We start from the raw sequence: 134,379 nt of genomic DNA, 5'->3' as shown, positions 1-134,379 counted from the left end.
GAACGCGCGACAAGCGCCCAAAAAAACGCTCCTGTACTTGTGTGAGCGTCGGGCGTTTTACAGCGCGATCGTACGCGCTGTAAAACGCCCAGGTGAGAACCATTCCCATAGGGAAGCATTGGTTTCTCCTTGTTGAGCGTTTTACAGCGCGTAGGAACGCGCTGTAAAACGCTCAGGTGTGAACTGAGCCTAAGTGTTTGTTCACACTCTGCGTTATTTTTGCTCAGAATGACTGGATGAATCTGGACTTGCTTAATTACAAAAGATCATGATATACGTGGGATTCATGGACACAGGACTACAGCAAACCACCAGCCTTAACCCATGGGAACTTGACTGACATTTTGCACATTTGGATCCGTTTTTTCAGTCTGCTAAATTTACTTTTAGCATGCATCTTTTTTTATACATCCAGTGGACAATATTATGTTACCCATACCATGCCAGGTTGGGAAAAAAATGTGATAATATCATGAATTTTTCCTTTCCATCTAAATAATAATTTTTATGAGGAAATAATGACACAATTTTATATTTCGTATTAGTTTTTCTAAAGTATTGTGGGGTGTCAAAACTCTTTGTATGTCACAGGTGAATATGTTTGCACAGGTGTCTTGCGTGATCCGGACTGATTATTTTACCTGCCCTGGATTTCAATGTCCCTCCCTGTGGGCGGACACTCCAGAGGTGAGCCCTATTTCAGCCCGGCACACGCCAGACGCCATAGATCATGACTAAGGACAACATCGTCCGAAACGCGTAGATCGTAGGGACAAGTGGGTCATTGTGTCACTGTCTCTGTATGCACCGATATGCTGGTGATTTGAATAAAGACCGGGAATTTTTTCATTACGTCCTTCTGGTGCTGGAGCATTTCTTTTATCGTGCATCTACTATTGGACTGGCTTGTGTCCGCCCCGTGCACCATCACACAGGATCGGAAGGTGAGCTGGCTGTAACCTCTTACTATGGTTTGAACTATGCGAAGTTTGAGGAGATTGGAAAAGATGGTGGGAAGCAATTTTCGCGACAGTGAGGAAGAACTCCTGATCACTGTAAGTAATTTGACATTACACCAGTGTATTTGATTACATTTCACATGCATGTCAGACCAGTCGCTTTATATGCAGATAGAGTGTTATAAAATATCCGTGATTGCGAAAATCGCCACTTATGATCCGCATGTTTTTTTCACGATACATATAACTTCACTTTTTATCAGATCTAAGTAGATATTACTGATTGGTGCACTAAGTATTGTTGTGACATCACAGCACTATGTCTGCAGCATGTACGTATGGACAGCAGAGAAATATCTCTCACATGCACATCCATTTTCCTGCCCCACACTATATACCACACACTATATACCACACACTATATACCACACACCCTCACAAGCACACAGTCTATAGATTACAGTTTGTGTTCTGTTGGTCAGGACTCAGGAGAAGCTTTCTTTGTCTTACTGCCAGTATTTGCAATCGCAATTCAATCCGATCTTATAACGGTAACCATAAAGGGGTTCTGCACTTTGTTTTAACTGATGATCTATCCTCTGGATAGATCATCAGCTTCTGATCGGCGGGGGTCCGACACCCGGGACCCCCGCCGATCAGCTGTTTGAGAAGGCAGCGGCGCTCCAGCAGCGCCGCGGCCTTCTGACTGTTTACCGCTGGCCGAGTGACGTCATGACTAGTATCAACTAGCGTGGGCGGGGCTAAGCTCTGTTCACTTGAATGGAGCTTAGCCCCGCCCACGCTAGTTGATACTAGTCGTGACGTCAGTGGGCCGGCGGTAAACAGTGAGAAGGTTGCGGCGCTGCCTTCTCAAACAGCTGATCAGCGGGGGTCCCGGGTGTCGGACCCCCGCCGATCAGAAGCTGATGATCTATCCAGAGGATAGATCATCAGTTAAAACAAAGTGCAGAACCCCTTTAAATCTAATATTTCCCGTTCCAAGACTTAAATACTTTTTGATGTTTTGTTGAGGACATTATTTTCAATACTTGTATTAAACGAAATTGGGATTATATGCTTGCATCTTTATCCTGCAGCTCATGTTGGAGAAGGGCTACGACCGCACCCGGGTCCAGACAAAGAAACAGGCCATTGTTAAGGACCTCCGTTCCGAGCTCAAAGCAAAGTTTAAGGTCAGGCACCCTCGGATGGCCCTATTAAAAAAGTGGTCGAATTTAAAGAGGAGGAATTTGGAGTGGATCACAGAGATCCGTGACTGCACATGCCCAAGTACAATGCTTACATTACTTTTGTATCTATTGCCAACACTCTGTAATGTATATATACAGTTATGCAAATAAGTATTTAATCCCTTTACAAATGATTATTTAGTACCTGGTGTGACATGTAGCAAATTAGCCGGTTACATCATACATCTCTACCTCACTGTGAGTGTACAGTGGATCATTTAAAGTGCCTCTGATTAACCCCAAATAAAGTTCAGCTGCTCTAATTGGTCTTTTGTGAAATTTTCTTAGTCGCATCCCACAGCAAAAGCCATGGTCCACAGAGAGCTTCCAAAGCATCAGAGGGATCTCATTGTTAAAAGGTATCAGTCAGGAGAAGGGTACAAAATAATTTCCAAGGCATTAGATATACCATGGAACACAGTGAAGACAGTCATCATCAAGTGGAGAAAATATGGCACAACAGTGACATTACCAAAAACTGGACGTCCCTCCAAAATTGATGAAAAGACGATAAGAAAACTGGTCTGGGAGGCTACCAAGAGGCCTACAGCGACATTAAAGGAGCTGCAGGAATATCTGGCAAGTACTGGCTGTGTGGTACATGTGACCACAATCTCCCGTATTCTTCATATGTCTGGGCTTTGGGGTAGAGTGGCAAGACGAAAGCCTTTTCTTACAAAGAAAAACATCCAAGCCAGGCTACATTTTGCAAAAATACATCTGAAGTCTCCCAAAAGCATGTGGGAAAAGGTGTTATGGTCTGATGAAACCAAGGTTGAACTTTTTGGCCATAATTCTAAAAGATATGTTTGGCGCAAAAACAACACATCACCAAAAGAGCACCATACCCACAGTGAAGCATGGTGGTGGCAGCATCATGCTTTGGGGCTGTTTTTCTTCAGCTGTAACTGGGGTCTTAGTTAAGCTAGAGGGAATTATGAACAGTTCCAAATGCCAGTCAATATTGGCACAAAACCTTCAGGCTTCTGCTAGAAAGCTGAACATGAAGAGGAACTTCATCTTTCAGCATGACAACGATCCAAAGCATACATCCAAATCAACAAAGGAATGGCTTCACCAGAAAAAGATTAAAGTTTTGGAATGGCCCAGCCGAGCCCAGACCCAGTGGCGTACCTACCATATAGGCAGACCACGCAGCTGCTATGGGGCCCGTGAGAAAGAGGGGCCCACAGTGGAGGAGAGGCCCCACCCCCTAATTGCTCCTGTCTATCTTTCTAAAGCTAAAGGACCTTTGATGATGTCATCACAGGTCCTGTAAGGGAACTGCACAGTGTAAAGTGTAGTTCCCAGGTTAGAACAGTACATCTGCCAGGACCTGTGATGACATCATCTTCCGCATCACAGGTCCTGCAGGATCTAGCAAAGGAACTGCACCAAAAATGGTGTAGTTCCTAGGTTTGAAAGGTACATCTGCCAGGACCTGTGATGACATCATCACAGGGCCTTCAACCCCTAACAGCAAGTATTAGAAGTTCACAAGCAGCTCTGCATTGATCCATACAGACTGGAATGGAGTGGTAAGAGGAGGTCCTCCACTTTTCATCATTTACCCCCCCTCCATGCCCTGTTTTTACTCATTGCTCACTCATGTATAATACTTCAGACAGTTACAGTGACCACTAACTCAGGTACCTGACACACAGTGACCATAATGTATAACTGACCACATATTTCTGTAAACTGCATCTACAGTATTATACCTTGTATGTCTCACATCAATACACTGCTCTGTGTGTATGTATATATATATATATACACACACACACTGCATATATTACACAGTATTATACATGCAATATGTACAGATATATAGTATATACCGCAGTGCACTGATATGTGAGGTACAAGGTATAATAGATGCAGTGTGTACAGATATATAGTATATACAGCAGTGTACTGATATGTGAGGTACGAGGTATAATAGATGCAGTGTGTACAGATATATAGTATATACAGCAGTGTACTGATATGTGAGGTACGAGGTATAATAGATGCAGTGTGTACAGATATATAGTATATACCGCAGTGCACTGATATGTGAGGTACGAGGTATAATAGATGCAGTGTGTACAGATATACAGTATATACAGCAGTGTACTGTTATGTGAGGTACGAGGTATAATAGATGCAGTGTGTACAGATATATAGTATATACAGCGGTGTACTGATATGTGAGGTACGAGGTGTCAATACACTGCTGTATTTACTATATACCTGTACACACTGCATCTACTATACCTCGTACCTCACATATTACACTACTGTATATACTGTATACCTGTATACACTGCATATATTATACCCCGTACCTCACATATCAGTACACTGCTGTATATACTATATACCTGTACACACTGCATATATTATACCCTGTACCTCACATATCAGAACACTAGGGAATATACTATATACCTGTACACACTGCATCTATTATACCTCTTTTTTGTGCCAGGGCTGTTTTGTAATCCCAATCCGGCCCTGATGGCATAAATTATAAAACGCAGCAGCAAGAATAGTTCATGGAACAAAAGTAGGGGCTATAAAAGGGGAATGGGGGCCCAATTTAGATTCCTGCTATGGGGCCCAGTGATTTTTATGTACGCCCCTGCCCAGACCTGAATCTGATTGAAAATCTGTGGGGTGATCTGAAGAGGGCTGTGCACAGGAGATGCCCTCGTATATACAGTGGATATAAAAAGTCTACACACTCCTGTTAAAATGTAAGGTTTCTGTGATGTAAAAAAAATTAGACAAAGATAAATCCTTTCAGAACTTTTTCGACCTTTAATGTGACCTATAAACTGTACAACTCAGGCAAGAAAAAATATAAAAATAAAATAATATGGTTGCATTAGTGTGCACACCCTTAACCCCTTTAGGACACAGCCTTATTTCACCTTAACCCCTTCCCGACTGCAATCCGTTTATATACGTGATATTTGCACATGCCCCGTGCAGCTATCACGTCTATAAACGTCAAACCAGCTCTTTAATCCAAGCGCTGCAAAGCGCTTGGATTAAAGCTTCTGCCCCTGCACTGCTGCTGTCACAGACAGCATACAGTCTAGTAATGCCGGCAAGGGACCAATCAGAGTGGCCCCTTGCCGACAATCGATCCGATTGGTTAGTCTGTGCAGACTAACCAATCGGATCGTGACAGTGGAAAAAATGCAGATTTCAGGCTCTGATCTGCGCTCTGAAGATCACAGCCTGAAATCAGGTAGTGTCTCTGTGGCCCCCAAACTGTGCCCCCCGATCTGCCTCCAACACCCCCCTGTCCGCGCCTGCCCCTGATGCAGTAGTTCCCCCGCCCGATCCATATTCATGTAGTCCCTCCCTGGTGCGGTCCGCCCCATGCTGTCTCCCCGCCCCTCCTGCCCCAGCCTCCCTCACCCTCAATGTTAGCGGCCGTACCCCAATACCCCCCCTTTCCAGCGCTGCACCCGGTCCTCCTGCTGTGTGTAATGGCGGCGGCTCCATTCCTGAGCCGCCGCCATCAGCAGCGAGTGTCAGCTCTATGCTGACACTCTGCTTTAACCCCATAGATGCCGCGGTTGCGACATCCATGGGGTTAATAGAGGGAGGCTGCAGCGCTGTGATTGCAGCGCCCGATGGTTGCCATGGCAACCGGACACTTTGCAAAGGCGTCCGGTTGCCATGGCAAAGGCGTCCGGTGCTGCCACCTACAGGGCATCTAATAGTATTATACTTTGCAAGGCAAGAGCATTGCAAAGTATAGTACAGCCATCAGCCCCACTGGATCTTCATGATCCAAGAGGGACTTGCTAAAAAAAAGAAAGTGAAAATAATAAAAATCAAAAAAAAAAAAAAAAAGTAAATTAAAAAAAGAAATTGCCTTTTCCTATAAAAAAAATGAAAAAATAAAATACACATATTAGGTGTCACCGCGTCCGTAACGACCGTCTCTATAAATATATCACATGATAGACCCCGTCCGATAAACACCATTAAAAAAAAACAAAAAATAAACTGTGCCAAAAAAGCTATTTTTGTCACCTTACATCACAAAAAGTGCAACAGCAAGCGATCAAAAAGGCTTATGACCCCCAAAATAGTACCAATCAAACCGTCACCTCATCCCTCAAAAAATGATACTTTATTTAAGACAATCGCCCAAAAAATATAAAAGTTATGGCTCTCAGACTATGGAGACACTAAAACATAATTTTTTTGGTTTCAGAAATGCTATTATTGTGTAAAACTTAAATAAATAAGAAAAAGTATACATATTAGGTATTGCCACGTCCGTAACGATCTTCTCTATAAAACTATCACATGACCTAACTCCTCAGATGAACGCTGTAAAAATAAATAAATGAAAGCTGTTCCAAAACAGCCAATTTTTTGGTCACCTTGCCCCATAAAGTGTAATAATGAATGATCAAAAAATTCTATGTACCCAAAAATGGTACCAAATAAAACCTCAACACTTTCTGCAAAAAACGAGCCCCTGCACAAGACGATCGGCAGAAAAATAAAAAAACATATGGCGTTCAGAAAACCAATCCAGCAAAATCTGCCTTCCAAAAACCGTATGGCATTCCTTTCCTTCTGCGCCCTGCCGTGTGCCCGTACAGCAGTTTACGACCACATGTGGGGTGTTTCTGTAAACCGCGGAATCAGGGTAATAAATATTGAGTTTTGTTTGGCTGTTAACCCTCAATGTGTTAAAGAAAAAAATGCAATAAAATGGAAAATCTGGCAAAAAAGTGAAATTTAGAAATTTCATCTCCATTTTCCTTTAATTCTTGTGGAACACCTAAAGGGTTAAAAAAGTTTGGAAAATCAGTTTTGAGTAACTTGAGGGGTGTAGTTTCTACAATGGGGTCATTTATGGGGGTATCCACTATGTTGGCCCCACAAAGTGACTTCAGACCTGAACTGATCCTTAACCACCTCAGCCCCCAGTGCTTAAACACCCTGAAAGACCAGGCCACTTTTTACACTTCTGACCTACACTACTTTCACCGTTTATTGCTCGGTCATGCAACTTACCACCCAAATGAATTTTACCTCCTTTTCTTCTCACTAATAGAGCTTTCATTTGGTGGTATTTCTTTGCTGCTGACATTTTTACTTTTTTTGTTATTAATCGAAATTTAACGATTTTTTTGCAAAAAAATGACATTTTTCACTTTCAGTTGTAAAATTTTGCAAAAAAAACGACATCCATATATATATTTTGCTCTAAATTTATTGTTCTACATGTCTTTGATAAAAAAAAAATGTTTGGGTAAAAAAAAATGGTTTGGGTAAAAGTTATAGCATTTACAAACTATGGTACAAAAATGTGAATTTCCGCTTTTTGAAGCAGCTCTGACTTTCTGAGCACCTGTCATGTTTCCTGAGGTTCTACAATGCCCAGACAGTACAAACACCCCACAAATGACCCCATTTCGGAAAGTACACACCCTAAGGTATTCGCTGATGGGCATAGTGAGTTCATAGAACTTTTTATTTTTTGTCACAAGTTAGCGGAAAATGATGATTTTTTTTCTTTCAAAGTCTCATATTCCACTAACTTGTGACAAAAAATAAAAAGTTCTAGGAACTCACTATGCCCATCAGCGAATACCTTGGGGTCTCTTCTTTCCAAAATGGGGTCACTTGTGGGGTAGTTATACTGCCCTGGCATTCTAGGGGCCCAAATGTGTGGTAAGGAGTTTGAAATCAAATTCTGTAAAAAATGACCTGTGAAATCCGAAAGGTGCTCTTTGGAATATGGGCCCCTTTGCCCACCTAGGCTGCAAAAAAGTGTCACACATCTGGTATCTTCGTACTCAGGAGAAGGTGGGGAATGTGTTTTGGGGTGTCATTTTATATATACCCATGCTGGGTGAGAGAAATATCTTGGCAAAAGACAACTTTTCCCATTTTTTTATACAAAGTTGGCATTTGACCAAGATATTTATCTCACCCAGCATGGGTATATGTAAAATGACACCCCAAAACACATTCCTCAACTTCTCCTGAATACAGAGATACCAGATGTGTGACACTTTTTTGCAGCCTAGGTGGGCAAAGGGGCCCATATTCCAAAGAGCACCTTTCGGATTTCACAGGTCATTTTTTACAGAATTTGATTTCAAACTCCTTACCACACATTTGGGCCCCTAGAATGCCAGGGCAGTATAACTACCCCACAAGTGACCCCATTTTGGAAAGAAGACAGCCCAAGGTATTCCGTGAGGGGCATGGCGAGTTCCTAGAATTTTTTATTTTTTGTCACAAGTTAGTGGAAAATGATGATTTATTTTTTTTTTTTTTCATACAAAGTCTCATATTCCACTAACTTGTGACAAAAAATAAAAACTTCCATGAACTCACTATGCCCATCAGCGAATACCTTGGGGTCTCTTCTTTCCAAAATGGGGTCACTTGTGGGGTAGTTATACTGCCCTGGCATTCTAGGGGCCCAAATGTGTGGTAAGGAGTTTGAAATCAAATTCAGTAAAAAATGACCTGTGAAATCCGAAAGGTGCTCTTTGGAATATGGGCCCCTTTGCCCACCTAGGCTGCAAAAAAGTGTCACACATCTGGTATCTCTGTATTCAGGAGAAGTTAAGGAATGTGTTTTGGGGTGTCTTTTTACATATACCCATGCTGGGTGAGATAAATATCTTGGTCAAATGCCAACTTTGTATAAAAAAATGGGAAAAGTTGTCTTTTGCCAAGATATTTCTCTCACCCAGCATGGGTATATGTAAAATGACACCCCAAAACACATTCCCCACCTTCTCCTGAGTACGGAGATACCAGATGTGTGACACTTTTTTGCAGCCTAGGTGGGCAAAGGGGCCCATATTCCAAAGAGCACCTTTCGGATTTCACAGGTCATTTTTTACAGAATTTGATTTCAAACTCCTTACCACACATTTGGGCCCCTAGAATGCCAGGGCAGTATAACTACCCCACAAGTGACCCCATTTTGGAAAGAAGAGACCCCAAGGTATTCGCTGATGGGCATAGTGAGTTCATGGAAGTTTTTATTTTTTGTCACAAGTTAGTGGAATATGAGACTTTGTATGAAAAAAAAAAAAAAATATCATAATTTTCCACTAACTTGTGACAAAAAATAAAAAATTCTAGGAACTTGCCATGCCCCTCACGGAATACCTTGGGGTGTCTTCTTTCCAAAATGGGGTCACTTGTGGGGTAGTTATACTGCCCTGGCATTTTCCAGGGGCCCTAATGTGTGGTAAGTAGGTAAATGACCTGTGAAATCCGAAAGGTGCTCTTTGGAATATGGGCCCCTTTGCCCACCTAGGCTGCAAAAAAGTGTCACACATCTGGTATCTCCGTACTCAGGAGAAGTTGAGGAATGTGTTTTGGGGTGTCTTTTTACATATACCCATGCTGGGTGAGATAAATATCTTGGTCAAATGCCAACTTTGTATAAAAAAATGGGAAAAGTTGTCTTTTGCCAAGATATTTCTCTCACCCAGCATGGGTATATGTAAAATGACACCCCAAAACACATTCCCCACCTTCTCCTGAGTACGGAGATACCAGATGTGTGACACTTTTTTGCAGCCTAGGTGGGCAAAGGGGCCCAAATTCCTTTTAGGAGGGCATTTTTAGACATTTGGATACCAGACTTCTTCTCACGCTTTGGGGCCCCTAAAATGCCAGGGCAGTATAAATACCCCACATGTGACCCCATTGTGGAAAGAAGACACCCCAAGGTATTCAATGAGGGGCATGGCGAGTTCATTGAAAAAAAATTTTTTGGGCACAAGTTAGCGGAAATTGATTTTTTTGATTTTGTTCTCACAAAGTCTCCCTTTCCGCTAACTTGGGACAAAAATTTCAATCTTTCATGGACTCAATATGCCCCTCAGCGAATACCTTGGGGTGTCTTCTTTCCAAAATGGTGTTATTTGTGGGGTGTTTGTACTGCCCTGGCATTTGAGGGTCTCCGCAATCATTACATGTATGCCCAGCATTAGGAGTTTCTGCTATTCTCCTTATATTGAGCATACGGGTAATGAGATTTTTTTTTTCCGTTCAGCCTCTGGGCTGAAATAAAAAAATGAACGGCACAGATTTCTTCATTCGCATCGATCAATGTGGATGAAAAAATCTCTGCCAGAAAAAGAAAAAGGAGGGGAAAGGCGTCTGCCAGGACATAGGAGCTCCGCCCAACATCCATACCCACTTCAGCTCGTATGCCCTGGCAAACCAGATTTCTCCATTCACATCAATCGATGTGGATGAATAAATCATTGCCGGGATTTTTTTTTTTATATATACAAAGTGTTTGCCAAAGTATATGAACACCGCCACCTCCTCAGCTCATATGCCTCGGCAAACATATCTTTTACTGCAGAGGAGAAATCTCGTCTTGCAGCACCGCATACACCGACTTGCGTGTAATCTGACAGCAGCGCAATGCTTCTGTCCGAATGCACATCAGTGCTGCAGCTGGTCGATCGGTTGGTCCACCTGGAAGGTAAAAAAAAAAAAAAAAAAAAGGAAAAACCAGGCCGCAAAGCAATAACTTTATTAACTTTAGAACAGAACATATTAACTTTTTTTTAACTTTTTTAACTTTTTTACTTACCGGTAATTTTTTTTTTGTTTAGTTTTTTTTACCTTTATAGAACAAACCTCTCCTTCCCCATGGGACAATGTGCAAAGCGCAAATCGCCCAAAGATGTGGCGAAGTACGTTATGCACTTTATCCCAGGTGAAAGGAGAGGTTTGCAGCAGCTGAGAGTAAAAGGGCCCTAATAGCCCTGTGTGCCTGTCCTGTGAGATGCAATCCCTATGCTAGGTGTACCTGTGTGTGGTACTTCCGGAAACACTCACCAAAGCATAGGGCAGGGTGGTCAGGACAGTCAGGACAGAAATAGCGGGTGTCACGCCTTATTCCACTCCTGCTACAGACACGACATCTTTTTCGGGGTGACGGTTGGGTTGAGGTACCAGGAACGACACTGGGGAAATGTCGCTCGTGTAGACGGCTAACTACACTGGTGGATGGGGCCACGGAACCTCCTGGGTAAAGGAGGTTCTCGATGATCTCTTCCTGGAATTTGAGGAAAGATCGTGTTCTCCCAGCCTTACTGTAGAGAACAAAACTATTGTAGAGCGCCAATTGAATTAAATATACAGACACCTTCTTATACCAGCGTCTGGTTCTGCGGGAAACTAAATACGGAGACAACATCTGGTCATTGAAGTCCACCCCTCCCATGAGCGCATTATAGTCGTGGACACAGAGGGGCTTTTCAATGACACGGGTTGCTCGCTCAATTTGGATTGTCGTGTCTGCGTGAATGGAGGAGAGCATGTAAACGTCACGCTTGTCTCTCCATTTCACCGCGAGCAGTTCTTCGTTACACAAGGCAGCCCTCTCCCCCCTTGCAAGACGGGTGGTTACAAGCCGTTGGGGGAAGCCCACGCGACTAGTTCGCGCGGTGCCACAGGCGCAAATCCGTTCTAGAAACAAATGCCTAAAGAGGGCCACACTTGTGTAAAAATTGTCCACATAAAGATGGTACCCCTTGCCGAATAAGGGTGACACCAAGTCCCAGACTGTCTTCCCACTGCTCCCCAGGTAGTCAGGGCAACAGACCGGCTCCAGGGTCTGATCTTTTCCCTCATAGATCCGAAATTTGTGGGTATAGCCTGTTGCCCTTTCACAGAGCTTATACAATTTGACCCCATACCGGGCACGCTTGCTTGGGATGTACTGTTTGAAGCCAAGGCGCCCGGTAAAATGTATTAGGGACTCGTCTACGCAGATGCTTTGCTCGGGGGTATACAAATCTGCAAATTTCTGGTTGAAATGGTCTATGAGGGGCCGAATTTTGTGGAGCCGGTCAAAAGCAGGGTGGCCTCTGGGACGGGAGGTGGTGTTGTCGCTAAAATGCAGGAAACGGAGGATGGCCTCAAATCGTGCCCTGGACATAGCAGCAGAGAACATGGGCATGTGATGAATCGGGTGCGTTGACCAATATGACCGCAATTCATGCTTTTTTGTCAGGCCCCTTGTTGAGGAGAAGGCCCAAAAAAATTTTAAGTTCGGAAACTTGGACTGGTTTCCACCGGAAAGGCTGGGCATAAAAGCTTCCCGGGTTGGCGGATATAAATTGTGTGGCATACTGGTTGGTCTCTGCCACGACTAAGTCCAAGAGCTCCGCAGTCAAGAACAGCTCAAAAAATCCCAGGGCCGAACCGATTTGAGCCGTCTCAACCCGAACTCCAGACTGGGCGGTGAAAGGGGGAACTACAGGTGCGGCTGAAGTTGGTGACTGCCAATCAGGGTTTGCCAGCACCTCAGGGATTCTAGGGGCTCTACGGGCCTGTCTGTGCGGTGGCTGCGACGGGGTAACTAGTGCACGTGCCACCGTACCAGCTTCAACTGCCCTTCTGGTGCTCGCCACGTCACCATGTTGTACGGCAGTGCTGGTACTAGGTCCAGGGAGGGCTGCGCTGCTGGTGTATGCCTCACCACGTGATCCGGCAGCGACAGCCCCACTCTGCTGCTCTTGAAGCGGATCCTGCATAACCTGTGGTCTAGCGACATGGGGCCGGGTACGCCTGGTGCTGCCAGGGACCTCCACCTCTCTGACCCGAACTTTGGGTCAGAGAGCCACTGCTTTCCACAGGTTCATATTCTGACCCGCTAGATTCATCAGATGAGGGTTCCCACTCCTCATCCGACTGGGTCAGAATCCTGTAGGCCTCTTCAGAAGAATACCCCCTGTTTGACATTTTGGACTACTAAATTTAGGGGTATTCCCTGAGACTACCCAAGAAAAAAAGCAAGCCTGTCTTACAAAGGGGAGGCTAGCGAAGTACCGGAGGCCGCTGCGGTTGATAAAAAATATCAAAACTGATTTTTTTATCGCCGCAGTGCGTGTAAAATGAATGTGCAGTGATCAAAAAATATATATTTTTTGTCACTGCGGTGGGGCGGGCGTGGGTGAACGCACATGTGGGCGACCGATCAGGCCTGATCGGGCAAACACTGCGTTTTGGGTGGAGGGCGAACTAAAGTGACACTAATACTATTATAGATCTGACCGTGATCAGTTTTGATCACTTACAGATACTATAAAAGTACAAATGCTGATTAGCGATACGCTATTCAGCGAATAAAAGTGACTGCGGTGCGGTGGGGTGGGCGCTAACTGACGCTAACTACCTAACCAAGGGGCCTAAACTATCCCTAAAACCTAACAGCCAATACTAGTGAAAAAAAAAAAGTGACAGTTTACACTGATCACTTTTTTTCCTTTCACTGGTGATTGACAGGGGCGATCAAAGGGGTGATCAAAGGGTTAATTGGGGTGCAGGGGGGTGATCAGGGGCTACAGTGAAGTGTTTGGTGTACTCACAGTGATGTCTGCTTCTCTGCTGGATCCAACCGACGAAAAGGACCAGCAGAGGAGCAGAGAAGCCATATAACAGATCATATTTACTAATATGATCTGTTATATGGCTTGTGATTGGATTTTTTAAAAATCGCCAGCCTGCCAGCCAATGATCGTTGCTGTCAGGCTGGTGAAGAACTTGTTCTTTAACTTTTGCCGGCCCGCGATGCGCATGCGTCTCGCGAGATGACGCGTATATGCGTGACTGTGCGCAGCGCTGCCACCTCCGGAACGCGATCCTGCGTTAGGCGGTCCGGAGGTGGTTAAAAAGTGGGTTTTGGAAATTTTCTTTAAAATTTTAAGAATTGCTTCTAAACTTCTAAGCCTTCTAACGTCTTAAAAAAATAAAATTCAAACACATTTCCAAAATGATGCCAACATAAAGTAGACATATGGGAAATGTTAAGTAATAAATATTTTATTAGGTATGACTTTCTATTTTAGAAGCAGAGAAATAGAAATTTGGAAAATTGAGAATTTTTCAAAATTTTGGGTACATTTTGGATTTTTTCATAAATAAAGGTGAAATATATTGACTCAAATATATGACTATCATAAAGTACAATATGTCACGAGAAAACAATCTCAGAATGGCTTGGATAAGTAAAAGTGTTCCAAAGCTATTGCCACATAAAGTGACGCATGTCAGATTTGTAAATTTTGACCTGGACACTAGGGCATCAATGACCCTTGGTCATGAAAGGGTTAAGGACCAGGCCATTTTTTGCAAATCTGACCAGTGTCACTTTAAGTGGTGATAACTTTAAAACGCTTTGACTTATCCAGGCCATTCTGAGACTGTTTTTTCGTCACATATTGTACTTCATGACACTGGTAAAATGAAGTCCAAAAAATTCATTTTTATTTATAAAAAAATAGCAAATTTAGAAAAAATTGGTAAAAAATAGCAAATTTCCAAGTTTCAATTTCTCTACTTCTATAATACATAGTAAAACCTCCAAAAATAGTTATTACTTTACATTCCCCATATGTCTACTTCATGTTTGGATCATTTTGGGAATGATATTTTATATTTTGGGGATGTTACAAAGCTTAGAAATTTAGAAGCAAATCTTGAAATTTTTCAGAAATTTTCAAAAACCCAATTTTTAGGGACCAGTTCAGGTCTGAAGTCACTTTGTGAGGCTTACATAATAGAAACCACCCAAAAATGACCCCATTCTAGAAACTACACCCCTCAAGCTATTCAAAACTGATTTTACAAACATCGTTAACGCTTTAGGTGTTCCACAAGAGTTAATGACAAATAGAGATAAAATTTCAGAATTTAGATTTTTTGGCAAATTTTCCATTTTAATCCATTTTTTCCAGTAACAAAGCAAGGGTTAACAGCCAAACAAAACTCAATATTTATTGCCCCGATTCTGTAGTTTGCAGAAACACCCCATATGTGGCAGTAAACTACTGTACGGGCACACAGTAGGGCATAGAGGGAAAGGTGCGCCGTGTGGTTTTTGGAAGGCAGATTTTGCTGGACTGGTTTATTTACACCATGTCCCATTTGAAGCCCCCCTGATGCACCTCTAGAGTAGTGATGAGCGGGAGGTGCCATATTCGATTTCACGATATTTCGCGAATATTCGATTGAATATTCGTATTATATTCGTCAAAATCGAATATTCGTAATTATTTCATTTAATTGAATAATATGCGATTAAATTAATCGTACGATTTTTTTATTTTTATTTTTCTGTATAAGACAACGTTCCTATGACTATGGCTAGGCTAATATGTGTATTTTTGCGAATATTCTTAATATTGCTCTAACTTAGTCTTTTAGAATATTCGTAATATTCTAAAAGACGAAGTTAGAGCAATATTACGAATTTTCGTAAAATACACATATAGATTGTAATTTAGCTAATATAGTGCTATAATCCTTTTGCTTTTCTCTAATTTTTTTTGCCTCTTCTGAACTTCAGTTTTGGAAAATATGTACACTATTAAAAAAATTACTATAGCAGTATATTAGCTAAATTACAATCTATATGTGTATTTTACGAATATTCTTAATATTGCTCTAACTTCGTCTTTTAGAATATTCTTAATATTGCTCTAACTCCGTCTTTTAGAATATTACGAATATTCTAAAAGACGAAGTTAGAGCAATATTAAGAATATTCGTAAAATACACATATAGATTGTAATTTAGCTAATATACTGCTAAAGTATTTTTTTTTAATAGTGTACATATTTTCCAAAACTGAAGTTCAGAAGAGGCAAAAAAAAATTGACAAAAAAAAAAGGATTATAGCACTATATTAGCTAAATTACAATCTGTGTATTTTACGAATATTCTTGATATTGCTCTAACTTCGTCTTTTAGAATATTCGTAATATTGCTCTAACTCCGTCTTTTAGAATATTACGAATATTCTAAAAGACGAAGCTAGAGCAATATTGAGAATATTCTAAAATACGAAGTTAGAGCAATAATATTCCACTTTGGCATACTGCTCCCCGACAAGCGTCCCCGTCACCATGGGAACGCCTGTGGGTTAGAATATACCATCGGATCTGAGGTTTTACGATCTCAGGGAAAACTCAAATCCGATGGTATTTTCTAACCCACAGGCGTTCCCATGGTGATGGGGACGCTTGTCGGGGTGTTTGTTGTATGCTGAAGTTGATTAAATAACGATTTTGTCATGTGCTCGGGCACACATATTAACCATTACAATTTTTTTGTTGTAATATTCGTGAACTCGAATATTATAACCGAGATAATTGGTTTCGATTAGAATAGGACGAATATTCTAAGATTGAATATACAGCAATATATTCTTTATTTCGAATATTCCGGTCCATCTGAAAACGTGATTCCTTCCAGCTTCAATTCAGTTGCTTGTGGGCCAATGGCTCATTGACCCACAAGCAAGAAGCAGGGAGGAATCATATATTTTCAGATTAAAAAAATAATAATAAAAAATACGAATATTCGATTTCGCAAATATATGGAACTATATTTTAAATATTCGCGAAATCTCGAAATTGCGATATTCGAGATAAAAATTCGAAATTCGAGTATTCGCGCTCAACACTACTATATACACTACACTTACCGTATGTAACACTATAATGACTACACATATCATATACATACACTATATACACTAAACTTACCCCATATACAGAAACTATATAAATTACACATATCCTATACATACAATATATACATTGCACTTACCCGACATATAATATATATATATATATATATATATATACTACACATACCCCATATATAGATAATATATAAATTAAACTACACTTACCCTGTACAAACACTATATACACTATACATTTACTATATACTCTACACATACCTAATATACAGACTAGTTATAAAGATTACACTTATCATATATACAAAACATAAATACTACATTTATGCTATATACATACTACATAGACTACACTAGGCAGATATACTATATACAATACACTTACCCTATACATAAACTATATACACTGCATTTACCCTATATGCAGACACTATATAAATTGCTTACCCCTATATACACACTATATATACTACACTTACCTTATATACATTAAATAGATTACACTTATCCTATAAGCGCACTATATAGATTATACCTATGTACACACTATGTAAACTACACTTATCCTACACATACACTAACTACACTACACTTAGCCTATATAACACTATATACACTATACATACACTAAATATACTACACTTACCATATATACAGACACTATGTAGATTAATTATCATATATACATATTATATGCACTACACTTACCATATGCTCACATTATATTAACTACACATATCATATACATACACTATATACACTACACTTACCGCATATACAGACACTATAAAAATTACTCTTATCCTATACATACACATACACTATATAGACTACACTTAACTTGTGTATGCACAGTATATATATATATATATATTACATTACACTTACCTGATATATATACTATATAGATTACACTTACCGTAAATATACACTAGACTATTATTACTCTATATATACATCATATAGAGTACATGTACCCTAAATGTACACTGTATACATTAAACTTTCCTTATACATACACTATATACTGTATACATACCCTATACACATAATATTGACAGCACTTACCCTAAACAAGCACTACATACACTATATACTCTACACATACTCAATATACAGACTAACTATAAAGATTACACTTATATGCACACTACATAGACTACACTATACATATTCTATATACAGTACATTAATCCTATATGCTGACACTATATAGATTGCTTATCCTATATACATGCTATATACACTTACCTTTTTTACAGACATTAAATAGATTACGCTTATCTTATAAGCACACTATATAGATTACACCTAACCTATGTACACACTATGTAGACTACACTTACCTTACACATAAACTGCATACACTACACTTACCCTATACACACACTATATACACTATACAAAACTATATGTACTACACTTACCCTATATACAGGCACTTTATAGATGAATTATCCTATATACACACTATATACACTACACTTACCGTATGTAACGCTATAATGACTACACATATTATATACATGCACTATATACACTAAACTTACCCCATATACAGAAACTATATAAATTACACATATCCTATACATACAATATATACATTGCACTTACCCCACATATAATATTTATATATATATATATATATATATATATATACTACACATACCCTATATACAGATAATATATAAATTAAACAACACTTACCCTGAACAAACACTATATACACTATACATTTACTATACACTCTACACATACCTAATATACAGACAAGTTATAAAGATTACACTTATCATATATACAAAACATAAATACTACATTTATGCTATATACATACTACATAAACTACACTATGCAGATATACTATATACAATACACTTACCCTATACATAAACTATATACACTGCATTTATCCTATATGCAGACACTATATAAATTGCTTACCCCCTATATACACACTATATATACTACACTTACCTTATATACATACATTAAATAGATTACACTTATCCTATAAGTGCACTATATAGATTATACCTATGTACACACTATGTAAACTACACTCATCCTACACATACACTAACGACACTACACTTAGCCTATATAACACTATATACACTATACATACACTAAATATACTACACTTACCATATATACAGACACTATGTAGATTAATTATCATATATACATATTATATGCACTACACTTACCGTATGCTCACATTATATTAACTACACATATCATATACATACACTATATAAACTACACTTACCGCATATACAGACACTATAAAAATTACACTTATCGTATACATACACATACACTATATAGACTAAACTTACCCTGTGTATGCACAGTATATATATATATATATATATATATATATTACATTACACTTACCTGATATATACACTATATAAATTACACTTACCGTAAATATACACTAGGCTATTATTACTCTATATATACATTATATAAAGTACATGTACCCTAAATATACACTATATACATTATACTTGTCTTATACATACACTATATACTGTACACATACCTTATACACTAAATATTGACGACACTCACCCTATATAAGCACTATATACACAATATATACACTATATACTCTACACATACTCAATATACAGACTAAGTATAAAGATTACACCTATATACACACTACAGAGACTACACTATACATATACTATATACACTACATTAATCCTATATGCTGACACTATATAGATTACTTATCCTATATACACACTATATACACTACACTTACCTTTTTTACAGACATTAAATAGATTACACTTATCCTAAAAGCATACTATATAGATTACACTTATCCTCTGTACACACTATGTAGACTACACTTTCCTTACACATAAACTGTATACACTACACTTACCCTATACACACACTATATACACTATACATCCACTAAATATACTACACTTACCCTATATACAGGCACTTTATAGATGAATTATCCTATATACACACTATATACACTACACTTACCGTATGTAACGCTATAATAACTACACATATCATATACATACACTAGATACACTAAACTTACCCCATATACAGAAACTATATAAATTACACATATCCTATACATAAAATATATACATTGCACTTACCCCACATATAATATATATATATATATATATATATATATATATATACTACACATACCCTATATACAGATAATATATAAATTAAACACTTACCCTGTACAAACACTATATACACTATACATTTACTATATACTCTACACATACCTAATATACAGACTAGTTATAAAGATTACACTTATCATATACAGTACAGACCAAAAGTTTGGACACACCTTCTCATTCAAAGAGTTTTCTTTATTTTCATGACTATGAAGGCATTACAACTATGCATTAACACATGTGGAATTATATACATAACAAACAAGTGTGAAACAACTGAAAATATGTCATATTCTAGGTTCTTCAAAGTAGCCACCTTTTGCTTTGATTACTGCTTTGCACACTCTTGGCATTCTCTTGATGAGCTTCAAGAGGTAGTCACCTGAAATGGTCTTCCAACAGTCTTGAAGGAGTTCCCAGAGATGCTTAGCTTAGTGATTGCCTTCACTCTGCGGTCCAGCTCACCCCAAACCATCTCGATTGGGTTCAGGTCCGGTGACTGTGGAGGCCAGGTCATCTGGCGCAGCACCCCATTACTCTCCTTCATGGTCAAATAGCCCTTACTTTCAAAGTTTTCCCAATTTTTCGACTGACTGACTGACCTTCATTTCTTAAAGTAATGATGGCCACTCGTTTTTCTTTACTTAGCTGCTTTTTTCTTGCCATAATACAAATTCTAACAGTCTACTCAGTAGGACTATCAGCTGTGTATCCACCTGACTTCTCCTCAACGCAACTGATGGTCCCAACCCCATTTATAAGGCAAGAAATCCCACTTATTAAACCTGACAGGGCACACCTGTGAAGTGAAAACCATTTCAGGGGACTACCTCTTGAAGCTCATGAAGAGAATGCCAAGAGTGTGCAAAGCAGTAATCAAAGCAAAAGGTGGCTACTTTGAAGAACCTAGAATATGACATATTTTCAGTTGTTTCACACTTGTTTGTTATGTATATAATTCAACATGTGTTAATTCATAGTTTTGATGCCTTCAGTGTGAATCTACAATTTTCATAGTCATGAAAATAAAGAAAACTCTCTGAATGAGAAGGTGTGTCCAAACTTTTGGTCTGTACTGTATACAAAACATAAATACTACATTTATGCTATATACATACTACATAGACTACACTATGCAGATATACTATATACAATACACTTACCCTATACATAAACTATATACACTGCATTTATCCTATATGCAGACACTATATAAAAAGCTTACCCCTATATACACACTATATATACTACACTTACCTTATATACATACATTAAATAGATTACACTTATCCTATAAGCACACTATATAGATTATACCTATGTACACACTATGTAGACTACACTTACCCTACACATACACTATATACACTACACTTACCCTATACACACACTATATACACTACACTTACCCTATACACACACTAAATACACTACACTTACCATATATACAGACACTATGTAGATTAATTGTCATATATACACATTATATGCACTACACTTACCGTATGCTCACATTATATTAACTACACATACACTATATACACTAGCCTTATCCAGTATACAGACACATTATAGATTACACCAATCCTATATACACACACTACATAGACTACACTTACCCTACACATACACTAAAATCGTTGCACTTACCGTATAATACAATATATACACTACACTTACCCTATGCACAAACACTATAAAGATTCACTTATCCTGCATACACACTATGTAGACCACACTTGCCTTATATACACACACAGTATGTAGACTACACTTACCTTATATACACACATTATGTAGACTACACTTCCCCTATGTACATACTGTATAGACTACATTTACCATATATAGAAACTTTATAGACAATACTTACCCTATATATAAACTACATATATTAAAGTTATCATATACATGCACTATATACACTACACTTACTCTACATCCTGTACCGAATTATTAGGCAAATGAGTATTTTGACCACATCATCCTCTTTATGCATGTTGTCTTACTCCAAGCTGTATAGGCTCGAAAGCCTACTACCAATTAAGCATATTAGGTGATGTGCATCTCTGTAATGAGAAGGGGTGTGGTCTAATGACATCAACACCCTATATCAGGTGTGCATAATTATTAGGCAACTTCCTTTCCTTTGGCAAAATGGGTCAAAAGAAGGACTTGACAGGCTCAGAAAAGTCAAAAATAGTGAGATATCTTGCAGAGGGATGCAGCACTCTTAAAATTGCAAAGCTTCTGAAGCGTGATCATCGAACAATCAAGCGTTTCATTCAAAATAGTCAACAGGGTCGCAAGAAGCGTGTGGAAAAACCAAGGCGCAAAATAACTGCCCATGAACTGAGAAAAGTCAAGCGTGTAGCTGCCAAGATGCCACTTGCCACCAGTTTGGCCATATTTCAGAGCTGCAACATCACTGGAGTGCCCAAAAGCACAAGGTGTGCAATACTCAGAGACATGGCCAAGGTAAGAAAGGCTGAAAGACGACCACCACTGAACAAGACACACAAGCTGAAACGTCAAGACTGGGCCAAGAAATATCTCAAGACTGATTTTTCTAAGGTTTTATGGACTGATGAAATGAGAGTGAGTCTTGATGGGCCAGATGGATGGGCCCGTGGCTGGATTGGTAAAGGGCAGAGAGCTCCAGTCCGACTCAGACGCCAGCAAGGTGGAGGTGGAGTACTGGTTTGGGCTGGTATCATCAAAGATGAGCTTGTGGGGCCTTTTCGGGTTGAGGATGGAGTCAAGCTCAACTCCCAGTCCTACTGCCAGTTTCTGGAAGACACCTTCTTCAAGCAGTGGTACAGGAAGAAGTCTGCATCCTTCATGAAAAACATGATTTTCATGCAGTACAATGCTCCATCACATGCGTCCAAGTACTCCACAGCATGGCTGGCAAGAAAGGGTATAAAAGAAGAAAATCTAATGACATGGCCTCCTTGTTCACCTGATCTGAACCCCATTGAGAACCTGTGGTCCATCATCAAATGTGAGATTTACAAGGAGGGAAAACAGTACACCTCTCTGAACAGTGTCTGGGAGGCTGTGGTTGCTGCTGTACGCAATGTTGATGGTGAACAGATCAAAACACTGACAGAATCCATGGATGGCAGGCTTTTGAGTGTCCTTGCAAAGAAAGGTGGCTATATTGGTCACTGATTTGTTTTTGTTTTGTTTTTGAATGTCAGAAATGTATATTTGTGAATGTTGAGATGTTATATTGGTTTCACTGGTAAAAATAAATAATTGAAATGGGTATATATTTGTTTTTTGTTAAGTTGCCTAATAATTATGCACAGTAATAGTCACCTGCACACACAGATATCCCCCTAAAATAGCTAAAACTAAAAACAAACTAAAAACTACTTGCAAAAATATTCAGCTTTGATATTAATGAGTTTTTTGGGTTCATTGAGAACATGGTTGTTGTTCAATAATAAAATTAATCCTCAAAAATACAACTTGCCTAATAATTCTGCACTCCCTGTATATACAGACACTATATAGATTACACTTAACCTACACACATACGCTATATACACTACGGCTATCCTATATACACACTATTACACACTACACCTTATTAATACACTATATACACTTACCCTATATACAGACTAACTATAAAGCTGACACATTCTATAAACACAACACATAGAGTACACTTACTGTTTATACACTAATACATACTTCATAGACTATGCTTACCCTACACATTATCTATATACACTACATTTACCTTATACATACACGAAATACACTACACTTACCCAATATACAGACACAATATAAATTACACTTACCTGATATACAGACACAATATAGATTACACTTATCCTATGTACACACTATATAGAGTACACTAACACTATGTAGACTACACTTACCTATATACATACTATATAGACTACACTTGCCCTATACATCCACTATATAGACTACACTTACCCTATACATCCACTATATAGACTACATTTTCCCTATGCATCCACTATATAGACAATATAGATTACACTTACTGTATGTACACGCCGGAAAATATGGTGCGGTGCGGGACAGAGGCACAGATTGGAATCCCATGAAAGCACTACAGAGTGCTTCCGTGGGTTTTCTGTCCGTGCCTCTACACAGTAAAAAAGTAGTGCATGCGGACCGCAACAGAGGCAAGGCCGGCACACATGAGCCCTGAGTCACATGACAGTGACATTACTTACGGCAGCAGCTATTTTCCAATATTGAGGACATGTTGCAATAAAAACAGAGTAAACAGAACTGTGGCAGGGACGTGGACTGGGACTCGGTGACTCGGCACTTGTGCACATCGATCTGCTGCCACTTCTCAAACAGTGCAGATCCAGAAAGTGCATGCTCCAATGATGAGAGACTGCACCTGGAAGTGAAGGCACCGAACCTGGCGCCTTCACTTCAGGGTGGACTGACGTGTCTCGGTGCATGTGCAGTCGGAATCTGCTCAGAAAGCAGAAGATCAGGTCCACAAGAACTGAGTCACAGCACAGGCACGAAATTCCTGGGCTAGGCAAGATGTCAGGCCCTGTCAATCAGAGAGGAGATGGACATTTCAAAAGCGGAACTCCAAGGCTTCTGGCCATCCCCTTCTGCTCGAAAGAGCGAACTTGCATAATAATAAAAAAACTGATATTTAAGGAATGCTGCTATATACAAAGATACTAAGGTATCATTTTAATGGCATGATCAACCCTACCAGCCAACATGCCTGGTTTAATAGGGTTGATCATGCTGACAGACGCTCTTTAAGAATATACTATACACTGAGAATATATGTAATGCCTGTTGATGTTTTCTCCTGTGGTCCGTGAGAAGGTTCTCTGTGAAGACTGCGGAGACTGAAGATTGTGTCTGAATTAAAAAGAAAACATGACATAAATATTCCAACAGTTGTTGCACTCTTTAACACATACTGTCTATCAGGATGGACCCCGTGTCTCAATCTTGTATCAAACAAGGAGTGACCCCGATGTCCATTGTAACTTGTCACACCTCTCCTTTCATTTGCTAAGTGAACTGGACAACTGCAACTTCTGATACTCACAAATTTCCAACATTCTGTCATTTTCTGTGATTTTGTTGATGTCGTCACATAAAAAATGTACATGTAGTCTCAGCCCAATGGAGATTCTTAAAGGGTTGCAAAAAGAAGTATAAAAAGTATTCCCAAATCGTGCACTGAGACCCTTTTTAGCATAAAACAGCCATTTGGGTAATTTGGGTAATAAAAGAATCAAGCATATTTTTATTTTTTATTCACATAGCCGTATCAGGGCTTGTCTTTTTGCAGTACAAGATGTACTTTCTAATGGCGCCATTTATAGTTGCATACAATGTGAATGGGAAGCGGAAACAAATTTCAAAAAAATATAATTAACAATTCTGCAACAGTTTTATATTAGTTTTTTTTAACACCGTTTCCTATGCATTAAAACGGACTTATTATTTTTATTCTTGGTCATTACAATTACATTAGTCCCAGGTGCCTGCAGTTTAAAACAGAAGGCACCTGGCGGATATCGCGCCCGCTCTGCTCATGCGGTTTTTGTTACAGAAGCGCACAGAAATCCGTACAGAAATTTGTCCTGACTTTCTGCACCTTACCCTACACCTGTGTACAGGCACCCTAAGGCTTGGAGGGGAGTATGCAAATTAACTCATACCAGCCCAACCAACTATCTGAATAAAAAATTACCCTTTTTGGGAGGGTTTTTCTGATATTTATATGACTGTGCCTGTAGTAATAGAGCAAGATTTGCATTAAAGGGTTCAATCCAAAAAAGCTGGTTTCACAAGCTAAGGCCTCATGCACACGACCGTGCTGTTTTTTTTGCGGTCTGCAAACCGCGGATCCGCAAAAAACGGAAGCCGCCCGTGTTGCCTTCCGCAATTTACGCCGGCAATATAAATGCCTATTATTGTCCGCAAAGCGCGGACAAGAATAGGACATGTTATATTTTTTTAGCGGGTCCGCGGAACGGAGCCACGGATGCGGACAGCACACGGAGTGCTGTCCGCATCTTTTGCGGCCCCATTGAAGTGAATGCATGAGGCCTAAAGCCGCAATGCATATGAAGAACCAAGAATTTTCACATTTTAAGGCTTCATTCACACAGTCAGTGTTTGGTCAGTGATTTCCATCAGTGATTGTGAGCCAAAACCAGGAGTGGATCCTACACAGACATAAGGTAGAAGGGAAAAATCTGCACCTGTTCTGTGTTTTGGACCCGCACTTGGTTTTGGCTCAAAATCACTGATGGAAATCACTGACCAAACACTGACTGTGCGAATAAGGCCCTAATGCAATCATCTGCAGTGTCTGCCATTCTTTATACTTCACCTTTCTTTAGGTAACTTCACCACAAGTGTTGTAGACCTGACCAAAAGTCCTATTTTCCCTAGACACATAATAAACCGTTCAAATTTAGGGAAAACACTAAACATCTTTTCCTGTTTTATTGTATTTATTGTAGCTTACTAAAAACACACCAGTTTTATACGGAGATATCCCGCACCTGAATATAACAGTTAGATATATCTCAGTATCTTACCCCAGAAATCCCACCATGAGCAGTGGGCGTAAAAGCAGCTCCTCCGGGTGTCTCCAAAATCCATCACTAACCATAAAATCAGTTTCATCTCCCAAGGAGCCAACTGATGATTTTTAGATTCAAGCCGACCAACAGCCGTCTGTTTACTGCAGTTGCCATGGTGATGTTAAAGGGGACATTACCTTCCTAATCACTTTTTATTTTCAAATACCAATCTTGATGAATTCCTGCACTTATGTCAAGTGTGAATGAAATCCAAATAATCTTTACATTTTATGCCATGGAGAGGTAGAAATTAAAGGGGATTTGTCACCTATTTGTGCTGCCTTATCTCAGGGCAGTATATAAAGGTGACGGAAATCCATTTTTTTTTTAAGTAGTGGCAATATCCAACGGGATGTTAGTGCTGGAGTTAGGCCAGGTTCACATCACCGTTTACCTTTCCGTTCTTCTGTATTTAAAGCATCCGTTATGCTCAGTTATGCACATGTTGCATCCTTTTTAGCCATTTCCGTCTGGGATCCGTTATTTTAGAGGGAAAAAATTCCTACCTAAAATTTTTTTTTGCAGTCTAAAATAATGGATCATAGACAGAAATGGCTAAAACGAAGGCAACATGTGCATAACAGATGCTTAAAATACATGTGAACTCAGCCTTAGGCCTCATGCACACGGCCGTTGTGTGGTCATTCCGTGCATTGGGGACTGCAATTTGCGGTCCCTAATGCACGGGCAATGTCCGTGCGGCGGCCATGACGAATCGAGACCTATTCAACTTGAATGGATCTGTGATTTGTCCGCACCGCAAAAAAACAGAACATGTATGAACCCGCAGCTCTGGATTGCGGGCCGCAATATGGCCACTGCCGGGCAACGGCTGTGTGCCTGAGGCCTTAAAGGGATTGTGTCACTTCAGTAATTATTTATCATGTAGAGAAAGTTAATACAAGGCACTTACTAATGTATTGTGATTGTCCATATTGCTGTCATGCCCCACTCTGACGATGCGCGGAGGTCAGCCAGGATTGCAGCACGAGTCTAGTATTTGTTTTGATGCTGTGCTGGATCCGCCTCACATCGGGTGCACTGGGTGGAGTCATTAGTTTAAATAGTCTCCAGCCAAGGTGCTCTGAGCGGATTATACTCTTCATTGTGGTCTTGGAAGGAAGGTTGGCTGTTTGTTCCTGCTCTCAGCAGATAAGTGTATTTTCTTGTTTGGTTGTTTATGTCATCTATCCCATCCAGGTTCTGTGCGAGCTGGCAGCTCCTTTCTCCCCACTTCACCATCTCAGGGAGTTCAGGGTTCTGTTAGCATAGGCTGGTGGACACAGCAAATCTACCATCAAGATTTGGTCTGTGGGCTGAGCATTGTAGGGAAAGAGGTCAGGGATAAATTAGGAGGTGACCCTTCCCCCGTCTCTCGTCCAGAGCCTGGTTGGTGTTATCTGTTTTACTGTGCACGTCCGCCGTGACAATTGCCTCCTTTGCTGGCTGGATTCATTTTTCCATCACATATACACTGCTCGTTTACATGGCTACGACCACCCCCTGCAATCCATCAGCGTTGGCTGTGCTTGCACTCTATAGGAAAAAGCACCAGCCTATATAAGCTCCCACTGTACCAGCCACCAGAGAGGGTGGTGTTTTTTTCTACAGTGTGCAAGCACGGGCACCACTGATGGATTGCAGGGAGGTCGTAACCATGGAAACGAGCAGTGTATAATGTGGTAAAAAAATGAATCCAGCCAGCAAAGGAGGCAATATGGAGAATCACAATACATTAGTATGCCTTGTATTAACTTTCTCCTACCATGACAAATGCCACTTGCTGAAATGACACAATCCCTTTAAAGGTAGGTTTTGTCAGCTCCAAAATCCTCTGTGTATCCCACGTCAGAAACCGCTGCGCTGTGTTTTCTGCCACTGAATGGAGCTAAACCACTAGCAGGCTCGGGGGAACGGCTTTCTGGGGGGCAATAACCCTCGGCTGCATGAACTGCCGCTTGGCCTCCCATTGAATACAATGGGAGGCGGTTTCAGCGCAGATTCAGCCAGGTTTTCTGCACCAATGAAATGAACTCAGTGAGAGAGAGCGAGAGAGTGCAGTGAGAGCACAGCATGGACACGCAAGATAAGGTAGACCTCGCGTCACATTGCATTTGCCACTCTAATATTTTGGTCAGTTATTTCTATCTGTGATTTTGAGCCAAAACCAGGTGTGGGTCTAACCACAGAACAGGTGCAGATCTGTCCCTTATACCTTATGTCTGTGGAGGCTCCACTTCTGGTTTTGGCTCACAATCACTGATGGAAATCACTGACCAAACACTGATGTGTGAATGAGGCCTAACACTGCCCTCACTGATTGCACAGTATCAGAGTGATGAAGAGAAAGGAGAGCTGGTGGCCGCCCCGTGATATATAAATGCCCCAATAACAATAAGATCTCTTTCACACGTCCGTGATGACATCTGTGTCAAGCTGCTCAGTCTTTCATCCGTGAAAATGTCTGTGAAGGATCCGTGTGTCTGTTTTTTGCCCTCCAGGTGTCATCTGTATTCCATATACACTGCTAGGCTGAAAATTTAGTTTCAATCACAGCTCCTACCAATGGTCAGTGAATATCACTGACAGAACAAAGTGGTTTTAACGGACCCGTAGACTCCAATGGGCTAGTTTGGTTTTGGGCAGTTTTAGGTAACAAGCTGCATCTTAGCAGCCTCCTATTTAGTTCACCACAGTGGAGAGGTCATGTTAGAATACCACAGCACCTGCCGCAGGAGCAAAGTAGTAGCTGTCGCTCCGAAATTATGGCTCAAATTCTTTGTCTTCCCTAGCATCCCTGTATTTTGAAACAATGTACCCACCTTTCAAAAACCTTGCCCTTTAAAAAAACGGAGGGTGCTGCATGCACGCTAGGCGGGCGTCCCCTTCCTCCCTCTACAGATGGTGAAGCTCCAGGTCTCCAGACACATCAAGCATTGCTCTGCAAATGGCCGTTTGTCCTTCTGTTATGGGACCTTCATCTGTGGGTTCTTTATGTCATAGACCTAGGCATCTATGACATCAGCAGCACAGTTGCCATAGTTACTACAGGGGCTTATTATTGATACCTACCTCATGCACTGTGGTCCCAAGTATTAACACTTTCTTGACTGACTGGAGACTCTACAATATACTTGTCACTAGAAAGGCCCCTAATCACTATGGCATTTAAAAGCTGCCCTAACAATAGTAAGTTAGGGAGTGTAATGACAGATTTGAGGTGTAATATGCACACCCATGCCCTCAAGTCCATTTGCTACATCTGAATTTACACAGATTCCAGTGGACTTTTCTTTTGGTGCCAATAAGTAGCGATCGACCAAACTATCACATTAACAAGATTTTAGTATAACCAGTTTCTTATACATTGTCTTTGAAATGACCAATACCTCATCTAAAAAAAATCAGCATGGAAGCTTCCACAAAGAGTACACATTCAAAACGAATAGGAATCAGGATTGGTACAGAGAAGAATTAAGGGGGTCATTTATCAAACTGGTGTAAAGTAGAACTGGCTTAGTTGCCCATAGCAACCAATCAGATTCCTCATTTCATTTTCCAAAGGGGCTGTCCAAAATAAAAGATAGAATCTGATTGGTTTAATTTATGCTACAGATTTCCACTGTATATGTAACAGTTTGCGATGCGTAGGGTTAGATCTTTGGTAAATCCGCACCGAAATCCACTGTGGAATGTCAGCAAAATCTGCAGTGAAATTTCCAAAATTTCTAAGAAAGGGACCCTGTCACACACAGCCATGAAAGGGGGAAGTGGCCGACGTTGTGCTGCTCTCTCCTTTCACTTTACTGGGGCTTAGGTAGAATCGGACCTGCTATAGATAGATGGCCTATCTTGTAGCGTGTATTATATATCTTATTGTGTGAGTTGTATCCCATATTGTTCTGATCCTTCTGTATTTGATAAAGGATGACTTTCGGCTCCGCTGAATCTGGGAGGCTGTGTGGTGATAGGAACATCTATTTTTTGATCCAATTCAATTATGCTAATACCAGATGTTGGGTCAACTGGGCCATTGTGGTATTGTTTAATAAGATAAGCACCAATCTTCACACAAGCAAATCACTTAATCCCATGGAAATGTATGGAGGTCTAGAGATAAAGTCTCTACTCACAGCATAAGGTGGACAGGCTGTAGGTCTACATAGGAATATGAGTAAGTATACATATTAGGGCTCATGTACACGGTCGTGTTTTATTGTCTGTAAATGGCGGATACGCTAAAAGCCGGATCCCAGCCGAGTGCATGCCACCATTTATTTTTTAACTTCTGTAGAAATTTCCAATCCTTGTCCACAAAACGGACAAGAATAGGACATGTTCTACCATTCTACAGTTATTGGAGTGTCTGTAAACACATTTGTGTGATCCTCTGAGGTGGAAGCAGGTAGACACTGACCCTGTTTTATCCTTAAAGGGGTTATCCCATGACTAATGTAAAAAAATCAAATCAGACATCATATAGTACATGACAACCTCTTTCTAACAAAGCTAGAACCAGCCCTGTACCTCACATGGATCCAGAGATCTCCCCATTCAATGCTCTGCTAGATTGAGCAGGTCAAAGAAATAATAAAAAAAGCAAACAGCAGGTGACGCTACACAGACACATTTTATTGAATAACTCTGGGGATATGCTAACTTTTTAATTACATATAAATACAAAAGTATTCAGACCCAGGTGCTGGTTTGAAAACTGTAGAATATTTTCTGTGGGACAACCCCTTTAAATGCTGTAGGGAGAAAAAATGTTTCCCTCTGTAATGGAGATCGCAAATTCGAATAATACATCTGGTATGTCACTGTCCATGTTGTGGGACTATTTGTGAGGTATTCCAGTTTCACCTGCCTTTAAAGTGAATGGGGCCCGCCGCGAACTTGCGGTTCACGAACATCACTACACCCGGGACCCCCGCCGATCATCTGTTTGAGAAGGCAGTAGTGCCACAGCTTTCTCTCAGCTTTCCCTAGGCCATGTGACATCACATTCATTGGTAAGGAAAGACCGGCACTCACTGTAGCTTGAAGAAAAGGAAATCTTTATTGTCACATATAATCCGTGACGCGTTGCGACTCACATCTGGAGCCTTCCTCAGACGTATAGGATATGGTACATCTGAGGAAGGCTCCAGATGTGAGTCGCAACGCGTCACGGATTATATGTGACAATAAAGATTTCCTTTTCTTCAAGCTACAGTGAGTGCCGGTCTTTCCTTACTTTATTTATGAGATCGTGATCTCGGACGCGAGCACCAAGCCATTGGTTACGGAGTGCCGGCTGATCATCATTTTCATCATCACATTCATTGGTCACATGGCCTAGGCGCAGCTCTATACAATGTACAGCGCTCTGATTGGTAAACTGTGAGAAGGTCTGTTGCATTCTCAAACAGCTGATCAGCGAGGGTCCCGGATGTCAGACCAACACTGATTAGATATTGATGACCTATCCAGAGGATAGGTCATCAGTATAAAACTCCCAGAAAACCACTTTAATGTGTGGAGGCTGACTCAAGGACGAAGATGTTGAGCCAGACTGGAATTATCAGATATACAACTACATTAGGCATATTAATCCTAACATCTCTTTTTAGAGATGGATTGCACAAGGTATTAAATCATTAGTTGATATACAGTATGTACTTATTTAGTTATATACCTTTAAAAGGGTATTGCGGTAGGAAAAAGTTATCAGATCAGGGCCCTGTACCCCCGGCAAGTTCCCTGCTGCTCCCCTGAAATGACCTGCGCGGCCGGTCGCACAAGCGCACGGCCGCACCATTCATTTCTGTGGGTGTTCCAGAGATAGCCAAGCACTGTACTCGCCTATCTCCGGAACTTCCATAGAAATGGATAGAGCAGGATAACTTTCACCTACCGGAATACCCCTTTGAGAAGTTTTAGGCTGGGTTCACACTTGAGCGCATTTTATATGCGCGTTTAACGCGCGTTTTTGTCGCGCGTTTTTATGCACGTTTTTTTCAATAGTAAATGCGCGTTTGACGCGCGTTTGTGTGATTGACTGCAGTGTCCTATGGCCACAAACGCGCGTCAAAACGCCCCAAAGAAGCTCAAGAACTTGTTTGAGCGTAGGGCGTTTTTCAACGCGTTCAAACGCGCTGTAAAACGCTCAAGTGAGAACCAGGGCCATAGGGAAGCATTGGTTTTCATGTGTTGAGCGTTTTACAGCGCGTTTGAACGCGCTGTAAAACGCTCAAGTGTGAACCCAGCCTTAGCCAAAGGCCTCTGATTTGTTAGCATATCTTCAGATAAAGGGCTTGTTCACACAAACGTGCCGTGTTTTGCGGTCCTCAAATTGCGGATCCGCAAAACACGGTTGGTCCTTTATAGAAATGCCTATTCTTGTCAGCAAAACGGACAAGAATAGGACATGATATATCATTTTTGCAGGTATACGGAACGGAGCAACGGATGCGGACAGCACACGGAGTGTCTTGGCGCTAACATCGACCTGTAAGGCTGAGTTCATACTTGAGTTATTTGGTCAGTTTTGGCCCCGTAACTGCCCAAATAAGTGAAGTGTGCAGTGATTCTAAGAGTGACGCCTGTCATCTGCATGTCATACGAACTCACAGTATTATTTCACTACCAAAGCAGACTCCATATGCGTGTAACTGCAAGGCAGTATTCTACACCACAATAAAGGCTCTCTTCAGCCAGGAAATAGCAGTTTTTTAACGTAATTCGCTGGGAATTTATTCGCATCGAACCAAATTTTTTTTTTTTAATTTGGAGAAACGGCAAATTAAAATTTTTGAAAAATTCACTGATCTCTAGTTGCCAGGGGAGAAAGGTCAGCCTTTCAAATGGGAGACTATTTTGTTGCTTTCCAGTCTTCTGGACTCACAAAGGAGTGTCTTCGACTCCTATACACTGGGCATTCCATGACTGGTTTCATGATCCTCAATTGGTCCAGCAATTTCATTAATTCCTCTTATTAAAAATGTGATATAGCAATATATATGTTAAATTAAAAATATCAAATGTTTAACCACCTCAGCCCCCTTAGCTTAAACACCCTTAATGACCAGGCCACTTTTTACACTTCTGACCTACACTACTTTAACCGTTTATTGCTCGGTCATGCAACTTACCACCCAAATGAATTTTACCTCCTTTTCTTCTCACTAATAGAGCTTTCATTTGGTGATATTTTATTGCTGCTGACATTTTTACTTTTTTTGTTATTAATCGAAATTTTATGATTTTTTTTGCAAAAAAATGACATTTTTCACTTTCAGTTGTAAAATATTGCAAAAAAACGACATCCATATATAAATTTTGCTCTAAATTTATTGTTCTACATGTCTTTGATAAAAAAAAAATGTTTGGGTAAAAAAAAAAAATGGTTTGGGTAAAATTTAGAGCGTTTACAAACTATGGTACAAAAATGTGAATTTCCGCTTTTTGAAGCAGCTCTGACTTTCTGAGCACCTGTCATGTTTCCTGAGGTTCTACAATGCCCAGACAGTACAAACATCCCACAAATGACCCCATTTCGGAAAGTAGACACCCTAAGGTATTCGCTGATGGGCATAGTGAGTTCATAGAACTTTTCATTTTTTGTCACAAGTTAGCGGAAAATGATGATTTTTTTTTCTTTTTTTTTTCTTACAAAGTCTCATATTCCACTAACTTGTGACAAAAAATAAAAACTTCTATGAACTCACTATGCCCATCAGCGAATACCTTGGGGTGTCTTCTTTCCAAAATGGGGTCACTTGTGGGGTAGTTATACTGCCCTGGCATTCTAGGGGCCCAAATGTGTGGTAAGTAGTTTGAAATCAAAATCTGTAAAAAATGGCCGGTGAAATCCGAAAGGTGCTCTTTTGAATGTGGGCCCCTTTGCCCACCTAGGCTGCAAAAAAGTGTCACACATCTGGTATCTCCGTACTCAGGAGAAGTTGGGCAATGTGTTTTGGGGTGTCATTTTACATATACCCATGCTGGGTGAGATAAATATCTCAGTCAAATGCCAACTTTGTATAAAAAAATGGGAAAAGTTGTCCCACATTCCCCCAAAAAATGGGAAAAGGGGCACACATTCCTTTTATGAGGGCATTTTTAGACATTTGGACCCCAGACTTCTCACGCTTTAGGGCCCCTAGAATGCCAGGGCAGTATAAATACCCCACATGTGACCCCATTTTGGAAAGAAGACACCCCAAGGTATTCAATGAGGGGCATGGCGAGTTCATAGAAATTTTTTTTTTTTGGCACAAGTTAGCGGAAATTGATATATATATTTTTTTTCTCACAAAGTCTCCCTTTCCGCTAACTTGGGACAAAAATTTCAATCTTTCATGGACTCAATATGCCCCTCACGGAATACCTTGGGGCGTCTTCTTTCCGAAATGGGGTCACATGTGGGGTATTTATACTGCCCTGGCATTCTAGGGGCCCTAAAGCGTGAGAAGAAGTCTGGAATATAAATGTCTAAAAATTTTTACGCATCTGGATTCCGTGAGGGGTATGGTGAGTTCATGTGAGATTTTATTTTTTGACACAAGTTAGTGGAATATGAGACTTTGTAAGAAAAAAATATATAATTTCCGCTAACTTGGGCCAAAAAAATGTCTGAATGGAGCCTTACAGGGGGGTGATCAATGACAGGGGGGTGATCAGGGAGTCTATATGGGGTGATCACCCCCCTGTCATTGATCACCCCCTTATAAGGCTCCATTCAGATGTCCGTATGTGTTTTGCGGATCCGATCCATGTATCAGTGGATCCGTAAAAATCATACGGACATCTGAATGCAGCCTTACAGGGGGGTGATCAATGACAGGGGGGTGATCACCCCATATAGACTCCCTGATCACCCCCCTGTCATTGATCACCCCCCTGTAAGGCTCCATTCAGACATTTTTTTGGCCCAAGTTAGCGGAAATTATACGGACATCTGAATGCAGCCTTACAGGGGGGTGATCAATGACAGGGGGGTGATCAGGGAGTCTATATGGGGTGATCACCCCCGTCATTGATCACCCCCCTGCAAGGCTGCATTCAGATGTCCGTATGCGTTTTGCGGATCCGATCCATGTATCAGTGGATCCGTAAAAATCATACGGACGTCTGAATGAAGCCTTACAGGGGGGTGATCAATGACAGGGGGGTGATCAATGACAGGGGGGTGATCAGGGAGTCTATATGGGGTGATCCGGGGTTAATAAGGGGTTAATAAGTGACAGGGGGGGGGGTGTAGTGTAGTGTGGTGCTTGGTGCTACTTATTACTGAGCTACCTGTGTCCTCTGGTGGTCGATCCAAACAAAAGGGACCACCAGAGGACCAGGTAGCAGGTATATTAGACGCTGTTATCAAAACAGTGTCTAATATACCTGTTAGGGGTTAAAAAAATCGCATCTCCAGCCTGCCAGCGAACGATCGCCGCTGGCAGGCTGGAGATCCACTCGCTTACCTTCCGATCCTGTGAACGCGCGCGCCTGTGTGCGCGCGTTCACAGGAAATCTCGCGTCTCGCGAGATGACGCACGGATGCGACCAGGAGGAATGAGTCAACCACCTTCCGGACGCATCCGTTAGGCGGTCGGGAGGTGGTTAAAGGGCTTCTGTCACCCCACTAAAGTCATTTTTTTTTTTTTGGGCTAGTTAAATTACTTATATTGCGCTATATGAAAATATAATGGTCTTACTTACTTTGATTCAGCAGTTTCTTCTAAAAACAAACTTTATAATATGTAAATTAGGTCTCTACCAGCAAGTAGGGCGGCTACTTGCTGGTAGCAGCTTCAGAAAACCGCCCCCTCGTCGTGTTGATTGACAGGGCCAGCCGGGATCTCCTCCTCCGGCCAGCCCTGTCGGCATTTCAAAAATCGCGCGCCTGTGTTCATTCGGGGCAGGCGCTCTGAGATGAGGAGGCTCGCCTCCTCAGCACTCCCTCAGTGCGCCTGCGCCGATGACGTCTTCTATTTCGGTGATGTCATCGGCGCAGGCGCACTGAGGGAGTTACCCTATGCATCCACTATATAGACTACACTTACCTTATATATAGACAATATAGATTACACTTACTGTATGTACACGTCGGAAAATATGGTGCGGTACGGGACAGAGGCACAGATTGGAATCCCATGAAAGCACTACAGAGTGCTTCTGTGGTTTTTCTGTCCGTGCCTCTACACAGCAAAAAAGTAGCGCATGCGGACCGCAACAGAGGCAAGGCCGGCACAAATGAGCCCTGAGTCACATGACAGTGACATTACTTACGGCAGCAGCTATTTTCCAATATTGAGGACATGTTGAGGACATGTTGCAATAAAAACAGAGTAAACAGAGCTGTGGCAGGGACGTGGACTGTGACTCGGTGACTCGGCACTTGTGCACATCGATCTGCTGCCACTTCTCAAACAGGGCAGATCCAGAAAGTGCATGCTCCAATGATGCAAGACTACACCTGGAAGTGAAGGCACCGAACCTGGCGCCTTCACTTCAGGGTGGACTGACGTGTCTCGGTGCATGTGCAGTCGGAATCTGCTCAGGAAGCAGAAGATCAGGTCCACAAGAACTGAGTCACAGCACAGGCACGAAATTCCTGGGCTAGGTAAGATGTCAGGCCCTGTCAATCAGAGAGGAGATGGAGATTTCAAAAGCGGAGCTCCAAGGCTTCTGGCCATCCCCTTCTGCTCGAAAGAGCGAACTTGTATAATAATAAAAAAACGGATATTTAAGGAATGCTACTATATACAAAGATACAAAGGTATCATTTTAATTGCATGATCAACCCTACCAGGCAACATGCCTGATTTTATAGGGTTGATCATGCTGACAGACGCTCTTTAAGAATATACTATACACTGAGAATATAAGTAATGCCTGTTGATGTTTTCTCCTGTGGTCCGTGAGAAGGTTCTCTGTGAAGACTGCGGAGACTGAAGATTGTGTCTGAATTAAAAAGAAAACATTACATAAATATTCCAGCATTTGTTGGACTCTTTAACCCCTTCAGGACTCAGCTCTATTTCACCTTAAAGAGGACCTTTCACTACTCTACAAACTAAAAACTAACTATATCAGTGGGCAGAGCGGCGCCCAGGGGTCCCCATGCACTTACTAGTATGTGTGGGCGCCGCTCCGTTCGCCCGGTATAGGTTCCGGTGTCTGCGCTCCCTCTGCTGTACTGGAGTGATTTCTTGTATGAGGCGTGTCCTTTGCTGCAGCGCTGGCCAATCGCAGCGCACAGCTCATAGCCAGGCTCTGCCCACTGATATAGTTAGTTTTTAGTTTGTAGAGTAGTGAAAGGTCCTCTCTAAGTACCAGGCCATTTTTTGCAAATCTGACCAGTGTCACTTTAAGTGCTGATAACTTTAAAACGCTTTGACTTATGCAGGCCATTCTGAGATTGTTTTTTCGTCACATATTGTACTTCAAGACACTGGTAAAATACCAAATTTACCAAAAATGTAGAAAAAATTGCAAATTTCCAAGTTTCAATTTCTCTACTTTTATAATACATAGTAATACCTCCAAAAATAGTTATTACTTTACATTCCCCATATGTCTACTTCATGTATGGATCAATTTGGGAATGATATTTTATTTTTGGGGGATGTTTCAAAAACCCACTTTTTAGGGACCAGTTCAGGTCTGAAGTCACTTTGTGAGTCTTACATAATAGAAACTAATCAAAAATGACCCCATTCTAGAAACTACACCCCTCAAGGTATTCAATACTGATTTTACAAACTTCGTTAACCCTTTAGGTGTTGCACAAGAGTTATTGGCAAATGGAGATGAAATTTGAGAATTTAAATTTTTTAGCAAATTTTCCATTTTAATCCATTTTTTACAGTAACAAAGCAAGGGTTAACAGCCAAAACAAAATGCTATATTTATTGCCCCGATTCTGTAGTTTGCAGAAACACCCCATATGTGGCCAGAAACTACTGTACGGGCACACAGTTGGGCGTAGAGTGAAAGGTGCGCCGTATGGTTTTTGGAAGTCAGATTTTGCTGGACTGGTTTATTTGACATCATGCCCCATTTGAAGCCCCCCTGATGCACCCCTAGAGTAGAAACTCCATAAAAGTGACCCCATCTAAGAAACTACACCCCTCAAGGTATTCAAAACTGATTTTACAAACTTTGTTAACCCTTTATGTGTTGCACAAGATTTAATGGAACATAGAGATACAATTTAAAAATTTTCACTTTTTTGGCAGATTTTCCATTTTAATATTTTTTTTCCAGTTACAAAGCAAGGGTTAACAGCCAAACAAAACTCATTATTTATGGCCCTGATTCTGTAGTTTACAGAAACACCCCATATGTGGTCGTAAACTGCTGTACGGGCACACGGCAGGGCGCAGAAGGAAAGGAATGCCATATGGTTTTTGGAAGGCAGATTTTGCTAGACTGTTTTTTTGGACAACATGTCCCATTTGAAGCCCACCTGATGCACCCCTAGAGTAGAAACTCCAAAAAAGTGACCCCATTTTAGAAACTATGGGATAGGGTGGAAGTTTTGTTGGTACTAGTTTAGGGTACATATGATCAGGGCCGGCCTTAGGTGTTCAGGCGCCCTGTGCGAGCTAACCTTGTGGCGCCCCCCCCCCCCCCAAAAAAAAAAAAAACACTGCTTGTTGCTGGCATCATGGCATAGGCTGGCTGACTATCCAACCAAGTAGTTACCAGCCCACACACCCCAAAGACCGGTGTAATGTTATACTTCCCTACTTCGTGAGATTTCCCTACCCTCGTCACTTCCGGTCGCACCGGACATGACGTGAGGAGGTGTGCAGCGCCGCGCAGGCGCACAACGACAGGTTAGGGAAATTTCACAGCAGAGTGCGCATGCGCCAGGAGCCTCGCCGGCGGTTAGGGTAGGGAAAAACTATGGGCCAATGCGCAGGCGCAGTGATCGGATGGATGTTCTCAGCTGACCACCGGCCGACACTGCGCATGCACCGGGAGCCTCACCAGCGGTTAGGGAAGGGAAAAATTACGTACGGGCCAGTGCTTTTTCCCTACCCTAACCGCTGGTGAGGCTCCCAGCGCATTCGCAGTGTTGGCCGGTGTCCAGCTGAGAAAATTAGTTTCCAATGTAGTATTAATAACTAAACAATTAAATAATAAACATATTGCATTGTCTACTTACCACCAGGACAATAAGATGATCTGGACTCTGGCTGCAGTCTGGCTATGGGGACTCCATTGTCACTCTCTCCCCCCCTCCCTCCCTCGTCACTCTCTTCCCCCCCTTCCCTTGTCACTCTCATTATTCCCCCCCTCCCTTGTCACTCTCATTATTCCACCCCCTCTTCCTTGTCACTCATTATTTCCCCCCCTTGTCACTCTCATTATTTCCCCTCCCTCCCCCCTTGTCACTCATTATTTTCCCCTCACTCCCCCCTTGTCACTCTCATTATTTCCTCCTCCCCCCTCCCCCCTTTTCACTCTCATTATTTCCTCCCCCCTCCCCCTTGTCACTCTCATTATTCCCCCCCCTTGTCACTCTCATTATTTCCTCCCCCCTCCCCCCTTGTCACTCTCATTATTTCCTCCCCCCCCTCCCCCCTTGTCACTCTCATTATTTCCTCCCCCCCCCTCCCCCCTTTTCACTCTCAATATTTCCTCCCCCCTCCCCCCTTGTCACTCTCATTCTACTCCCACCTCCACCTCTAGTGTAGCGTGGCCGAGCTCTGTTCGATCCGCGGTACAGGAGCATTTGTTTCCTGTACCCAGCCGGACTGACAGGAAGTGCTAAGTGAGCACTTCCTGTCAGTCCGGCTGGGTACAGGAAACAAAAGCTCCTGTACCGCGGATCGAACAGAGCTCGGCCACGCTACATTAACAGCACACAGCAGGCGCAGGCAGGATTCTTTAGAGCGGCAAGCACTCAGCCTCAGCCACTCAGGCGGCGCAGCATGAGGGGCGCCGCCGGCCGCCCGAACTTATATAAGCAACTTTTTTTTTTTTTTTTTTTAAACCGCAACGGGTGCCGGGCGCCCCCTGCTAAATACAGGGGAGGGGAGATGGAGGTGGCGGGGGGCCCGCCCCGAGGGAGAACACAAGTGCCGCCTCGCCTGCCGCATATTACATTGCGAACTGTCGGCCGCCCTGCATATGATTTTTGGTTGCTCTATATTACACTTTTTGGGAGGCAAGGTAACAAGAAATAGCTTTTTTGGCACCGTTTTTTTTTTTTTTTGTTATTTACAACATTTATGTGACAGGTTAGATCATGTGGTATTTTTATAGAGCAGGTTGTCACGGACGCGGCAATACCTAATATGTATACAATTTTTTTATTTATGTAAGTTTTACACAATGATATCATTTTTGAAACAAAAAAAATCATGTTTTAGTGTCTCCATAGTCTGAGAGCCATAGTTTTTTCAGTTTTTGGGTGATTATCTTAGGTAGGGTCTAATTTTTTGTGAGATGAGATGACGGGTTTATTGGCACTATTTTGGGGTGCATATGACCTTTTGATCGCTTGCTATTACACTTTTTGTGACGTAAGATGACAAAAAATTGCTTTTTTTACACCGTTTTTATTTTTATTTTTTTACGGTGGTCACCTGAGGGGTTAGGTCATGTGATCTTTTTATAGAGCCGGTCGATACGGACGCGGCGATACCTAATATGTATACTTTTTTTTTTATTTATGTAAGTTTTACACAATGATTTCATTTTCGAAACAAAAAAAATCATGTTTTAGTGTTTCCATAGTCTAAGAGCTATAGTTTTTTCAGTTTTTGGGTGATTATCTTTGGTAGGGTATGATTTTTGCGGGATGAGATGACTGTTTGATTGGTACTATTTTGGCGTACATGCAAAATTTTTGATCACTTTTATTACCTTTTTTGGGAAGTAAGGTGGGCAAAATATAAATTTCCTCATAGTTTTTATTTTTTATTTTTATGGCGTTTACCGTGCAGGGAAAGTAACATGACCGTTTTATAGATCAGGTCGTTACGTACGCGGCGATATATTTTTTACATTTTTATTCAGTGCTAAATGTGTTTTTTTTATCTTAACTTTTTCACTTTTTTTTTACCCAGACCCACTTGGTTCTTGAAGATCCAGTGGGTCTGATGTCTGTATAATACAGTACAGTACACTATATAGTGTATTGTACTGTATTTTACTTACACTTTGTCTGAACAGATCTATGCCTTTAGCACAGATCTGTTCAGCACCATGGACAGCAGGATGCCTGAGAAGACGTCCTGTTGCCATGGGAAACTTCCCCGTCTGCTCAGTTGTGGCCACAACTGAGCAGACGGGGAAGGGTAAGGAGTGGGGCTCCCTCCCTCTGTCACCCCATCCTGTCGGGGGGCTGCAAAGGCACAGCAGCCCCCCGATGGGAGAGGGAGGGAGGGAGCCCCCTCTTACTGTTAACCTTTTCCATACAGCGGTCCGTATGGACAGCGGTATGGAAAGGGTTAAATGGCTGACATCACAGCACAGATGTCAGCCATTTATACCAGCTGACACTCTGGTATACCACTGGACGCCAATGCCCGCCTCCCGCAACACCCCCCCTGCACCACCCGCCATCATAAAATCATTCAGGGGTGCAGGGGGGGGGGTGAAAAAAACTTAATTTGGGGTATTGTAAAGTTTGATCGGCAGAAAACGCAGCAAACTGCAGGTCTGCTGCGATCGCCGATACGGGGGGGTCATATTAACCCCCCGGCGTTGTGACAGGATGCCCGATGAATGATTTCAGCGGGCATCCTGTTCCGATTAACCCCCGCAGCTCTGCAATCTCGATTTAAACTCATGACGTACCGGTACGTCATGGGTCCTTAACCCCTTAAGGACACATGACGTATCGGTACGGCATGTTTCCCGAGTCCTTAAGGACACATGACGTACCGGTACGTCATGTGTTGTTCCGATCACTGCCGCCCGGCCGGCGGTGATCGGAACAAGGTGCCTGCTCAAATCATTGAGCAGGCGCCTAGGCTAAATGCACCGGGGGGGTCCCGTGACCCCCCCATCTCGGCGATCGCAACAAACCGCAGGTCAATTCATACCTGCGGTTTGATGTGCTTTTTGCAGTTTCTGATCCCCGTGGTCCCTGACTGCGGGGATCAGAAACTTTCTAATGCCCAAAATATATATATTTCCCCTCCCCCTGCACCCCTGAATGATTTTAGCCCGGTGGGAGGTGCAGGGGGAGGGTTGCGGGGTGTGCGGGAGGTGGGTGGTGCGGCAGGCAGGATCGCGATCCCCCGACCGCCTCCCCTTGAATAATCGTTGGTGGCTAGTGGGTATACCAGGGTGCCAGCACATTGCTGGCACCCTGGTATAAATGGCTGACATCTGTGCTGCAATGTCAGCCGTTTAACCCTTTCCATACCGCGGTCCGTACGGACCGCTGTATGGAAAAGGTTAACAGCGCAGGGAGCTCCCTCCCTCTCCCATCGGGGGGCTGCTGTGCCTTTTCAGCCCCCCGATGGAGAGGGAGAGAGCCCTGAGACAGCCCCCCGACAGACCCGTCCGTACCTTTCCCCGTCTGCGAAGTTGTGGCAGACGGGGAAGGTTCCCATGGCAACAGGATGCTTTCTCAGGCATCCTGCTGTCCATGGTGCTGAACAGATCTGTGCTAAAGGCATAGATCTGTTCAGACAAAGTGTAAGTAAATTACAGTGCAGTACCCTATATAGTGTACTGTACTGTAATATATTATACAGACATCAGACCCACTGGATCTTCAAGAACCAAGTGGGTCTGGGTCAAAAAAGAAAGAAAAAAAAAGTGAAAAAAAAGGAAAAATAAAATTTTCTACACATGTTTGGTATCGCCGCGTCCGTAACGACCTGATCTACAAAACGGCCATGTTACTTTACCTGAAAGGTGAACGCCATAAAATTAAAAAATAAAAAACTATGATAAAATTGAAATTTTACCCACCTTACTTCCCAAAAAAAGGTAATAAAAGTGATCAAAAAAGTCGCATGTACGCCAAAATTGTAACAATTAAACCGTCATCTCATCCAGCAAAAATCATACCCTACCCAAGATAATCGCCCAAAAACTGAAAAAACTATGGCTCTTAGACTATGGAAACACTAAAACATGATTTTTTTTTGTTTAAAAAATGAAATCATTGTGTAAAACTTACATAAATTTTAAAAAAGTATACATATTAGGTATCTCCGCGTCCGTATCGACCGGCTCTATAAAAATATCACATGACCTAACCCCTCAGGTGACCACCGAAAAAATAAAAATAAAAAAACGGTGTAAAAAAAGCCATTTTTTGTCATCTTACGTCACAAAAAGTGTAATAGCAAGCGATCAAAAAGTCATATGCACCCCAAAATAGTGCCAATAAAACTGTCATCTCATCCCGCAAAAAATGAGACCCTACTTAAGATAATCGCCCACAAACTGAAAAACTATGGCTCTTAGACTATAGAGGCACTAAAACTTTTTTTTGTTTTAAAAATGAAATCATTGTGTAAAACTTACATAAATAAAAAAATTTGTATACATATTAGGTATCGCCCCGTCCGTGACAACCTGCTCTATAAAATTACCACATGATCTAACCTGTCAGATGAATGTAGTAAATAACAAAAAAAAAAACTGTGCCAAAAAAGCTATTTCTTGTTACCTTGCCGCACAAAAAGTGTAATATAGAGCAACCAAAAATCATATGTACCCTAAACTAGTACCAACAAAACTGCCACCCTATCCCGTAGTTTCTAAAATGGGGTCACTTTTTTGGAGTTTCTACTCTAGGGGTGCATCAGGGGGGCTTCAAATGGGACATGGTGTCAAAAAAAACAGTCCAGCAAAATCTGCCTTCCAAAAACCGTATGGCATTCCTTTCCTTCTGCGCCCTGCCGTGTGCCCGTACAGCTGTTTACGACCACATATGGGGTGTTTCTGTAAACTACAGAATTAGGGCCATAAATAATGAGTTTTGTTTGGCTTTTAACCCTTGCTTTGTAACTGGAAAAAAAATATTAAAATGGAAAATCTGCCAAAAAAGTTAAAATGTTATCTCTATTTTCCATGAAATCTTGTGCAACACCTAAAGGGTTAACAAAGTTTGTAAAATCAGTTTTGAATACCTTGGGTCACTTTTATGGAGTTTCTACTCTAGGGGTGCATCAGGGGTGCTTCAAATGGGACATGGTGTAAATAAACCAGTCCAGCAAAATCTGGCTTCCAAAAACCAAACGGCGCACCTTTCACTCTACGCCCCGCTGTGTGGCCGTACAGTAGTTTACGGCCACATATGGGGTGTTTCTGTAAACGGCAGAGTCAGGGCAATAAATATAGCATTTTGTTTGGCTGTTAACCCTTGCTTTGTTACTGGAAAAAATGGATTAAAATGGAAAATTTGCCCAAAAAATTAAATTCACAAATTTCATCCCCATTTGCCAATAACTCTTGTGCAACACCTAAAGGGTTAACGACGTTTGTAAAATCAGTTTTGAATACCTTGAGGGGTGTAGTTTATAGAATGGGGTCATTTTTGGGTGGTTTCTATTATGTAAGCCTTGCAAAGTACTTCAGACCTGTAGTGGTCCCTAAAAATTGGATTTCTGAAAAATTTCAAGATTTGCTTCTAAACTTCTACGCCTTGTAACATCCCCAAAAAATAAAACATCATTCCCAAAATAATTCAAACATGAAGTATACATATGGGGAATGTAAAGTCATCACAATTTTTGGGGGTATTACTATGTGTTACAGAAGTAGAGAAACTGAAACTTTGAAAAATGCTAATTTTTCAAAATTTTTGGTAAATTAGGTATTTTTTTACTTCATTTTACTAGTGTCATGAAGTACAATATGTGACGAAAAAACAATCTCAGAATGGCCTGGATAAGTCAAAGTGTTTTAAAGTTATCAGCACTTAAAGTGACACTGGTCAGATTTGCAAAAAATGGCCTGGTACTTAAGGTGAAATAAGGCTGTGTCCTTAAGGGGTTAAGGATTCGGGAAACATGCCGTACCGGTACGTCATGCGTCCCTAAGGGGTTAAAGGGCTTCTTTCACCCCCCAAAAGGGTCTTTTATAATATGTAAATTACCTCTCTACCAGCAAGTAGGGCGGTTACTTGCTGGTAGCAGCCGCATCATCCTTCCAAAAAAACACGCCCTCCTCCTGTTGATTGACAGGGCCAGCGAGCGTTCTCTTCCTCTGGCTGGCCCTGTCTGCGTTTTAAATCTCGCACCTTCGCCGTACCGGTCTTCAGTCGGCGCAGTCGCACTGAGAGGAGGACGCTCGCTCAGCCGCTCCTTCCTCAATGCGCCTGCGCCGATGATGTAACATCTACACCCGGCGCAGGTGCACTGTGGAAGGAGCGGCCGAGCAAGCGTCCTCCTATCAGTGCGCCTGGCGCGAGATTTAAAACGCAGACAGGGCCAGCCAGAGGAAGAGAGCGCTCGCTGGCCCTGTCAATCAACAGGAGGAGGGGGCGTTTTTTTGAAAGGATGATGCGGCTGCTACAAGCAAGTAACCGCCCTACTTGCTGGTAGAGAGGTAATTTACATATTATAAAAGTGCGTTTTTTAAAGAAACTACTGAACGAAAAAGGGTAAGAGCACTATATATAGAAAAATCGCAGTATAAGGATTTTAAGTAGCCCAAAAACTAAAAATGACTTTTGGGGGGTGACAGAAGCCCTTTAACACATACTGTCTATCAGGATGGACCCTGTGTCTTAATATTGTATCAAACAACGAGTGACCCCGATGTCCATTGTAACTTGTCACACCTCTCCTTTCATTTGCTAAGTGAACTGGACAACTGCAACTTCTGATACTCACTCATTTCCAACATTCTGTCATTTTCTGTGAGTTTGTTGATGTCGTCACATAAAAAATGTACAAGTAGTCTCAGCCCAATGGAGATTCTTAAAGGGTTGCAAAAAGAAGTATAAAAAGTATTCCCAAATCATGCACCGAGACCCTAATTAGCATATTCATTAAGATATCTCTGCAACAGCAATTTGGGCAATTTGGGTAATAAAAGTATCAAGCATATTTATATTTTTCATTCACATAGCCGTATCAGGGCTTGTCTTTTGCAGTACAAGATGTACTTTCTAATGGCGCCATTTATAGTTGCATACAATGTGAATGGGAAACGGAAACAAATTTCAAATGGGATGAAATTATAAAAAAATAAACAATTCTGCAACATTTATATTAGTTTTTTTTAACACCGTTTCCTATGCATTAAAACTGACCTATTATTTTTATTCTTGGTCATTACGATTACATTAGTCCCAGGTGCCTGCAGTTTAAAACAGAAGGCACCTGGCGGATATCGCGCCCGCTCTGCTCATGCGGTTTTTGTTGCAGAAGCGCACAGAAATCCGTACAGAAATTTGTGCTGATTTTCTGCACCTTACCCTACACCTGTGTACAGGCACCCTAAGGCTTGGAGGGGAGAATGCAAATTAACTCATACCAGCCCAACCAACTATCTGAATAAAAAATGACCCTTTTTGGGAGGGTTTTTCCGATATTTATATAACTGTGCCTGTAGTAATAGAGCAAGATTTGCATTTAAGGGTTCAATCCAAAAAAGCTGGTTTCACAAGCTAAGGCCTCATGCACACGACCGTGCCATTTTTTGCGGTTCTCAAACCGCGGTTCCTCAAAAAACAGAAGCCGCCCATGTTGCCTTCCGCAATTTGCGGAACAGAACGGGCGCCGGCAATATAAATGCCTATAACAACGGTCGTGTGCATGAGGCCTAAAGCTGCAATGCATATGAAGAACCTCACTTACAGGCAACTACATGAGATGAGTTTAAAGACGCCAAGAATTTTCACATTTTAAGGCTTCATTCACACAGTCAGTGTTTGGTCAGTGATTTCCATCAGTGATTGTGAACCAAAACAGGAGTGCATCCTACACAGACATAAGGTAGAAGGGAAAGATCTGCACCTGTTCTGTGTTTTGGACCCGCACTTGGTTTTGGCTCAAAATCACTGATGGAAATCACTGACCAAACACTGACTGTGCCAATAAGGCCCTAATGCAATCATCTGCAGTGTCTGCCATTCTTTATACTTCACCGTTCTTTAGGTAACTTCACCACAAGTGTTGTAGACCTGACCAAAAGTCCTATTTTCCCTAGACACATAATAAACCGTTCAAATTTAGGGAAAACGCTAAACATCTTTTCCTGTTTTATTGTATTTATACGGAGATATCCCGCACCTGAATATAACAGTTAGATAAATCTCAGTATCTTACCCCAGAAATCCCACCGTGAGCAGTGGGCGTAAAAGCAGCTCCTCCGGGTGTCTCCGAAATTCATCACTAACCATAAAATCAGTTTCATCTCCCAAGGAGCCAACTGATGATTTTTAGATTCAAGCCGACCAATAGCTGTCTGTTTACTGCAGTTGCCATGGTGATGTCAACATCAGAGTTAAAGGGGACATTACCTTCCTAATCACTTTTTCTGTTCCAATACTAATCTTGATGAATTCCTGCACTTATGTCAAGTGTGAATGAAATCCAAATAATCTTTACATTTTATGCCATGGAGAGGTAGAAATTAAAGGGGGTTTGTCACCTATTTGTGCTGCCTTATCTCAGGGCAGTATATACAGGTGACAGAAATCCTGATATATTTTTTTAAAGGGTTTCTACCACCAGAAATACCGTTATGTAGCTGACTGATATAGCGATGCGCTAACATTTGTCCCTGCAGCCGTCTTTGTAAAAAAAGCACTATTATATGCTAATGAGCCTCTAGGTGCTATGTGGGCGTAAAATCAGCACCTAGAGGCTCCGTCCACTCACGCTTAATGCCGCCCAGGTCCCCCGCACCTGCGCCATTCACTTCTGTCTTCAGCGCAGGCGCAGTGAGTGAATGATGCGATCCTGGTGCCGGATTCCTCACTGCGCCTGCGCCGACTACGTTACAGTGAGGAAGCCGGCATCAGGAGAGCGGCCTTCAGTCACTGCGCCGAAGACAAAAGTGAATGCCGCAGGCGCGGGATTTCGCCAACGATGCAGAGAACAGTGGCATCAATCAAGAGGAGCTGGGCGGGCAGAACACTGGACCTGGGCGGGATAAAGCGTGAGTGGACGGAGCCTCTAGGTGCTGATTTTACGCCCACATAGCACCTAGAGGCTCATTAGCATATAATAAAAGTGCTTTTTTTTACAAAAACGGCTGCAGGGACAAATGTTAGAAACATACTGTTATGTAGTGCTGACATTAGCGCATCGCTAATGTCAGTCAGCTACATAACAGTATTTCTGGTGGTAGAAACCCTTTAAGTAGTGGCAATCTACAACGGGATCTTAGTGCTGGAGTGCCTGTTAGGCCAGGTTCACATCACCCTTTAGCTTTCCGTTCTTCTGTATTTTAAGCATCCATTATGCTCAGTTATGCACGTGTTGCATCCTTTTTAGACATTTCCGTCTGGGATCCGTTATTTTAGAGGGAAAAAATTCCTACAAATTTTGCAGTCTAAAATAACGGATCGTAGACAGAAATAGCTAAAACGAAGGCAACATGTGCATAACAGATGCTTAAAATACATGTGAACTCAGCCTTAGGCCTCATGCACACGGCCGTTGTGCGGTCGTTCCGTGCATTGGGGACTGCAATTTGCGGTCCCTAATGCACGGGAAATGTCCGTGCGGCGGCCATGACGAATCGAGACCTTTTCAACTCCAATTCCTTTGCTGTCTGGATTCATTTTTCAATCACATTATACACTGCTTTTTCAGATGGTTACGACCACCCTGTAAACCATCAGTGGTGGCCCTGCTTGCACACTATAGGAGAAAGCACCAGCCTATGTGAGCTTCCACAGTCCTGGTCACCAGAGAGGATTACAGGGTGGTCATAACCATGGTAACGAGCAGTGTATATGTAACGCCCCAGAGTGGCATTACCACTTCTTCACCCCGCTACTATCTCTAATGTGCTAATATCTTGTCATCTTGTGTATTTATTTCAGGTCCACTACACTGTGCATTTCTAATGTTTGCAACTGTTGTGATTAAATGTAATTTGCCTGGTTTACCAGCAGGTGGCAGCAAATACGGCAGAGCTATAGTAAGGTAGAATGGAGCTTTCCATTCCATTCTAAACCCCCTCGGTGGAGGAGTGGGCCAGTCCCACTTCCTGCAGGAAGGGTGGGGATTAGTGAGAGTCAGTTCCAGCTTACCCCCTGCCAAGGGAGGGTGTGCTGGGCACGTCTCTCCTGAACATGCCCAAGCCAAGCCATCCAGAGCACCCTTAGCTCTGCTGGACATGGAGGCCAAAGCTTGAAGCCTCAGGAGCCAAGAGGAGTATTTCCTTGCCAAACATAGAGTCAGACTACTAAGTGTTGTGCAGCATAAAGAAGAAGCAAAGTTATACAGCCAGCCTGATAGTACAGCAGAGCCAGAGAGCAACAAATTTAGCAGTGATGAGTTTGCCTGCCAGAGTCTTAATGCTAAAGCCTGCTGGGACCAAGGCAAAGTTGGAACTGCATCTCAAGATCTGGACTCAAGTTATTCTTTTAACCCTCAACTATTCCCCCTATTTGTTTGCTTCGGAGCCAACGCCTTTGGTCCAGCCATGTCCAGGTAGGAGCACCGTGACACTCACACCTCATATAAAGGGACATTTTAGGCCACCCTATACCACTCGGCCGTTCCTACACCTGGGACGCTACATAGAGCGTAACTCTTGCACACAAAGAGACAGTAACTCCTCTTTTGATTAAAGAGGTTCTGTCGCGCTGGGAGCGTGCGATGACGTCATCACGCTGAGCGCCGGTCCTTCGGCAGGTCCTTTTCATTCAATAGAGAAGCAAGAGGATAAGGTGAGTATATATATTTTTTTTCTTCATTTTTTTGCTGAAATGAAACATTACAGCAGGGAGCCACTATGGGGCATTATTACTGCAGGGGTCACTATGGCAAACATTATGGGCCACCATGGGGAACATTAGTACTGCTAATGGCCACTATGGGAGACATTATTTCTGCCGGGGGGCACTATGGGGGATATTATTACTGCTGGGGGCCACTATGGGGGACATTATTACTGCTAGGGGGTATTATGTACACTGAGGGCACTGCAGGGGTTGGGATCTTTGTTTTTAAAAAAAGCCATTTTTAACAGCCGTGAATAACAGATGCAAAACGGGCATTAAAAACGGACAGACAGACAAAAAATGGATGCACAAATTGTTGGAAAATGGCCACGAAAAACTGACAGTGTGCCTTAAGCCTCATTTACACATCCGTGCTTAAATCTGTGAAAAGGAGGTCAGTGATGCCTCCATGAAGATAACTGTGAAGGATCCACGTGTGGTCTGTGTGTGCGTATTTTGCTGTCCGTGTGTCATCCGTGTTTCACTGACACTGCACAGCTGAAAAATAATTTTCAAAGCATCTCTTCCTAATGATCCCTGAAACACTGATGGATCCGTGTTGCATTCGTGGTTTTTTCACGGATACATAGACTATAATGGGCATGATGGATCAGTGAACACGGACAAAGTAGAGCATTTATCCGTGCTTAAAAACACAGACCCACGGACCGTCCTAAAACTCTGATGTGTGAATACACACATTAAAATGAATGAGGACGTGAGCTGTCCGTGGAGAACATGTACAGCGCACATACGTGGAACACTGAGGTGTGAATGAGGTTTTATAGAGCTTAGAGCGTTCAGTGGCGCACCTACAGGGGGGGTCCAGCGGGTCTGGACCCCCCCTAGAACAACCAGCCCAAATATTTTTTTTAAATCCTTCAGGGCTGCACCGCCGATCACCACAGACGACGCGGCCCTGGATGTAATTGCGGCCGCGGTGGGGGGGGCGGCGGCTGGATTAGTAGGAGTACTAGGAGATGATCTCCATATCTAATCCATCTGTATCGCCGTCCTTAGGACAGCGATACAGATGCCTGTGCTGTGCTGCGGCAGGGGAGGGAGAGGTGTGTCCCTCCCTGTTCTTCTGATAGGCCGCAGGCACTAATGCCTGCAGCCTATCAGAGGCCGGCTCAGGCGGCGCGATGTCGTCATCATCACGCGCCTGAGCCGGGCAGCACACAGCAGGGACACAGGCCGGAAGAGCCTGCATCGCATCGCTGCTGATGGAGTTAAGTATCAGTGTATTTTTTTTTTGTTCTGTTTTTTTTTTGGAGGGGGGGAGCTGACACTATGGGGGCACTAAAGGGGAGAACGGCACTATGGGGCATCTGGTGGTACTTTTTTTTAGGTGGCACTTCTTACTGGCACATTATGGGGGGGGGGGGCACCATGGGGGAGAGGAGCACTATAGGGGCTCTAAAGGGGCTTTTTTTGACACATTATGGGGGGCACTATAGGGGAGAACGGCACTATAGGGGCATTATGGGGAAGTGGGGGTTCTAAAGGGGCCTTTTTTTCTTATTGGCACATGGGGGCATTATGGCATCTGGTGGCACTAAGGGGGCATTTTTTACTGGCACATTATGGGAGGCACTATAGGGGAGGGCGGCACTATGGAGGAGTGGAGCACTATTGGGGCATATGGTGGCACTTTGAAGGGGCATTTTTTACTGGCACATTGTGGGGCGGCACCATGGGGGAGAGGAGCACTATGGGGGCATCTGGGGGTTCTAAAGGGGCTTTTTTTTATTGACATATTATGGGGGCACTATAGGGGAGAATGGCACTATGGGGCATCTGGTAGCACTATAGGGGCATTATTTGGGGGCACTAAGGGGAAGTGGGGGCTCTAAAGGGGCCTTTATTCTTATTGGCACATTATGGCATCTGGTGGCACTAAGGGGGCACTTTTTTACTGGCACATTATGGTAGGCACTATAGGGGAGAGCGGCACTATGGGGGAGTGGAGCACTATTGGGGCATATGGTGGCACTTAGAAGGGGCATTTTTTACTGGCATATTATGGGGGACACTATGGGGAAGCGGGAGAGGAGCACTATGAGGGCATTTACTGGGGCACTATATAGGGGTATTTTATACTGGCATACATTATGGGGACATTAGCTCAACAGCGGGCACTAAGCGGGGGTATTTCATGTACTGTCATATTGTAGGGAGAATTATTAGTACTAGGAGGTATTATGCGGAGCTTTGCTAATACTGGGGGGCTATGAGGAACATGATTACTAGTATGGGCACTATAGGGGCATTATTACTACTAAGTGTGCTCTGGCAGAGAATTATTTCTATTTTGGGGAGCCCTGTTACTTTGGGGGGCACCCTGCCACAGTATCAGCTTAGCACAATAATTTTTGGGGGACATTATCTGTATACTATTAGTGTCTGGGCGCAGTTAATTTTTTAGAGCACTGTGTGCCAATAATTGTTGAAGGGGGCACTATCTGTGTGGTAGTATTTCCAGGGGGACTGTATCTGCAGTATAGTATTTTGGGTGGCAGGAAAGGGTGTTCAGAAGATGTGAAGATGATGGAAATGTGGGAAACTGTCTGTCTGTCTGTTTGTTAATCTCTGCAGAGATGAGAGATGGGAGATGGCTGAAAAATCATCATGGCGAACTGGTCTGAATGGAGAAGATGAGGAAAGAGAACGTCTACAACAAAGGTGACATCACTGGTATGTGGTGCTATGTAGGAGAGGAGATGCTCCGGCTCCTCCCCCTGCCATTTGCAGAAGGAGGATTCAGAGCTGGGTGAGGACAGTCAAGGGGGGCAGCAGGCCACGGGCGGGTGGCAGATGGTGGGGGGAACCACAGGCCTTGAGCAGGATCAGGGGAGGGAGGAGAGCGGAGGAGCTCCCTGGCTGTAGCTTGTTGTATAAGCAGGCAGTGCAGCCAGGAAAGGCCTCCCCCTCTCTCCGTATGATGTGTAGAGACAGGCCTCAACTATAGAATGTCAGCTGTACAGGATTTGTTGGGAGTGGCCTATTATATGTAGGAGGGGCTTTTAATAATGGGCGGGGCCAAAAAATTGCTGCATTGTTCTTTTCCTGCAGGGCTTTTAGAATCGCCAAGTAAAAGAATCAGCGCAACACACTACACCCCTTCCCTGCATTTTTAAATATAAAGGGGGCTTTGAAAAATTTAATTAGCACAGCGCAATACACATGCCACATTTTTTTGCCTTTCGGACCCCCCCTAGACAAAATTCCTGGGTGCTCCCCTGAGAGCGTTTAGGATTGTACGGTAACAGAATTCAGACATGTCGGTTCAGCATGTTAGGGATCAGCTCCCGGAAAAGATTGCACTGAAAGGCTCAATAGCCTTGTGTCATTTCCACTAATTAGTAGCTACAGTAGATGCATTTCTCCAGTGTGGAAATGGGGCCGTTTTTTCCTTTGTAACGAAAATGTATTTCACACCTCCACTAGGTGGCAGCAATGTACTGGTTACCTTTTCATATGACAGAAAACACAACACAGGTGTGAATACAGCCTTACCATAACTTGTTAACCCCTTCTCACCCTGTGACATTTAATTACATCATGGGAACTATGTAGTTCCAGCCAATTGACATAATAGCAGAAGTTGTTCCTGTGTGGTCACTGTGGGAGGCCAGTTTTGACTGAAAATCAGGCTCCAGGCCTGGCTGTTTAATGCCTTGGATGCTGCAAACAATAGCAACCGTAGCATCTAAGGAGTTTAAGAGACGAAAGGGGCTTCCTATGTCAGCACGTTGCAACAAAATTGTGTGGTGCCACTGGGTTGCTATAGGAGTAGGAAGCCTAACGAAGGCCTCCAGGTCAGCCATGTGCAGAAGTGTAATAGCACCTATGGCAGAGTCTAATAGTATACTTTTTTCTTTGTATTTCCCGGCCTGACCACGGTCATCTTAAAGGGGTTGTCTCACTTCAGCAAATAGCATTTATTATGTAGAGGAAGTTAGTACAAACCACTTACTAATTTATTGTCATTATCCATATTGCTTCGTTTGGCTGGACTCATTTTTCCACATTTCACATTATACACTGCTCTTTTCCATGGTTATGACCACCCTGAAATCCATCAGTGGTGGCCGTGCTTGCACACTATAGGAAAAAGTGCTGACCTACATATTTGGTGGTTGGTACCGTAAGACCTAACATAGGCTAGTGCTTTTTCCTATAGTGTGCGAGCATGACCACCACCACAGATGGATTGTAGGGTGGTCGTAACCATGGAAACTAGCAGTGTATAATGTAATGGAAAAATGAATCTAGCCAGCAAAGGAGGTAATATGGTGAATCACACTACATTAGTAAGTGCCTTGTATTTACTTTCTCTACATAAGAAATGCCACTTGCTGAAGTGAGACAACCCCTTTAAGCCTAATTCACGTGTCAGCATACCTCTCAACTTTTAATGAATACAGTAAACACTGTAACCAGTGATAAGGCTATAACGCCACCTATGGAAGAGGCTAATGCATACGGAAAATACTGTGCCCAGTGGAAATTCAATTCCGCCACCTATGGAAGGGGGAACGCCTATGGCGGACCTTGGAAACAGCGCTAGTGCAGTTAGTCCACCTATGGAAGGAGGTAATGCATAAAGTAAGTACTGTATCCAGTAGTAGTGCAAATACCCCGCCTAAGGAAGGGGGGGGGGGGGGGGGGGGAATTCATACGACAACTACTGCTGGCTACCATGGACGCAATCTTGGAAGATTGCACCGGATTCATGTCAGAGTCCGAATTGCTGATCCCCTTGCTCGGACCGAACCTCTCCAGGGAGGGAGGGTGCGACTGAGGGTGACCCTAGGGAGGAAGGGTGGAGGTGACCGAGGAGGAATATGTCCTGCTCTGGTCCGCTTGTGCGCAGTTCTACCCCTCAGAATCTTGCCCATGGCAGTTGCAGGATGCGCCGGTGGGGATTTGACAATCAAACTACCCAGGAGGTGGAATAGGAACTTCTAAAGGTCCACCCACCGCATTGCGCAGGCGGTGCTTTATCAACCAAACGTCCCAGGAAGGTGGATCCAGAGGTGTCCTCCACTAGATTTGCGCAGGTGGAGCATTATCAACCAAATGGCCGCGGAGGGCGGATTGGGGATCCTTCAGATGTCCTCCACTTGATTTGCGCAGTTGGAGCATTATCAACCAAACGGCCCCGGAGAGCGGATTGGGAAACAGAGATTCTCCACTGTCTGGGATAGGGCACGGGCCCAGTCTAGTACTACACAGTCACGGTTGTCCTGCGATGTCGGCTGAGGGGGGCGGGACCTGTATGGTGCACTTTATTTTTATGAAAGTGTGATGCCCCATTCTCAAGTGGACAAGAGGCAGGAAGGGGTTGAATTATTCAATAATAAGGCACATTGCCTGCAGACAGCAACCCTGGATAATGGTCCTGGCCAGGAAGGGTTAAGACTGCCTTGAGTACCGGGGGCAGAGCTAAGCGGGCTCCTGGGGGGAGGGAACAGCTAGGCGGGAAGAAATCACGCCAGAGAGATGGACCCGCCCCCCCTTACTTGGGAAAGAAGTTGTGGCCTAGTAGGCCGCCAGCCGGGGCCTAAAGTTTTGGCCGACCGGGAAGCATTGCCGGTCAGCTGGAGCACAATGGGACCTGAAACTGTGCGCGGAATGCGCGGGCCGGAGAGACAGGTAGGCCTGAAGAGCAGCCGGGGCCTAAATTTTTCGGCGCCCGGCCGCCCGGATGTCCGTTCAGCTGGCCGGGGAATGGCGGGACCCAGAGTGAGGCCTCAGAAAAGGGTGACAAGCAGATCTGGCCTTTTGACCGACTACCTTAGTCCACCAGATATTCTTGCATTTACTGCCCTAGCTGACGAGATTCCTTCATAAACCCCTTCACGGCCCTAGACCACCAAGAATCTTTATACTAATCCCCTGACTGCCCTAGACCACCAGGGATACTGAAATAACCTCATCACTGCCACAGACCACCATAGATACAGACATTTGCAGTCTACAGATACTGATGACCGATCCGGAGGATGGGTCATTAATATCAGATCAGTGAACATTCAACACCCCGAACCTCAGCTGTTCCCTGCAGATTCTGGCACTGGAACTAGCTCTTACAGCAGGAACCACAGCTCCAGTATAGTGGCTGTTATGTATTTTTGCAGCTCAGCTCCCATTCAGTTCAGTAAGAGCTTAGCTGCAGTAACCCTGCATGGCTACTACATTTTGAACAAAGCTGTGCTTCCTGCTCCATTCAAAGTGCTAGTTCCAGCGCCAGGGGCTGAAGAGGTTGTGGGACGTTGGGCCCCCAGTGAGCAGATATTGATGACCTATCCTGGGTATAGATCACCAATATAAGGAGCCTGGAAAACCCTTTTAATCCATCCACTACTGTACTCCTTCAGGGATCTTTACATTTACCCACTGTTCTAGAACACACATATATTGATATTAACTCTTTCACTTCCATCAATCACCAGGGATACTGTCATTAAACCATTCACTGTTCTAAAAACCACCAGGAATATTGTCCTAGCCCACAAGCGATACAGACAAAAACCTCCTCATTGCTGTAGGCCAAGTATGTAAACATTAACCTTCACTGCATTAGAACTGCGTGCTGTTTAATACCATTTGCCTGGATGTTATGTAAGACTGTATATATGGTTTCTTTATAGCCAATTATTGGGGAGCTGTATGTTAATATATATATGTGGTTCTGTATTGCACAGCTTAGAAGAAGCAGCGTCCTGGTGCTAAAGTCCCCACTAAATGTTTACAAAAGATTACAATGAATACTGCTGATGATTAGCTCAAACACAATATACACAGGGCCCAAGGTGTAAATATAATAACACCTAAAAAAATAAAAAACTGAAAACACAATGGAGGGAGAATTCTCATGAGGGTAATATTTGAAGTCAGTTTAGCTGGAGTCTGTGTTCATGCCACAGTTATCAAATGCCACAGGTTGATAAATTTGTGTTATCCTTAAAGGGGTTGTCTCATCCGAGACCATAGGGGCATATCGCTAGGCTATGCCCCCATTGTCTTACAGATTTGGGTTCCACTGCTGGGGCCTGCACCTATATTGAGAATGGAGAGGGCGAAAGTGGTGGCTGGACGACTCTGGTCCGGCCACCACCAAGCGCTCTCCCCATAGAAGTGAATAGGAGTGCACCGTGCAGGACCCACTACCGCTCCCATTCACTTTTATGGGCCTGACGGTCCGGCCACCACCAAGCGCTCTCCCCATAGAAGTGAATGGGAGTGCACCATGCTTCTCCCACTACCGCTCCCTTCACTTCTATGGGCCTGACGGAAATAGCAGAGCACTCGGCTATGTTCAATGGCCTCATAGAAATGAATGGAGGCCGAGTGCGCATGCGCAGTGTGCCCTCCACCACTTTCGGGGCTTCGTTTAGGAGATAGATTCGGGTCCCAGCTTTGAACATAAGGCTTTTGTCTAGAAAAGCTTCTCCAGTTTTCCTACTCCACCCTTCTACTGCAGAACAATCAGAGATTGCAACTTTTTTTTAAAAAAAAGTCTAAAATGATGAATCTAGAGTGAAACTCATTTATATAACTAACCACACCAACACTTCAAAACTGAAGTGAGTGATGTAAAAATGCAAAAAGTTTTTGTGCACTTTTTTGAAGCCAGATCTCTGGAGTGTAGGAATGATAAATCAGTACCAACATTTTCAAAAATCTATATTAATTCCATAACATCATAGTTCGATCTATTTAGTTTCCTTAGCAAAGAACACAAACTAATCTCTTCAAAAAGATAAAAACCATTAGCTTTTGTTTTTTTAAGTATTCACTGCTTGAGTTTAACAATTTACATATGGAAGTCTTGGGCAAGTGTACGGAACTGTTGGCCAAGGGTCAAGTAACACAAAGCTTTATGTATAAGAATGACTATTGCATTGAGACAAGAAAAAAAAAAAATCTGTTTATTTAACAAGCCGTTTTCGTTTCTTCAGAAGTGAGTCTCGGAGAGCAATCTGAGGGAAAGAAAACAAAAAAAGTTCAGGAATAAGAGACACTAACATTTAGATTATCAATATGGCGTTACACAGTAGATAAAAAGGCGGTGGGGACAGAACAATATCAAATGAGTATTGGGCAGCACAACTGTCCCCCTTTGTCTGCAATAATCCGTGGTTTTCTGAGAGATAGTGCACATTACATTTATCTTCTCTTCCTACTGATATGGCCATACATGTTTGTATCTAACTGAAGAAAGAAAATCTGTGGGAGTGCCAGTAGAGATAGGCGTCAGCTGCTCCCTCCTATGTGTACGGCCAAAGTTACTCATTAACATTACCTGCTTATCTCTGAATGAGCGCTTGTTTTTGGATCGGATGTTCTGGCTATATCTCATCATCATAAAGTTCTTGTTCTTTTTCTTCTCTTTGTTGGTTGTGCTAGCATGGGGATTTATTTTCAATTTTTTCTTCACAAATTCTTTTCTGTCCGTCTTACCAGCCTATTCAATAAAATTCATTGGGGAGGTGGGAGAATAAAAAAAATCAGTCAGACATAAAATATTTAACAAAAATGCCAAGCCTATGTTAAGAGGCAAGTTAGAAAATAGCTAAAGGACATGCAAACATCTAAAATATTGAATCTATCATCAGACTGTCAAATAATGCACACAATTCATCTGCATCTCGTGTTGTAGACAGGAGTGTGATCAAATTGAAGCGATTACATTCTGTTTAAAGGGGTTGAGCCAAGCTTAGACGCTTAAGGGACAACTAACTGATCACTGGAACCTGCAACTGATCCTGAGAACAGGGGTCCCACCGCCAGGATCTGATGAAGTGGCAGGTTCAGCATGAGCCCTGCAGCTCCATTCATAGCAGAGCGCTGCACTCTGCTATCTCCAGCAGTCCCATAGAGAATAAATGGAGAGGTAGGGCACATGCTCAACCTCCCTCTCCATCAGATCTCAGGATCGGTGGGAGTCCCAGCGGTTCGCCACGAGCGACCAGGTAGTTATGCCCTATATTGTGGATAGCGGATAACTTCTAAAGATCCTTATTGGAGGAAGCGCTACTATACATTTGTGATAAGTAAAAATGATAAAACTCACCAGAACTGTCGCAAGCCTAGTTTCTTTATCAGACTTTGGCTTTTTGTGTAGATGTTCAATATCTCTGAGTGACAGCAATTCACCTTTGCTAAAATTAAAAGCCACATGTATAGTCAATAGGTCTTTTATCTACATTCATACTAACAGTCTGCCAAAGTCTATCTCCAGAAGATATGACAAACAGACAACACAAACCTGTCTTCCTCATCACTGTCTATTTCAATATTCTTCCTCTTCTCCGCTTTCCCAGGTGCAGATTTTACTTCTTTTGCCAACTGTGCAGCACGGATTTTCTTAAATTCTTCTTGTGTGAGGAGTCTGCTGGCACTAACAGCGGCAGCCTTGGCGTTTCGCTCATCTTCTGGAATTGCTTGAAGCTTTTCTGCCTATAAATTCACAGGAGGCACTTAGTTTTAACACAGTCTATGGGTGACCTTATCACTGTGAATAAAGGAAGTCGCTCTCTGCTATGGGTACTACTAACTTTGCCAAGCAGGGGGACAGTAATGCATTGCATTTTAGGAACTGCACTTTTCCCAGCAGATGTAAAGGCACAGCAAGGTTATTAAAAAAATTCCATGAAATCCATTACAAGTTTATTATATGTATTTTAAACTGACTTGACCGTTTCAAAAAATGTGGCTGAACCATGAAATACAAAACATATCTGTTAAACCTATAGAACATTTTTGGCCTAAATTGTGTTCATGTACAGGTGGTGAAAGGTACGGCCACACATGCAGTTTTTTTTTTTTTTAAGACAAAACCAGGAGTGGATTAAAATAAGAAAATAAGTATCTGTCCTTACTGCTTTATGTCCTTTTATGGTCCACAGCTGATTTTGGCTACAAAAACTGCATATAAAAAAATAAAAATGCACATGTGGCTGTATCCTAAAGCATGCAAAAAGTGTCTAACCTGCTTAGCAAGTCAGGCCAAATATATTATGTGCCAAATTGGAGAACACCGCATTCGTAGCACACTTTTTTCTTACAATGATTTACACTTCTGTTTAATTGATCAGGCCTAGCTGGATACTGCTGTTCACCGCCGGAACAGCCTGCTGGATCAGTTAGAGGGGGAATTGAACCTACCCTTCTTATGGTTATTCTAACAAAAATGTTCTGCTCCAGCAAATGAATGATCATAGAATTTTTATTACATGTGTCAGTGATATTAGATTAGTATACAGTAGTATACAATCGCATAACACTTGGTTGAACACATACAATCACTTATTTAATTTTTTTGATTGTGGCGCTAAAAAGCTTTACGTGTGCCCCCGGACTGCCGCTCCGTCGCCATTGACTATAATGGGGGCGGAGGCACGGCCGCCCACTGCGAGAGGCTGCCCGAATAAAACTAAGACATGTCCGACATTTATTCCGGCAGCCTCTCCACCGCCCCCATTATAGTCAATGGGGATGGAGCGGCAGTCCAGGGGCACACAGTCACTAGCGGCAGGATGGATCCGACAGGCTGTTCACCTGACGGAACAGCCTGCTGGAGGTCTGTGCTGCTAGTGTGAAAGTAGCCTTAGAGACCAATAGACAGTCTGCAGTATCTTTTGTTAGTAGCAATAACATGCCAGTTCTATAAATGAAGATACAACTGCTTAAAGGCGTTATCTGAGGTTTGGCTGTCATTTTCAGGATCACATGCAGCACATTGGGCACATGATCCCAGTCTGGGGTTAGAACAAGCAGCGCATGCGCAAGTCTGAATCTCTCGCAGCACTTTGGCAAGACTCACACTTGCGCTGCAGGTTGTAATCCCAGGCTGGAATCATGCAGCACATTGGGCATGTGTGATCCTGGAAATGGCAGCTGTACAGGATTTAGCGCATCTCAGGTAATCCCTTTAAATATCTTTTACTTCTACTACAGACCACATAATTCCATAAAAGAGCGAAATTGAGAAACTGATAAATTATATAAGTTCTTTAAAACCTATTCCTCGGTTTTCCCTGGGCTAGTCAATGGAGACTAGCTGCTATATTTTCTCCCATATACTGCATACAAAGAGGAGATCTTGTTCTCCCTATGTATCTAAAAGCACACCTCAGAAACAGCAGCATGGGGCACATCATACAGCAGCAAAGGGCAGAGTAGCTGACAATTCAACACTAGGTTGAAGTAGAAAACTAGAACTAGAAGAAATACCAGTCTGTGTCACTCTGCCTCTCTCACACAATTTGCAGTTGCTTTCTCCACCTCCAAAGACTTCTATGAGCACGTCACTGGATCCTATCAATGAGCTGATAACCATCTCATCTCTCAGATGGATTTTTAGAAGTTAAAGGGGTTATCCTGGAAAAGATAATGATGACTTATCTTCAGGATAGGTCATCACATCACATCAGCGGGGGTCAGAGTCCCGGCACCCCCGGCAAGCAGCTTTTTTTCAATGAGCTACTGCACTGACTGACATCTGGTAAGCAATGCAGGCTTCCAGCAGCTTTCCAATGACAGCGCTGTACATTGTATAGTGGTAGTGCTTGGTATTGAAGCTTAGCCGCATTCACTTCTATGGAGCTGAGCTGCAACTAGACCATGTGACCGATGTACGGGGATGTCACATGGCCGAGGAAGAGGCTGCAGCGCTCAAGGACTCTTCTAACAGCTCGTTGGGGCTGCAGGGTGTCATATCCCCACAGATCTGATACTGATGACCTATCCTGAGGATAAGTCATGAAGATCTTTTCCTGGGTAACCCCTCAGCCCTATTTCACCTTAAGGACTTGGCCATTTTTTGCAAATCTGACCAGTGTCACTTTAAGTGCTGATAACTTTAAAACGCTTTGACTCATCCAGGCCATTCTGAGATTGTTTTTTCGTCACATATTGTACTTCATGACACTGGTAAAATGAACTTGACTACTTAATTAAAAACTGTACAGTTTTGGAAACCATTAAATGAGCCTTCTGTTTCCAAGGAATTTGTTCTACTACTCTTCACTGGGCCCTTTTTAGTTTTACCTTTTTTCCTCTATGCTGTAAATGCTATATTATCTACTAGCTACTACCTGCAACAATATAATTTGTGAACCAAGCCTGGCAACAGTGTATTTTTTTTGTTTTAAGTGTTTATCTGGGATTTTACATTGATTACTGTATGGTCTATAAAAGGGTTGAGCTGCAGTATGTTACTGTGTCAGGCACTTTACAGAAAGGGCACAGTGCCCCTTTCTTCTGCTAATAGTTCACAGAGGCAAGAACAGCACTGATCGTATATCAATAGTGTACACTAAGGATAGGCCATCAATATGTAAACTGAGAAATCCCCTTTAACATCTGTACGGATACAGCATCAATGTGTTTCTTGAATTACAGATGAAGCCAGTGTTACTATGACACCATCTTCACCAGGATGGTCCCTTTAACCTGAATTGTTGTATTACAGTAATGTGCTTTTGTTACAATCCAAATAACAGTTGCTACATCTGTAAGGGGTAAGTATGCTTATGGTTATCAACAAACATCCTTGCTCCTACAATAAAATTATGAAGTAATAAACCATATTTTAATACTTACAACTTCCTGTTGCTCCTCATCAGAAGAGTGATGAACGTCAATCCACTCCCCATCTTCATCATCACCACTAAGGCTTGCACTTTCCCAGCCATCTGAGAACAGAACATATCCTACATTAATACATCAGCATGCAAACACGTCTGGGCTGCTTGTCATTAGGTTTCTTTAAGTTACCATCTTCCCCTTCCTCTTCCATAGCTTTTTTTTCAACTTCCAACACCTCAGCTCCAGGAATATAGTCTTTTGCAACCAACTCTCCATATGCATGAATTGTTGCCTCTGTAGATGCTTCTGTTGGTTTACCCTGTGTAAATGCATTAAATTCTTAGAATACTAAATTTGTACTGAACATCGCATTTTATATTATCCAAGTTAATACATATATAGACACAACCAGTAAAGTTTAATTTTCTCGTTAATGGCATTGGGGGACACAGTACCATGGTAGCTGGGCATATACCCATGGTACTGTGTCCCTCAATGCATTGAACGAGAAACTGATTTTACGGTAAGTACAAAAATCCAATTTTCTTAATTCCCGGAGAACCCCTTTATGTGAATATAAAGGGGTCCTCCGGGAATTAAGAAAATTGGATTTTTGTACTAACCGTAAAATCCGTTTCTCGTTCAATGCATTGAGGGACACAGTACCATGGGTATATGCCCAGCTACCATGGTACTGTGTCCCCCAATGCCATTAACGAGAAAATGAAAATACTTAAATATTACTTTATTATGAATATATTCCTAAATACATTTCATTAGCTTTAATGGTTAATTAGGTCTAGGGAGCAATCATTAGGAGAAATTAAATCGGTAAACAAAAAACCTGTCCTAATCACACATGAGGACAAGTTACTTTACAACACTGAGCGAAAGAGCTGCCTCATCCCCCTCTCTGGTCTGTCAGGGATTATTATGCTGAATACAGATAAGATCTTCAGCTGAATCTCTGAAGGAATGGAGTTCATGAGGAGACATGAAGTACAGAGAGGATGGGCAGGACAGACTGTGGTAATGTGGAGCTGTGGTAATAGAGACTGCATACAAGTGCTGCTGCTCCTTATCTACACCCCCACTATCCTCTCTATACTTCATGTCACCTAATAAACTCCATTCCTACAGAGATTCATCTGAGGATCATATTAACTCCTTAACCCCTTAAGGACACAGCCTTTTTACACCTTAGGACCAGGCCATTTTTTGCAAATCTGACCAGAGTCCCTTTAAGTGCTGATAACTTTAAAACGCTTTGACTTATCCAGGCCGTTCTGAGATTGTTTTTTCGTCACATATTGTACTTCATGACACTGGTAAAATGAAGTCAAATTTTTTTTAGCAAATTTCAAAGTTTCAGTTTCTCTACTTCTGTAATACATAGTAATACCCCCAAAAATTGTGATGACTTTACATTCCCCATATGTCTACTTCATGTTTGAATTGTTTTGGGAATGATATTTTATTTTTTGGGGATGTTATAAGGCTTAGAAGTTTAGAAGCAAATCTTGAAATTTTTCAGAAATTTACAAAAACTCAATTTTTAGGGACCAGTTCAGGTCTGAAGTCACTTTGCGAGGCTTACATAATAGAAACCACCCAAAAATGACCCCATCTAAGAAACTACACCCCTCAAGGTATTCAAAACTGATTTTACATACGTCGTTAACCCTTTAGGTGTTGCACAAGAGTTATTGGCAAATGGGGATGAAATTTGAGAATTTCATTTTTTTGTCTAATTTTCCATTTTAACCCATTTTTTCCACTAACAAAGCAAGGGTTAACAGCCAAACAAGACTGTATCTTTATTGCCCTGACTCTGCCGTTTACAGAAACACCCAATATGTGGCCATAAACTACTGTACGGCCACACAGCGGGGCGTAGAGGGAAAGGTGCGCCGTTTGGTTTTTGGAGGGCTGATTTTTATGGACTGGTTTATTTACACCATGTCCCATTTGAAGCCCCCTGATGCACCCCTAGAGTAGAAACTCCCTAAAAGTGACCCCATCTAAGAAACTACACCCCTCAAGGTATTCAAAACTGATTTTACATACGTCGTTAACCCTTTAGGTGTTGCACAAGAGTTATTGGCAAATGGGGATGAAATTTGAAAATTTAATTTTTTTGCCTTATTTTCCATTTTAACCCATTTTTTCCACTAACAAAGCAAGGGTTAACAGCCAAACAAGACTGTATCTTTATTGCCCTGACTCTGCCGTTTACAGAAACACCCAATATGTGGCCGTAAACTAATGTACGGCCACACAGCGGGGCGTGATTTTTGGTTGCTCTATATTACATTTTTGTGAGGCAAGGTTACCAAAAATTTAAATTCTGAAATTTCATCTCCATTTGCCATTAACTGTTGAGGAACACCTAAAGGGTTAATAAAGTTTGTATAATCAGTTTTGAATACCTTGAGGGGTGTAGTTTCTTAGATGGGGTCAGTTTTGGGGAGTTTTTACTCTAGAGTGCATCAGGGGGGCTTCAAAAGGGACATGGTGTCAATAAAAAAGGCCATCAAAATCGGCCTTCCAGAAACCATGTCAGTCCTTTCCTTTTGCGGCCTCCCTTTTACTGATACAGCAGTTTACGACCACAAATGTGGTTTTTCTGTAAACTGCAGTATCAGGGTAATAAATATTAAGTTTTGTTTGGTTGTTAACCCTTGTTTTGTTACCGGAAAAAACGGATTGAAATGGAAAAGTGCCAAAAATAGCGGTTCTGGCACAGTTTTTTTTTTTTTTTTAACCGTGTTAATCTGGGGGGTTAGGTAATGGGATATTTTTATAGAGGAGATTCTTACGGACGCGGCAATACCTAATGAGTCTACTTTTTTTTTACAATTATTTAGGTTTTTGACTATATTATCTTTTTTGATACAAATCTTTTTTTTGGGTATCTCTAAAGTCCAAGGGTCATTTTTTTAATTTTTTTTTTATCCCATTATCTCATGTGGGGGCTCATTTTTTGCGGGATGAGCGGACGGTTTTATTGGCACTATTTTGGGGGCTATATGACTTTTTTTTCGCTTGCTATTAAAGTTTTTGTTATGTAAGGTGACAAAAAAAATCTTTTTTTGCACCTATTTATTTTTTATTTTTTGACAATGTTAATCTGGGGGGTTGGGTAATGGGGTATTTTTATAGAGGAGATTCTTACGGACGCGGCAATACCTAATAAGTCTACTTTTTTTACAATTATTTAGGTTTTAGACTATATTATCTTTTTTGATACAAATTGTTTTTTGGGTATCTCTAAAGTCTAAGGGTCATTTTTTTTTTAAAATTTTTATCCAATTATCTCATGTGGGGGCTCATTTTTTGCGGGATGAGCGGACGGTTTTATTGGCACTATTTTGGGGGCTATATGACTTTTTGATCGCTTGCTATTAAACTTTTTATTATGTAAGGTGACAAAAAAAACCTTTTTTGCACTTTTTTTTTTTTTTTTCTTGACCGTGTTAATCTGGGGGGGTTGGTCATGGGGTAGTTTTATAGAGGAGATTATTACCGACGCGGCGATACCTAATATGTCTACTTTTAATAAATTATTTTAGTTTTTTTGGGTGTCTCAGGTCTGAGAACCATTTTTTTTTTATCCGATGTCAGTGCTAAATTGGGATATAAATTTAGTACTCCATGGAAGTGTGATACTCCCTGAAGCAACCGTCAATGCAGAGGCCCGGATGATCGGGGCACGTGTCGCACTGAGTAGTCGTGTCCTTCCGTATCCCCCTCCTGCGACACACTCTGCACTTTTTTTGGGTTCGTCCCTTCTTTCCAGTATGGGGGACCACACCTGGAAAGTGTTGGCCAGGGACGATCCGGGCCCTGATCATCCGGGCTGCTCTTTCCCGGTCCGAAAAGATCAGGGCCTTGAGGACTGCCTCATAGAACTGGAGGAATGTCCCTGTGCTGCCAGCGCTTCGGGATAGTACAAAAGAGTTGTACATGGCAACCTGCACCAAGTAGACCGCAACTTTTTTGTACCATGCCCGGGTTTTGCGCATGGCATTATATGGCTTGAGGACTTGATCAGAGAGATCAACTCCTCCCATATACCGATTGTAGGCGACGATACAATCGGGCTTGAGGACCGTTGCCGCGGTACCTCGCACAGGGACAGGGGTGATGCCGTTACCATGAATTGTGGACAGCATAAGGACATCCCTCTTGTCCTTATACCTGACCAGCAACAGGTTTCCAGTGGTAAGGGCACGGGTCTCACCCCTGGGGATAGGTACCTGGAGGGGGTGGGCAGGGAGGCCGCGTTGATTTTTCCGCACGGTCCCACAAGCGGACGTGGATCTGGCGGCAAGGGACTGGAACAAGGGAATACTGGTATAAAAGTTATCCACGTAAAGGTGGTAACCCTTATCCAGCAGTGGGTGCATAAGGTCCCACACAAGTTTCCCGGTAACACCCAGAGTGGGGGGACATTCTGGGGGTTGAATCCGGGAATCTCGCCCCTCGTACACACGAAATTTGTAAGTGTACCCTGAGGTACTCTCACAAATTTTGTATAGCTTCACGCCATACCTCGCCCGCTTGGAGGGCACATACTGGCGGAAAATGAGTCTCCCCTTGAACGCAATGAGAGACTCATCAACCGCGACCTCCTTTCCAGGTACATAGGCCTCCATGAATTTGGCCCCAAAGTGATCGATGACCGGCCGTATCTTATACAGACGGTCATGGGCAGGATCACCTCGGGGGGGACATGCTGCATTATCGGAATAATGCAGACATTTCCGGATGGCCTCAAACCGGGAGCGTGTCATGGCTGTACTGTAAAGTGGGGCCTGGTATAGGACGTCCCCACTCCAGTACAGCCTGACACTGGGTTTTTTGACCAGGCCCATATGCAGCACGAGGCCCCAAAATATCCTCATTTCGGCTGCACTGACCGGCGTCCAGCCACCGGGCCTGGCCAAAAAGGAGCCCGGGTGTTGAGCGACGAACTGTTGGGCGTACAGATTCGTCTGCTCCACCATCAGATTTACCAGTGGGTCACTGAAAAAATGACAAAAAAAAGTCATATTCAGTGTAGCCCACTGTGGAAATCTGGAATCCTGATTGGCCTACAAAATCAGGAATCACGGGCTCGTATCGCTCTGGGCTACACCAGACAAGTTCACCGGCAGGGGGCTCCGGTGGATTTAACTGGTGGGCCGGGAAACCAGTACGAGCCCCAGAGCTGCTCGTACTAGTGTGGGCCACAGGGTCCCTAACATGGCGGTCCCCTTGCTCCGCCTGGCGGCGTCTCCGCCGCCTTGGGGGCTCATCATCATCGCTAGATGATGAGGAGGATGCGGATGACAACAGGAATGTGGGGTCATCCTCATCCTCACTGGGACTCTCGGAGTCGGAGGCAAGCTGGGCGTATGCCTCCTCGGCCGAGAACGTCCGGCGGGCCATAGGGGAGTGTGTGTCTGCGTGTATATGTGCGTGTGTGTAACTCTTTATTTTGTGTGCGTGTGTGTGGGGGCACGGGTGTTCACGAACTCACCCTAAAACTAACAGAAAAAAAATAAAATAAACTAACTAAAAAAAGGGCAAAAAATGTGGGGGAAAAAAATCAAAACCGCTGATCAACCGTCAAGTGGCAGCACCCCAGACACCCTAACTTAGGGTGATGCAATCAAAGTAAGAAAAGTTCAGAAACTAACTTTCCCTTTTTTTTCCCTGCCTAAACCAAACTTTCCCTATGCTGTCCCTATGTACCTGATGGGGGGTGCTGGGGCACAGATCGGGTCCTGGGGGTGCTGGCAGCGATGGTGGACACACGTGCAGGCAGCTCCTCTCTCCTCCGGCTCCGGAACACAAAAGGAGGAGGAGAGGAGCGCCCACAGACCAATCAGAAAGCGATCCTGAGTGGTGATGTCACCATCACCACTCAGGATCGCTGGATGGTGATTGGTGGGGTGAAATCACACCACCATCACCATCCTGTTCCGGGTTATCGGGTCTTCAGAGACCCGAACAACCCGGAAACGCAGAAAACCGCAGGTCTGAATTGACCTGCGGTTTTCTGCGATCGCATACATGGGGGGGGTCACCGGACCCCCCGGCGCATTTGCCCCAAGTGCCTGCTCAATGATTTGAGCAGGCACGGGGTTCCGATCACCGCCCGCCGGTGATCGAAAATACACAGGGCGTACATGTACGCCCTGTGTCCTTGAGTACCAGGGCACAAAGGGCGTACCTGTACGCCCTATGTCCTTAAGAGGTTAAGGGACCGGGCTCATTTTCACCTTCAGGACCAGGCCATTTTTTGCAACTCTGACCAGTGTCACTTTATGTGGTGATGACTTTAAAACGCTTTGACTTATCCAGGCCATTCTGAGATTGTTTTTTCGTCACATATTGTACTTCATGACACTGGTAAAATGGAGTCAAAATTTTTTTATTTTTAAAAAAAAATAAAAATAAAAATACCAAATTTGCCAAAAATTTGCAAATTTCCGAGTTTTAATTTCTCTACTTCTATAATACATAGTAATACCTACAAAAATAGTTATTACTTTACATTCCCCATACGTCTACCTCATGTTTAGATCATTTTGGGAATGACACTATTTTTTGGGGCTGTTACAAGGCTTAGAAGTTTAGAAACAAATCTTGATATTTTCCAGAAATTTTCAAAAACCCACTTTAAGGACCAGTTCAGATCTTAAGTCACTTTGTGAGGCTTACATAATAGAAACAACCCAAAAATGACCCCATTCTAGAGACTACACCCCTCAAGGAATTCAAAACTTATTTTACAAAAACTTTGTTAACCCTTTAGGTGTTCCATATACAATTTCAAAATTTTACTTTTTTGGCAGATTTTCCATTTTAATAATTTTTTTCCAGTTACAGCAAGGGTTAACAGCCAAACAAAACTCAATATTTATGGCTCCGATTCTGTAGTTTACAGAAACACCCCATATGTGGTCGTAAACTGCTGTACGGACACACGGCAGGGCGCAGAAGGAAAGGAATGCCATACGGTTTTTGGAAGGCAGATTTTGCTGGACTTTTTACCCAATATGTATACTCCCCCCCCCCCCCCCCTATTATTTTTTTTATTTTATTTGGGGAAAATGAAGTTTTTGTTTATTTTCACTTGAAACTAAATTTTTTGGGGGGAACCTTTATTTTTTCAACTTTTTTTTCCACTTTATTTCTTGTCCCACTTTGGGACTTTTGGGGGTCTAATCTATTGGAATGCATTGGCTGTATGAGTAATACAGTGAGTATTACTCATACAGCTTCCGGCCTGAGAGATCCAGGGGGCTGGATCTCACAGGCTCGTCACTGGAAGGCAGCGCAGATGCCCAAGGAAGGCATCGCGCTGCCTTCCATGCCATCGGGTCCCCCCTACAGCCGCATGGGGACCCGATGGCGCCGCCGCAATAGGTAAAACCCCCAAGGTGCCTGCTCAATTATTTGAGCAGGCACCTTGTTCCGATCACCGCCCGCCGCGCGGTGGTGATTGGAAATACACAGGACATACCGGTACGCCCTGTGTCCTTAAGTACCGGGACACCCTGTGTCCGGAAGAGGTTAAACTGTATTCAGGATCATAATCCCTGACAAGAGAGGAAGACGGCGCAGCTCTTTAACTTGTCCTCCTGTGCAATTAGGACAGGTTTTGTGTGGACTAGTAGGATGGCGGCCATTTTATTTCTCCTAATGATTGCTCCACGGACAAAACGAGCCATTATAACTAATGAAAGTTATGTGGTAATATATTTATAATGAAGTAATATTTAAGTATTTTATTTTCTTAATTCCCGGAGAACCCCTATAAGGACTCCTAACATAATTAATCACTAAAAGGAAAAAAATTAACACCCCTTTTATAAAACTTATAATGCAACACTAAAAAACTTTAGTACGAAAAATAAGTATTAATTTTAAGTTTTTAAGTGCCCAAAATCTACCAATAAAAGATAAAATATACCTAAAGCAGAAGTAAAAAACTCACCCGGAACTTCTTCTGCAGCATTTGAGGGTTTAGAGTACGGAAGAGCTGTATCAGTGCTCTGGCAGACATAGAAACGTCTAAATGAGACACAAAATAAGAAAATAAAATAAAAATATTAAAAAAGTTAACTTCTGTAAATGCCTCATCCGTTGATTTCTTACACTTTCATTAACATTTTTAATGGAATTCTGAGCAAAACAGCAAAAATTTACATATACTCAATGCATGAACAACATATTGTCAAGCACTATAATAAAGCAACTGCAATGCAATCTGTACCCTTTGTGTACTGATTCAAAAACAGAGCAACCTGCAATATGCATAAACTTTAGCGCAAAGTACCCCTGCAGTAAGTACCACTTCTCATTTAGTCTCTGATAAAAAAATAAAATGAAAAAAAATAAAGATTTTAAAAACAACTCTCCTCTACATGGGAGGAAACATTGGTGAGTCAATTGGGGAAAAGGGTCAAAGTAAAAAAAAAATGTAAGAATCTAGGGACTGAATTAGTGCCAGGTCTGTTTAACCAGGGCCCCTAGATCTTCGCAAAAGTGTCTGGGCAACCACAGTCCTTATATATAAGCATGTACATAGTAAGCGCCTTAAATTTCCTCATGGTGCTATGGGTACATTTTTCTTGGGGTGCCCAAGTAAGACTCCATGAATTTAAGGACCTCACATGAGTAGCTCTGTAAGACCGTACACTCCTAGGACATATGCCATCCAGCACCTGGGACACTGCTGAGGCCAACATAACTAATACAAGAAAATCTAAAAGGGGTGTAATACAGCCTATGGATAAGGCCTCTTGCACACGACCGTGTATCCCCCGTGGCCGTATTGCGGCCTGCATACAGCGGGTCCGCAATACACAGGACACCGGCCGTATGCATTCCGCATCAGGGATGCGGACCCATTCACTTGAATGGGTCCGCAAATCCGGAGATGCGGTGTGGAACGGAAGCACTACAGAGTGCTTCTGTGGTGTTCCGTTCTGCAAAAAGATAGAACTTGTCCTATCTTTGTGCGGAACAGACGGATCACGGACCCCATTCAAGTGAACGGGGTCTCGATCCGAATGCGGCTGGCCCAGGGTCGGTGCCCGTGCATTGCGGACCGCAGAGGCCCGTGTGCAAGAGGCCTAAATGTAATCTGCACAAGATGATCTCTAGCACTAATTATAAGGATCTTACAATCATCTTCATCTAGGTTATCTCCCAGCACCATTCAAGTGCCTTTTCCTTTAACGGAGTATGGTGACTAGTCATAAGTCTATAGAAAGAAGATTTGCAAGGCTCACAGCCTGAGCCAATCCTTCAAGGACCTGTAGATTTAGTGAGGCTCAGACCCCCAAATTGTATTCTAAAACATGCTTCAACTCTAGTTCAATGTGATAAAGCACGTTCTCTGGGAAGTAAAAATTTGATTGCAATAGTGAAATGAGCAACTAAATAATGTTTGCAGTAATCTCTTCCTGACGAATGTTTCTGGATCTCCCAGAGCCTTATACATACTTAAAGGGTTTCTGTCACCCCGCAAAACTCTTTTTTTTTTTTTTGGATAGTTAGATTCTTCATAGTGCGATATAGGAGAATATAATGCTCTTACTTACTTTCATGCGGCCGATTCTTTATAAAACAAACTTTTATAATATGTAAATGAGGGCTCTACCAGCAAGTAGGGCGTCTACTTGCTGGTAGCTGCTGCAGAAATCCGCCCCCTCACCGTGTTGATTGACAGGGCCAGCCGTGATCTCCTCCTCCGGCTGGCCCCGTCAGTAATTCAAAAATCGCGCGCCTCGCGTCATTCGGCACAGGCGCTCTGAGATGAGGAGGCTCGTCTCCTCAGCACTCCCTCAGTGCGCCTGCACCGATGACGTCTTCTCTTTCGGTGATGTCATCGGCGCAGGCGCACTGAGGGAGTGCTGAGGATACGAGCCTCCTCATCTCAGAGCGCCTGCGCCGAATGACGCGAGGCGCGCGATTTTTGAATTACTGACAGGGCCAGCCGGAGGAGGAGATCACGGCTGGCCCTGTCAATCAACACGGCGAGGGGGCGGATTTCTGCAGCAGCTACCAGCAAGTAGACGCCCTACTTGCTGGTAGAGCCCTCATTTACATATTATAAAAGTTCGTTTTATAAAGAATCGGCCGCATGAAAGTAAGTAAGAGCATTATATTCTCCTATATCGCACTATGAAGAATCTAACTATCCAAAAAAAAAAAAAATGAGTTTTGCGGGGTGACAGTCACTCAATGCAACTCATCCTCACTGCGGACTGATTAAAAAGAAAAGGAGACTGCAGTACAACGCAGCTGGTAATTGATCTGAGCCTTATTTTTTCAATAGCTGACCTCATAGCACCTGAAAAAATGATCACTGGAGGGCAGGAACTACTTTATAATGTGTGCCATTTCGTAAAGGTTAGCTTAAACGGTTTGTCCAAAATTTTGATATTGATGGCCTATCCTCAGGATATCAGATCGGTGAGGGTCCAACTCCCAGCACTTCCTCTGATCAGCTGTATGAAGAGCTTACACCTCTGCCTTGGCCATTTGACGTCACATTCATCAGTCACATGGCCTAGGAACAGCTCAAGTGAATGGGGCAAAGCTGCGATACCAAGGCCCTGCCGCTATCCAATGGACGGCACTTTGCTTGATAAGCTTTGAGGAAGCTTCCTCAAACCTCTGATGGGCCCCTGCCAAATCTGATATTGATGAACTAACCTGAGGATAGGCCATCAATATGAAAATCCCGGAGAACCTTTTCAATATATTCATGTTCATGGATAATGTCTAAAAAGTTGCAGTTTTTGAAACATTACTCACTTTTATCCTTGTGGGTCTTATACTGTGACAGATCTTGCAACAGCTCTACTTTCATTGCTAAAGGACACCGGGCAGTTAGTTCCTTGATGGCATTTAGACTATATAATAAAAAATGTAGGGCATCATTCAAGACATAATAGGGAAGTCCACACAACAAAATGCACCATAACCTTTATTGACATTGCCATTAATTTTAGGACACGTTGTAACATTGATTTGAGACGTCAGAAAAGGGTTAAAGGTATCAAACATCAGTCAAGTTTGACTGTAGTAGCCACAGTACAAGTATGGTTTAAAAGATTTTAGGTCATGTTCATACATAGGAAAAAGCCACAGCAAAATCCAAGGCAGACTCTCAGATTTCTGTTGCAGATTGCCCCCATTCAGTAAGGTCATACATGTGTAGTAGTTCTGCCTCAATAAGTTTTGGGAGCAGGATAGGTGTCGCTGTGGAGTTTTGCTGTGTGAACAGTGGCCAAGTTTAACCATGTTTAGATTTAACGCAATAATGTGTTTGTAGTAATAAATAGGCACTAACTGACCTTAAAGGGGTTGTGCAAGTTATTTTTATTGATGACCTAGCCTCAGGATAGGTCATTAAAATCAGATCGGTGGGGGTCCAACACCCGGCACCCCTGCTGATCAGCTAGTTGAAGGGAAGGCTGTGCTCCGTGCCAGCGATGCCTTCCCTTCATTGTTTAACTGCTCGCCGTTGACATCGCAGAGGTGAGCAAGTGTAATTACAAGACTATGTCCCATTCACTTCTATGGGACGGCTCCTTCCTATTCAAGAGTATAGGAACAAGCCACCCCATTGAAGTGAATGGAATGGCTTCTTGTAATTACACCTGCTGCGGTTGCGGTGGCCAGCAGTTAAACAATGAAGAGAAGGCAGCGCTGGCACGGCACGCGCCTTCTCATCAACTAGCTGATCGGTGGGGGTGCCGGGTGTCAGACCCCCACCGATCTGATATTGATGGATAGGTCTTCAAAAATAATTTAGACAATCCTCTTTAATGTAGAGTTTGTAGGATTGCTCCCATTAATAATTCTGGATAAAAAGCAGGGCAATGGGGAATTTTATATTACCTATACCTGTCCAAATTATCAATGGACATGAGGCTATCATAAAACATGCATCTGGTAATTTATAGGGAAATTCGAATTAATCATAGGAATCACTGCACATGCAAAGCTACAGGGATGACACAATCCTATGACTACTACTAAAGCTGTAGCAGTGCATCCAGACATCTATGATACCATACTCTAGTTCTGTATGACTGCAATCATACTGAGCATTTTTCTGCCGTATATTAGGGGAGAATAAGGTACATACAGAGAACTTCCTTTATACAGCTCTGTAAGGTGCATTGGGACTAATACAGGAATTTTTATGCACACTGCACAAGAGAAGAAAAAAAACTTCCATGGGGATGGAGTTAGAAGCGCTTGACAGTGACCTAATACTGAAGATCACTTACCCAACAGTCATCACCTCTCCTGAATTTCTGTCAGTAACAAAGTTATTAGCAATAGTCATCAGCAAAGACTCGCCAATCTGAAAAAAATAAAACTTCCTCATGAGAACATGACATGTCATATTTATCACAAATCATGACAAACTATTACCAAAGCAACCCCAATTGTCCATACACCATCAGTGTCTCTCTACATTTCAGAAAACAACTCTGAATGTGTTTAATGCATTGCTAATATTACTTTGCATATTAAATCCACAGCATTATGTTTCCAATGGCTCATTTAGCAGTAAGCATGGTCGCCAAAGTCTACATTAACAGAAATTCAGTAAAAATTGTGGACTTTTGGTCTGTAACTATAAAAAAAATAAAAAATTTAAGCTGAGTGTATGAGGTTACTGTGACTAATTACAGCTTCATTACTCACGGTAAACCAATTTTGGAAATTAACCCGTTGTGCGGATTTAGACATCTGCAGCATGTCAATTATGTTTGCGATTTTTCGTGTGGATTTCACCCTTTGCGACAAGACCGCACCAAAAACCGCAAGTAACAATTCAAATGGTCTTCCAAATTCATTTTAAATAGTGACCCATGGAGTTGGTTAGTATGAATTCTAGGCGTCCAAAGAGCTGTAGTTCACTATAGTTTAGATATTTTATATAATTAATATGAACACTTTTTTATAGTCCTAGCATCAATCAGAACTTACCTCTGGAGGCACCAGGTTATGAGTGGATTGAGCAGCAAACAAGAGGATCTTCGTTACATCTGATTAATAGAAAAGGAGGAATTAGAGAAGAAACTAGTTCATGTATTACACTTATTGTACTGTAGACTCTGCATTTATAGCATTATAAGGATTGTCCGGCTGATTAAACTATGTTTTGTAATAGACGCTCAGAACAGTGAAAAATAACAAAACAAGTCATAATCCCCTTAATGACCCCCACACACCCGCTCCAACAATTCCTCCTCCATCTCAACACACAGGAAAGGACTGCTCAACCAGTTGCTGATCACGTTGATGACCGCCTCTCAGCCAGTGATTGGCCAATTATCTAAAAAAAACAATAATCAGCTGGACAACCCCTTTACAAAAAGTGCTGGAGAAAGGGTAAACAGGCAACTACTACTTTAAAAGAAATGGGGAAAAAAAAAAAAAAAACAGCCGATTGCAGGGTAGGGGAGTGAGAACCAGCAGTGGACTCCATGTCATCCAAAGGAGACCTCCTTTAAAAGAAACTCAATCAACAACTGAATTAGTGAACAGAATAAAGGATGTAGAGTACAAACTGGTAATTTTTACTCCCAATAGCCTGCTGCCCTGGAACCCACATCAATTATGTGCACATGCTTAGGAGGAGGGAAGAGCGAACGTCTGTTTTTAAGTTCAGCGTCCATAAAACTTATGGTCCGTGGTAGCGGTATCCATAACGGATTTCTTAAATAACCCGAACTTTGTACGCTGAACTTGAAAACAGAAGTTGACTCAACAATACTTAGGAGACCTCTCTATGCATTGCATAGTCTTGTTGTGGGCGCACAGCAATGGAGTGGGAGTACGTATAAAGTTACAGGTTTGAATTCAGCACCCTTTAAACGTATTCACTCATTAAAAGGCATTGTGTCACGAATCATATCTGACATTTTTCAAACCAGCACCTGGATCTGAATACTTTTGTAATTGCATGTAATTAAACATTTAGTATAGCCTCTAAGTTATTTTATAAAACTTATCGGTGTAGCGCCACCTGCTGTTTGTTCTTTAACTTATTTTTTTTGTCCCTCTCACAGAGTTGGCCACATGTGCTCAGTTTAACCACCTCAGCCCCCAGTGCTTAAACACCCTGAAAGACCAGGCCACTTTTTACACTTCTGACCTACACTACTTTCACCATTTATTGCTCGGTCATGCAACTTACCACCCAAATGAATTTTACCTCCTTTTCTTCTCACTAATAGAGCTTTCATTTGGTGGTATTTCATTGCTGCTGACATTTTTACTTTTTTTGTTATTAATCGAAATTTAACGATTTTTTTTGCAAAAAAATGACATTTTTCACTTTCAGTTGTAAAATTTTGCAAAAAAAACAACATCCATATATAAATTTTGCTCTAAATTTATTGTTCTACATGTCTTTGATAAAAAAAAAATGTTTGGGTAAAAAAAAAAAAAATGGTTTGGGTAAAAGTTATAGCGTTTACAAACTATGGTACAAAAATGTGAATTTCCGCTTTTTGAAGCAGCTCTGACTTTCTGAGCACCTGTCATGTTTCCTGAGGTTCTACAATGCCCAGACAGTACAAACACCCCACAAATGACCCCATTTCGGAAAGTACACACCCTAAGGTATTCGCTGATGGGCATAGTGAGTTCATAGAACTTTTTATTTTTTGTCACAAGTTAGCGGAAAATGATGATTTTTTTATTTTATTTTTCTTACAAAGTCTCATATTCCACTAACTTGTGACAAAAAATAAAAACTTCTATGAACTCACTATGCCCATCACGAAATACCTTGGGGTCTCTTCTTTCCAAAATGGGGTCACTTGTGGGGTAGTTATACTGCCCTGGTATTCTAGGGGCCCAAATGTGTGGTAAGGAGTTTGAAATCAAATTCAGGAAAAAATGACCTGTGAAATCCAAAAGGTGCTCTTTGGAATGTGGGCCCCTTTGCCCACCTAGGCTGCAAAAAAGTGTCACACATCTGGTATCTCTGTATTCAGGAGAAGTTGAGGAATGTGTTTTGGGGTGTCTTTTTACATATACCCATGCTGGGTGAGATAAATATCTTGGTCAAATGCCAACTTTGTATAAAAAAATGGGAAAAGTTGTCTTTTGCCAAGATATTTCTCTCACCCAGCATGGGTATATGTAAAATGACACCCCAAAACACATTCCCCAACTTCTCCTGAGTACGGAGATACCAGATGTGTGACACTTTTTTGCAGCCTAGGTGGGCAAAGGGGCCCATATTCCAAAGAGCACCTTTTGGATTTCACAGGTCATTTTTTACAGAATTTGATTTCAAACTCCTTACCACACATTTGGGCCCCTAGAATGCCAGGGCAGTATAACTACCCCACAAGTGACCCCATTTTGGAAAGAAGAGACCCCAAGGTATTCGCTGATGGGCATAGTGAGTTCATGGAAGTTTTTATTTTTTGTCACAAGTTAGTGGAATATGAGACTTTGTATGAAAAAAAAAAAATAAAATCAGCATTTTCCACTAACTTGTGACAAAAAATAAAAAATTCTAGGAACTCGCCATGCCCCTCACGGAATACCTTGGGGTGTCTTCTTTCCAAAATGGGGTCACTTGTGGGGTAGTTATACTGCCCTGGCATTTTCCAGGGGCCCTAATGTGTGGTAAGTAGGTAAATGACCTGTGAAATCCTAAAGGTGCTCTTTGGAATATGGGCCCCTTTGCCCACCTAGGCTGCAAAAAAGTGTCACACATGTGGTATCGCCGTATTCAGGAGAAGTTGGGGAATGTGTTTTGGGGTGTCATTTTACATATACCCTTGCTGGGTGAGAGAAATAACATGACAAAAGACAACTTTTCCCATTTTTTTATACAAAGTTGGCATTTGACCAAGATATTTCTCTCACCCAGCATGGGTATATGTAAAATGACACCCCAAAACACATTCCCCAACTTCTCCTGAGTACGGCGATACCAGATGTGTGACACTTTTTTGCAGCCTAGATGCGCAAAGGTGCCCAAATTCCTTTTAGGAGGGCATTTTTAGACATTTGGATACCAGACTTCTTCTCACGCTTTGGGGCCCCTAGAATGCCAGGGCAGTATAAATACCCCACATGGGACCCCATTTTGGAAAGAAGACACCCCAAGGTATTCAATGAGGGGCATGGCGAGTTCATAGAAATTTTTTTTTTTTGGCACAAGTTAGCGGAAATTGATATTTTTAATTTTTTTCTCACAAAGTCTCCCGTTCCGCTAACTTGGGACAAAAATTTCAATCTTTCATGGACTCAATATGCCCCTCACGGAATACCTGGGGGTGTCTTCTTTCCGAAATGGGGTCACATGTGGGGTATTTATACTGCCCTGGCATTCTAGGGGCCCTAAAGCGTGAGAAGAAGTCTGGAATATAAATGTCTAAAAATTTTTACGCATTTGGATTCCGTGAGGGGTATGGGGAGTTCATGTGAGATTTTATTTTTTGACACAAGTTAGTGGAATATGAGACTTTGTAAGAAAAAAAAAAATAATAATTCCGCTAACTTGGGCCAAAAAAAATATGTCTGGAGCCTTACAGAGGGGTGATCAATGACAGGGGGGGTGATCAATGACAGGGGGGGTGATCAAAGAGTCTATATGGGGTGATCACCACAGTCATTGATCACGCCCGTGTAAGGCTTCATTCAGACGTCCGGATGCGTTTTGCGTATCCGATCCATCTATCAGTGCATCCGTAAAAATCATGCGGACGTCTGAATGGAGCTTTACAGGGGGGTAATCAATGACAGGGGGGTGATCACCACAGTCAGTGATCATGCCCCTGTAAGGCTTCATTCAGACGTCCGGATGCAGTTTGCGGATCCGATCCATCTATCAGTGGATCCGTAAAAATCATGCGGACGTCTGAATGGAGCTTTACAGGGGGGTAATCAATGACAGGGGGGGTAATCAATGACAGGGGGGTGATCAGGGAGTCTATATGGGGTGATCACCACAGTCATTGATCACGCCCCTGTAAGGCTTCATTCAGACGTCCGGATGCGTTTTGCGGATCCGATCCATCTATCAGTGCATCCGTAAAAATCATGCGGACATCTGAATGGAGCTTTACAGGGGGGTGATCAGGGAGTCTATATGGGGTGATCACCACAGTCATTGATCATGCCCCTGTAAGGCTTCATTCAGACGTCCGGATGCGTTTTGCGGATCCGATCCATCTATCAGTGGATCCGTAAAAATCATGCGGACGTCTGAATGGAGCTTTACAGGGGGTTGATCAATGACAGGGGGGTAATCAATGACAGGGGGGTGATCAGGGAGTCTATATGGGGTGATCACCACAGTCATTGATCACGCCCCTGTAAGGCTTCATTGAGACGTCCGGATGCGTTTTGCGGATCCGATCCATCTATCAGTGGATCCGTAAAAATCATGCGGACGTCTGAATGGAGCTTTACAGGGGGTTGATCAATGACAGGGGGGTAATCAATGACAGGGGGGTGATCAGGGAGTCTATATGGGGCGATCACCACAGTCATTGATCACGCCCCTGTAAGGCTTCATTGAGACGTCCGGATGCGTTTTGCGGATCCGATCCATCTATCAGTGGATCCGTAAAAATCATGCGGACGTCTGAATGGAGCTTTACAGGGGGGTGATCAATGACAGGGGGGTGATCAATGACAGGGGGGAAATCAATAACAGGGGGGAAATCAGGGAGTCTATATGGGGTGATCAGGGGCTAATAAGTGACGGGGGGGGGGTGTAGTGTAGTGTAGTGGTGCTTGGTGCTACTTTACTGAGCTACCTGTGTCGTCTGGTGGTCGATCCAAACAAAGGGGACCACCAGAGGACCAGGTAGCAGGTATATTAGACGCTGTTATCAAAACAGCGTCTAATATACCTGTTAGGGGTTAAAAAAAACACATCTCCAGCCTGCCAGCGAACGATCGCCGCTGGCAGGCTGGAGATAAACTCTCTTACCTTCCGTTCCGCTCACAGGAAATCTCGCGTCTCGCGAGATGACGCGTATATGCGTCCAGGCGGAATGAATCAACCACCTCCAGGACGCGTCTGTGCGTACAGCGGTCCGGAGGTGGTTAAAGAGGACCCGTCACCTCTCCTGACATTCCTGTTTTAATAGCTTCATGCATTCCCCATGTAATAACAATTCTGGAACATCTATTCTTATGGTTCTATGTTGTGCCATTCCTTTATAATTTCTACTAGAAGTTATGAATGAACTGCTATTAGCCTTCAGTAAGGGTACAGAGGGGAGGGGTGTACCTGCACAGCACTGATTGGATAGAGTCAGACTGTACAGGTACACACCCCCAACTGGTTACCTCCCCTCTGTACCCTTACTGAAGGCTAATAGCAGTTCATTCATAACTTCTAGTGCAAATAATAAAAGAATGTAGCAACAGAGACATAAGACTACATGCTTCAGAACTGTTATTTCATAAGGAATGCATGTAGCTATTAAAATAAGCATGCCAGGAGTGGTGAAAGGTCCTCTTTAAATCTTCAACTGCCATCAGCCATATCTACTGTTAGAAGCTATGGCAGTTAAAGGAAGAGAGCTGCAGCAGAAAGGACATGCCCCCTGAGCTGCCAGGCTGAAGAGAATCTAGCAGAACAATTGGAGCTATGGATGGGGAGATCTCTGGATCCATGTGAGGTACAGGGCTGGTTCTAGCTCTGTTAAACTGTCATGTACTATATGAAATCTGATTTTAATTTTGTACATCAATCATGGCATAACCCCTTTAATGTAGTTTGAAGTTGTCAGACATATTAGGGTACTTTCACACTTGCGTTAGAGGAATCCAGCAGGGAGTTCAGTTGCCGGAACTGCCTGCTGGATCCGGAAAAACGTGTGCAAACAGAAACAATTTGTTTCCATATACGGATCGGTTTGACAAATGCATTGAAATTGGATCCGGTATTTATTTTTTGCACATTTTTAAAAGGTCTGCGAATGCATTACAATGGGAATTAATGCCAGATCCGGCATTCCGGCAAGTGTTCCGGAATTTTGGCCGGAGAAAATACAGCAGCATGCTGCAATATTCTCTCCGGCCAAATACCGTAAAAGTGACTGAACTGAAGACATCCTGAACGGATTGCTCTCCATTCAGAATGCATTAGGATAAAACTGAAGCGTTCCCCTAGGATGGAACTCAATACCGGAAAACTTTAACGCTAGTGTGAAAGTACCCTTAGGTTTATAAAAACAGAATAAAAGTTATACGTACTGTCCTAAACCCCCTCTGTTCCACCATATCCAATTACAATCTAACAGTAGCAAACAGATCTATATACACATACGTACACAATCATTTGTTCCAGTGGGAGATTAGCCGATACCACGATTCCCCCACTGAAATTAACATGCATGTTTGTGGTGGAGTTGGGTGAAACCACTGCTGGCCAAACGCACACTGTATATGTAGGGCCAGCCTTTACTAATTGCAGAATAAGCATCTGAGAATAAAGCACGGAAGCTTACCTCTTTGGTGCGGCTGCAGAAATCTTTGTATAAATGGGTAGAAGTTAAAAAGAAATAGCTGTAAGAAAGTAACGTTCACAATCAGAATATACACTGAAAGGAAAATCCTTATATTAATGATGATCAACTAGACAATGACACTTGGCAAATAGGCAGCTGTGTATGTGTGCACAGGCCATCACAACATGAATGAAAACCCTATGCGGTTTTACATTGCTGGATCAGTAAAGCAATTAGTACATTTGCAGTACTGCCTTTAATTAATGATAAACAAGCTTTAATAAAAAGCTGTTGAAACCCTTCAAGACCCACCTTCAAAAAAATGCCTGCTCGTCCGTCTGTAGGCCAAAGGCCACACTTTGGTAGCCCATGCATTTAATAAAGGACGGATGCAATGTCTCTGAAAAGGAAGGAGTCTGCATACCACCGAAGTATGCAGGAATAAGGGTTGACCTTCATGTGAGGAAGAAAACGCTGAAATCCAAAGTTTCAGTATGAAAGACCTGGGTCCAACTGGTGGCTAGAAGCATGTAGTATATTGAGACTCGGAAAGCCATGTTCCAATAGAAAGGGTGATATAGCTGTGCCCCAAAGACTGGAAATAATGATTAAGGCTCCATTCACACGACCACAATTTAGTTCCGCATTCTGCGGAACGGAATTGCGGACCCATTCATTTCTATGGGGCAGCACGATGTGCTGCCCGGACACGGAATTGCGGACACGAAATTGGACTGCCTTTTGGAGCGGAGAAAAGACACGCTCTGGCGGCTGGTAGAGAGACATCCTGCACTTGGAAGGTGTCCCGTATAGCGGCAATTAGACTTTCTACCATAGCAGCAACCCTGGGAGAGTACTCCGGATCCGTATCTGAATCAGAGTCTCCAATTGCCCCTTCAGATAGCACTACAACAGGAAGAGATGATGCGTCCGAGCGTGACCCCGGAGGGGGTGGGGAAGCAGATGCGTCCGAGGAGGAGGAGGAATGTCCTGCTCTGCGACGTTTTTGTGAAGATCTGCTCCGCAGTAGCTCGCCCGATGACTGTGCGGCCTGCGTTGTAGACTTATCAACCAAGCGACCCATTAGAGACAGGGTGGATTGGGATAACTTTGAGGGGTCCTCCACTGCCCAGGATAGTGCACGGGCCCATTCCGGTTCCATATTGGAAGGACGGTAGGATATCTGCATAGGCTGGGAAGGGGGGGGGGACCTGTTTGGGCGCAGAGCAAGCGGAACAAACAGAGTCCAGCTGGCCACGTGGAAATTTAACATAATAGGTAGCGTAATAGGTAGTAGCCGAAATGCTTATAGCATTAGCAATGTGCCGCACAGACAGAAGAAGGAGCGGCCGGCGGCCACAGTGCAAGTGAGTATAATGCTGCTCACTAACATACCATGGCAGCCAGGACTTCAGTAGAGTCTTGGCTGCCATGGTAACCGATCGGAGCCCCAGCATTACACTGCTGGGACTCCGATCGGAACTGCCCACTGCCACCAATGATGGGAGGGGGACCCTGTGGCCACTGCCACCAATGATTAATACTGGGGAGGGAGGGGGGGGGGCGCACGGCGCACTGCCACCGATGATGGGGGGAGGAGGGGGACCCTGTGGCCACTACCACCAATGATTAATACTAAGGGGGGGGGGGGGGGGGGTTGAGTTACCAGAGGGGGCTGATAAGAGGGAGAGGCTGGGGGGCACATGAGAGGCTGATCAGAGGCTGGGGGCTGTTTTTTGGACTTTTGGTTGGTCAGTGGTCACAAAATAAGTGTTATTTAATTGTTATAATTGGTATCGGTAATTAACGTCTCCTTGTGGCTGCCCCCATACAGTGTAACGTCTCCTTGTGGCTGCCCCCATACAGTGTAACGTCTCCTTGTGGCTGCCCCCATACAGTGTAACGTCTCCTTGTGGCTGCCCCCATACAGTGTAACGTCTCCTTGTGGCTGCCCCCATACAGTGTAACGTCTCCTTGTGGCTGCCCCCATACAGTGTAACGTCTCCTTGTGGCTGCCCCCATACAGTGTAACGTCTCCTTGTGGCTGCCCCCATACAGTGTAACGTCTCCTTGTGGCTGCCCCCATACAGTGTAACGTCTCCTTGTGGCTGCCCCCATACAGTGTAACGTCTCCTTGTGGCTGCCCCCATACAGTGTAACGTCTCCTTGGCCCCAAGTGTTTTTTTCTTCTAAATGGGCATTTATCGCGATATATATCGTTATCGCGATGAATTTGTTAATATCGTTATCGTGGGAATATTTTTGATATTGTCCAACCCTAGTGTAGAAGGAGGGTGAGGGTTTTGAGGGGGGTGGCTTTTGAGGGTTCTTCTTGGGGAGGTCGGATGGTGAGGAAACCCGACACCGGCTCGCTCCCTGGGTAGACAGTAGCCAGGCTACTTTGTTTCCCATACCTAAAAAATGAATAAGAAAAGGAAAATAATAAAGCAGGAAGCCCTGCAAAGCAGGGAGGTCTGCCTCCTGCGACACTAAGATAAAAACTGAGTTATAGCCTGCAGGGGGAGGAGCTAACACTTTTTTCAGCCTAGTGTCGCCTCCTAGTGGCAGCAGCAGCTATACCCACGGTCCTGTGTCCCCCAATGAACGAGCGAGAAAAGTATCATAACTCAGGAATCTCGGATAAACAAAAGAAAAGCAGTGTTTTAATCAGGTGAACTATGGCTATGTGTCCATGTAGACAGCTGCATAGGGAGGTCACTGGTGACAGATACCCTTTAATAGTTCATTATTTACATGTAAAAAATAGCAACTCACTTCATGGATTCCAACAAGCCTGGAGATGAGGTCCATAAGCATCATCTTGACTTCAAATCGTTCTTTGGATTTCTCCAACTCCTTTAAAAGTTTTTCTGCAAATTCTAAGGGAATAATGAACCAAATGTATAAATGATAAAGGGCCCCAAAGTTTTTTCTATATTCCTCATTAAAGACATTTTGCAGTCGAAAATTCTTTACTTATTTGCGCCTAGCACCAGGGAATAAGTAAGGCTCTGTTTATACCTGAAACTGCAAGCCTCCAAGAGTTGCTGGAGAAGTTTCTGTGACCTTTGATGGCAATGCAGCACACAAACCTCACCAGGACGCCAACGTTATAAGTCAATAGGGCTTTTGGGGCATGAGATGATCCATTACACAATGTTTCCGGCTTCCACAGAAACTACTGCTAGTGAGAAGAAGCTCATCGGTTTTTCAAAACTCAAAAGGTCATCAATACGGGAAACTGAACAACTTCAAAGAGCAGGGGACCATGCAAAATGAAAATTGCAAGCAGATATGGCATTTCAGTGCCCAGTATCTGCCATGTGAGACACACCACGCCCTTTAAACAGGTTCTGCTAGGTACAGAAATGCCATAACTGTGCATGTGAACCGCTGTTTGGGTACGCTGCAGGGTTCAAATGAGAAAGACCACCTTTTAGCTTTTGCAGCGCAGATTTTGATGGATTTGTTTACTTCCGTTCATGTGTTCAAAACAGCTCCTAGGTACTAGTATCGCCATTTCCTGCAACCATATGTTTTTATTTTTCTCTCAACTCTGCCAGTTGCCTTCATCATTGGCACTATTTTGGCGTACATACTGGTGGTACATCTTTTTGATCACTTTGTGCCATACACGGAGTGGAAAAATGACATGCTAACTTTATTCTGCCAGTCAATTCAAATACAGAGATGCCAAATTAACTTTTTTCCTTTAAGTTTTAGTACTTTTACACAATTAGAGATAAAAAATAAAAAAGGTTATTGTCTCGCCATTTTCTGAAAGCCATATTTTTTTTTTTAGGTTTTTGCGGGATGAGATGATGTTTTCATTTCTTGGTACATACCACGTTTCGATCTCTTGAAATTAAGATTTTTTTCAAGGAAAAGTGGTAAAAAAAAAGGCTGTTCTGGCACAGGTTTAATAAATTTTTTTACTTATTTGTGCCTAGCACCAGGGAATAAGAAAGGCTCTGTTTATTCCCTTCACCTAATGAGGTAGATGTGTGATAGCTTTAAAGAGCTAGTCATTGTGAATGGGAGGATTCCTAATATGACCATTTTCAATTTTTTTCCCTATTTTTTGCAACAGAAAACTGCTTGATTAGGGGAAAGGGGTTTTTTCTTGCACTTAAAACTTAATTCTTTTAAAATTTTTATAAAACTTTTATTTTACTCCCACAAGGGACTTGACCATACATACTGTACTGTAATGCATTTTAAGGCCTCATGAACATGACTGCGTGCCGGTCGGGCCTATGCTGTGGACCGCAAATTGCAGTCCGCAATGCACGGGCACCGGCCGGCACATGCGGACGCGGACCCATTCACTTGAATGGGGTTCGCGTTCCGCATCAAACAGTCTGCACTGCAAAAAAAAAAAAATAGTGCATGCACAATTTTTTTGCGGTGCAGGGGAACAGACAAACCCCACGGAAGCACTCCGTAGTGCTTCCGTAGGGTTCCATGCCTCCGTTCCGTATTGACCTTCTGGATTGCGGACCCATTCAAGTGAATGGGTCAGCAACCATGAAGCGGGGTGCACACGGCTGGTGCCCGTGTATTGCGGACCCGCTGTTTGTATGAGGCCTATGAGACCTAGCCTGGGCCTCAAGGCTTCAGTAGTTAGCAGCCCCAAAGGCCTTTGGACAGTCACAGCAAACATTGGCACCCTGATAACTTAAAGTGTACATCTAAATTATACAGAAAAATGATTACCGTACAGGAGTGTGCACAACAAATCTTTTCCTACAAAAAATGTCAGCATGGACCAGTGAACTTCTGTGCACTAAGACACAGTGTCCTGCTTTGTTTCATAGATTCTCGTATTCAGAAGAGCCAGAACTGTAGAGTGTAACATGATTTTACAGCACTGGCTCTAGTAAAGGACAAGGGAGCGAACTGAGCTATAATGAGTGTTTAGGAGGTCAGAGAGCAGAGATCAGGAGCTGTCAGCTGAGTTGCCTGATGGGAACAGTAAAAACTCAGAACCTGTTACTAGACAATCTCAAGGCTGTACAATCAAAAGGGGATCAACATTTTTAATAAAGGCCAACCGAAAAAAATATTTTTAGTTCAAAATGAGTAGAAAGCAGCAATAATAATAATAAAAAAAAAATACTGCCCCCTAAGGTGTACATAGCCATTAAACATAAAGGGGTTATCCAAGACTATTAAATGCCCCCCATATATCCGGGCCCCTCAAAATGAATATACTTAACTCCCCACACCGCCGTTTCTCCCGATGCACAAGGGAAAACATCTGGTGTCAGGGTGGAGCAGCCAATGGCAGGAGGGGACGGGGACGAGCCTCCCTAGCATCGTGGGTGATGCTAGAGAGGCTCGTCCCCATCCCTGTCTGCCATTGGCTGCTCCCCCCACCCCAACACTGGATGTTTTCATCCACACACTGGGAGAAGCAGCAATGGCAGTGCGGGGACCAGGAGCAGCGCAGGAAGCGGAGAGCCAGGTGAGTATATTCATTGTGAGGTGCCCGGGCGTACGGGGGGAATTTAAAAGGTCTTGGATAACCCTTTTAACATTTTTTTCTAGAAATGTTACTCCAGTTTTTGTATATAACCCTCCTACTAGAGTGAATTTGGGACTTTTTTTTTTGAGAATTTTCTTTAAAAAGTCAGGGTGGTAAAGCTGAAGTTAAGCTAATTAACATAACTAACCACACCCACTTCCCCGCCTCCTTTTCGAAAACACTGTAAGTGAGTGAGTGGTGTAAAAATGCAAGTTTGTTGTGCACATAAACCCAAACAATATTTTGCATATTTTCATTTACTCCACATTTAATCCCATAAATGTATGGGGGATGTTGGGCCTTTAAAGTTGGCGCCCGATCCGGAGCAGAGCGAGCGCCACAGCCGTCGGGTGCCTGTTTCACACAGCAGACACCAGGGGGTAATGCCTGCGATCAGCGATAACGCTGAATGTAGGCATTTAACCCCTCTGATACAGTGGTCAAATGTGACCACACAATCAGAGTTAAAACCAGGAGCTGCGCGCTTCCCGGCCCAGAGAGCCTCCCCTTTGCTGAGATCAGGCAATGTCCATAGTAGCCATAGGCCTGAGGCTGTACAAGGCTTGCACGCCCATTACTGGCATATTCCAATGTTGGGCTGTAGGTGGCAGCACAGCATTGGAATATACTGCATTCTGTAATGGATAAAAATCCATTACTAAATACAAATGGCAATCTAATGATTGCATGTTAGTCACATAGGATGACAAAGTAAAAAAAAAAAAAAAAAAAATTAATTCACACCCCTTCCCCAGAATAAAAATAAATAAATTAAAAAATTAAAAAAAAGTCAGTCACATCCGAATGGTGTAACGAAAAAAGCCCCATCAGAATGGTTGACTTCACCTTCCCAAAAATTGAATAAAAAGTGATCAAAAAGTCACACACCAAAATGATAATAAAAGACAGATAATCCTGCAAAAAATTAGACCTTTCACTGCCTCAAAGACACAACTATATATAAAAAAAATATATATAATTATGGTATTGTTATAATCTTACTGACCCAGAGAAAAAAGGGCATGGGTCCGTGTTACTGCATAGTGAATGCCGTAAAAACAAAACAAAACCCATAAAACTGTGGAGGAATTGCGTTTTTTTTTTTTTTTTCTGGAATTTTTTTCCTGCTTCCCATCAGCAATTTTCAATGGTGCCATTAGAAAGAACAACTTTTCCCACAAAAACAAAAAAAGCCCTCACACGGCTATGTGAATAAAAAAAAAAAAAATTAAAAATAGTTATGGCTCTGGAAAGGCAAGAATTAAAAAACGAAGCGGCAAAAAAAATAAAAAATTTTTAATAAAATAAAAATAGCCATCTCAGGAAAAAGTTAATGTATATGTGTACACCATGATCTTGATTACATACAACTCAAATACGGTTATGAACTCTTCGGTCTAATAAGACCACCCATTTGTGCTGGTGACGTCACTGGCCTCACATCACTATGCTAGGCGGGGGTCTTCCGCCTAGCATAGTGATGTGAAGCCTGGAACATCACCGGCAGTAAACAGACAGACCTTGCCCTGTGTGATGCAGCACAAGGTGATGGGGAGCATCGGAGCAAGGAAATGCTCCAATGCCCCACTCATATATAGTAAAAGAATAAAGAATAGCTTATTTTCGGACAACCTCTTTAACCACTTCAGCCCCCCTAGCTTAAACACCCTTAATGACCAGACCACTTTTTACAATTCTGCACTATACTACTTTCACCATTTATTGCTCGGTCATGCAACTTACCACCCAAATGAATTTTACCTCCTTTTCTTCTCACTAATAGAGCTTTCATTTGGTGGTATTTCATTGCTGCTGACATTTTTACTTTTTTTGTTAATCGAAATTTAACGATTTTTTTGCAAAAAAAATTACATTTTTCACTTTCAGTTGTAAAATTTTGCAAAAAAAACGAGATCCATATATAAATTTTTATCTAAATTTATTGTTCTACATGTCTTTGATAAAAAAAAAATGTTTGGGTAAAAAAAAAAAAAAAAAATGGTTTGGGTAAAAGTTATAGCGTTTACAAACTATGGTACAAAAATGTGAATTTCCGCTTTTTGAAGCAGCTCTGACTTTCTGAGCACCTGTCATGTTTCCTGAGGTTCTACAATGCCCAGACAGTACAAACACCCCACAAATGACCCCATTTCGGAAAGTAGACACCCTAAGGTATTCGCTGATGGGCATAGTGAGTTCATAGAACTTTTTATTTTTTGTCACAAGTTAGCGGAAAATGATGATTTTTTTATTTTATTTTTCTTACAAAGTCTCATATTCCACTAACTTGTGACAAAAAATAAAAACTTCCATGAACTCACTATGCCCATCACGAAATACCTTGGGGTGTCTTCTTTCCAAAATGGGGTCACTTGTGGGGTAGTTATACTGCCCTGGCATTTTAGGGGGCCAAATGCGTGCGAAGTAGTTTGAAATCAAAATCTGTAAAAAAATGGCCGGTGAAATCCGAAAGGTGCTCTTTGGAATGTGGGCACCTTTGCCCACCTAAGCTGCAAAAAAGTGTCACACATCTGGTATTGCCGTACTCAGGAGAAGTTGGGCAATGTGTTTTGGGGTGACATTTTACATATACCCATGCTGGGTGAGAGAAATATCTTGGCAAAAGACAACTTTTCCCATTTTTTTATACAAAGTTGGCATTTGACCGAGATATTTCTCTCACCCAGCATGGGTATATGTAAAATGACACCCCAAAACACATTCCCCAACTTCTCCCGAGTACGGCGATACCAGATGTGAGACACTTTTTTGCAGCCTAGATGCGCAAAGGGGCCACATTCCTTTTAGGAGGGCATTTTTAGACATTTGAATCCCAGACTTCTTCTCACGCTTTAGGGCCCCTAAAATGCCAGGGCAGTATAAATACCCCACATGTGACCCCATTTTGGAAAGAAGACACCCCAAGGTATTCAATGAGGGGCATGGCGAGTTCATAGAATTTTTTTTTTTTTTGCCACAAGTTAGCGGAAATTGATATTTTTTTTTTTTTTTCTCACAAAGTCTCCCTTTCCGCTAACTTGGGACAAAAATTTCAATCTTTCATGGACTCAATATGCCCCTCAGCGAATACCTTGGGGTGTCTACTTTCCGAAATGGGGTCACATGTGGGGTATTTATACTGCCCTGGCATTTTAGGGGCCCTAAAGCGTGAGAAGAAGTCTGGAATATAAATGTCTAAAAAATTTTACGCATTTGGATTCCATGAGGGGTATGGTGAGTTCATGTGAGATTTTATTTTTTGACACAAGTTAGTGGAATATGAGACTTTGTAAGAAAAAAAAAAAATAATTTCCGCTAACTTGTGCCAAAAAAATGTCTGAATGGAGCCTTAAAGGGGGGTGATCAATGACAGGGGGGGGTGATCAGGGAGTCTATATGGGGTGATCACCCCCCTGTCATTGATCACCCCCCTGTAAGGCTCCATTCAGACGTCCGTATGTGTTTTGCGGATCCGATCCATGTATCAGTGGATCCGTAAAAAACTTACGGACATCTGAATGGAGCCTTACAAGGGGGTGATCAATGACAGGGGGGTGATCAGGGAGTCTATATGGGGTGATCAGGGGTGAATAAGGGGTTAATAAGTGACGGGGGGGGGGGGGGGGGTGTAGTGTAGTGTGGTGCTACTTATTACTGAGCTGCCTGTGTCCTCTGGTGGTCGATCCAAACAAAAGGGACCACCAGAGGACCAGGTAGCAGGTATATTAGACGCTGTTATCAAAACAGCGTCTAATATACCTGTTAGGGGTTAAAAAAAAAAATTGCATCTCCAGCCTGCCAGCGAACGATCGCCGCTGGCAGGCTGGAGACCCACTCGCTTACCTTCCGATCCTGTGAACGCGCGTTCACAGGAAATCTCGCCTCTCGCGAGATGACGCGTATATGCGTCCACCCAGAAGAGCAGGGCCGGCGCCAGGACGCAATCCTGCGTACGGCGGTCCTGAGGCGGTTAAACATATAGTTACCTTGAGGGTCATGCACCAGATGAATTGCCGAAAAGTTGAATACCTCTGGCCGTCTCTTCTTTTTATGTTTCTGTGCAATTCAGAGATAATGGAATAAGAGGGTAAAAAGAATACTAGAGTCAAGTTTGATTTACTATTTTAAACATACTTGGAATTTTGTTATAAAACGTAACAAGTGCCATGTCTTCCATGAGAAAATTCTTTAATGCGTTCGACTTCTGAAAAGCATTTATCACCTATCTAAAGAATAGGTGACAAATGTATGATCGCTTAAACCCCACTGATCACTGGAAAATAAATGTGAATGGAGCAGCAGTGCAAATGTGTGACCAGCGCTCAATTCACTTCTTCTATGGGACTGCAGGAGACAGTCCAACACTGTACTCAACAGTCCCACTGAATGAAGGGATAGTCACATGCATGAGCACTACTGCTCCATTCACACAGGGTGCTCATGACACCTGTTCTCATAATTGGTGGGGGTCCCAGAGGTCAGCCTGTGGACAGGTGAGAAGTCTTTTTCTTATCCCAACCACTTTATGATCCCCATACAATATACAAAACAGCGATTTTAGTAACTGCTAGTCTAACAATGACACCAATACCTATCAGATATGCACCTTTAAGACTTTCATGGCTTTCTCCAGTTTCTTCTTGCTCTTTGTATTCTTTTTCCCGGTGGCGTACCTCACCATTAAGTCTCTTGCAGTTGGTCCTTCATCCTGTGAGAGAAAGTGGGAAACAATTTAATCCTAAACAAAAATTGAGGCCCTGATTCAGCAACACCGGTCTGCTGTGTCGGTCGTGACGGGGCCTGTGCTGCCAGAGGAGCCGGGTAAAGTAGACAAGGCACAAGCGTCCCCTGGCTCTCTGCGAGCCGAAACATCTACAGCAGCTCCAAGGTGCCGTCGATTTCAGTCATTACGGACACCAGTTATTGGTGTGAATAATGATGAATGAGCTGGGGCAGAACGCGCTGCTCACAGTTCGTCCATGCCAGCCACACCCGCTTTTCTGTGGATTTGTGATTTTTCTACGCAAAAAAAACAAGTGTAGGGGAAATAATGAATTAGTGCGCAGTCTGTAACAAATTATCCCCTATCTGCAGGATAGTGTGGAGCAAACTTGTGCTTCAAGTTTGACGTACAAGGTTCGTGTTATCTAAGAAATCCGTTATGGATTCTACTACCACGGACCATAAGTTATGGAATCCAAAAAAATTAATTCTCAGATAACCCGAACATTGTACGCCGAACTTGAAACACAAGTTTGCTCATTCCTAGCGATAACTACTAGATAGGTGGGGGTCCAGCCGAAGGGACCCTCACCAATAACAAAATGGGGGACCCTTTACTCTGCAGGGTCATCACGACATGAATGGGGCAGCAGGCCGGCCATGTGCATTACCATTCCATTTACCTCTATGGATCTGACAGAAAACGTTGAGTGCTTGTACTGTGCCATCTCTGGTAGCCCAATAGAGATGAACGGAGCAGCAGTGCACATGCCTGACTTGCTACTCTACTAATTTTGGGTTCCCCGTTCTTGAGATTGGTAGGGGCCCAAGCAATCTAATAGTCATTTTCGATCCTGTAGATAAGGGATAACTTGTTACAACCAGAGTAGCCCTTTAATATATCTAATCTGATAAGACTCACCTCTGACTCTGAGTCACTGTCATTCTTCACATCATCTTTTCCCAGGAAGAATTGCAAGGCAGCAACCAAGATCTGGGAAGAAATCACTGACTTAGCAGAATTTTTTTTTTTTTTACGAATTACAACATTCTTTTTCATCTAATCTGTCTTAACTTCTGTTTTCAAGACAGCCATCTTGCCTGAGCTGCTGCTCCACTCTTTACAGTCCTGTTTACAGCAGCCACATGGACCAAGGAAACCAGTGTCTGGAGACGACCGATTTCTAATGGAGAATGTTCTAGGCATGCTGTGGGACAGGTGCAGGAAAGTGCTGGCTATCTTCTTATTAGGGATCGACCGATATAGATTTTTTAGGGCCGATACCGATAATTTGTCAACTTTCAGGCCGATAGCCGATAATTTATACCGATATTCTGGGTATTTTTATTTTTGAGGAAAAAAAAAAATTTCCTACACAAATCTGCTGAAAATTAATGTTTATTGTTAACGTGTATTATTATTTTATTTTTTTTGTAAATCTTTTTCATTTATACTTAATATTTTTGTGTTTTTTTTTTTTTTTACTAACTTTTAGCCCCCTTGTCCCATTCACCCTGATAGATCTCTATCAGAGTGAATAGGATCTCGCACTCTCCCTGCTGCCCTGTGCTCTGTGCACACAGCAGCATGGAGCTGACTATGGCAGCCAGGGCTTCAATAGCGTCCTGGCTGCCATGGTAACCGATCGGAGCCCCAGGCTTACACTGCTGGGGCTCCGATCGGAGGAGCAGCGGAGAGGGGACCCTGTGGCCACTGCCACCAATGATTAAAACTGGGGGGGGCGCACTGCGCCACCAATGTTTTTACTATTGGGATGGGGGTGGGGGGCGCACTGCGCCACCAATGACTAATACTAGGGGGCTTGAGGGGGGGGGGGCGCACTGCGCCACCAATGTTTTTACTATTGGGGTGGGGGGCGCACTGCGCCACCAATGATTAATACTAGGGGGCTTGAGGGGGGGGGGGGGGGGGGGGGGCGCACTGCGCCACCAATGAAGATACCTCTCTTTCACATACAGGAGGCGGGAGCTGGCTGCAGAATCACATAGCCGGCTCCCGACCTCTATGAGCGGTAGCTGCGATCCGCGGCACCTAAGAGGTTAACTACCGCGGACCGCAGCTGCCGTTCATAGAGGTCGGGAGCCGGCTATGTGATTCTGCAGCCAGCTCCCGCCTCCTGTATTTGAATTAATGAAAGACTCATCTTCATTGGTGGCGCAGCGGCCACAGCCCCTCCCCTCCTCTTGTCTTCCGTCCTGTCATTGGAGGCAGCAGCATCACAGGGGGAGGAGACACTGCTTCCTTCTCCCCTGTGCTGCGGAGGGAACACAAAACGCGCTGAGAGCCGCGCGTTCTGTGTTCCCAATACGTTATCGGTATATCGGCAAAATAGATGCCGATACCGATAACGTTCAAAATCCTCAATATCGGCCAAACCGATAATCGGTCGATCCCTACTTCTTATCACAAGTGTGTTACCTTTCATTATAATCCTAACAGAGGATAAAGAAGAGTGATTTCTGAAGAACAGAAGCTCAGTAGCTAGTGTGAAAACTGCAAGATGCTTTTACAGTTAAAAAGCATCTGTCAGCATGATCAACCCTATTAAACCAGGAATACTGCAGAGATCTCAGTTTTTACTCATATGCAAATGAGCACGCTGGAGCACCAGTGTGGGATAAAATACTTGGAGCACTGCTTTTGTAACTCCTATGTGCTCTGCACACTCCCACCTCCCCTTGATTGAATGACAAGATGTCTAGCCCTGTCAAAACACAGGGAAGGGGTGTGTGCAGAGCACACGGGTGTTACAAATGCAGTGCTCCAAGGACCCCAGGCATCCCCTTGGTGCTCGAATTTGCTTATTGGTCATAACTAAAAACAGAGATCTTTGCAGTGGTTCGACATACTAAATAAAGGTATCATTTTAATCTGCATGATCAACCCTACCAGGCAGCATGCCTTGTTTAATAGGGTTGATCATGCTGAAAAATGAGTTTTTTTTTTTCATTTTTCTTCCCTATTTTCCTTGAGCCATAACTTTTTTACATTTCCGTTCACATAGCTGTAGGAGGGCTTTTTTTTGTGGGACAAAATGTCCTTTCTAATGCCACCATTAATTATGGCATACAATGTAGTGGGAATCAGTAAAAAAAAAAAAAAAAAAAAAAAAAAATTCAAATGGGGTGGAATTGGAAATTAAACGCAATTCCTCCACCGTTTTACAGGTTTTGTTTGCTCTGCGTTCCGTTTGCAGAAAAACTGACCCATTCCCTTCATTCACTGGGTCAGTGCGATTACAACGTATAGTTTTTTTTTTATGTCAATTTTTTTTTTAAAAACTTTACATCACCGTATTATGACCCCATAACTTTTTAATAGTTATAACTACAGAGCTGTATGGGGGCTCATTTCTTGCGGGGACAATCTGTAGTTTGTATTAATACCATTTTGGAGCGTGTGTGACTTTATTATGATATTTTATTAAATTTTTTGGGGTAAGAGAAGCAATGAAAAAATTGGCCATTTTGACCCTTTTTCCGTTACACCATTCGCCGTATTGGAAAAATATTTTTATATTTTAATAGTACAGGCGCTTTCCATCATGGTGATATCTATGAGGTTTATATTTTTTGCTATTTAGGTATTTTTATTATACGGAAAGGGGGGAGATTTAATGTTTTATATTTTTTAAATTTAGTTATATATATATTTTTTTTAAAGCTCATATGAGCCTACAAAATCTATTTATTTATTTATTTTCATTTTGAACCACCATGTATTTTTAAAGGGAACCTGTCATCACCTTTCTGCTGCCCATACCCAATGGCAGAATAAAGTAGAGACAGGTGAGTTGATTGCAGCGGTCTGTCATTTCTAAGTTACAAGTAAGTGGTTGTCGAGAACCAACATCAAACATTGCAGACTGGGCCTGGAAAAGAGTCCCGGCCACCTGAGAAGAGTCCTGGTTACTCATGAATCCCTGCTCTCTGCCCACCTGCTGGTGACTGACAGTCTTCTACCTAGTTTTCTCCCTTCCTCTCCAGGAGAGAACTGCCAATCATCAGCAGATGGGCAGGGAGAGCAGGAGATTATGACTTGGGCCTCTTGCACATGAACGTGTGCTGCCCGTGCCCATGCTGCGGACCGCAAATTGCGGTCCGCAATGCACAGGCACAGACTGTGGGCCAGCCACATGCGGATCTGTTCTATCATTTTGCAGAAAAGAAGCACGGAACGGAGCCTCACGAAAGCATTCCGTAGTGCTTCCGTTCCGCATCTCCGGATTTGCATCCGTGATGTGAAATGCACACGGCCGGTGTCCCGTGTATTGCGGACCTGCCGTATGCGGGCCGCAATACGCCCACGGGGGACACACGGTCGTGTGCAAGAGGCCTAACCATGACTAGTAGATTTTACTCTTTTCCAATGATTTTTGATGCTGGTTCTCAGCAACCACTTACTTTTAGCTCATGAATGACACCGCTGAAATCAGCAATTCTGTCACTAATGTATGCTGCCCTCAGTGAGGTCAGCATAAAGTTGAGGTTCCCTTTAAACTGCACTTATTATTGAGAATTGCTCATTTCTTATGTTGGCCTGCCATCTGGTGGCCAAAATAAGAATTGCACTTAGAATGCTCTCAGCCTCTTCAGCGAGGCTGGGCCCATTCAAATCAATTACCGTCGTCCCCATTGGCCGCCAGTGACGCTCACTGAAGCGTTTTGGCCACGCCTAATGTTTTTGCGATCTCTCTGATGGGTTTGTTTTGTTTCTTCAGCTTAAGGATGGCTTGCTTCACTGATAGTGACAGCTCTTTGGATCTCATCTTGAGAGTTGACAGCAACAGATTCCAAATGTAAATAGCACACTTTAAATGAACTCTGGACCTTTTATCTGCTCATTGTAATTGGGATAATGAGGGAATAACACACACCTGGCCATGGAACAGCTGAAAAGCCAATTGTACCATTACTTTTGGTCCCTTAACAAGTGGGAGGCACATATGCAAACTGTTGTAATTCCTACACCGTTCACCTGATTTGGATGTAAATGCCCTCAAATTAAAGTCTGTCTGCAGTTAGAGCACATCTTGTTTGTTTCATTTCAAATCCATTGTGGTGGTGTATAGAGCCAAAAATGTTACAATTGTGTCGATGTCCCAATATTTATGGACCTGACTAGTTGCCAATGCTCTGCTGACTCAACTGCAAAGTTCTAAACCTCCTCTGGCATTCACATCAGAACAGAAACGGTGCACCAGGAACTTCCTGGCATCAATTTTCATGGCCGACGAACTGCATGCAAGCCTTACATCGCTAAGCATTAGAAGGAGGAGGGGTAAAGCACGCCACCACTAGACTCTGGAGCAGTGGAAGTATGTTCTCTGGAGTCATGAATCATGCTTCTCTATCTGGCATTCAACTGGAGAAGTCTGGGTTTGGCAGATGCTAAGAAAACAATACTTTCCTGACTGCACTGTACCAACCATAAAGTTTGATGGAGGGATAATGAAGGATACTGGGTTATTTTTCAGGAGTTTTCCTAGAACCTTTAGATCCAGTAAAGAGCAATCTTAACCCCTTAGGGACGCATGACGTACCGATACGGCATGTTTCCCGAGTCCTTAAGGACCCATGACGTACCGGTACGTCATGTGTTGTTCCGATCACTGCCGCCCGGCCGGCTGTGATCAGAACACGGTGCCTGCTCAAATCATTGAGCAGGCACCTAGGCTAAATGCGCGGAGGGGTCCCGTGACCCCTCCCATGTCGGCGATCGCAACAAACCGCAGGTCAATTCAGACCTGCGGCTTGTTGCGATTTCTGCAGTTTCTGATCCCCGCGGTCCCTGACCGCGAGGATCAGAAACTTTATAATGCCCAAAATCTATCTGTATCCCCCCCCCCCTGCACCCCCGAGTGATTTTAGCCCGGTGGGAGGTGCAGGGGGAGGGTTGCGGGCGGTGCGGCAGGCGGGATCGCGATCCCCCGCCCGCCTCCCATTAAATAATTGTTGGTGTACAGTGGGTATACCAGGGTGCCAGCACATTGCTGGCACCCTGGTATAAACAGCTGACATCGGTGATGCGATGTCAGCCGTTTAACCCTTTCCATACAGCGGTCCGTACGGACCGCTGTATGGAAAAGGTTAACAGCTCAGGGAGCTCCCTCCCTCTCCGATCGGGGGGCTGCAGTGCCTTTGCAGCCACCCGATGGGAGAGGGAGAGAGCTCCCAGACAGCCCCCCGCCAGCCCCGTCCTCACCCTTCCCCGTCTGCGAAGTTGTGGCAGACGGGGAAGGTTCCCATGGCAACAGGATGCCGTCTCAAGCGTCCTGCTGTCCATGGTGCTGAACAGATCTGTGCTAAAAGGCATAGATCTGTTCAGTGTAAGTAAAATACAGTGCAGTACAATATATATTGTACTGTACTATATTATACAGACATCAGACCCACTGGATCTTCAAGAACCAAGTGGGTCTGGGTAAAAAAAAAAAAGTAAAAAAAAAAAGTGAAAAAAAAAAGTAAAAATCAAAAAACACATTTATCACTGATTAAAAATGAAAAAAAAAAAAAATTCCCTACACGTTTGGTATCGCCGCGTCCGTAACGACCTGATCTATAAAACGGTCATGTTACTTTACCCGAACGGTGAACGCCATAAAAATAAAAAACTATAATGAAATAGAAATTTTGCCCACCTTACTTCCCAAAAAAAGGTAATAAAAGTGATCAAACAAGTCGCATGTACGCCAAAATTGTAACAATCAAACTGTCATCTCATCCCGCAAAAAATGAGACCCTACTTAAGATAATCGCCCAAAAACTGAAAAAACTATGGCTCTTAGACTATGGAAACACTAAAACATCATTTTTTTTGTTTCAAAAATGAAATCATTGTGTAGAACTTACATAAATAAAAAAAAAAGTATACATATTAGGTATCGCCGCGTCCGTATCGACCGACTCTATAAAGATATCACATGACCTAACCCCTCAGATGACCACCGTAAAAAAATAAAAACGGTGTAAAAAAAGCAATTTTTTGTCATCTTACGTCACAAAAAGTGTAATAGCAAGCGATCAAAAAGTCATGTGCACCCCAAAATAGTGCAAATCAAACCATCATCTCATCCCGCAAAAAATGAGACCCCCACTTGAGATAATCGCCCAAAAACTGAAAAAACTATGGCTCTTAGACTATGGAGACACAAACTTTTTTTTTGTTTTAAAAATGAAATCATTGGGTAAAACTTACATAAATTAAAATAATTGTATACATATTAGGTATCGCCGTGTCCGTGACAACCTGCTCTATGAAATTACCACATGATCTAACCTGTCAGATGAATGTTGTAAATAACAAAAAAAAAAAAACTGTGCCAAAAAGCTATTTCTTGTTACCTTGCCGCACAAAAAGTGTAATATAGAGCAACCAAAAATCATATGTACCCTAAACTAGTACCAACAAAACTGCCACCCTATCCCGTAGTTTCTAAAATGGGGTCACTTTTCTGGAGTTTCTACTCTAGGGGTGCATCAGGGGTGCTTCAAATGGGACATGGTGTCAAAAAAAACAGTCCAGCAAAACCTGCCTTCCAAAAACCGTATGGCATTCCTTTCCTTCTGCGCCCTGCCGTGTGCCCGTACAGCGGTTTACGACCACATATGGGGTGTTTCTGTAAACTACAGAATCAGGGCCATAAATATTGAGTTTTGTTTGCCTGTTAACCCTTGCTTTGTAACTGGGAAAAAAAAATATTAAAATGGAAAATCTGCCAAAAAAGTGAAATTTTGAAATTGTATCTCTATTTTTCATTAAATCTTGTGCAACACCTAAAGGGTTAACAAAGTTTGTAAAATCAGTTTTGAATACCTTGAGGGGTGTAGTTTCTTAGATGGGGTCACTTTTATGGAGTTTCTACTCTAGGGGTACATCAGGGGGGCTTCAAATGGGACATGGTGTCAAAAAACCAGTCCAGCAAAATCTGGCTTCCAAAAAACCATACGGCGCAATTTTCCCTCTACGCCCTACTTTGTGCCCGTACAGTAGTTTACGGCCACATATGGGGTGTTTCTGTAAACGGCAGAGTCAGAGCAATAAAGATACAGTCTTGTTTGGCTGTTAACCCTTTCCTTTTTAGTCGAAAAAATGGGTTAAAATGGAAAATTAGGCAAAAAAATTAAATTCTCAAATTTCATCCCCATTTGCCAATAACTCTTGTGCAACACCTAAAGGGTTAACGAAGTTTGTAAAATCTGTTTTGAATACCTTGAGGGGTGTAGTTTATAGAATGGGGTCATTTTTGGGCGGTTTCTATTATGTAAGCCTCGCAAAGTGACTTCAGACCTGTAGTGGTCCCTAAAAATTGGGTTTTTGTAAATTTCAGAAAAATTTTAAGATTTGCTTCTAAACTTCTAAGCCTTGTAACATCCCCAAAAAATAAAATATTCCCAAAATGCTACAAACATGAAGTAGACATATGGGGAATGTAAAGTCATCACAATTTTTGGGGGTATTACTATGTATTACAGAAGTAGAGAAACAAACTTTGAAATTTGCAAATTTTTCAATTTTGTAAATATGGTATTTTTTTATGCAAAAATTTTTTACTTTTTTGACCCAATTTTAGCAGTGTCATGAAGTACAATATGTGTCGAAAAAACAATCTCAGAACGGCCTGGATAAGTCAAAGCGTTTTAAAGTTATCAGCACTTAAATTGACACTAGTCAGATTTGCAAAAAATGGCCAAGTCCTTAAAAGGGTTTCTATCACTTCGTATGACATAATTAGTTGTCAGACACTAGCGATCTGCTAGTGTCTGCTCTGGCCAACCATCCTACTATAATCACTTGTGGGGCAGCGGTTTTGCTAAAAAACTAACTTTTATAAATATGCTAATGAGCCTCTAGGTGCTATGTGGGCGTCATTAGCACCTAGAGGCTCCGTCTACCTTCATAAACAGTTGCTGCCCTGCGCGTCCCTCCAGCCCGCCCATGTCCTCCTCCGTGTGACGCTGCGGACGAGTTCTCGCGCATGCGCCGTGCGCGGCTGTATTCGGCGCATTTGAGATCTCAGCTCGGAGCGGTCAGACATTCAATGCGCATGCGCGGCTGTATTCGGCGCATGCGCATTGAATGTCTGACCGCTCCGAGCTGAGATCTCAAATGCGCCGAATACAGCCGCGCACGGCGCATTAGCGAGAACTCGTCCGCAGCGTCACACGGAGGAGGACATGGGCGGGCTGGAGGGACGCGCTGGGCGGCGGCTGTGTATGAAGGTAGACGGAGCCTCTAGGTGCTAATGACGCCCACATAGCACCTAGAGGCTCATTAGCATATTTATAAAAGTTAGTTTTTTAGCAAAACCGCTGCCCCACAAGTGATTATAGTAGGATGGTTGGCCAGAGCAGACACTAGCAGATCGCTAGTGTCTGACAACTAATTATGTCATACGAAGTGATAGAAACCCTTTAAGGTGAAATAGGGCCGAGTCCTTAAGGGGTTAAAGGGAACCTGTCACCGGGATTTTGTGTTTAGAGCTCAGGACATGGGTTGCTAGTCTAGTCAAGTTCTTTCACACCAAACTCACCCAACCATTCCTTAGTGGACCTTGCCTTGTGCACTGGGGCACAGTCATTCTGGAACAAAAAATGTCCTTTCACAAACTGTTCCCAAAAAGTTGGAAGCATACAGTTGACAAAAATGTCTTGGTATGCCATTAAAGGGAACCTGTCGCCGGGATTTTGTGTATAGAGCTGAGAACATGGGTTGCTAGATGGCCGCTAGCACTTCCGCAATATCCAGGCCCCATAGCTCTGTGTGCTTTTATTGTGGAAAAAACATGATTTGATACATATTCAAATTAACCTGAGATGAGTCCAGTGCTGGCAGGGAACCAACTGCGCATGCGCTAGCTCGCGCATCGCAAGATTACGGCGCTCTAGCTTTCTGACGTCGGGAAGCAAGGAGGTGATTCGGAGGATGCAGGGTGGTGCTGGGCTGCTTCACGCTGGACTCGTCTCAGGTAATTTGCATATGTATCAAATCGTTTTTTTTTCCACAATAGAAGCACACAGAGCTATGGGGACTGTATATTGCGGATGTGCTAGCGGCCATCTAGCAACCCATGTTCTCAGCTCTATACACAAAATCCCGGCGACAGGTTCCCTTTAATGGCATACCATGACATTTTTGTCAACTGTATGCTTCCAACTTTTTGGGAACAGTTTGTGAAAGGACATTTTTTGTTCCAGAATGACTGTGCCCCAGTGCACAAGGCAAGGTCCACTAAGGAATGGTTGGGCGAGTTTGGTGTGAAAGAACTTGACTGGCATGCTCAGACCCCTGACCTCAACCCCATCAAACAACTTTGGGATGAACTAGAACGGAGACTGCAAGCCAGGCTCGCTCATCCAGGATCAGTGTCTAGCCTCACAAATGCTCTTCTGGATGAATGGTTAAAAATCCCCACAGACAATCCCAAATCTTCTAGGAAGTCTTCCCAGAAGAGCAGATGCTGTTGTAACTACAAAGGAGGGACCAGCTCCAAAAATAATGTCTATGGCTTTAGAATGGGACGTCATAAAAGCTCCTGTGGATGATGTTTTGTGTAGGTATCCCAACAACTTTGTTCATATAGTGTATGTAGAAGTAACATTGGTTTTAAGTAAATGTCAGCCTTTAAACACCATTCTTTATCCAAACAAGCCCAAAATGCAATGCTGGTTCATTTCAAAATGTATCTTTAGAGGAGGGTCAGAGCTCAGTTCTTCTGTCACACAGCTAGCAATCCCTTGCTTCCATTTGGGGGATATAAAGATATACTGTATTATACAATTAATCAGAACAGAATAAAAAATATTAAAAGGGAAAGATTGATTTTGTGTTAGTCAGCTCACCTTGGCGACTTTAGAAAAACAGGCGGTTGTTATAACATTCACTGTTTTAGCATCATTCCTGAGATAGAAAAAAAAACAAAAAAAACCTGTTATTTAACTGTCAGAGGTGTTTTAGCCAGGCCAATTACATGCACGTATCTTCATAACTAATAAGCTATCACAACATAGCTTTGTGGAAAGATCAAACATCTGGTTTTAAGCTGGAAATTTTAAAAAGTAGAAAGTTATAAAATAAAGGGATTACGGTCCTTGAAAATAAATGTGCCCTTAAAACCTATATATTTCCTCAAAGCACACAACATAATGACTGAAGTTGCCTTGACAGACTGTTGACAACCATGTCCACCTTCATGTAACTGAAAAAAAAAAAAAAAAAATACACCAAAACAAATATTTGCACCCAACACACAAAATAAAAATATTTGTATTATTTAAATAATAATAATAATTAAATATATAGTGTGCAAAGCTCATATATGCCACAAGTGTATACACCAAGAGCATGTACTCTTAAAAACACAGAAACAGGAGGTCATGTAATATTGTCCATCATCTACAAATTCATTAAAAAATATATGTTTGTGGTGATATAGATATCAAAATGATTGTTGGAGTAGTCAGCCCTCCCTTGACATTCTTGTAGTTGGTTAGAACATCATCCAAGTCCCCTTCCCAAAGCCAGGCCAGGAGATTGTATCAATAAAATCAGTAAATTGGAACCACTTCACAGAGACCAGAGAGCCCCATCATCAAACCTAGAGATAGCATTAGGATCCTGCACAAACCCTTCATAGACCTGTCAGTACCATTAGAGGGGTCATGAAAAGGCTAGCGTCCTCTCCAGCCGAGGTCATACATAAAATCCCTACAATCTGGTATACATCAAAGAAATATGGGCCTAATCCATATTTGGGCAGCGTGCTTCCTCATGAGAACTCAGGCCATCTACAGTGCCTTGCAAAAGTATTCACCCCCTTAACGTTTTTCGTATTTTGGTGCCTCACAACCTGGAATTAACATGGATTGTTTGAGGATTTGCATAATTTTTTATTTTATTTTTATTGTGAAGCAATAGCGTTTTCTTTGATGGCCGAAAAATTCAATTTTAGTCTCATCAGACCAGAGCACCTTCCTCCACACATTTTGGGAGTCTCCCACTTGCCTTTTTGCAAACTCACAACGTGCCTTTTTGTTTTTAGCTGAAAGTAATGGCTTTCTTCTGGCCACTCTGCCATAAAGCCCAACTCTATGGAGCGTACAGCTTATTGTCGTCCTATGTACAGATACTCCAGTCTCTGCCGTGGAACTCTGCAGCTCCTCCAGGGTTACCTTAGGTCTCTGTGCTGCCTCTGATTAATGCCCTCCTTGCCCGGTCCGTGAGTTTGGGTGGGCGGCCATCTCTTGGCAGGTGTGCTGTTGTGCCATGTTCTTTCCATTTGGTTATGATAGATTTGATGATGCTCCTGGGGATCATCAAAGATTTGGATATTTTTTTTTATAACCTAACCCTGACTTGTACTTCTCAACAACATTGTCCCTTACTTGTTTAGAGAGTTCCTTGGTCTTCATGGCAGTGTTTGGTTAGTGACGACTCTTAGGTGTTGCAGCATCTGGGGTCTTTTAAAATAGGTGTGTATATGTAATGACAGATCATGTGACACTTAGATTGCACACAGGTGGACATCATTTCACTAATTAAGTGACTTCTAAAAGGTAATAGATTGCACCAGAGCTTTTTATGGGCTTCCTAACAAAGGGGGTGAATACACACACACATGACAATTTTCTGTTTTCTATTTCTAAACAATAGTTTTATTTATATATTTTTCTCATTTCACCACCAACTTAGACTATTGTGTTCTGATCAATCACAAAAAATTCAGATTAACAAAACATTGAACTTAAGGCTGTAATGTAACAAAACACGAAAAAAGTCAAGGGGGTGAATACTTTTGCAAGGCACTGCATCTGCTTTTACTGTATCGAAGTCAAATTGATCACAGCTCGGTAACAATTAAAGAATTCACTCAAGATTGCCATTACTCCCTTCCTGTTTGGTATTCATTTGTGTGGGACATTATGACGGATTGGACGGAGGTAATACAAAGTTGCTAGAAGGGCCGCAAGAAAAGATATCTTAATAGAAAGATTTGAGGCAGAACTCATAAGAAACCCGTAGTAAAAAAAATACATTAACATATTCACTGGTCTCTCTCTTGCATCAGAGGCAGGGGGGGCTTGTGGGGTGGCCTGCAGATCCTATTTAACACCTACATGCATTGTAGCAATCTGTCATTTCTTTGGGGATCAACTAGCTTGGCCGAATCTTCTGCTACTCCAGGCAACTGGACTTAAACCGTCTTGTAACGTATTAAGTCAGGGCTCGACAAATCCCGCCTTGGGTATTTGCCATGGCATGAAAATATAATGCAAAATAGGCCCAGCACACCAGCAGTCAGACGGGCGCAGTATCTCTTTAAGTTCACAGTAGACGCAGCGTCACGCACGAGTCCGCGTCTAGTAGGTACGCCCCTCACGCTTCCCGCCACAGACAACAGTGAAGAGGACCGCTACTGGCTCAGTCTGTCCTGGTCCTACCTCATTGCTGCGGCGTGTCTCCTTTAACTCTGTGTCACTCTCTGCGACTGCAGGACAAGGTGAGCTGCTTTGGATATGTCAGATAGGGCCAGGGAATGAATCAGTTCCATCAGTGCTTCTGAAAATCTGTTCCATTCGTTTGAATGGGGCAGTGAGCACATGGATTTCTATTTGCCCCATTTCAGATGAATGGAACTGATTAATAACGTACTAAAATGCAAACATCTTTCTTTGTGACTTCAGAAAAAAATGAAGCATACAGCAAAAGCTGCGTCAGAAGATGCTAAGCAACTGCGGATGACAAATTTCTTCGCAAAGACCTCTTGTTTGGAAAGTGAGGTGGAACTTGCTACTGCAGAACCAACCTGCACAAGAGAAGAACAACCAGCAGAGGAGTCCCCTTCAACAAGTCACTCTCAAAATGCTGGAAAAAGGAAGTTTAAGCAATATTGGTGCAAGGAACTCACGTGGTTAAAATTTTACCATAACACGGGTATAGCCATATGCGAGATCTGTGCTTCTTTCCCTGGGATTGCTGACCAAGCATCTAAGTGTGTGAACGGGTTTTCAGGACCATTTAAACTGGAGACCTTCAAAAAACATGCAAAGTCTCTCCAGCATGAAAAATGTGTAAAGGCAAAACATGTTCTTTTATCTCCAGAAGCTACGCCATTGGCTGCATGTGTTAAGAAAATGGATCAAGAGATGTTCAACCACATGAACGTTCTATTTAATGTGGCTTATTATATTGCAAAACATAACAGACCATATACAGATTTTGAAGGTTTGCTAGAGCTGACTGGGAAACTAGGGAGTGCTGTGAGAGGAGTATGGAAATGACAAGAGATGCAAGGAATTCATCTCACATATTGCAAATGTTATAAGGAAAGAGCTCATCTGCGAGCTAAAGGAGTCAAAATATGCAAGTTTGATGCTAGACGGATCAACTGATAAAGGAAGCGTCGAAGAGCTAATATTGTATGTCAGGTACATCAAGAAGAATAAGATTAATGAAGTATTTCTATCAGTCCTACCTCTTGAAATGGCTACTGCAGATGGGTACTTACAAACGATTACTAAAGACCTGAAGACACATGGCCTCTTAGACTGGCTTTTTTCAAGCAAACTGATTGGATTTGGTACAGATGGCGCTGCCAGCATGATTGGAGCTGAAAATGGACTGGTACAGAAAGTACGGCAAAATCTTCCACATGTAATAGGCATTCACTGTGTTGCACACAGATTAAATTTAAGTGTATTAAGCTCTGTGAAAAAGCAAAACACGTTGATGACCTCGACTCGGTTTTAAAGAAGCTGTACCAATTTTATCAGTAGTCACCCAAGAGATTGCGACAGCTGAAGCAGGTAGCTGGTAGTTTTCAGGCAAAAATCCTGAAATTTCAGTACTTGCATAATGTAAGATGGGTGTCGAGCAAAGTCAGTGCTCTCTCTGCACTCGTCAAAGACTGGAAATGTGTGACAGTCCACCTTGAAAGTGTTGCTGCAGAAAAAGACAGTGCTTCTGCAGTTGCACATGGTTTGTTAACGAAACTGACCGATTATAAATTTGTTCACATGCTCCATTTTCTGCTTGATTACTTAGAAATTATTAAGAACCTCTCTCTTATTTCAAAGAGAAGAGCTTTTCTTAAGCACAGTTGAGTTGCATGTGAAAAACAATTTCATTCTTAAACGCACTCAAAGATGTGCCAAAACAGCATGAGGAGAGATTTATTAGTGGAACATCACTTAAAGGACTGTATCAAAACATTCAGTTGCATGGACTCAGCCATACTGCAAATTCTTCCATCCAACATGAGAAAGACAAATTGATTCAGCATGGTGTTTCATATCTGGAAGAGCGATTTCTAACTCGGAGGAATATTGAACGTTCCACAGCAGTGTTTGATACATTTGCCTGGCCATCAGGAACAGCATTACAGGACTATGGGGTTGATGACATTACAGCATTGGTTCGTCATTTCCAGAAACAACTCTCACTGCCTGAAATGCATGACGAAAGTATGCATGCTATTCACAATGAGTGGTATGAATTTAAAGTCCTTGGCAGCAAGAAAGTTTGGGTGATTTGTTAATGATCAACATGAATGGATCATCTGTAAAGGAGTTTGATCCTGCAAAGGCTGTTGACCATTGGTACTTTACTTCAAAGAATACAAGGCATGTTCATGGCCACAAAAAGCCAAGTGAAAAAAAAATGATCTATTTGGTATGACAGGTACTGGTAAGTCACTTCATTATTATTATTATGACATAATATTTTCATTATCTTGCTCATGCCCATGAACATACAGCTTTAGGCTCCATTCAAACGTCCGCAAAATGTGTCCGCATCCGTTCCGCAATTTTGCGGAACGGCTGCGGACCCATTCATTCTCTATAGGGACGGAATGGATGCGGACAGCACAGTGTGCTGTCTGCAGCCGCAATTGCGGAGCGCGGCCCCGATCTTTAGGTCCGCAACTCCGCAAAAAGATAGAGCATGTCCTATTCTTGTCCGCAGCTTGCGGACAAGAATAGGCATTTCTATGGGGGTGACGGGCTAGTGTGTTGCGGACCCGCAATTCGCGGGTCCGCAACACACCACGGACGTGTAAATGCAGCCTTATGAGGTTAAAAAAACAACAACTGGCTCCTAACCTTTTTAGCTGGCTCCTAGATTCAAAGGAAATTTGTCGAGCCCTGTATTAAGGTCTGTTTTTATCCCTTTTATTTTCAAACTGTTATCTTGCACTCTATGTATATGTCTGTATATTTTATTTGGTCTTTTCTATGATAACCCCATTGTTTGTACGCACTGTCCTTTTTTATATTAAAACTTCTCTTTAATAAGAGCCTTCTTGTGTTCTAACAAAAGGCACGACCTTAGAAGAAGTGTTACCTATATTGGTGTATTGACCCTGGAAATGCTAGGGAGCATAGTGAGTCTTACGGCTCATGCACACGAGCGTATGTATTTTGCAGTCCAAAAAAAATGGATCAGCAAAAAAATACGGATGACGTCCGTGTGCATTCCGTATTTAGCAGAACGGAACAGCTAGCCCCTAATAGAACAGTCCTATCCTTGTCCATAATGCGGACAATAATAGGACATGTTCTATTTTTTTGCGGAACGGAAATGGAATGCAAACTGAGTACCTTCCGTTTTTTTTGCGGACCCATTGAAATGAATGGTTCCACATACGCAAAGAAAACGGAACGGACACGGAAAGAAAATACGTTTGTGTGCATGAACCTTATAGTGTTGTCTAATGCAAGGTGTCTCTTCAGCCTGATATGACGAGTGGTAAAACCATTGACAGAGGAAGGCCTAGTGTGACCCTTCAAGCTCCCATCCTGAGTCTAAGTCGTGATCCTGACAATGCTGTACACGGCAAACAGCTGCCATTGTTCCAAAATCTACATTTTCTAACAGCGCACAGCATAATGTGTACAAAAATATAACCTAATAATTTATCCTCCAGCAGAGGCCAATTTGATAAATCTGCCATATTTTTAGACTGGCTAGTCTAAGTCTTAGAAAGTATTAGTAAATGTGCTCTAATGTTTTATGGGGATACATTCTAAATGTTAACTATAAAATCATGGTAAATGATAAACAGATTCTTCCACAATATCCATTTATAGCCAGGAACTATGACAAACTGAAAAAGAAAAAAAAAGAAAAGAAAATCCAAACCAGCAGAGAACTGCAGAGCCGACTCTAGTCACTTCACTGTATGAAGCAGAAAAGGACGGGCACACACGATTCTCTTACCAGATATTTCTTCTGTATAGCTCTATCATGACATCCAGTGACATCTTCGCAGCTACTGTGTTGCTGTCTCTAAGCATTGTATACATAAAGTTCTGCAGAGTCTACAAGAGACGTAAAAAGTGTGTAATTATCTTACAAAACCTATCTCAGGGTATTCTTACCCAAATCAGATGCATAGGAGAAGGTACTCACCGTGTTCACTTTGTTGTTTTTATGTTTGGCATTTATATTTTTGATGTCTGTCACAATGTGAGTGTATAAGGTCTATTTCAGATTAAAAAAAATAATAAAAAGAGTGATAGGAATTAATGGCAGTCTGCAAAGATTGATTCACAGTAGTTTCATTATTTCTTTTTCATTTATGTGTTTGTGCTAAGATCAAAACTTATCCTCCATCCACAGGGTAGGGGGATAAGTATCTGATCAGCGGGGGTCTTATCACTGGGTTCCCCACTGATTACGATGAATAGTGTATTCAGCTATTGCCAGCAGTCCCATAGAGCAGTGGTCCCCAACCTTTTTTGCACCACGGACCAGTTTCATGTCAGACAATTTTCCCAGGGACCGGGGGGGGCTTAGTGTGTGCTGGTCGGCGCTGACTGATTCACGCGCATAACAAAACACAAGGTTCATGTTAAAATAGATAACTATTACATTTATTATTTAAATGTGACTGACTAGGGTCTCTGCTGCACTGCTGATATTTTCAAGGTGACATGGAAAAGGAACTGCAGGTCATTCTCCCACTCACTCCCTCAGATACTATCTGGATGCCGACAACCCCCCCCCCCCCCCCCCCCGCCTTCATGTTCATTTCCATTGGTGGGGCAATGAGACCTAACCAATCCCTCCCTCAATAGCCCTTTTCAGCTTTCATATTGGTGGCAGTGGCTGGCCAGCATCACAGTTGGAAGGAAGGAACACTCTCCTTCCAACCCGCTGTACAGCCGCACGCTGTGTGTGATATGTGCATGCGTCTGGTGCAGTGGCGTAACTAGAATTCTATGGGCCCCAGGGCAACCTTTGAATTTGGGCCCCCCTGTGGCAATAATAACCATGAGCACCACCGTGCCTCACATGTGGCCGACGTGGTTATTATTGCCAAAGCTTTGTCAGTCGCCCCCTTTCTCACTATTTCATTTTGCCCCCACTCCTATATATTTCATTTTTTGCCCCTCTCTGTATATATTTCATTTTCATTTTGCCCCCTTATTATTTGCTGCCCCTGCACTCATATGGCCGGCGTGGGCCCCCCTTTCTGAATTCAGACATTAGTGCCGGTTATTATAATGTGATCTGATATTAGGGCAGGGGCAGCAAATAATGAGGGGGCAAAATGAAAAGGAAATATATAGAGAATGGGGGCTAAATGAAATATAGGTAGAGAGGGGCCACTGACAAAACTTTGGCAATAATAACCCAGTTATAATTGCCAATGTTTTGTCAGAGGCCCCCTCTCTACCTATATTTCATTTTGCCCCCACTCTCTATATATTTCAGTTTTTTCCCCTCATTATTTGCTGTCCCTGCCCTGCCCTCATATGGCCGGTGCGGGCTCACAACTTTCTGAATTCAAACATTAGTGCCACTGATCATCATCTGCCCCCCGTACTTGCAGGCTGTGGCTGGCTTCAGTTCAGTGCGCAATCCCGTGGCTCTGCCTGCGGCGCACCGCCGTGTCATTCCAGCAGTGATCCCGCGACGCGAGACCCGCCGCAGGAGGTCACGGGTCTCGCGGGATTATAACAGGTTATGAAGCGCAGTGCAGGTGCACTCAAAATATAAAGGAGGGCCCGGCCGCCGCACTGAAAAAAAGCACTTGCGAGGCCGCAGGCCCTCCCCCCTGCCCGCCCCTGTCCTGGCGTCTCCCCTCCTCTGTATTGCCGCGGCCCGGCAAACAATCTTCCAGGGCCCGGTCCTGGGCCGCGGCCCGGTGGTTGGGGACCGCTGCCATAGAGAATGAATGGAGTAGCAGCACGTACGCTCAGCCAACTGTCCATTCATTTGGGGAAAATGGCACCCCCTGTGGGTAGGGGACAAACACTTTAATAAACAAACTGGCGAGAGGTGTTCATCTTCACTGTAAAAATCCTTAGGGAAGAACTGTTGGTGGGGGATAACCAATATAGGCCCCAATCACTTCAACAGAACAGAAGAGCCGCAATATGGCTGCATTTTGGCTACCATATAAAGACGAACTACAGTGCTGCTGAACTGAACATAGATTATCACTAGATTTTTATAGTGTGGTAGACCCACGGGATGTCCAGGTTCTTGGTTGTAATATGGAGGCTATATTGTGGCAGTATTGCCATACCCCCCAGGAACACTTACAACCCCCCCCCCCCCCCCCCCATCTTCTGGATGCCTTTATTAAAAACAAAAAATTTAATTTAGCCCTAAGAATTCATGTTAATATTGTAAATGTCATTACCTTCCTTAGGAGTTTATCGTGACATCTCAAAAGTTCAAAGAAGAGTTCAAGAAGGACTGAAGGGCTTATTAAATCCTTGTTTCGCAGCAAAACCAGAGCTTTGCATAAAGTCTGGAAGACAACAAGCAAATTAGTCAATACATATGAAGGAATACACAAAGAAACTACACCCAGAACAATTGGATTTTTGTACTTAACATAAAATCTCTTTTTGGTTTAATTCATTGGGGGTAACTGCATCATAGATTATAGGCCCTGCCATTAGGAGGCTGACAGAGCACGTGATCTGTGTCCCTCAGTGAAATCAATGAGAAAGTGATTTTATGGTTACTACAAAAATCCAAAATGTTTGGTTAAAGGGATTTTCCAATTCAAAAAATATCCCACAATGCCGGGGGACCCTCCTATAGATCATACTTACCCGGCTTCCCTGGCACCCAAGTCACTCCAGATCCCTGCACGGCCACCGCTGCATCTCCCCGTCGTGTGGATCAAAACATCCGGCGACGGGGGTTGCAGTCAATAGCGGCCCGCAACGGTGACAAGCTTCCCTAGCATTCATGAAAAGTGTCATTACATTCAGCAGACCTGGCCCTACAAGGCTCTGCCTGATTTAACAGTAAATTTCCTGGTGACAGACTCCTTTAAGACTAAATGCTATGAAGTGAGGCTCTCTCCCATTTCACAGGACAGGTTGTCTTCACGCTACACTGTAATAACAATTCCTGTACATAAAACAGCAAATGTCTACTAAAAGTTTACAGGGTAAGATAAGGCCGCTTTCAGATGAGCGAGTGTCCAGCACTGCCGGGGTCGCATAGCATTATATTGATTTATGATGCTATATAACCCTTAGAGTTCTGGAATGTATTGGATAACAGTGACTGCATTATGTCAGTGTTATCCAATATATTCCAGAACTGTAAGGGTTACATAGAATCATAAATCAATAATGCTATGCGACTGCGGCAGTGCTGCGCTGCTCGTCTAAAAGCGGCCCAAGTGTTTATTTTCCTCTGCACTTGACATATCTACTGAATACGACAGCTTGCAGCTACGCAGTACTATGCCCAAAATATACATGACAAGACCGATGGCCAGTTCCTTGTATTGTAGCTATGTGTATCTAGTTGGTCCAATGACCTCCCTGTACAAACTACCGATTCGTCTATTCACTTCTAGATATCCTGTTCAGGCTACTGTCCAATAACTGCCTCTAGGTCTTACATGCCAAACCCAATGATTTGTGGTGGTTTGTGGTGTGTTTTTGCTGTGTCTGATATCTTTACCACCCTATAGTGAAAACGGGAAGTTTCGTAACAGACTTTGTAGAATAACAGATCCTGAGGGTGCGTTAAACCTGGAGTGCATATTCCTGACCCAAAATAAACCTGAAAATGTATGAAAGGGAAATCATCCAGAACGTATTATGTAGAAAACAGCTTACCATTCTGAGATCTGGATCCATGACTGTGTGTTGTGAAGACAGGATGGATTTCATCTGCTGAGGGAAATCCTGGAGATGCTCTGGATAACAGTGTGCAGTCTGGAAAGCACCACAAGACATACACGATTACATCAAGCCTAGTTTCTAGAACGCAACACGGTAACGGTTTAGCATATGGATTAGACCGCAACACCCAGACTGGCCCGTTTTTCTACTGAGATGAGTTTAAAAGGGGTTGTCCCACAGAAAATATTCTTCAGTTTTCAAACCAGCACCTGGGTCTGAATACTTTTGAATTTATATGTAATTAAAAAAAGTTAGCATAGCCAGTGAGTTATTCAATAAAATGTGTCTGTGTAGCGCCACCTGCTGTTTGCTTTTTTCTTATTTCTTTGACCTGCTCACTGAGATGGCCGCACATGCTCAGTTTCATCCTTCAACTGGCTCCTGAGCTGGGATAGGGAGAGCATGGACACGCCCCCTTAGCTTCAGCAGAAAAGACACTCCCACTGAGCTGGGATAGGGAGAGCATGGACACGCCCCCTTAGCTGCAGCAGAAAAGACACTCCCTTTGAAAGGCCAGCTTGATATCAATCTAGCAGAGCATTGAATGGGGAGATCTCTGGATCCATGTGAGGTACAGGGCTGGTTCTAGCTTTAGTAGAAAGAGGTTGTCATGTACTATATGACATTAGTCATGGGATAACCCCTTTAAATCAGTACAGAACTCCTGAGTTTGGTTAGTCCAGACACTAAATTAGGGTACTTTCACACTAGCGTTTTTCATTTCCGGCGCCGAGTTCCGTCACAGGGGCTCTAAATCCCCATGCATTCTGAATGGAGAGTAATCCGTTCAGGATGCATCAGGATGTCTTCAGTTCAGTCATTTTGACGAATCAGGCAAAAGATAAAACCGTAGCATGCAATCACATGGTCATGACATTAATCAATTAGTAACACAGGAACTGACATCACTAACTAATGGTGAAAAAACCTCATATCCTGATTCATGTCCATCCAGACTAACTTCGTGGCACTGCAGTCTGCAAAAAAAAAACACGAGATTTTTGTATAACTTACCAGTAAAATCTCTTTCTCGCTCTTCCTTGGGGGACACAGGAAACCTTGGGTATAGCTCATCTCCATAGGAGGCGTGACACTAAGTGAAAGACTGTTAAGCCCCTCCTCCAGCAGCTATACCCTCAGCCTGGAGCGAGCGACTACCAGTTATGTGCCCAAGTAGTTAAAACAAAGGCAAGGATCAACCAAATTAACACCAACAAGTCAAAACTCCCGTCAGGGCAACCAAAACAATGGGTGGGTGCTGTGTCCCCCAAGGAAGAGCGAGAAACAGATTTTACTGGTAAGTTATACAAAAATCTCGTTTTCTCGCCCAATTCCTTGGGGGACACAGGAAACCTTGGGACGTTCAAAAGCAGTCCACAAATAGGGAGGGACCACAACCCAAAGTCAATTAAAGCATCATAGGCATTAAGGCACCGCCGCCTGCAAGACCAGGCGGCCCAAAGCAGCATCCGCCGATGCATAAGTGTTCACCTTGTAGAACTTGGTGAAAGTGTGCAAAGAAGACCAGGTGGCCGCCTTACACAATTGTTCAGCCGAAGCTCGATTTCGCTGAGCCCAGGAAGCCCCGACCGCTCTGGTAGAATGAGCGGTAACACCAAAAGGCGGTTCCCTGCCCTTAGCACTGTAAGCCTCAGCAATAGCCATCTTGATGAAGCGGGCAATAACCACTTTAGATGCCGCCAGCCCCCTGCGCGGACCCTCCGGAACCACAAATAGAGAATCCGAGCGCCGAAAGGGTCTAGTTACATCCAAGTAGATCCTCAGAGCCCTAACAACATCCAGACGGTGAAGATCCCGTTCCCGAGGATGAGACGGGGACGGGCACAGAGAAGGAAGGATAATATCTTCATTCAGGTGAAAAGCGGACACCACCTTCGGAAGGAAATCCGGAACCGGGCGGAGAACCACCTTGTCCTGGTGAAAAACCAAGAGGGGTTCTACGCAAGAAAGTGCCGCCAATTCAGACACACGCCGAAGAGACGTGATGGCTACGAGGAAAAAAACTTTGCAAGACAACAAGCGAAGGGAAACCCTGCGCAAAGGCTCGAAAGGAGAAGATTGGAGAGCCGTCAGCACAACATTAAGATCCCAAGATGGAACGGGAGCGCGATACGGGGGAGCATAGTGAGCAACCCCCTGCAGAAAAGTCTTAACTGGACCGAGCGGAGCCAGAGGTCGCTGAAAAAGGATCGAAAGCGCTGAGATCTGACCCTTTAGGGTACTGAGACCCAAACCCAAGTCCAGACCAGACTGCAAGAAGGATAAAATCGTGGGGAGAGAAAACCGAAGGGGATGAACATCTAAGGTCTCGCAGAAGTTCAAATAGGCCCGCCAGGTTCGGTAATAAATCCTGGACGATGCCGGTTTTCGCGCACGAATCATGGTACGGACCACGTCAGCAGAAAACCCCCGCCGCGTTAGGACCGCGGTCTCAATAGCCACGCCGCTAAACGTAGCGACCCTAAATGCTGGTGGAAGATCGGCCCTTGAGAGAGGAGGTCTTCTCTTAGAGGCAGAGGCAAGGGGGCGTCTGCCAGGAGCAACATAAGGTCGGCGTACCAAGGACGACGAGGCCAATCCGGGGCTATTAGGATCGCAGGCGTGCCCTCCGCCGCGATCTTCCGAAGGACTCGTGGAAGAAGAGGCAGGGGCGGAAAAACGTAGAGGAGAGAGAACTCCGTCCAGGGAAGGACGAGCGCGTCCGCGCCGTAAGCGTCCGGATCCTTGGTTCTGGCCATGAAGGTGGGGAGCTTGTGGTTGAATCTGGAGGCCATGAGATCCACGTCCGGACGACCCCAACGGAGGCAAAGAGACTCGAAGACGTCGGGGTGCAGAGACCACTCGCCCGGGTCGATCGTCGTCCGGCTGAGGAAATCCGCCGCCCAATTGTCCACCCCCGGGATGTAAATGGCCGAAATGGCTGGAACATGAACTTCCGCCCAGCGAAGGATTAGAGACACCTCCCTCATTGCTGCCGCGCTGCGAGTGCCCCCTTGATGATTTATGTATGCCACAGCCGTGGCATTGTCCGATTGGACACGAACAGGGTGACCCTGAAGCAGCGAAGTCCAATGCCGGAGTGAGAGGAGAATCGCCCTCAGCTCCAGAACGTTGATCGGCAGTTTGGACTCCGATGGAGACCAAGTGCCTTGTACGGACCGAGGAGGAAACACCCCCCCCCAACCCCGCAGACTGGCATCGGTGGTAATCACCAACCAAGTTATCGGTAGGAAGGAACTTCCCTTGGAGAGGGGTCCGTAACCACCAGAGTAGAGAGGAGCGAACCTGGGGGGGAAGGGGAAAGTGCTGATCCAGACTTTCCTGGGACTTGTCCCATGCGGACAGAATGGCAGTCTGAAAGGTGCGGGAGTGATACTGCGCGTAGGGGATTGCTTCGAAACAGGATACCATCTGTCCCAAGACCCGCATGCTGAACCGGAAGGAAGGACGGCGGTGGTTCAGAAGGCTCTGAACCGACCGATGAAGGAGCTGGCGCTTCTCTGACGGAAGCCGAACCTCCGCTGCATCTGTATCCAGCAGCATCCCTAGAAAGATCAGTTGCCTGGATGGAACAAGAGCGGATTTGGGAAGATTGATAATCCAACCGAACCGGCGTAAGGTTTGTAGCGAGAGGTCCACACTGGCAGATGTCAGTGACAGAGAGGGTGCCTTGATAAGGAGATCGTCCAAATATGGAAGAAGAAAAACTCCCCTGGAACGAAGTAAGGCGAGGACAGGGGCTAGGACCTTTGTGAAAACGCGAGGGGCTGTCGCCAGCCCGAAGGGGAGGGCAACGAACTGGTAGTGGTCGGACCCCACTGCAAAGCGCAGAAAGCACTGATGACACCGAGCGATTGGAATATGAAGGTAGGCGTCCTGGATGTCGATAGAGGCCAGGAACTCCCCTTTTTCCAGAGAGGCCACCACCGACCTGAGAGACTCCATCCGGAACCGCTGAAGACGAAGGAAACGGTTTAACCGTTTTAAATCCAGAATGGGACGAACCGAGCCTTCCTTTTTGGGGACCACAAAAAGGTTCGAATAGAACCCTTTGAATCTTTCCTCCATAGGAACCGGAGCGATGACCCCCTTGTCCAGAAGGGTACGAGTGGCAGTAAAGAAATCGGCCGCCCTTTGGGGATCTCGAGGAACCCGGGAGCGAAAGAACCGAACTGGGGGGAGGGACGCAAACTCGAGTTTGTACCCGGAAGACACCACCTCGAGAGCCCAGGCGTCGGAGACGTGCGTCTGCCAGAAGTCCCTGAACAGGAGGAGACGTCCCCCCACCCGGGTGGGTGGGGGCGCACCTTCAGGTAGGGTTCTGCTTGGTCGCGGGAGGACGAGCAGGCTGTGACTTGCGCCAGGAGGGCTGGGTCCGAAAAAAAAAAGCTTCTTACGTCTGTCTTGGACAGGGTTAGAGGATGGACCTGAAGTGGTGCGAGGTGTGGGAGCTCTGCGGGAAGACCTGAAGCGAGAAAAGGTGGGACGGCCTCGAGTGGTGCTCCTAGTCCTGGATTGGGGAAGATGTGTACTCTTCCCTCCCGTGGCTTCAGAGATGATTTCATCCAAGCGGGCCCCGAACAATCGAGAACCAGTGAAGGGAAGGCCAGTAAGAGACCGCTTTGACGTGGCGTCCGCCGTCCAAACCTTTAACCAAAGCTCCCTTCTAGCCGAAACTTCAAGCTCCTGATCCAGCTGAGACGCCCATTCTGAAACCGCTTTTCCAGCCCAAGCGGAGGCAAAGACCGGCCTGAGGGCGGAACCGGAGGCTGCAAAGATACCCTTTGTAATGGCCTCTATCCGACGATCTTCCGTGGATTGTAAGGAAGAACCATCTGCAACGGGAATAGCCGTGCTTTTGGACAAACGGGCCACAGGGGGGTCGACTTTAGGTGGTGACGCCCAGTTTGTAATGCAATCCGCCGGGAATGGATAACAGATATCCAACTTCTTAGGCGGGGTAAAACGGGCATCAGGACGGGCCCAGGCCTTAGAAACCACCGACGAGAAGTCAGCGTGGAGGGGAAAAACCGCAGACGCCTGTTTTTGGCGAAAAAAGGAAACACTGGCCTTTTCAGAATTAGGAGGGTCATCGTGAATCTTAAAGGTATCACGGATATTGTTAATAAGATGGCCCACAGCAGAAGCCAGCTTTGAAGGCAAGGCCGAGTCCATATCCCAATCAGAATCGGCTAGTTCCCCTTCAGAGGGCATATCCTGTAATGAGGAAGGACCCGACTGAGGGCGCACCCTTGGGGATGATACCGAAGCATCCGAGGATGATAGGTGCTCCGCCCTGGACCGCTTCTGGAGTTGACGGACTCTGGAGGTGTCGCCTGGAGAGAGAGACTCAGACGGGTCAGCTAAGGTAGCGGACCCGGAGGGCCCAGCAGGGGAATTATCCAGCTGCGGTAAGGGCAATGTATCTGCAAGGCGGCCCACAACATTAGTGAGACTGACCACAGCCTGGGAAAGGGATCTAGCCCAGTCAGGGGGATCCAAGAGGCCAGGGGGTGACACAGCAGATGGCGGACCCTGTAATGGGGCTTTGCAAGCCGAGCAATGCGGGTCAGGCTGCCCTTGAGGAAGGGGTGCCTTACATGCGGTGCAGGTATGATACCAAGGACCAGCAGGCACTGAGGGGTCAGACATGTTGGCTGGAAGTAATATACAAAAACGTCCAGGCCAGAGGGCTGCAGTGCTGGAAGGGGTCAACAGTCCTACCAGGTCACAGTGGGAGCAGACGGCACAGCAGCGGCAACAGCAGCGGCAACAGCAGCGGTCCTCAGGCCCTGAGGTAATCTGTCCTGAGAGCAGGCAGGCACGAAGAGGAGGCGGGGCTAGTGAGGAGCGAGAAGAAAGACGTCCGCCCCTTGACTGAAGCCTAACATGTACAGTGGAACGGAACGAAGCTCCGCCCACCGATAAAACTTCTCGCGCGCGCGCGTGATTCAAAATATTACATGCCGCCGAAACCCCACAGAATAATGTCCCCCGTTCACTTCCATATAAGCGGAGGCGAACGCACACCAGTGGCCGGACAAGAGCGTGCGCTTGTCAGAATATCAGCCGACAGTTGAACACAGCCGCAGTACACGTGTGCCTGCTATCCAGCAGCTGATAACGAAAGGCGGCCCACGGCCGCCGCACCTGAGGTAAAACTGCGCTGTAACCCTCCCCCACGAGCATCGCTCCGCTTTTGCCACAAACACAAAGGAGCCGCAGGACTCACAGCTAAGAGAGCTGTAACTTGTAACTGACATGAAGGTCAGGCAGAGGGGACAGCAGCATCAGGCCCTAACGGGGGGGGGGGGGGGGGGAGGGAGTAGAACGGCTGCACAGCCACCTCACCATCGACGTTTTCACCCTCTGTCCATCCAGCAGGGACGCCCCTTCAGCCACTGGCACCGAAGTGGCAGGGAGCTGGAGAGGGGCTTGCAGGTGGGCGACCCTTGTGCTGGCGGGATGCAGGGGAGCTGGGCTGCCCTGGTCCTCCTTTTCTTCTGTGGGGGAGGCAGCAGTGCGGATAACCGGCACTGGCGCAGCTCAACCCCGGGAAAACAGAGAGGTCTAATGCGACTCTGTTGTCCCTGTTGAAAAAGGAAAAAAAGTTGAAAATAATAAAAGAGAAAAAATAAAATCTTTAGCAAAGACAGCTCTGCAGTGCAGAGAGTGTCTTGCCTCCTTGACACTAAGCAAAAAACTGGTAGTCGCTCGCTCCAGGCTGAGGGTATAGCTGCTGGAGGAGGGGCTTAACAGTCTTTCACTTAGTGTCACGCCTCCTATGGAGATGAGCTATACCCAAGGTTTCCTGTGTCCCCCAAGGAATTGGGCGAGAAAAAAATCTAACAAATATGGAAAACCAGATTAAAAACACATGACTTCATAATCCCTATTAAGCCCTTTTGGGTATAACGTATGGATCCAAAAGGCCTCCCTGCGCAATAACGGCCTCTTCAAATCACCTCCCCTCCTTGGTTGACACTCTGCTCTATGACTTGATATTTCAATTGTGCGATTGAATGATTGTGATTGTGAAAATGAGAAGGAATGGGCAACAGCAAATTTTGTTTCCGTATTGTGGATTTATGTTTGCATATACGGTCTTTCACCATTTGAATTCTCCCCCACATACAGCAGGCCGCACGGGCACTTGATAAGGTAAGTGACATTTTTTTGTGTCACAGGTGTAGTAGCCTCTAATCTTATAGGCCTTCCTATGGTCAGCCAAAAGGGAGGTACATTTCCTTGTCTCCACTGCATGCAACGCAGTAATATACAGAAAGGACAATATTTCTATCACCCACGCACTGGGAAGGCCTATAAGATTAGAGGCTACTACACCTGTGACACAAAAAAATGTCACTTACCTTATCAAGTGCCCGTGCGGCCTGCTGTATGTGGGGGAGAATTCAAATGGTGAAAGACCGTATATGCAAACATAAATCCACAATACGGAAACAAAATTTGCTGTTACCCATTCCTTCTCATTTTCACAATCACAATCATTCAATCGCACAATTGAAATATCAAGTCATAGAGCAGAGTGTCAACCAAGGAGGGGAGGTGATTTGAAGAGGCCGTTATTGCGCAGGGAGGCCTTTTGGATCCATACGTTGGATACGTTATACCCAAAAGGGCTTAATAGGGATTATGAAGTCATGTGTTTTTAATCTGGTTTTCCATAATTGTTCAATTTTTTTTGCAGACTGCAGTGCCACGAAGTTAGTCTGGATGGACATGAATCAGGATATGAGGTTTTTTCACCATTAGTTAGTGATGTCAGTTCCTGTGTTACTAATTGATTGATGATGTCATGACCATGTGATTGTGATCTATGCCTATAAAATGGGAGAAAGTGTCAGTTCACACTGTGCAGTTGAGGAAGGCTGGACAACCCGAAACGCGTTCTGTGAACCGTTAATAAAGCATACCATTAAGAGCAAGTACGTCTGCTGGGATTACCCTTTATGAATTATATGGGGATTGCTCCTTTCCTGTGCAGACATCGATACTAAGGTCGTGAGCTGTCCGATTTGAAATTTTGTCCGCATGACAAGCGGAGAGACGGATCCGTTCTCGCAATGCATTTGTGAGACGGATCCGCATCCGGATGCGTCTCACAAATGCTTTCAGTCAGAGGCGGATCCGGCGGGCAGTTCCGACGACGGAACTGCTTGCCGGATCACACTGCCGCAAGTGTGAAAATAGCCCAAGACTGGATAGCCGCCATGAAATACTGGCCTTAAAGGCGTTTTCCCCCCACTGCTCAAACTCCCACAATCAACAGAATGGGGGTCCCAAATGCTGTGCAGTGATTAGGAACTCCCACTCTAGTGATCAGTGGGGTTCACAATAATAACACGTCACTTATAGGAGAAGATAAAGATAAATGTTCTCATTCACACAACCATATTTTTCTGTCCACAACCGTTCCGCAATGTTGCCGACCGCATGCGGACCTATTCATGGGAGCCACAAAAGATGCGAACAGCTCACCATGTGCTGTCCACATCCGCCCTTCCATTCCGCAAAAAAACTTAGAACATGTCCTATACTTGTCCATTTTGCGGAGAACAGACATTTCTAGCATAGGGCAGGACGTTCCAATCCGCAAAATGCGGAATGCACATGGCTAGTATCAGTGTTTCGCGGACAGCAAAAACAGATATGGTCGTGTGAATGGACCCTTTCAAACAGATCCTACAAAATCGAGTCATTACTCATCTGGTGATAGCGGATACAGAACTTAAATGGTCACTGACTTTTCCTAAAACTTTGACACGTCATAGAGACATAACAAAGGTTTTGATCGGAGTGGGTCCGAGTCCTGAGACTCCCACCGATCACTAGAATGAGGAAAGAGAAGCACCCGCCCATCGCTACAGGAGATGGACTGAATAGGAAGTTGATTGGCCTTTCTTGTTTCCATCTCCTGCAGTCAGGGGAGAGAGCGTGATATATGAGTGCTTCTCTCTTAGCGATCAATACTTTTGCTATTTCTCCTTGATATATAAAAAACTTTCTGAAATCTGAGTAACCCTTTAACAGCAAGCAGGTCCCAAAATAGTTCAGAACAATTCTTACCTGTGCCATAAACATGACCAACGTAGCCAAATCCTTGTTAGGTCGGTCTGGTCGCAGCTTGAACACCTCAATGACGGACTGAAAGTGCTTGTACTGCTGTAAAAACTTAAGGAAACAAGAATGTCTTAGTATTAACCATGGTATAAACCCCACCATCATAGTTTAAAGAGGTATTCAAGTTATAACAAGTCCTGAATGGAGAACTGGTCGAGCGTGCACATCAGTCTATGAGACGGCATGAGATAGCTGAACGCTGTACTCGGCTGTCCCATAAGAGATTAATAAGACCGGGGGGGGTGCATGTGTGGTCCCTGTGGTCAGTCCCCCAGTCCTGCTGCCTCTCCATACTATCCATACACGGTATATGAACTGTGTTTGGTACTGCAGCTCAATCCCATTCACTTTAGAGGTGCACACAAAGGAGACAGAGTCACAGGTCTCCAACAGCAGATCAGCAAGGGTTCCAGAAGTAGGACCCCCCTGATCAGACACATTCTGCTTTTTTATATTCAGGTCCGGATGATAGGGGTTGTCGTCCCATCACACAGAGCACAGCATGTAGGTGTAGCAAGGCTTTCCATCAACTGGGTCAAAGATTCCCTTACCAAATAAACCCTTAGGCTCAGTTCACACCTGAGCGTTTTACAGCGCGTTCCTACGCGCTGTAAAACGCTCAACAAGGAGAAACCAATGCTTCCCTATGGGAATGGTTCTCACCTGGGCGTTTTACAGCGCGTACGATCGCGCTGTAAAACGCCCGACGCTCAAACAAGTACAGGAGCGTTTTTTTGGGCGCTTGTCGCGCGTTCCCGTACATAGACTTTCGGGAACGCGCGACACTGTGTGTACGCTTGTCTCTGTATGCGCGCTTGTAAACGCCCGTACAATTGCGCATACAGAGCGCTCCTTTCAGAACGCTCAGGTGTGAACTGAGCCTTAGGGTACGACTACAGCTGTCACGGAGTATCGGTGTTAGATTTCTTGCGACTGGCACAGCGATCCCATTCATTTCTATGAGATCCCCACTACTCTGCCCTCTTGGCCATGACCAGTGTTGCCATGTACCAATACCCTTAGGGTCCAGCCGCAGCATGTCACATCATGACTAGTGTTGAGCAAAGTTGTGTGTTAAGTTCGGCGTCTAAAGTTCGGGTTCTCGAAGTATCCAGTTATGGATTCCGCTACCACGGACCATAACGGAATTTAGAATCCATAACGGGAACTCGAACTTTAGACGCCGAACTTAAAACACAAGTTCGCTCAACACTAGTCATGACATCATTGACTGCCGTTATAGAAAAAGTCACGTGACTTTTCTGCGACTGTATGGGCTCTTTCACACCAGCGGATGCTGTGAGGGTAATCCGCTGCGTGAAAGAGAGCCAAGCCCCGCTCCGGACAGCAGAGACATGACTGATAATGCTCCGTGCCTCTCTGTGACCTTTTTACTACAAAATCAGTGAGATAAAGTTGTCACAGTGATTTTGTAGTAAAAAGGTCACAGAGAGGCACGGAGCATTATCAGTCATGTCTCTGCTGTCTGGAGCGGGGCTTGGCTCTCTTTCACGCAGATTACCCGCTGGTGTGAGAGCCCTATAGCTGTACGCTGCCGGACCCTAAACCATCCCCCGCCAGGCTGTCATTTACATGGGCACACATCCCCCGCCAGGCTCTCACCTCCTCCGTGTATGAGGACGGGTCCCTCTTTATCAGGTTCTGCAGCTGCGGCAGGTTAGTCGGCAGCTTGTTGTTATTTCTGCCGGACATGATGGCGGCTCCGTGGAAGGCTTCTCAGAACCAGCAGCAGGCGCTTCCTATAACACCTGATGTAACGTGCTCGCTATACTATCACGTCAGCAATAGGTTCAATGCCCAGCACACGTGTGTACATACTTAGAGGACGCCATGTTGAATTTCCTAGCCGTCAGGGCTGCGCGTTACGTCAGGACGGCAGCTCAAACGGGACAAAACATTGAGATAGCAACCACGGAACATGGCGCCATCTAGTGTCCTCACAGGAGATTGCCGCCCGGGTACACGGTGTGGCGGTTTCAGGTCACACTGGCTGGGGTGAGTTTTGTCACTAGGTAGGAATCATGGCTCATGATAATGTTTCTTATATTGAAAGATGTTATAAAACAGGTGAAAGCTTGTCAATGAACAGATTACATGATCAGAACTTCCAACCTCTGAAAAACATTAAGAGGGACAATATGTGTGGAGCTCACATTGTGCCACAGCAATTTTTTCATACTGGCTACTTTCACACTAGCGTTTTTGCTGGATCGGGCAGGGCTCAGCAAAAACGCTTCCGTTACTGATAATACAATCATCTGCATCCGTTATGAACTGATCCGGTTGTATTAAGGCCCATTTCACACGAGCGAGTATTCCGCGCGGGTGCAATGCGTGATGCAAACGCATTGCACCCACACTAAATCCGGACCCATTCATTTCAATGGGTCTGTGTACATGAGCGTTGGTTTTCACGCATCACTTGTGCGTTGCATGTAAATCGCAGCATGTTCTATATTCTGCGTTTTTCACACAACGCAGGCCCCATAGAACTGAATGGAGTTGCGTGAAAATCTCATGCATCCGCAAGCAAGTGCGGATGCGATGCGATTTTCACGGATGGTTGCTAAGAGATGGTGTTTGTAAACATTCAGTTATTTATCACATGTGTGAAAGTATATAGAAAAAGTACAGCGGCTCACCTCCTCTCTATACGGAAATGGTGCTCACCCCCAGGTCCCACCCTCAGGACCAAGTGGGAATTAGAATGTATACAACAGGTATGGGGGGGCACACTACAAAAGGGAACACCAAGCAATATATTAGTAGTACACTTTATTGTGTCAATCTATTCCACTGTATTGTGGTAAAATATTAAGAACATACCCCTAAAATACAAATAAAATATAGACCATATACAAATCTATAAAATGCACACAAGGGAATGACACGATATAAATACAATTCAAATAGCAGGGAATGACACGATAATACTGTCCACAGCCGCAATAATGTCCGGTAAGTATCCAAATGAAGTGGATATCCAAATGAAGTGGATAGTTATTACTAGGTGACCCCCAGTGACAATCTTAGCCTGTGGGGCCCAATGACTTGCTAGGTATGGCCTACGATAATCGGCTCAGTATCGCTGCCTTCCACAATAACTGCACGTAATGTCTCTGCTCAAGCTGAGCTCGGTCTTACCGGTCTTCACTGCTAGTCCTGCAGCGGTGGTATGGTAGGCCGCACACCCGCAGCGTCCCACGTGGTGTGCTTCCGCCTACACGTAGCGTCCCACGTGACCGGGTATCCAAGGAGACCGGATGCTTTACTTGTGTGACGTCAGTATTGTGCGACAGCTTTCGCAGCGGCGCTGCTTAGTCCACTTTATCTTCCTTTCTTTGCCGGCTTTATTTTCTTTAGTTTGCGGTGGATCAACGCTCACTCTAACAACCGCCAGACGCGTTTCGGGGTCCCTCGCCCCTTCCTCAGTGGCCACTGAGGAAGGGGCGAGGGACCCCGAAACGCGTCTGGCGGTTGTTAGAGTGAGCGTTGATCCACCGCAAACTAAAGAAAATAAAGCCGGCAAAGAAAGGAAGATAAAGTGGACTAAGCAGCGCCGCTGCGAAAGCTGTCGCACAATACTGACGTCACACAAGTAAAGCATCCGGTCTCCTTGGATACCCGGTCACGTGGGACGCTACGTGTAGGCGGAAGCACACCACGTGGGACGCTGCGGGTGTGCGGCCTACCATACCACCGCTGCAGGACTAGCAGTGAAGACCGGTAAGACCGAGCTCAGCTTGAGCAGAGACATTACGTGCAGTTATTGTGGAAGGCAGCGATACTGAGCCGATTATCGTAGGCCATACCTAGCAAGTCATTGGGCCCCACAGGCTAAGATTGTCACTGGGGGTCATCTAGTAATAACTATCCACTTCATTTGGATATCCACTTCATTTGGATACTTACCGGACATTATTGCGGCTGTGGACAGTATTATCGTGTCATTCCCTGCTATTTGAATTGTATTTATATCGTGTCATTCCCTTGTGTGCATTTTATAGATTTGTATATGGTCTATATTTTATTTGTATTTTAGGGGTATGTTCTTAATATTTTACCACAATACAGTGGAATAGATTGACACAATAAAGTGTACTACTAATATATTGCTTGGTGTTCCCTTTTGTAGTGTGCCCCCCCCATACCTGTTGTATACATGTGTGAAAGTAAATCGCATTGCATCCGCGCAATAAAAACTGAACATCTGAATGCGATCGCAAACAAAACTGAATGGCTTTGTTTTCAAAATCGCACAGATTTCACTGAACGCATCCGCAACGCATCCGAGCATAATCCAGACACGCTCGTCTGCAAGGGGCCTAACATTGCCAAGACGAATGCCAAGAGGAGAAGCAGCAGTGGCAGTGAAGGGACCAGGAGCGGAGACGAGAGCGGGGTAAGTATACCTGTGAGGGGCCCGGCACATGGGGGGAATGTTTGTGAAATTGGATGACATAGCTACTAAACACCCTGTGTTAAGCCACGCCCCCACGACCACACCCACTTTAGGTGCAGCCAATAGCCAGCGCTGACCTGCTCCCCTTGCGTCACGTGTGACATCAGGTGGAGCGATCCGGGAAACACGGACCAGTAAGTATTGTCAGTATTAGTGTTGAGCAAACCTGTGTTTCAAGTTCGGCGTACAAGGTTCGGGTTCGGGATATCTAAGAATTCTGTTATGGATTCAGCTATCATAGACTATAGCTTATGGTCCTTGGCAGCGGAATCCATAACAGAATTCATAGATAGCCCGAACCTTGTACGCCAAACTTGAAACACAGGTTTGCTCAACACTAATACTGACAATACTTACTGGTCCGTGTTTCCTGGATCGCTCCACCTGATGTCACATGTGACGCAAGGGGAGCAGGTCAGCGCCGGCTATTGGCTGCACCCAAAGGGGGTGTGGTCGTGGGGGAGTGGCTTAACACAGGGTGTTTAGTAGCTATGTCATAATGTGGCTCCCAGTATTAATAATGCCCCCATTAGTGCCCACCAGTAATACTAATACCACCTTTAGTGCCCCCCAGAATTAATAATGCCCACCATTAGTGCCCCCCAGTAGGGTTGGGCGATATAAAAAATATTCAGATATAATATTAAGACATTGTTTTGCGATAATCATATGTAGCGCGATAAATGCCCATTTAGAAGAAAAAACACTCATCATGTACTCGTGTTTCCTTGTTGCCCCCATATATTATAATGTTTCTTGATGCCCCCATACAGTAATATCTCTTAGTTGCCCCTCCAAGAACAGGGTCACTGTTCCCTCTAATCTGAAGGAGCGGCCGGTCAGGCATGTGCCCTGCTGCTCCATTCATTCTCTATGGGAGTGCTGGAGATAGCAGCCATCAGCTATTTTCGGCGCTCCCATATAAAATGGGACATGCTAGCGGAAAACCCTGATAAATGTGTTGTTCAGAGTGTGCCCATCATAAGTGCACACTGGCATCATAAACATGCCTTTCAGTCAATAAAACATTGGGGGTTATTAGCACAGTGACAGTTATCTCAGGCCCGGCACCTCTGCAGGGATTTATAGCCACTAGATGCCATTTCTTGGTGACCTAAAAAGGACCTGAGATGACGTTATGCCCCCGTGACTAGGGTTGTCACAGTACCAACATTTTGATTCAATTTCGATCCCATAAAAAAGTATTGCGATACTCAATACCATTTAATACCACTCGAAAAAAATAAAACAAAAAAAGCCAGCAGTGTGGAGCTCTGACCCAGAACAGACGGCTCTCTGCTTCACCATTACAGGCAACTGTCTCTGCGTCCTATGGATAAGAGTGAGACATACCTCAGCTGTTCAGGGACCGCGGGACAGCCACCAAAATCCGGGACTGTCCCACCAGATCCAGGACGGTTGGGATGATATGCATGGATTATTAAAATGAAGCCGAAGGCCTGTGCTGTACTGTTAGCCCATATTGTACCTGCACATGGCTCTGATTGTGTATGAAAGCTTGTGGAGATTTCTCTCTATCCGATTCATATGGAATTTCTGAGAATATCGCATACCGTATTATTGATGTAAAGCCCATAAAAACGATGCTTCTAGGGGAGAATATGGTGCCTCATGGAGGCGCTATACCATCAGCAACCTCTGGCATGCCAGCTTCTCTGAAACTACAACTCCCATCATGCCCCAGTCACTTCAGCCGAGAACAAGTGTGCATATTAGGAGTTGTAGTTTCACAACAACTGGAGTGCTGGAGGTTACCTATTCCTGCATTACACAATAGCAGACGGAGAACCTTGGCATACATAATACAGACACATAGGGACACTGTGCTGCTATGCACCATTTATGCACTATGTATGTGTAACAGACGGAGACATAAAGAAAATACTTTTTAAAGGCGGCAGTTATTAATAACTCTGATAGCTGTGAAGTGTTAGAACAACTTGGTCTTTGAAATTGGGTCCTTGGTCAGAATGTAATGGAGCAGGGCAGCCATAAGGGTTGTCCTTGCTGCTGGAGTTAGTTGCCTTCAAGAGGCTGTGAGATTGGTGCTTCTCATGAGCAATATCTTGTCAGTCCTGACTTGCTTGTCCTGCCAATGTATACTTCTCCACTCCACCTCTGGACTTCAGGTTCAGGCTGCAGATTCTGCACTTAAAGGGAACCTGTCATCAACTTTATGCTACCCATACTAACGGCAGTATAAAGTAGAGACAGGTGAGTTGATTTCAGCAGTCTGTAATTTATAAGTTAACAGTAAGTGGTTGCTGAGAACCAACATCACAATCATTACAGACTGGGCCTCAAAAAGAGTCACGGCCACCTGAGAAGAGTCATGGTTATTCATAAATTGCTGCTCTTGCAGCGTCCCACTAATGTAAGTGGGCACTGCAAAAGCTTATTATTGGGCACTGAGGTGGGACGCAGTAAGACAGTCATTTGGAATTTCTTAAATGATCCTGAGGGTTATGGAACAAAAAAGTCAAGTGAAAGACCCCAAAAAATGTCATCAGCACTGAGCCGGAGTATCCAATTGGCTGTCTGTCAAGACACTGGACAATCCTCGACCCAAATTAAGGTCCTTACTGGTGCTGACTGCAGCCCCATAACCATCAGACGGCATCTGAGACTGAAGGGCTTCAAAAACAAAATACGTCTTCAAAGACCTCGTCTCCTTGAACGCCACAGAACTGCTCATTTGGACTTTGCAAGAGAGCACCAAACATGGGACATTCAAAGGTGGAAGAAAGATTTTTTTTTACCTTGATGGTCCTGTTGGTTTCCAACGTTACTGGCATGACAAGCAGATCCCACCTGAAATGTTTTGTACGCGCCACAGTGGAGGGGGCGGCATAATGGTCTGGGGTGCTTTTTCCTTCAGTGGAACAATGGAGCTTCAGGAAGTGCAGGGGCGTCAAACGGCCGCTGGCTATGTCCAGATGTTGAAGAGAGCATTCCTCATGACTGAGGGCCCTCGTCTGTGTGGTAACGACTGGGTTTTTCAACAGGACAACGCTACAGTACACAATGCCCGCAGGACAAGGGACTTCTTCCAGGAGAATAACATCACTCTTTTGGTCCATCCTGCGTGTTCCCTGGATCTAAATCCAATTGAGAACCTTTGGGGATGGATGGCAAGCGAAGTTTACAAAAATGGACAACAGTTCCAGACAGTAGATGGCCTTCGTGCGGCCGTCTTCACCACTTAGAGAAATGTTCCCACTCACCTCATGGAAACGCTTGCATCAAGCATGCCTAAACAAATTTTTGAAGTGATAAACAATAACGGCAGAGCTACTCATTACTGAGTTCATGTTTGGAAGTTGGATTTCTGTTTTGGGGGGTTTAGTTTTTTTTTGGAGGTGTGGTCCTAAACTTTTGATCAGCTGAAAAACAGCCTGTTTCAGTTTATTTGTTGTTTTCATTAAATTTAATGCTCAAAAAAATGTTTTGTCTCACTTCCATTTCTTATTGTTGCATGTTGAAGTTCTACTTGAACCTTGTTTAGATCCAGCCATGCTAAATATGATTATTTGCCATTTTTCAAGTGGTCTTAAACTTTTGATCAGGACTGTATGTTATATCATGCTGTATTTTATTCTTATGTGGAATCCCTGTTACCAGGCTGTTAGGTGCATTAGACACATTCCACCACTAGATGGGGGTAGCACCACAGTATATATATATACTACAGTTGAGGCCTAGTGAGGTAGTTGGGAGTTAGAGTTTGGAAGAAGGAGGAGATGGAGTGAGGAGCAAGGGGGAAGGAGAGGACCCCACTCCTCTCAGCTCTCTCTTGGGCTCCACGGCCCAGAGGAGCCAATTCATGGTCGCAATGTCAAGCCAGGAAAATAGACAGAGGTGAAGTCTGTATTCTACCGTCTACTCTTCCGGAGTGTCAAGTGGATTTTACTAAGTTTATTGTGGAAAGACAAAGAAAGGACAATAGCCATTATTCTAGGCTTTAGGCGCCTTTGTAATAAGGTGAAGGTTTATTAGCTTCCGGTAGCCTCACCGTTACTTCGAGGACTGATAGGACATCTGTTGCATCACTTGTGTGTAGAAGACAAGGACTTGAACTACCTTTACTAAGACTGAAGCAAGGCAAAGAGCTAAATATCAGTGAGTACATAACTTCCTATGGTAGCCTGAGATATAACCACTGTGGGGATTCTCTCTGGTAGGCAGATTAGCGGACGCAGTACAGAGGCAAAAACAAAGTCTTTGACTTAAACAGTGCAATGTTTATTCACACATAAACAAAAATGATAGTTCGTCGTCTTGGTGTTCAAGATCTCTCAGCCATTTAGTACGGCACACATCATGCAGATCCCAAAACCACAGAGACTCCACAGATTCACTGTGAAATGGAGGATAATCCACACCAAGCTGAGACTGCTGGCTGGGTTTTATATCCGTAACCAAAACCCGGCCTGGAACGTGGGGAACAGCCACCCACTTTGGCTGCACTTTGGCTGCCCCCAGTAAAAGCCAGCCCTGTAACGGGGTTCCGAAGGTGCACTCGGTCCCCCATTGCCCGCAGAACTGTTGCTTAGCTTTGGGAATGAGGATCTGTGTTTGACCTCATTCCCAGGGCGGCTTTACTGCTGGGTGGCTCCCTGCTCCTAAGTCTGCCTTGAGCGCCGAGCTGATCACTCGGTGCTCAACTGGTTGGTCTGTCGGTCATGTGCTACCCCCACCACTAGATGGGGGTAGCACCACAGTAATCCCTCACTCCCCACTATAAATACAGGCAGCCTGCTAGCCACAGGTTGCCTGTTAATTTCTAGGTTCCTGGCTATTTGTTGGACTACTGAATACTCACCTGATTCCGTTCCCTGACGATCCTTTGCCTGCTCCTCCTGTACTGCGCATCCGTCCTGGTATTGTGACCTCGGCTCCCACCTGACTACTCTCTTTGGACTCCTCTTGTACTTCTCTACTCTCCTGGTATTTGACCCCGGCTTCTCCTGACCATTCTTTGCTTTACCCTTTGTACTGCGTAGCTCTCTTGGTTCTGACCCTGTCCGTTCATGTTCCGTATTTTGTCTTGTCTGTCTTCCCTGCACGTATCCTAAGTTAGGGACTGTCGTCCAGTTGTCCCCTGTCATCAGGACTCGTGAGGCAAGTAGGCAGGGCCAGGGGTGAGGGTGGAGCGCAGTGGTCACTATCCTTCCCCCTGTGTGTGTGTGGACGTGACCGTTACAAGCCCGGATCGGCTTTACAGCCACACTAAATAACCAATAGTGTCAGTCAGCACTAGTGCAGCATCCCACTAGTGTATGTGGGCACTGCAAAAGCTTATTGTGTCATATGTTATATCATGCTGTATTTCATCCTTGTGTGAAATCCCCGTTACCAGGCTGTCAGGTGCACTACGTACATTCCACCACTAGATGGGGGTAGCACCACAGTAATCCCTCACTCCCCACTATAAATACAGGCAGCCTGCTAGCCACAGGTTGCCTGTTAATTTCTAGGTTCCTGGCTATTTGTTGGACTACTGAATACTCACCTGATTCCGTTCCCTGACAATCCTTTGCCTGCTCCTCCTGTACTGCGCATCCGTCCTGGTATTGTGACCTCGGCTCCCACCTTACTCTCTTTGGACTCCTCTTTTACTTCTCTACTCTCCTGGTATTTGACCCCGGCTTCTCCTGACCATTCTTTGCTTTACCCTTTGTACTGCGTAGCTCTCTTGGTTCTGACCCGGTCTGTTCATGTTCCGTATTTTGTCTTGTCTGTCTTCCCTGCACGTATCCTAAGTTAGGGACTGTCGTCCAGTTGTCCCCTGTCATCAGGACTCGTGAGGCAAGTAGGCAGGGCCAGGGGTGAGGGTGGAGCACAGTGGTCACTATCCTTCCCCCTGTGTGTGTGTGGACGTGACCGTTACAAGCCCGGATCGGCTTTACAGCCACACTAAATAACCAATAGTGTCAGTCAGCACTAGTGCAGCATCCCACTAGTGTATGTGGGCACTGCAAAAGCTTATTGTGTCATATGTTATATCATGCTGTATTTCATCCTTGTGTGAAATCCCCGTTACCAGGCTGTCAGGTGCACTACGTACATTCCACCACTAGATGGGGGTAGCACCACAGTAATCCCTCACTCCCCACTATAAATACAGGCAGCCTGCTAGCCACAGGTTGCCTGTTAATTTCTAGGTTCCTGGCTATTTGTTGGACTACTGAATACTCACCTGATTCCGTTCCCTGACAATCCTTTGCCTGCTCCTCCTGTACTGCGCATCCGTCCTGGTATTGTGACCTCGGCTCCCACCTGACTACTCTCTTTGGACTCCTCTTTTACTTCTCTACTCTCCTGGTATTTGACCCCTGCTTCTCCTGACCATTCTTTGCTTTACCCTTTGTACTGCGTAGCTCTCTTGGTTCTGACCCGGTCCGTTCATGTTCCGTATTTTGTCTTGTCTGTCTTCCCTGCACGTATCCTAAGTTAGGGACTGTCGTCCAGTTGTCCCCTGTCATCAGGACTCGTGAGGCAAGTAGGCAGGGCCAGGGGTGAGGGTGGAGCGCAGTGGTCACTATCCTTCCCCCTGTGTGTGTGTGGACGTGACCGTTACAAGCCCGGATCGGCTTTACAGCCACACTAAATAACCAATAGTGTCACTCAGCACTAGTGCAGCATCCCACTAGTGTATGTGGGCACTGCAAAAGCTTATTGTGTCATATGTTATATCATGCTGTATTTCATCCTTGTGTGAAATCCCCGTTACCAGGCTGTCAGG

The 134,379-nt window shown here is 43.8% G+C and overlaps 1 protein-coding gene across 1 annotated transcript; it reads right to left on the bottom strand.

The window, feature by feature from the left end:
- Nucleotides 1-58,134: 58,134 nt before the first annotated feature.
- On the bottom strand, nucleotides 58,135-125,004 carry SDAD1 (SDA1 domain containing 1). Its single transcript, XM_040417952.1, has 22 exons — nucleotides 124,754-125,004; nucleotides 123,077-123,181; nucleotides 113,903-114,001; nucleotides 112,456-112,566; nucleotides 110,214-110,285; nucleotides 110,022-110,122; nucleotides 103,646-103,703; nucleotides 93,705-93,776; nucleotides 92,667-92,768; nucleotides 92,047-92,116; nucleotides 85,309-85,412; nucleotides 82,534-82,591; nucleotides 76,025-76,083; nucleotides 75,316-75,392; nucleotides 73,832-73,929; nucleotides 71,001-71,077; nucleotides 63,200-63,329; nucleotides 63,026-63,117; nucleotides 59,688-59,878; nucleotides 59,493-59,580; nucleotides 58,722-58,883; nucleotides 58,135-58,398 (listed from the first exon to the last, which is right to left on the bottom strand). The coding sequence occupies exons 1-22, from the start codon at nucleotides 124,841-124,843 to the stop codon at nucleotides 58,348-58,350; spliced, it is 2,067 nt and encodes a 688-aa protein (XP_040273886.1). The 5' UTR covers nucleotides 124,844-125,004; the 3' UTR covers nucleotides 58,135-58,347.
- Nucleotides 125,005-134,379: the final 9,375 nt, after the last annotated feature.

Source organism: Bufo bufo, chromosome 2, assembly GCF_905171765.1.
Source record: "Bufo bufo chromosome 2, aBufBuf1.1, whole genome shotgun sequence".
NCBI lineage: Eukaryota > Metazoa > Chordata > Amphibia > Anura > Bufonidae > Bufo > Bufo bufo.
The sequence above is the reverse complement of the archived record's forward strand: the minus strand, read 5'-3'. Positions and strand labels throughout refer to the sequence as shown.

Coding starts and splice junctions, on each gene's coding strand:
- SDAD1 (XM_040417952.1), bottom strand. CDS start 124,843: ATGTCCGGCAGAAATAACAACAAGCTGCCGACTAACCTGCCGCAGCTG. Junction 110,286..112,455: donor ACGATAAACTCCTAAGGAAG/GTAATGACATTT, acceptor AATCTGAAATAG/ACCTTATACACTCACATTGT. Junction 92,117..92,666: donor AAGCCATGAAAGTCTTAAAG/GTGCATATCTGA, acceptor TGAATTGCACAG/AAACATAAAAAGAAGAGACG.